We start from the raw sequence: 121896 nt of genomic DNA on the forward strand, positions 1-121896 counted from the left end.
GAGAAGGAAAAGAATTTGGAATCCAGCCATACAGAGTTGTGTCCAAGAGACTGTTTCAGGGCTTTTACTGCTGTCCTTGAAAGTGAGTTTTCTCATGGCTGTAAAGTTATCCAGCTATGTAAAAGTGTTCACGTGACTATTTCAAAGAGGAAAACCATCCACCTGCAAGTTCTTCTGCGCAAGCCTCTCTAAACTGCATGAAAGTTCTGCAAGAGCACAAGAGCACTCCATTCAGGCCCATGGGAAGCTCAGAAAACTTCCGTTGTTTGTGTCCACACTTCGCTTTCTTTTTCCTTTCTTTTCCAGGTGTGGTGGTGAAGGGAAGTCTTTGTTCACTACAAACTCATCCGCATATAGTTAGTCTACAGATTTTATAGATAACTGGATATTTATTTATTTATTTATTTTATCAACTGCCCATCTGGCCGGTCACCCAGCCACTCTGGGCGATGTAAAACAAGAACAATTTAAAACAATAAAATACTACATTAAAAACATCACATTTCTAAAAATACCCTAACCCACCCCAAATGCCTGCCTGAACAACCATGTTTTCAGTGCGTGGCGGAAGCTCATTAAAGAGGGGGCATGGCAGAGTTCCCTGGGGAGGGAGTTCCACAGAGTGGGGGCCACTACAGAGAAGGCCCTCTCCCTCGTCCTCACCAGCCTAGCTGTCCTGGCTGATGGGACAGAGAGAAGGCCATCCAGTAGCAATGGACATTGCAAATTATGCCATCTAAAAAGGATCCAGATGCAAAACATGGTCCATGAAAGAGCATAACCATGAATATGTTACAGAGACCAAATACGTGGACAGGGTCAGATTCAGCTTCTGTAAGGTCCTGGGAGAAAGGCAAGGGTGGGAACGGTGAGGTGATGGAGAAACAGGGCAAGGCAGAGGTGAAGTGCAGCAGGGCAGAAGAAAAGGAGAAACAAAGCAAGGCATGGCTGGGAGCGGAAGTAGGGCCAGGTACCCCTTATTCCTCAGACCAGACAACAAGCCTGATCTAGAAACCTTGGTAAGGTCAGGCCTTGCTTTGGCATGCCACCATGGAAGAGGCTGTCTTGTTGGTCTGGCTGATTAGCCTGTCATTTAGTGGTGGCACACAGGCCAAATTTTCACTTCACATTCACCAGGCTGTAGTCCAGTGATCTTCACTATTTTTCAAGCAGGAGACACGTGGGGGCCTTTCCCAAGCCATGGGGGGCCTCTCTTCTTTCCCCCGACCCCCCAGTCAGGCAGGGACACCGTGCACAAGACTTGGCTGGATGCCTTTTCGGGCCTCTCCTCCCCATCTCCCTTGAGGTTCATCAGTCACCAAGAAGGCAAATTCCAACAGCCCCACTTGATCCTTGGATTGGATGGATCTCTTTCGCATCACTGAGGGATGTTCTGCTCTGCTCTACAAAATCTCCCAACACAGATCCACATTGCTCTGTCTCTCCCATGTCTTCCATTTCCTCTAGAGCCTGTGCAGTGCACCTCTGCAGCTAGCTGTCAGGGTTGGATCGGAGCCCATAGAGCCCCAAAGAAGTTCTGATTCTGAGGAAGAGATAGAAACCATGGGAGAGGAACCCATGCGCTGTTCAGAGGCGCCGCCGGAGGGAGACCCCCTCCCTGCTCACATTCCTGAGAGTGGGAGCGACCCTGGCAGGCAGGGGGAGGGACAACTGGAGCTTCGGGACGCTAGGTGCTGGTGCAGGGACAAGCGGGAGATGGAGGGTGCTGAAAGGAGGCGCTCAGCCCGCTTGGCGCACCGTCAACAGCTGCGCCCCGATGTCCCACGAGAAAGGGGTGGACTTTTGCCTCCTAGCCCTTAAGTTCAGAGGCTTCCCGCCTTTTCCCTCCAAACGGAGACCAACTGATTCACTAAGGCTAGAAACCCCTGGTAGGCAGCTCTCTTAAGTTTACCTCATTAGGCTCATGCAATTGTGGCGAAGGGGCTTGCGTAACTCAGTGAAGCCATAAGCTATGCCATGCAGGGCCACCCAAGATGGACAGGTCATGGCAGAGAGTTCTGACAAAATGTGGTCCACTGGAGAAGGAAATGGCAACCCACTCCAGTATTCTTGCCAAGAAAACCCCATAGAACTAGGGATGGGGGAGAATTTCTCCCCGAAACTTCGGGGGGCCAAGTGCCAATGCATTTGGTCCTCCGAAGGTTCGGGGAGAAATTCTCCGCCACCCCCCCGCCACCCCCCCGGGATGGGACTTACCTTTCACGAATGTCGCTCCCGGCGGCGGGTCCCAGCGGCGGTTCGGCAGGTCTTCGTCAGGGGCGGGGGTGGCAGCCAGTCTTTCGACCGGCTGCCGCCGCCGCCATTACAAGAAAAGTTTAAAAAAAAAAAAAAACGCCCCTGTGATAGGCTACGTAACGATTAACGTAGCCTATCACGGCTAGATTTGCAAAGTCAGCCGTGATAGGCTACGTTAATCGTCACGTAGCCTATCACGGGTGACTTAAAAAAAAAAAAGCACGTACGCTAATGGCGGCCCCCATAGGGAGCCGCCATTCGCGTTCCTTATTTGGTCCCTGTAGTCTACGTAAAGATTTATGTAGACTACAGGGACCAAATAAGGAACGCGAATGGCGGCTCCCTATGGGGGCCGCCATTTGCGTACGCACTTTTTTTTTTTTTTAAGTCACCCGTGATAGGCTACGTGACGATTAACGTAGCCTATCGTGGCTGACTTTGCAGATCTAGCCGTGATAGGCTACGTAAATCGTTACATAGCCTATCACGGGGCTTTTTTCTTTTTTTTCTTTTGAAGTTCGCGGCCAGGGAGACGGGGCGCTTCTCCCCGGCCTGAATTTCGGTCGGGCGAGGTGGGAAGCCTCCCCCCCAGCCTGAATTTCGGCCGGGCGAGGCGGGAAGCCTCCCCGCCCCGCCTAAACTTCGGGGGGAGAAGCGAAGCGCCTCCCCCCCACCGCGAAGCAAGCTGTGAGACCAGGTAAGTGACTTTCGTACATCCCTACATGGAACGTATCACAAGGCTAAAAGAGATGACGCCGGAAGATGAGCCCCTCAGGTCGGAAGGTGTCCAATATACTACTGGGGAAGAGCAGAGGGAATTTCCAAGTAGCGCCAGAAAGAGTGAAGCGGCTGGGCAAAAGCCGAAAGGACACTCAGCTGTGGATGTGTCTGGTGGTGAAAAGAAAGTCCGATGCTGTAAAGAACAATATTGTTTAGGAACCTGGAATGTAAGATCAATGAATCAAGGTAAGCTGGAGGTGGTCAAACATGAGATGATGGCAAGATTGAACATTGACATCTTGGGAATCAGTGAACTAAAATGGACAGGCATGGGTGAATTTAATTCAGGTGACCATTATATCTACTACTGTGGGCAAGAATCCCTTAGAAGAAATGGAGTAGCACTCATAGTCAACAAAAGGGTGGGAAAAGCAGTATTGGGGTACAATCTCAAAAACGATAGAATGATCTCAGTACGAATCCAAGGCAAACCATTCAACATCACAGCAATTCAAGTCTATGCCCCAACCACTGAGGTCAAAGAAGCTGAGGTTGATCAGTTCTATGAAGACCTACCACACCTTCTAGAACTAAAACCAAAAAAAGATGTCCTTTTCATCATAGGGGATTGGAATGCTAAAGTAGGAAGTCAAGAAATCACCGGATAACAGGCAAGCATGGCCTTGTTGTACAAAATGAAGCAGGACAAAGGCTAATAGAGTTTTGCCAAGAGAACACGCTGATCATAGCAAACACTCTTTTCCAACAGCACAAGAGGCGACTCTACACATGGACATCACCAGATGGTCAATATCGAAATCAGATTGATTCTGTCCTTTGCAGCCAAAGATGGAGAAGCTCTATACAGTCAGTAAAAACAAGACCTGGAGCTGACTGTGGCTCAGATCATGAGCTTCTTATTGCAAAATTTTGGCTTAAATTGAAGAACGTAGGGAAAACCACTAAACCATTCAGGTATGACCTAAATCATACCCCTTACAGTGAAGGTGAGGAATAGATTTAAGGGATTAGACCTGATAGACAGAGTGCCTGAGGAACTATGGACGGAGGTCTGTCACATTGTTCAGGAGGCTCAACTCAATCCATCCCAAAGAAAAGGAAATACAAGAAAGCCAAGTAGCTGTCTGATGAGGCTTTACAAGTAGCTGAGGAAAGAAGGGAAGCGAAAAGCAAGGAAGAAAGGGGAAGATATATCCAACTGAATGCAGAGTTCTAGAGAACAGCAAGGAGAGACAAGAAGGCCTTCTTAAATGAACAATGCCAAGAAATCGAGGAAAACAATGGAATGGGAAAGACTAGAGATACTTTCAAGAAAATCGGAGATATTAAGGGAACGTTTTGTGCAAAGATGGGCATGATAAAGGACAAAGAAGGCAGGGACCTAACAGAAGCAGATGAGATTAAGAAGAGGTGGAAAGAATACACAGAAGAACTATACAGGAAAGATCTGAATGTCCCTGATAGCCATGATAGTGCGGTCACTGAACTTGAGCTGGACATCCTAGAGAGTGAAGTCAAGTGGGCCTTAGGAAGCATTACTAACATCAAAGCAAAGGGAGATGACAGTATTCCAGCTGAGCTATTTAAAATCCTAAAAGATGATGCTGTTAAAGTGCTGCACTCAATATGCCAACACATTTGGAACACTCAACAGTGGCCACAAGACTGGAAAAGGTCAGTTTACATTCCATTTCCAAAGAAGGGCAATGCCAAAGAGTGTTCAAACTACTGCACAATTGCGTTCATTTCACATGCCAGCAAGGTTATGCTCAAAATCCTACAAGCTAGGGATGTACGAAAATCACTTACCTTTTAATGAAATGTGATTCGAGGTGGGGGGGAGGCGCTCCGTCCCTCCCCCCCGAAATTCTGGCCAGGGGGGAGGCACTCCGTCCCTCCCCCCCCCGAATCCTGGCTGGCCGGATCCGCAAATGGCGGCGGCCGTAGCTGCCGTCATTTGTGTCCCTGCAGTCAGCCGTGATAGGCTACGTAAATGTTTATGTAGCCTATCACGGCTGAGTCAAAAAAAAAAACACGCGCGTACGCAAATGGCGGCGCCCATGTGCGCCCCCATTTGCGTTCCTTATTTTGGCACATCTAGTCTACGTAAACATTTACGTAGACTACGGAGAAAATAAGGGGAACGCAAATAGCGTAGACGCTACGCTATTTGCGTTCCCCTTATTTTCGCCATAGTCTACGTAAATGTTTACGTAGACTAGACGTGCCAAAATAAGGAACGCAAATGGGGGCGCACATGGGCACCGCCATTTGCGTACGCACGGTTTTTTGTTTTTTTTTTACTCAGCCATGATAGGCTACGTAAACATTTACATAGCCTATCACGGTATTTTTTAAAAATCTAGCCGTGATAGGCTATGTAAATCTTTATGTAGCCTATCACGTATTTTTGTTTTTTGTTTTTTTTTACTGGAAATGGCGGCGGCGGCGGCAGCTGGTCGGAAGACCGGCGGCGGCAGCTGGTCGGAAGACCGGCTGCTGCAGCTGCCGCCGCCGAACTGCCGCCAGAGCCGCCACCACCAGGAAAATTTGCCCAAGGTAAGTCCCGTCCTGGGGGGGGGCGGGGGGGCAGACCGTTTTGCCACCGATTTCGGGGGGCCGAATGCGCTGGCATTCGGCCTCCCCGAGATTCGTGGTGAAATTCTCTGACATCCCTACTACAAGCCAGGCTTCAGCAGCATGTGAACCGACAACTACCAGAAGTACAAGCTGGGTTTTGAAGAGGCAGAGGAACTAGAGATCAAATCGCCAACATTTGCTGGATCATGGAGAAAGCAAGAGAATTCCAGAAAAACGTCTATTTCTGCTTCATTGGCTATGCTAAAGCCTTTGATTGTGTGGATCACAACAAACTCTGGCAAATTCTTAAAGAGATGGGCGTACCAGACCACCTTACCTGTCTCCTGAGAAACCTGTATGAGGGACAAGAAGCAATAGTAAGAACTGGACATGGAACAACTGATTGGTTTCAAAATTGGGAAAGGAGTACAACAAGCCTGTATATTGTTGCCCTACTTATTTAATTTATATGCAGAGTACATCATGAGAAATGCCGGGTTGGATGAATCACAGCTTGGAATTAAGATTGTCGGGAGGATTATCAACAACCTCAGATACGCAGACGATACCACCCTAATGGCAGAAAGCGAAGAGGATCTAAAGAGCCTCTTGTTGAGGTGAAAGTGGAGAGTGCAAAAGCTGGTTTGAAACTCAACATTAAAAAAACTAAGATCATGGCATCTGGCCCCATCACTTCCTGGCATATAGAGGGGAAGAAATGGAAGCAGTGACAGATTTTACTTTCTTGGGCTCCAAGATCACGGCAGACGGTGACTGTAGCCATGAAATTAAAAGACGCTTGCTCCTTGGCAGGAAAGCTATGGCAAACCTAGACAGCATAGTAAGAAGCAGAGACATCACCTTACCGACAAAGGTTCGTATAATCAAAGCTATGGTTTTCCCAGTAGTAATGTATGGCTGTGAGAGGCGAGAGCTGGACTATAAGGAAGGCTGAGCGTTGAAGAATTGATGCTTTCGAACTGTGGTTCTGGAGAAGACTCTCACGAGTCCCCTGGACTGCAAGGAGGTCAAATCAGTCCATCCTAAAGGAAATCAACCCTGAGTGCTCATTGGAAGGACAGATACTGAAGCTGAAGCTCAAATATTTTGACCACCTAATGCAAAGAGAAAACTCACTGGAAAAGACCCTGATGTTGGGAAAGATTGAAGGCAAAAGGAGAAGGGGACGGCAGAGGATGAGATGGCTAGATAGCATCACTGATGCAATGAAGATGAACCTGAGCACACTCCGGGAGAAAGCGGAGGACAGGAAAGCCTGGCGTGCTATGGTCCATGGGGTCACGAAGAGTCGGACACGACTGAACGACTGAACAACAACAAGCGTCATTAGGTTGAATGGAAATAAAGCCTCGGAAAAGAACCCTATCGTCTTCATGTTGATTCTGGCTACTTGAGGATTTCAGAAGGCAGCAGGGGCGCTCCTGACACTAGCCAATCAAATTGCTCTTAGCTTCTTGGGCTCCTCCCCACCCCACAACTAATTGACTGATTGCTCCTGCATTCTTCTCTCCCCACAGCTGCCACCTTACAGCTGACAAGCAGCAGGTGTCCTGATTCCCTACCCCCAAAGAGATGATGAGTAAATGAGAGGGAGGGGGCAGAGAGCTGCACTTGAGGTGATCAGGAGCTGCCAATGACCCTCAGGTCTTGCAGTAGTTGATGCAAAGCCTACTTTAAGCTCAAGATAATATGGAAATTCTATCTGTGATGTAGCTCAGAGGTGGTCAGAAAATAGATCTCCAGATGTTTGGTACTTCAGCTCCCAGCATTCCTGACCATTCACCATGCTAGCAGAGGCTTCTGGGAGTTGAAGTCCCAAACATCTGGAGATCTACCTTCTGCCGACCCCTGTAGTTTAACAAATAAATCTCTCAGTTACAAATCTCACTCTGCTATGAATCCATCAGATGACCTTAGGCAAACCACTGTCTCTCATTTGCAATATGGGGATAACAGCATTGGTCTACGTTATAAGGTTGCTGTAGTGGTTGCAAAATGATGTATGCAAAGTGCTTGGAACACTCTAAAGCACTACATAAATGCTAAGTGTTATTATGTTTAACCTGTGATGCATTACTCGCACTGCTTTGTGTTGTACTCATCAAGCAACTGGCACGCATATGTGAACAGGACCTCAAATGTAATGGACAAAAACATTGCTAAAAATATGAAGTCCAACATGCACCATGTCTTTCCTTGTTTGTATAAGTAAGTTTGCAGTTTAGGACAGTAAATGCTATGGACTTCAGTGCAATGTAATGTAACAGGCTTGGCACATCAGCTAAATGTCTTGTCTTTAAAATAGTAGAATAAATATAGCTGTTTTATTTTGTCACTTTAGTATTCTGTCTTTGGTATGTGGAAATAAGAATCAATTATTTTACTGCAGGTTGCAGTAGATAGGGATACTCATGCATTCACTTTCTTACATTGAATATTTGCCATTTTAACACCCACTTCCCCTGTCTGGAGATATTCTTTTGGAGTTCTTCAAGATCCCTTTTTGTCTTAACCACCCTAAATAATGTGGCATCATCAACAAACTTGGCTGCCTTACTGCTCACCCCTAACTCCAGATCATTTCTGAACAAGTGTAAAAGCATCAGTCCCAATACAGATCTTTGGGGGACCCCACTGTTTGCATACCTCCATTGCAAGGACCTTTCATTCCTGCTGTCCACTTTCTGTTCTTTAACCAGTTACCAATCCATACAAAGACTTCTCCTCTTATTCCACTGAGTGCTTCATCTACTCAGGAATCTTTGGTGAGAGTCTTTGTTTAATTAAAAAAATTAAGCCTTTTGGAGGTCCAAATAAGCAATGTGTATCAGATCACCCCAATCCACATGACTGTGAAATTCTCAAAGAACTCTAAAAGGGTAGTGAAACAGGACTTACCTTTGCAAAAGCCATGCTGATTTTTTTTCAGCAGGACTTTTCCTTCTATATGCTTAATAATTTCATCTTTAATAACATATTTTTTCTTGTAGTACAAATATTTATTTTCAGTTTTCAAGATGGCTTACAACACAATTTCAAAATCTATGTGAAGAATGAACCAAAGCAAATTAAAAACAAAGCAATAAAAACAAAAACAAAAACAGTAACAGTAACAACAAAATAAGAACCAAAAGAACATAATCAATAACTTAACTTTACAGAAGAATGAATGAAAGCACAGAACTAAAGTGTTATTTAAGCTAAATCAACTAGGGGCCTTGTAAGAACCCTAGCATTGGGGGAGGGGTTACGGGGAGCTTTAACCCTTCTCCCACAGTGGGCCTGATCTGGATCCTCCCCGCAACACACACACACACACACACACAAGCAATTTCTATTGCAAAATAGTGATCTATAGCTTTATGGGTCACTATTTTGCAATAGTAATTGCAGGTGAAGGAATCCAGAAAGGGTTAAAGCCACCTTGCCCAGGTCCCAATTTGGATCAGGCCCCCTGCACCTACTCTAGAGTAAAAAGGAAAACATACATAACTGCTATCTACATCTTTAAAGTAATGTCTGCTTTAGCCCTGGGTTCAGGCCTGCCTGGGAGCCATGATATCTTTGCTAGAAATGATAATTTTAATTGTTGAAATTAATCCAAACCATTTATTCCATCTTATTATTTATTTTTTATATTTTCCAAAATAGTAATATAATTTAATTCCAATGGATTATTAACAGCTACAATTAAATAAATGCCTAGATATCTAACAGGTTTCTGTGTCCATTTCAGTTCATGGCACTCTGGTGATTTTTCTATCCTTTTCTGATCAACAAATTCCCATTAATTAAATTTTTACTTCAGCCTATATACTGACACTTCCCCATAATTTTTTATTATTTGTAGGACTAAATTTAATTATTCTTCACTCACAGACACCATAACATAATCCACATAGAGACTTATCTCAAATTCCTTGTCCCTGATTATTATTGAATATTTTGTTCTGCTCTCGTAATGGCTGCTAATGGTTCTATATTTAAAGTAAAAAGAAGTGCTGATGGAAGACAACCTTGTAGTGTCCCTCTGGAAATTTAGAATATTTGCCTCAGTGTGCATTACTTTATTCAAATCTAATATTTTCAACCTCATGTACACCAGCCGAAGTCAACTCATTTTATTTTAAAATTGGTTGACTCCATAAACTTTGCTGCCAGTGGTTATGAAACAAATTCAATTGACTTCCCCTCAGTTCTTCAGAGCAATCTTATTTCATTCTGTATCCTGCAGAAAACTATGAAAATCGTGTTGGGCTTGTTTAAAAATTACTCCTTCTGCAAGTACTGTACGTTATAATATGCTTAATAGATTTTATAGGGCTTTTCCATAAGGGAAGTTCCTAGCCACCAGAAACATATTATAAATGTAACCCTTAACAGCAAGTTCAATATCACACATTTTAAAACTCTGATGTGTGCCATAAATTTAGGCAACTATAAGATTACAGCATTGCAAATACTTACAGAAATCCATACTATTAGCACAATTCTTCTGATTTTATTCTGCTTCCCCCTTCTTATTTTCACACCTCGTATTGACTCAGTCAGGCTTGCCTGTTTTCCATTCAGATTGTCCTAGGAAGTCTCTATTTCCCACTCTGATGACACATATTTTGAGTATACAAGACTAACTTATTAAAACTAGTAAAAACAGATGTGTTTTCATCAGCAAAATCTCTCTAAATGCTCAATTACCTGTAGTAGCCAAAATCAGATGGATGGGAAGTAATGTTTAAATAGTCTATTTGTAAAATATGCAGATACCTCATTAAACGGACTGGTCCCTTTCTTTATTGAAAAGAATGGCTTTCAGCTATTTACTGGAATACAACTGGAACCATGAAAATTGTCATTAGAGATAAAGCCAGTACAAGTCATAGAGCCAGTTCAGAAGTCACACTAAGCCATGACGGTTAGCATTTCTGAGCTAACCATAGTGGCTTAGCTTGACATCTGAACAGGGATCAATTCCAACCGTGGTTTATTAACCACGAACAAACCACACTCACGAACCACCTAGTGCAAGATGGATAGCAGTGCTAATCATGGCTTAGCGTGATGTCTGAACAGTCCCTGTGGTTAACAGAGTGCTTCCAGAGAGCTCCACAGCAAGAGTGGCCAAAAATGGCTATTACAGGAGCAAGGCTGCAGTTCGCTGCCATTTTCTTCCTTTCTTCTGATTCCATTACAAAAATAAGTAAAACGTTGGAAAATTGTGCAAAAATTTCACCATATCGCTAAAATGCGCATTTGCACAAAATTGGCATATAGCGCTAAAACGTGCATTATTCCTCTATATCACTAAAACGCACATCCATGCATATGTGCATGTGTGCAAAATCGCTATATCGTTATAGGAAAGTTGTGCATATGCGCAAATGTGCATTTTAGCGATATGGTGATTTTTGTGCAATTTTTCAACGTTTTAATTTTTTTTTAACTTATTGTAATGGAATCAGAAAGAAGGAAGAAAATGGCCACCAACAGCAGCCCCGCTCCTGTAATGGCCATGTGAGCTGAGGCTGCTGAGATGCATAAGGAAGCAGTGGGAGGACTGCAGGAGGGTGGGTGGTTAGAGAGCGGTTAGGCTAACCATGCTGGGGGCCATGGTTAGCTGCATATGTGGCAGGGGCTCTCGCAGTGGTTAGCACTAACCACCCAGCACTGTGGTTAGCATAACCACTCTGCCCCAACATGCGTCTGAACAGGGTCATAGTATATATCACTGGTGTTAAATTGGTGGCGTGGGTGCCACAACTATGATGCCTGGGTGGCATCTCTGCTGTTAAAAAACAATTTTTATAAAACAATTAACAATAAAAACAATTTATGAGGACAAAGGTTGGGGAAGAGAAAGCCAAGAGAATAGGAGAGAAGAAGAGAGATATACAGACAGAGGGAAGGGTAAAATCAGACGCAAATGGCAGAAAAATAAAAGTGGGTCCCATATTGCTGACAGGGCTAAAGATGTGCTCCGGATCTGGAAAGATTATATATAAAGATATGTATAAGGTAATGAGTTAAAGGCCATACTGGAAGTTATTGCACGCATTGCACTGTAGCCCTGTCCAGGTATTCTGGGCCTCACACAAGAGAAGAGTGGGGCTTTAAATCATGCAGACAGTGGGGATGTGATGGAGGGGAGGGGGCCACAAGCCCCTCCCCCCTGCGATTCTAATCACGCGGCGGCTAGAAGGCCTGAACAAGCATCCTTGATGGGTGTAGCTGTATGATGCATGTTTGCAAACATGTGTTTTTTGCATTTACACTTTACATGGTTTCAATATACACTTAAAACACCTTAATAGGGTTACTCCTGGAAACGTATTGTTTGTTGTAGCCTTAAACAGAGACATCTCTCCAATGTAGGGAAATAACGAGTCAAAGAAGCCCTCCATGATGCTCCATCCCCTCTCCTATTTAATCCGGCATTACAATGCCCACAGCTATTTATGCAAGTATAAACTTTAAAGGCACCCAAATAGGCATGTTGGATAATGTATCCATGTTACATATGGATTATGTAACATGGATAAAAACAAATGTTGGGTTCTGAAAGCACCTGTATGTGACTGAATGCTAACAGAGTCACCTCTTATCTCCTTGCATATGGGTTTTTCAAGATTCTGGGAGCCATGGAGGCTGGGCACAAATATGCCAGCTAAAAGTGATAGCTTACAATGCATATTGCTACCATGGAAAATGGGAGGAACCCAGCAGCTTTCCAATACTTCCCACACCTTTGATCATGTTTCTGTTGCCATGACTCAAGCCATGACTCCCACTCCACTGCAGTGTACATGAAAACACAGCACTAGCCTGTCAGGCTTTGATAAATGTACAACCAAAAACTACAAATAGAAGGCAAATTCTAGAAGATGGGGGTGGAGATTGTGGTGGGACTTGGTAGGGAGCACAGGGTTCTTGGCTCAGGTCTTTTTGTCGGGCCTAGACAGAGGGAAGGGCACCCAACAATTATTTTCCTCCTCTGGCTCCACTTGCAGGCAATGAGAGAAAAAGGGGGGGCACCAAGTCCAAAAGAGCCACATCTTGCAAGACCAAGACCTCCATCATCTGGCAATGCCTTGGTCATCATTCCTTGTGACAGGTGGGGCCATGCCTCCCTGATCATGACGACAGGGCAACTGATCTTTATTGTATCCCCTTTTTGAAACACTGACCTCTCCCAGCCTTCACTCTGGGGCCATGACAGCACACAATGTAATCCCCCAGTGTAGTCTTTTCCACTGGAAACCCAGAATTTAAATGGGCACAGGCCTTTGCTTTCTTGAACAGGTAAATTGTTTTCCCTCTGAAACTTTTAACATGATTTTTCAGGTGATACAAACTCAGTATTAGATGATGCTAGTCCAAACTGCCTAAGCATCTGTCTCTAATCCTTGATAACCAGTAGTGTGCAGAGAAGCAAATACAATGTGACATTGTGAGGTTTGGTAAAACTAATTTGGGGAACTGCAGCTCACATTTGCCCTACATAATTATGCATTAACATCCTAGGTTTACAGATGCAGTACTATATAAAGAGAGTTTCATTCCCTTAACCTGTTTGGAAGAAATACAGATTTTAGGTGTGAAAGTGGAAGACTGCCCCCCAAATGCAGCTATTTATTTATCTATATTTGTAATGCTTTTCTGCATGCATTCTATGAGAACTGTCTCACCCACAGCCACTAGGCATATGATATGAGCATCTTCCTTCTTGGTAAATAAGAAGCAATCAGTATAATGTGGAGTCAAACAAAACATTCTCAGACAAGAGTATATTTAGCCCAAATCATCCCAGACAAATTCAAATTAAAGAGGAAAAAAGTTCAGTAACTTCCCCAACAATTATGTTGCTGTCTTGATCTTATGAATAATAAAACTGCAGTTATTTCATTTAGTGGGGGCTATAGAGAAAGGTCACTTCTAACATAAGAAATTAGTGTAATTTCCTGAGAAATCATATTGAGTGGATTAGTTTCCGCTGGCATTGTAAAAGGAACTATTAATCTGTGTCTCATGGTCGGTGTGTGTGTGCGCGTGTGTGTCTTAAAAGCACGCATACATATAGAATCACTATTTAGAAACTCACAGATAAGGTAGCAGAAAATGGTGAGATGTTCTGCTATTCTTCAACAAAGCAGAAAAAGAAATGTGTTTTCCTGTTGTGACTTTTGATGTTACTGCAATCGTAAATGACTTGGAAAGGACTAGTTATAAACCAGTGAGCCTTCTTCCTAGAGCTTTTCTACATGAGGCTGTTAATTGGTTGTTAATCCACTGTATCTACTTTTGTTTCATCACAGAATTCAGATCCGAGCACTACTTGAGCAGTGTTTCCTTTCCTGGTTTTCCACTAGATAATCTCTTGGTGGCACTGTGGGATAGCAGCATAGCACAAATACACAAAAGGAAATCACACTTTCTTTCACTTTCACAATTAAATGCTGCATTTTCCCTGCTCTAAAAAGATTTGCTGAAAGTTCTGGCTGGTTAGACACAGAAGTACAACTGTCATCTAAAGAACCCATAAACAACTGTAAGTAGGGAATGAGGAGCACACAGTAAATGTCTCATGTAGAAAAGCCCCTAGTGAAGGTGCTTAAGATCAAATGTTACATTAAAATATCGTCTTGTGGCCCAACCTACAGTTTTATAGGAAAATCTTGTAGAATTTAAAGTACTCATACTAGTCAGAGTTCAGCATTCCCTGGAAAGTTTTTTTCTGATAAGCACCATGCTGAATTTAAGGCACTGGGAGTTTCCAGTTCAGGGGGAGGGGGATCATTAATGCAGTGTTAAGAGTACACGTTGAGCTAAAAGCTTCAAGGATGGGATATGCAAATTACCATTAACACTAACATTGAGAGCAAACCGACCTACCTTGGAATGCATGCATAAATTACAGAGCAACAACCCAAGATTTCTCTGGGCTCTGCAGCAGGTTTTCTTCTAGACCAAGGGAAGAGAGGAAGAGGGAATCTGGGTTGTATTTAAAGGGTAGTTCATAGTTCCAGAGTACAACACAGGATGGAGTCAAGTGGTGTGTCAGTGACTAGTGGGGGAGAAGATGGCACCTAGCAGTTCAGAGGGGAAGCTTGGCAGAGCTTGATGCCTTATGGCGGAGACATGTTGGCAAGGCAAATGCCAAAAGCCCTGAGGTCAAGCAGTACATAGACTCCTCCCTTGATTCTGGGTCCTCACACTTGAGATTTACTTCTCCTGAAGACTCTGATAAGTCTAAAAAAATAAACCTGAAATGTCAAGTAAACTCCCCCTACCCCCCACCCCATCCAGTAAAACCCTGAAAGACATAATGCCCCTGTTCAGAAATCATGCTAAGCCATGATGGTTTAGGAGTTCTGAGCTAACCATGTTGGCTTATCATGATGTCTGAGCAGGTGTCTGTCTCAGCCATGATGGTTTATTAACTACAGACTAACCACGGTCACGAACCACTTGCTGCAAGATGGTTAGTGGGCTCTACCATGGCTTAGCACGATGTCTGAACTGTCTCCATGGTTAATTGACAGCTGCCAGAGAGCTCCGCAGCAAGAATGGCCAAAGGAGGAGTAGCCGCTCATGCCTGAGCGGCAGATCTCTATGGCTGAGATCTGTCCAGCAGCAAATGACGTGGCTAATACGAGCCCACTGATACACTGCCACTGGCAACAGCCCACTGCATGCCAGCAGTGGCTTGTGGCCGTTTGTGCTCTGGCCTGCTGCCGCAATGGGCACGGCCAGGCATTGCCATGTGCAATGGCGCCTGTTACAATGCATCTGCAAAGGCAGGACGGACTCTGGCACTGTCCCTGCATGGCATAAGCAGTTGGGGGGAGTGAGGAAGCTGATTCCTGATGGCCACCTGTGTCCATTTGTGCTGCAGGGGACACTTGAAGGTGCTGTGCATCGGGGCGGCGGATTATTTTTTGTAAACAGCCCAGAGAGCTTCAGCTATGGGGTGGTATAGAAATGTAATTAATAATAATAATAGGGTGGTGAGTGTTGATTATAGGCTGCTGGAGCAGGAATGATGGATCCCAGGCCATGCTGTGGGAAGTGCGCCTGGGACCCTGTGCTGCAGCACAGACTGCAGGCTGCTGAACCACCAAGCACCAAAATGGCCAACAGCACAAAGGCTGTTGGGATGCATGGCCCTGCTCCGGAGGACTGTGGGTTCCTGCAGGGGGGGTGGTTAGAGAATGGTTAGTCTAACCACATTGTGGAAAATGGTTACCTGCACATGTGGCAGTAGCACTCACAAGGGTTAGTGGTAACCATCATGCACCATGGTTAGCCTAACCACCCTTTCCCAATGTGCATCTGAACAGGGCCAGTATTGCCCTTCCAGGCCCCAGCTTGGCTCCCCCTGTCTCCCAAGACAGCCCATTGGTTCTTCTTGAACTGGCCTGGCTATAATTACCTAGAGGTTAGGTCTGGATCGCTACGAGAGCAACAACCTAGCAAGGTGGCCTGGGCTTCAGGCACCTGCTCTGTGCCTCAGAGTCTGTGTTCCCTGCTTCTGGCTCCTTGGACAGACTAGACAGATTCCTTCTAGCAGTAATTAGCAGTAGATCAGCAAAGATTTCTGACTCCCAGTTGTTCTATAACAGCAATAACAAAATTACGGTCCCTCAGCCCCACCCTAAATTATATTGCTGGTGAAGAAAGCTTGCAGGTAGTAACCAGTCGTGGATTTCTGTGTGGAACAACTGTAACCTCTGCTCTGTTCTGGTATTCAAAATAATTTTCTGGGCTCAGAATTTTTTAATTCTAAGAATATGTATTTTGCACCTTGCTCCAATGGGTAGATTTCAAAGTTCTGGTAAAAACAAAAAAGTAGATCCTACAAGCCTGAAGCCTGCTTATCCATGCACCATGCCCTCTCCTAACATTTTCATAGAGAATGTTGATCACATCAAAGTGAAGTACTAGAATCACTGTGTAAGGACTTCACCACCTCACAAAATGCTGAGATTCAGGCTCAGCCATTAATGCATGCGCATTGCTGAGATAAATAGCTAAATGTGGCAAGAGTATAATTCAATGGTGCCCAATTCCATTAGTGTATTTTCTTTAAATGTTTCAAGAAGCGATTAAAATTCACATTTCAGAACAGTTTTGGTTTAGACTACAAATTATGTTTGATGTGAGCATTTTCTTTGGTCCACTTATTTAAATAAATATCAGGGAGAGTTTAACTCATGTTTATGAAAACTTTCTGCCTCCAAGCATGGTTTTTAAAATACTCATGTATAAAGAACAAGAAAATAACTCTGTGAAGGGAAAAGCATTGTGCGTGCATGTGTGCGGGGGGGGGGGGAGTTTGGAAAAAGTAAATGGCAGGTGGGGATTCAGACGGCCCTCATCTGCCCCTGCTTTGCCTGCACTCCCCTCCTGAAGTACTAGTGCTGCTTTTAAAAAATGGCATCAGGGCAGTGTCACATGCATTAGTATGTAATGTGTAATTAGTTTCCCCATTTCATGGGCTACTCTGTAAAGGTATTTATTTATTTATTCGTGTCAGAAGCATCACAATTAAAAAACATACTATAACACATAACATTTAAAATATAAAATGTAGAAGTTAAAATATGTAGAAATTAGACAAATCTTGCCCCAAAACTAGCAACATTAGTTGCGTTCTGTCGCGCTGTCATAAGGTCCTCATGTGTACATTGGTCAGGGCACAAAGGAGAAGTATACATATGTGTTGTTGTCTGCAAGTCTCCGCAGACGCATAGGGCAGAGATCACCGGATAACCCCATTTATTCAAAGTGTCTCTAGATCTCGTTACACCTGTACGCAGTTTATTCAATGATTTCCAAACTTCCCTGCTTTCATCAGAACCGGGTGCCAGTGCCTCTGCTCTCCAGTGTTGATTCTTTGTAGCATTCCATAAGTCCATTCTACTTTTGAATTAATCAAAGTCTTCCGTCGATCTGAGGAAGCTTTTCCTGGAATTTAATCTCTGAGGAGCTGGTTGTAGGCAGTAAAGAGGGTGTTGTTGGATATTGAGGATTTAAGCCTCTCTTTGTATGCTGCTGCTTCTCTACGAACAGCAGGCGGGGCAATGCCAGCTATATGGTAGATCTTCTGTAAAGGTAAAAAATACACATTAAAAAGGTAAAGGAGGATGCAATCTGACTTCTCTGTAACAAGATGTAAGCATGAGTTCCACTGATAAAATCCAAGTCCAGGCAGAGATTCTGCACCTATCACTGTGCACACAGGTAGGGCTGTAGAAACACCATGCAGGCACAATCCCACCCAGAGCTGGATGGGACATTATAATGGCACCCTTCTCCACCAACAGCCTCGCCCAAGGGCACAATGCACATGCCAAACTCCCCTCCCCCTCCTACACATGGCAGGTGCATCCTAATGTCCAGGGCACAGCAACCCAGCAACGCCAGGCCTTGCTCTTGCCCCTGAGAGGTGTCCGCTGTGGCAGCTTCCTGCCTCGCTGGACTTAACGAAGCAGAGACAGAGTGCCAGGCTGCAAGCATGAGGGCTGCCCCTTGGAAATATTTCCATTCATCCCAGAGAGGGTGGAGCCTAAGGTAGGTAGCCATGTATCTAAGGCCCTGCAGCTCCAGTCTGATCTTACCTGCTACTTATTAGTTTATGTTAGCCATTTTTTTCACTGATCACAAGTGGGTGTACTTACTCCCTAAGAGCTTTCTCTTGCCCCGTAGCTCCAGCTTGCAGTCGGGACATAACATCTTGTGAAGAATTTTATATCTATCCATTAGAACATTTGTAAGGTTCCTAACATTCTGGTTCTCTACCCTTATGAAGACAGTCTAAAAGTTAAAGGTAAGAAACTCTAACTAGCTGATCTGTATTTGGACACTGTATAGAGCTTGAGAGGTTTACACTAAGATAGTATTCCAGGCATGTCTGTCCTTGAGCCATAAATGCAGAGTCGTTGAATCTTGACAATGGTTCCCAAGAGCTGTGCCACACATTACAACCTGCTCTTTTCAATTCCTGATGCCGTAACTGCAGAGATACTGCAGAGATGATGGCAAGGTCAGGTTAATTGCCTGTTTTAGCAAACTTGGTGCAACTCAATTTTTGCCACTTAGCTTTAAGTTGAAATAAAATGTATATGATATCCAAGTGTGCCAGGCAGTTGTTTTCTTATTATGTATGTGTGTTGCAAAATAGATTCATCATAGCATGAGGCTGTTGATGGGTTTGGTTTTTTAAAGATATATGCACAGGAGAGGTCATAGGGATCCCATCTCCCTCCTAGTGTGCAGATCAGCTTCCAGTTTCAAAAGGATCTCTCCATTGTAGCAAGTTCTTGAAAAACGTTTCCTAAGAATGGAATACATGAAATTGCTTGATATTAAAGACATTTCCATCTACAGGCAAAAAGAAACAAAGTAAAAAACACACGCATGGAGATTGGTCAGTAAGGTCACCACTATGTTCATCAGTTTTTCAGTTCAAGACTCCCTTCCTGAAAAAGTCAGTTCAGGCACCTTCCCTACATCTTTTACAGTGAAGACAGATGCAGATAATTCATTTAGCTTTTCTCTAATCTCCTTATCTTTCTGTAGCACACCTTAATTCCCTTGTCAGCCAGCAATCCAACCACCTCCCTAGATTTAAATATTTGTTTTATTGTTGGTCTTAATATTTTTAGTGATATGCTTCTCAAAGCAGTGTTTGCACCCCATGTTTGCTTGCCTTTTAGGGGGGCTTAAGTTTGTGTTCCCGTTTATTCTCCTCATTTGGGTAAGACTTCCATTTGCTGAAGGAAGCCGTCTTGCTTCTATCAGCATCCTTAATCATTAATCACATGTGTTAATCATGCTGACATCCTCTTGGACTTGGTGGTCCCTTTCCTGATCTGTGGTGTACATTCTAGATGAGCTTTTATTAGAGCGGTTTTGAATAACCCCCTCTTAACTGTCCTTTTCAATGTTTCCCTTTTACCTGTCCCCTCATTGTCCATTTACATATATGTTGATTTTGGTATCCCTTTCCAATTAGAAGTGATGGCAGCACAACCCAACTAAGGTTATGCCAATTTCCAATAAAGTAAAAAAGAGGAATGTAAAGCCCAGCGTAGACAAGTGGAAACGGTTCTGAATCCTGCCCCCGCTCACACACACACCTGCAAGGAAACATCAGGGGAGAGCTGGTTTGGAGAAGGAAGCATTGACAGGAAAAGGGTTCCACAGCCCCTTCCATCTACCTGTGCTTTAACTTGCCCTCACCTGTGCTTTACAGGAATTCAGAGGCAACCCATTTCTGACATTTAGTACTGCTGCTATCATACTTTTGCCCTAAGATAGATCTGCTTTGCACAGTTGTTTCTTATACGAGACAACAGAGAGAGACCAAATAAGGCATTAACAACAAAATTGGCCAGGTTTTTTTAATGCCAGGATTATCCTCTGAACTAAATTCTAGAGGGGCAATAACATAGCATCATTACCTTGGCTCTGCAGGAGACCTGAGCACTTAGTAGAACTGTGTAACTAATGGCCTTTCCAGGGAGCAGAACGGGCAGGGCTCACCATGATCCTGGGGAGACTTCATTGGAGGACGAGGAGGAGGCCCGGGACCCTGCAGAAAACCATAGCACAGCTGAAGAGCCCCAGATGTCCCAAGGACATCTTGTCAGTGTGGCCTGGTGACCACCCAGCCTCTGTACCCCGATTCTCTTCCTTCATCTCCTGGGCCCCAGGAATGGAGACAGGGGCAGACCTGGTGAGAAGCCCAGAGCTGGTGGAGGTCTTCACATATAGCTGTTAGATGCTTTCCCATCAGGTGTCTCCTTGGGAGGAAGGGCCTACTCAGAGGGAGGGAGACACCAGAGAAGGACCAGGTGTACCTTGTATTCCAGCTTGATAATCAGGAAGTGGGGGAGGGGTGCGTGTGTGCGTGCATGCGCGCGCACTGGCTGTAGGGATATAAATCAGTCTGTCCTGGGCTTCTGCTGGCATAATAGTTCCCTATTATTTATTTACAACATTTGTATACCACTCCAGATCTAAACAGATGCTGGAGAGGTGAACAACAAGAGATTAAACAATAAAAAGACAAAAAGAATCAAACATTATATTAACATTATTTATTTATTTATTTATTTATTTTAATAAGGGTACTAATAAAACTGTGGCCGGTCAACAAAGGAAGGCTTCCGGGAAAAGAGGTGTTTTCAGGAGGCACTGAGAACAACACAGTGTTGGTGCCTGCCTGACCTCCAGAGGCAGGGAGTTCCATAGGAAGGGGGCCACCACACCGAAGGCTCTTCTCCAGGTGGGCTCCAGTCAGGCCACAGGTCCATGTGGAACCACTAGGAGCATGCCCTTTGATGACCATGGTGGCAGGTTGTTAAGGGAGAAGGCGCTCTCTCAGGTATTCTGGTCCCAAGTTGTTTAGGGCTTTGTACACTAGCACCAAAGCTTTAAACCTGGGTCGGTAGTGAATAGGCAGCCAGTGCAGTTCCTTCAGCGAAGAAGTTGCAGGCAGAAAAGGGGCAGCTCCTGACAACAGCCAAGCTGCTGCGTTCTGCACTAGCTCCAGTTGGGGATCGATAGATATTAGAAGATGGTAGAGTCTTAGTCTTTGAGTTGCCTTTGCTTTGGACTCCAAGTATTTCTGTCTGCACCCCATCCCGTTTGAAGACTCATGCCTATGTATATATAGACAGGTTTAGGTAGCTTTGTTATATTTTCCTTGAAGTATTGTTTCCAAACGTACTCTGGTTCTTGTGAGTCTTATTCCGTTTTCCCCTTCCCCAATCAACCTGCTGCCCCTTATAGCTGGTTGTCTGTGTGCTTCATTCTAAATTGCCTCAGTGCTAAATCCAGAGTCTTCCTGTTGGTTAATGCAACTAGGTTTCAGGCCTAGGCCTTGGAAATGGAGGGCACCAGTTTGGCCGCCCGTTTCATATGTCATAGGAGTGTCCCGTAAAGTCTGAGAATCCCCTGGCTTAGGCTGAGTTGGATGTAAGGGGTGGTAGCAGACTACCTTGCTGGGTTCGTGTTCAGCCTGAGCAACCTTTTCTTCCTACCTATACTGCTGGGAGCTAGGACAACCCACCTCCTCCATTCCCATGGTGTCAAGATGGCTTGGAACAAAGCTACCCGAAAGGCCTCCTTCTCCCATACAAGCCTGCCCAGTCCTTAAGATCTTCTGGAGAGGCGCTTCTTCCGAGACTGCCACCATGAGAGGTGTGTTTGGTGGCAATGCAAGAGAGGGCCTTTTCAGTGCTTGCTGTGGAACTCCCTCCCAAGGGAGGCTAGTTTTCCTCCCTCTCTGCTATCCTTCGGATGGCAGGCAAAGACCACTTTATTCAAGAAGGCCTTTGGCCTGTAAGTGGGTCTTTGGGTTGGGTGCTGTTCTTCTTCTGTAATTGTTGTTTCTATTGTATTTTAAATTGTTTTTGCAAGCTGCCTTGAGTGCCATTTTTTGGTAGAAATGTGGGGTATAAATCAAATCAATCAATAAGAATTGATACTCAGTACCGTAGTTGGATAGGTACATAGGAAGTGGCCTTACACCAGGTCAGACTATGGGCTTCCCGACACAGAGGCTTTTTATCCCACAGTTTTACCAGGCCTTCTGCTTCCAAATTCTTTGCGGGATTTTACATGCACTACCCTTTCCCCCCCTTTTATCTGCAAGTTCTATATGCTTGATTATACAGCCACTAGATGGCACTGTGTATAGCTCCTATTATTGTGCGACTTCCTTTTTTCACAGAGAAATTCAACACGCTGTATTTTAATATCTCATTATTTCCAATCTTTTTAAAAAAAGGATAAAGGTCAGAAGACGTGGGAGAGGCCCTGGAGGCTGATGATATCATGTAAAGGACCCACAAACTTCCGTGAGTAACCAATCTCAATAGCAGGATAAAAGCCTCATGAAGAAAGCTCCTATGTGTCAGCAGTGGTGCAGCGGAGCCAGGACTCACAGCCATGCAACGCCTGCACTTTTTTATTAGCGGGGACACTGACTTCATCTGCCACCCCCTGAGATATCCCTGTTCTCTCTGAGCTTACCTACAGTCCTCACGGTAATTGGGGGGAATTAATTTTTCCAGCAATAATATATTGCTCCCTGTTGTAATGCAAAGTATTTTGGGGTGCCTTGGTCTTGAATGGGCAATTAAGACCCTGTAGCTTTACAAAAGACCTGCTCCTGGTGGAGATAAGGTGGCTAGGGCTAGTGTCTTGATATGGATCAAGACTGCTGCCTGAATTCTTGGACTCTCCTTGGGGGCGTGGCTATGAGGACTGGCATGATGAGCACCCAAATTTACCACTACCCCACTGTTTGTCAGCCCAGTATTGTCTACTCTGACTGGTAACAGCCCCCATGCAGAGTTCTTTCCCTTTGCTTTGGAACGGATCCTTTATTTAATTGGAGAATCCACGGATTGGTGTTGGGGCTTCTGCATGCAAAGCGTGTGCTCTGTCCCTGAGCTATGGCCCCTCCCCAGTTAACTAACTCAATGGGAGAATCAATCCCCAATAATTTCAGTATTATGGTCCTATTTCTATTTAACCCAGTAAATGGTGGCAGCTATTGATTCTTTTGGTGTTGTAGGGTGGATCTACTCCCAGTGGTAAAGCTGGGGAAACTAGAGACCCATCCACCTTGTACCTTGGGGTACAAGGGTAATGAAAGGGGTCAGGGCCATCCAAAGGACCCCAGGGACATCATACTGGAAAACAGTGGGCAGGGTGGGGGGTTAACCCTGGGAAGCATGATTATTGCATGCATTTTTCTTCAGGGAAGGTAGCTGCTGTAGTGTCATGGAAACCCCCTATTGGACAGTACTCCATAGTATCATTTATTATTAGTGCAGAGCCAAATGTTCTACAGATTTGATTTTCCATCTCAAAAGTACTGATTGGGTTCCCACCACAAAATAGCTCAATCCTACATTTTTCATGGCTGTTCACTATTGTTCATAGTACCGACGGCCCCCTCGGTGGCAGCTTTGGTAGCCATTTTTTTCTTGTTTCAGCTTCCCCAAGTGATCCCAGCCAATACAACACTAAGGGTGCAATCCTAAGTAGATAGGCGGAGAGGGAGGCGACCACCTATCCAAAGCAACGCAGGAGAGGCACGGGGGATCGCTAAAATCTCAAGTCACTTACAGCTGAGGCAGACACTACACGACTGTGTGTGTGTGTGTGTGTGTGTGTGTGTGACAAACACATTCCTCTTAAGGCGTAGAGATTAAAAAGCAAAATATTGCCATCTGCTGGCAAAATGGATAACAGCATATAAAACAAGCCAAGATTTACATAAGCAAATAAAGAACAAAGGCTTTATTTGTCTAGGCGAACACATCTAAGCCAAAGGGCACCATTCAGTGGTTTCAGATGGGTGCATAATCTCTTTCGGCGAATGCAGCTGACAGCGAGCAAACACGCCGCAGCTGGCGCTGGAGTTGAGGCAACAACATTCTTGACCCGCTAGAGTGAAGGCTGCAGCCAATTGTTAGATGGCACATGGTATTCTCAAGACAAAAGAATGTGTGGTCAATATTTCAGGCCGTGGGTACAATGGTAACAGAAGAACTGGCTGAAGACAACGTTGCCAGTACAAACCCAAACTCGTTCTGCCACATGCACAATACACAGTTATGCTGCGATGTATATTTCACGGTACACATCCTAAATCTGGAAGAGTCTTGTAGCACTTTGAAAACTGCCACATCCATATGGCATAAGCCAGACTTTCCCAACCTGGTGTCCTCCAGATGAACTGGATTTCAGCTTTGATCAGCCCAGTTAATTGGCTATACTGTCTGGGGCTGATGAGAATTTTAATCCAAAACCTCCGGAGGGCATCCTGTTGGGAAAGGCTGGCCTACGCTATTCTAGACTAGAGTCTGCTTGCAGAAAGCTTATGCTATAATGATGTGTTGGTCCTTAAGGTCCCACAAGACAGGGCCAACCCTCTGGAAATTATTCTAAATTTGGTGAATATCAACATTCACAGTTTAATTCCAGCAATCTGAGATGAATCTGGTGAATGTCCATAAACTCTGATATACTGCTGAATGTGAAAAATGTTCCCTAAATGCTGAACATTTACTTTAACCTCCATTTCCCCATGGTTCAGGCATTTGAGGATGACTGCTGACAATCGCATTTAAAATCTATAGCTGGGCAATACCTTTATCAGGACCAGCCAAAACATCACAAAAGACAGTGCAAGTTTTCAAGTTCTCCACTGAAAATCCACTGCTATAAAAACTCTGTGATTTGCTGACTTCCCTCAGCCCAGGCAACTTGTCCCCATGGCTTTTACTCAGCTGGCCTTCCTTTGGGTCTAAACACCTGGCACTTGCAAAACTCCTGCTGTGAGGGCCAAATGAGGGCTGGCATAAGAGATTCATGACTGGATATTTTGCTTTTTTTACACTAAAAAGCAGCAACGGTGGGTAAAATTTGAGCAGGGGAGTGACATGGGCTGGAGGTAAAGGTTTTTGCCCTTTCTCCCATATCTTCTGATTGAAATCCCCACCCACCCCATTGCTATTAGCCACCAAGGGGGGGAAAGTCAAGTATAATATGGGTGGGGCCATAGGTCAGTGGCAGAGTTCATGTTTTGAATGCAGAAGTTCAATCTTTGGCATCTCCATGTTGGGTTGAAAAGCCTGGAGAGCCCCTGCCAGTCAGCATAGGTCGACAGTTCTGAGCTAGAGGGTGGAGATGGTCTGAATCAATATCCTTATACCTGGAACAATAGCAGTTTCCTATATCTGTCTTTCCCCTCCCACTGTGGCTAATAGCAGGTTGAGGTAATTATTTCAATTAGGGTAATGGAACAGGATAAAGGATTACCCCGCCCCCAACACACACACACACCCCTCTGCCCCTGGTGTCACAACTTGCATACAATTCCCCATCAGTCCCTGTGACTAAAAAGAAATGTTGGGAGATCCAATCACAAATCTCCCATACGTTGCATATGGCGTTTGGCCCTAAGTGGGGCAGCTGGTGAAAGGGTTATTGTGGGGGCTGAATGGGAACCCCATGGATTTGACTGAGCTCCTGGGGCATCAGTTGCTCATATAATGTACTCATTCCAACCTAAAGCTAAAATTGCTGCAACACCAAGAGGATTTTCCATGGCAACAGAATCTCTAGAACATCAGTTGCTTGTTTGTATGCTAGCACTGTATTGTTTTGATTACATGCCTTGGGAAAAATAAGGTTTTGTAAGTAATCCTTTCTCTAAAATACTCTCTCCTCTAGACTTTTATCTCCCCCTGGTTAATCAAACCGGTGATACTAACCAGCTTGCACCATTCTACAGGGGAGAGTCATGACTACCTTGGATATATCATATAACTTCATTATACTTAAGAAGATAGTGAGATTCCTGCCTTACAGCTCCATGAGTAGAGGAAGGCTGGGGGGGGGGGGGCTGTGGCTCAGTGGTAGAGCACCTGCTTTGCATGCTGAAAGCCCCAGGTTCTGCCCCCTGTAGGTGGGGCTGGAAAAACTGCCTGAAATCCTGGAGGGCAGCTGCTGCTGGTCAGTGTTGACAGTACTGGGCTAGATGGACGAAGGGTCTGACTCGGCGTCAGGCTGCTTCCTATGCTATTTGGGACACAATCCAACCCAGGTTAAGCAATATGAAGTCACAGTAATTCCAGTGAAGAGGCTTAATTATGTGTTTAACTCTGTCACTGAGATCAGCAGGACTTTAACTGATAGTGCCCAGACGTAACTGGAATCTGACAGAGGTTTGGGGGTGGGTACTGGAGGAAAGTGTATTTCAGCTCACAGGATAAATGTTTCTTATTTTCCTTTGTAAAAATTTGGCTTTTGCTCTGGTCATGCTCTGGAGTTAGTTTACACATTAGTTTAGGTTTACATTTAGATGACAGAATTTCAGCCAGGACGACAAACAGGAGGACTCCTCATATGTAAATGCCTTGGCCTTTGTGATTCCCAAGGGTAGACTGAGGACACTAAATTTAGGCTCCGGTCTAGACTCCTCTGAGGAGGAAGTCTCTGGAAACTTCCAGTGTAAAAGAGGCATACGTAGGAGGCCAGCAATAAAATTAGTGAAAAGCTTAACAGAATTTTTTTAAGTCTTTGGTGTCCATGTAGAAGCCACAAGAGAGGGGGCCAAATGGAATTCTCCAGGCAGGGAATTTCAAACGTGTGAGGCCATCGCTGACCACCTGAGTTTACTGTTACAGGAAGAGAGATGATCAAACCACCTGAGTCTCACAAGCAGACTGTCCTTAAAGGCAGCTCTGCATAGAGAGCATTACAGTATCTAGTCTGGGTGTAACCAGTGTGAGCGTAACTGAAGTCAGGTGAACAGTAAAAGAGCAGGGAGAAATGATACGTGGGAGAGAGACAGAAGGGCAGATACACAGAGAACCCCACAGGAAATATGGAGGCACAGCTACATGCAGACAGACACAGTGATGGCTGACCAGAAACCCCAAACCTCAATGATGTAAGCATATTATCTATATGCCAAGGTTGTGGTTTGCTTTCAAGTCTACCATCTAGAGAGGACTTGTGGGAGAACCATGACATAGCAATGTATTTTGGATAGAATATGAAATGGTAAACTATTAATACTAATTCTCAGCCCTTTAGACTCTAGAGTGTTCAAAGCACTTCCCACATGGTTTCAGTAAGCTGACCTGCCAAGTGGGCCTGTAATGTTATTCACAAAGGACAGATGTAGGGCAGAGGCTGAGAGTCATTTACCTGGGCCATCTAGGAAATTAATGTAAGGGAAGTAAGAGAACCAGGGATCAGGTCCTGGGTCACAAGCCAGTCTCATGCAGCCTGATCCTATGCATGCTTACTCAGAAGTAAGTCCTACTAAGTTTAATGGGACATTTCCTAGTAAGTGCATTTGGGATTGCAGCCTGAATTGTAGCTTGGTGGTAACCCCACCAAATTATGAGGTAATTGTGAAAATTTCTAAGATTATTCAAATGGGGTTGGTGGGGAAATGTGCAGAAATGTTTGTTTTGTTGCAGATACCTAGGGTTAGGAAACCAATGTGCAGAACCCATATGTTGCACATAAAGGTAAGTAAAAGGTAAAGGTGTCCCCAACCAGTCATGTCCGACTCTAGGGTGTGGTGCTCATCTCCATTTCTAAGCTGAAGAGCCAGCGCTGTCCAAAGACGCTTCCATGGTCATGTGGCCGGCATGACTGAACACCAAGGTGCACGGAACGCTGTTACCTTTCCCGCCGAAGCGGTACCTATTTATCTACTTGCAATTTCTTGCTTTCGAACTGCTAGGTTGTCAGAAGCTGGGACTAAAGACGGGAGCTCACTCCGTCACGCAGCACTCGGGTCTCAAACTGCTGTCCTGCCGACCTTCCAGTCTGCAGTTTAGCGTCTTAACCACTAAGCCACCGCGGCCCCATGTTGCACATAGAACTAGCAAAAAAACCACAGTGGGCATTCCTAATCAAAGTGAGTAATTCCATAAGTAAAGTCACATCCAGTCCTTATTAAAGACAGGGCCAGCCCTACCATTTGGCAGGTGAACTAGGCTACCTTGGCCAGGAGATTTTAGGGGAACCGTTAAAAGGGCAGCAAATTATCAATTATTTAGTGTATTTAATATTATTATATTGTATAGTGTATTACCACCGTAGGAGGCATCGTCTGGATTTTCTACCTCAGGCACCAAAATGTCTTGGGCTGTCTGTGTTCTACATTCATTTAGAAGATTACCAAGATGTTTATATCATATATAACACACACCACTGAAAATGATATTTGTTGCATGTCTATTCGCAAGGCATACTGGATAAGGCCCATACTCAGTGGCAGAGCACTGGCTTTGTATGCAGAACGTCCCATGTTTCAGTCCTTGGTGTCTCTCACTAAAAGGACTTTAGGTAACTGGGCCAGAATTTCCATGGTCTGAAATGGTATCCAACATAATACATTTGAAAATCCTGCAGTATCTGGAAATTTAGCATCCCAATATGAGGCAGCAGAAGGGATGAAACCTAATTCTCAATTCCACCTGCTTACTATGCGTTCTTGATGTCAGTTTTACACAATTGAGATTGGCTATTAAGCATAACTGACCCACTCATTCAAGGGTCACATGGAAATCAGAAAAGAAGATCCATCCAATTTAACAGCAGCTTACACTTTCAAATGCCCCCAACAGAAGTGATCATGTAATGGAATGTGAAAACCACAAGGCAGAGATTTGATTAGAGGAGAGCCCTGTGAACCCAGCCAGAAAGCTTTGGTTTCCCTTATTATTGTTGCTGCTGCCAAGAGGCAGTTCTAAGATTTGTGAATGAACAGGGCCACCATTCATTAAATCCCAATTTATATCTTTCTGAATGATTTCTTCAGAAAATTCCTTTTCCTTTGCCAGCATGCCATTGAAGAAGACATAGCTCCTGTGCTGAATTATACTGGAAGTGTCATATGAGTCTGAGGGACTCACTAGTCCCAGTAAAGATAGCAAAAATGCATGCAAACTTTAAAATAATTACAACTGAATTTAGTTTTTGAGGATAATCAGATCAGCATGAGAAACAACACACTAAAAGTTGCACTTTCCAGCTGAATGTGAAAGTGGGACACACTTGGTTTTTGTGTTGTTGTTTTTCATTTTTTCATCCCCAGTTGTTAGGCTGGCTATATTACAGGACAGATGGGGCAACCACCCCAGGCACTGCAGGCAACCCGCACATGGTTGCCGAGGCCTGCTTCTAGGCTCTGAGAAGGGATGGGGCCATGATCCAACAAAACAGGAAGCTACCTGTTTCCACTTCCAGTTGGATCAGAGCATAGCCATTTCTGTTCCTAGAGCCTGGGAGAAGGCTTCTGCAGTCAGCAGAGGGACTTTGAAGGCTTCACTCAGCACAATACTATGGCAGTTTCTTCTGAGGTAAGTTCCACTGTGCTCAGTAGGTCTTAATCCCATGTAAGTGTACATGGGATTGCAACTACAGTTAGCTGAAGGGCAATGGGGCAGCCTGAAGAGCAGCCAGATGAGTGCTGGGTGGGTCAGTGGGTGGAGTGTGTGATTGAGAGAGTGGGCATAGAGGGAGTGGTTGGGGGGCAGAGAGGTGTGAGAGAGGTAGAGCTGGAGGGAGGGGGGGCTCTATAGTCAGTGACTCATAACTATCATATCTCAGCATCTAGGGGGTCAAATAGGTCCATTTTAAAGGGGGGAAATCTTAATTACAAATAATGTTATAAATACCTTTATTTTATAAACAAATACATAATTACAATCTTATAAACATAATTTTATTTATTTATTTATTTATTTCTATACCGCCCAATAGCCGAAGCTCTCTGGGCGGTTCACAAAAATTAAACCAAACAACACACAATAAAACAATTTAAAATATATAGAACATTAAAACCACAATATAACAATACAACCACAATAAAATTTAACTTTATTATCAACATTAACAGAAATGCTGCATGGTAATAATTTATGAAAGATCACTGTTTTTGTTTGTTTGAGGCCATAATATAACTAGCTTGACGATTTCAACCACAAAAGAGACTTGACTTATTTGTGACAAGAGCATAAAGATAGAAGGAAGCAGACAGACAAAAATCGGTGAAAAGGGAGCTTTGGGAATAAATATAGCAAGTCATAAAAGAGGGGATACAAAAAAGCATAGGCGGGCAATTTAATTCACAATGACTGTAGATGAGACTATGTGCACAAACATCGTGTTAGTTCTGCCAAAAGAGAAGGATGGTTGTGTCAAGTGCAGGAATGGTGGTGCTTACACCGTCCCCAAACAGATAGTTTCCATTTCAAGAAATGCTACTTTTTTGTGCAACTACCACTCTGTAGACTTTCAAAAAGAATGCAAGGTTTTCCAAGGGCTCCTTCACACTGAGCTTTTATCCTGCAATTGAAATTGCTCCTTCACGGAAGTTTGTAGGCTCTTTACATGATACTGTGATCATTCAGGGCGCCTCCTGCACTAAATGCCCTTTGTTGTTTTTAAATAGATCGCAGATAATGGGCATATCTACACCAGCCTAAAATCTGCTTCTGTTTTAAATGCAGGATCATGACTCCCTTTTTCACGTGCTTCCTTTTCCCCCACCCCTTTCCCCCTCCTTCTCCCCGTTTCTGAGTCTTCCATTATCTTTCATTGATCTCGCTCCTCTTCTTGCTGCTTTAACTCTTTTCACTGAGGGAATTGAAGCGGAACACAATGGGGAAATTTTTGGGCTCATTATCTGCGATCTATTTAAAAACGGATCAAAGGGCATTTAGTGCAGGAGATGCCCTGGCGGATCACGGCAGGGTCACAGGTGTCATGTAAAGAGCCTGCAAACTTCCATGAAGGAGCAATCTCAATCACAGGATAAAAGCTCAGTGTGAAGGAGCCCAATGAGCTATCAAATTACCCTGTTGTGTTCCGCTTCAGTTTCCTCCGTGAAAAGAGTAAAAGTGGCAAGAAGAGGAGCGAGATCAATGAAAGATAATGGAAGACTCAGATAAGGGAGAAGAAGGGGGAAGGGGTGGGGGAAAGGAAGCACGTGAAAAAAAAAAAGCATCGTTGTGATCCTGCATTTAAAACGGAAGCAGAAAGGAATTTGAATGGGACAACCAGCCAGAGAGAGGAAAAAAGGATTTTAGGCTGGTGCAGAGATGCCCCAAGTCTGTATGATACAGTTTGGTAAGAATATGTGTGAATCATTAAATGATGCAGCGCGCATCTGTGTGGTATTGGATTTGCATGCTGCTGATGCCATGTACCATCAGCTTTGCAGCACAAACTTCCATACTGGTAGCCAAATTCCATTAAATTTTGTAAGTGTGTCTGAACCTGAACAGAAGATAGAAGTGGGAAAACCAATAGATGACATAAGCCGTGACGCTTTTCTGAAAATGATATCATGTTTTAAGCACAACGAGATCACCATCATTACTGACCTCACTGAAGACGTCCTCGGTGAAGTATCAGAGCCATATATGAAACAGTGCATTTTCTAGAGTATTTTAAGGAGGACATGGTTGTTGTGGAGATTTATGGCAAACCTGATGCTGTAACTTTGAAATGAAAGGCATCTGTTCTATTGCAGAAATACTACAAACGTAAAGATCAGTGCAGTAGAGGAAGAAAAATTGCATTTAATACCAGCTGCAGCAAAACTGATTGAAATAGACATTAAAGAGATCCAGACAAGATAGCTACAACTTCATGACTATCTTTCTGTAGAGGAAGATGTTGCAAAGCACTATCTTCCAAAGAGCCTGGCTGTACTGTTTGTTGAGAAAAACCCAATTAAAATAGATGCAACTGAACAACTGTAGTGAATTTGATGGTGGAAGACAGACGCAGAATCAGATGTGAACGAACACAGTGTCTTACATGCTGTTTGTAGTACACAGAAACCTGTATAGCCTAGTGTAATGGGCAGCTTTTAGTTAACTAGGTAGACGTCTCACATGAGATAATTGATACAAGCATTTATAGTTTCACATGGAAGATGCAAGTACTCATTCTCTGAGATAAGGATGTTGCTTTCACTCCCCTGTGAGAAACTAGAGGAGAGTCCCGCCCACACCCTTCTTCATGGAGGAGAGTGATTTATTTCCTAGCCTGTTTGTTTCAGTTGCCAGTGGAACTGATGAGAGACACCTACAAAATCCGGCAGGCTGGTATGCCCTTTGTTCTCACCCTGGGAGGAGGAAGGGCGCCCGCCCGCTCAGAGACTGCAGGCCCTTGGAACTGTAACCCGTTTCATTCCAGGAACCAAATCAACACCCATCAAAGGGGTTGTGATCTCCAATGGAGGGGAGTATGTGAGCTTTCTTTTGCATTTATTTATATCTGCATCTGTCAAGAATGAGGGTAGTAGAAGCCATGATGGCTGATCGGGTTGTCAAGTACAAAGTAGCCACCTGGAAGCTGATTGTTATTTGGCCGTTTCTCAGCCTGGCAGCTCAAGGCCACACTCTGCTCTGGCTAATGGGAAAGTGATAACAGCTAAGTCTGGTGAGAAGATCCGGCCTCCTTGGAGGATGGACTGGGGTGTTCTGGGACTGGGCGATAATTGGGTGTTTCAAATCTGCCTTGAGTTGCTAGGGCTGGGCAATAAATAAGGGGGGGCAAAGAAGGGGCGGGTGTCTCTTCTTTTGCCCTGACAGTATTAGGGTGTGTTGCTGCTTGATGTCTATCCTGAGAGGCCCATACTTTGGTATGTATAGGATAGACTAGCTAGCTTTATTGCTTTGCTCCTGGGAGTGGATGTGCAGGTGGTTGGCGTTTCTGGCTTTGGGGTATTGTAATCCTGCTTGTAATTTCCTGTACAACCTACCACCTCTCCCCTTTCCCTTCCTTGTTGTTCCTTTCCCCTAATAAACTTTTATCCAACTTCCAGTTGGTGTGGTGTGTCCTGTGTAGCTTTAGTTCTAAATACAGTGCCTATTGGCCTTGGAGGGGAGCGACTGGGTAATCTTGGGAGAACTGTGGCCAAGTTGGGCCCGTCCTACCTTTCAAGGTTGCTGGGGTAGTCCAACAATCCTTCACAGCATCCATATTACAACTGTGTATTCAATAAACTGTTCTTTTACACAAGTAGTCATTCTTTTACACAAGTAATCTTGCTCCCATCTTGGTAACCCCAGAATCTGTTTTGACTGGGCCCTGAGTGGATCAGGCCTCCAGATTGATACAACAATTCATCATGCAAGCTGTCAGACAAAGAATCCTCTTACCTCCTCTGCAGATGGGACTAGCTGTCCAAGTACACCCCCATTATCATTTTATTTATTTATTTATTTATTTATTTCATTTCTATACCGCCCAATAGCCGAAGCTCTCTGGGCAGTTCACAGAATTAAATAATTCACATTACTTGACTGACAATCTAAATGCTCTTGGATTTTGTGCATCTGTGAGGTCCCAAGGGTGGGGGGCTGCTCCTTACTTGGTGGGACGGGTCCGCCTGGCCTTCCCACGGTGGCGAGGATGCCGAGCAGGGCAGGTATGGGGTGGCAATGGCCCTGGAAGGACTGGGGAACAGCCACAGCCTATCCCAAATACCGACTGACTGCAATTCGTCAGCTGGGAATCCTGGCCGGGTGGGGTGGGGGGTTTGTCAAAAGGAAGAGGGAACCACAATGAAAGGGATTGCTAGAGGCAGGTAGGGGGATGGCATGACAAAGTGGAAAGCAGAACCCGAGTGGAAGGGAATAAAAGCGGGAAAGGTACAGCGTGGGAGGAGGCTGAGAGGAGAGACCTGTGGAAGATGGAGAGGAGGAGGCAGCAAAAGGGGCACAGGGGAAAATACTGGAGGGAGAATGATAAAGAAAGGAGGGACAGAGGGAATGGGGAGAGCAAGTAGGAAGAGGAGCATCCAGACAGGCAGAGGGATGGCTCTGGATAGGCACCCCTAAGAAGGAATTTGAATGGGACAACCAGCCAGAGAGAGGAAAAAAGGAGAGAAGGGAGCACACTTATCTGAGAGGAAGGTGGCTATTCTGCATTTATCTGCAACTCTCTAGAGGAAGGGGGATGAAGTCTAGATGTGAGGGAAAAGCATCTTAAAGAGGGACTTGGCTGCCCTGGGAAGAGCTGGACACCTGGGTTACAGGTTCAAGTTCCACCTGTAAGAATCTAATGACAGATGATTCCTTTGCACCCAGTTGGAGGTGCTGGACTATCACCCAAGATCTCATCCTGGAGGAGAAGCATCAAGGTGAGCTGTGAGAAAAACAGCTCAATACCTAGGGGTTAATTTACCCAGTTGTGACTGATGACTGAGGACTGACAGATACTTATCTTGAGCCACTGAGAGGGTCTCTAAACTGGCTGAAGGCACCTCCCTTGCTAGGACAAAGGTACTTGAAGACCAGAGGCCTTTGTTCGTTTGTTTATTCAGTGATGTAACTGTACCCAGCAGAATCGCTGTTTTCTGGCAACCTGAGGGTCTAAACATTTATGGACATCATGGATGTGCCCCTTCCCACAGACCCACCAACACACCATAGCATGAAGTCATGAGATTCAAGAGATCATCTACTGTTTCCTGTGAATTGACACTTGTAGGGATAACATCACAGCATACTGTTCAATATGTGGCTGACAATGCTGACCGTGGCAGTTGCACTCTGGATGGAAAGCACACTTTCCATGGAACTGGAATAACAGCAAGTAATACAAACAAGAAAGTATGTTCCTTGCTATGATGTGCTCAATGTGGATTTTGTGAAGGCAGATAACATTAAAATAATCCATGACAGGGTCAATGAAGGTGTGCTAAGAAATAACATATTTGACAAGCTTGAATAATTTCTTCTACTACAAGATTCCATAGCCAACCTTGATATACTTTGGTTGTCTTCTTGGTTTCTTAGGCAGCCATAACCTGGTTGGAATGGTAGAATGCAAACTAGAATGATCATCCGGCGAATCAAGTGACTGACCCCTCTGCAAGTGATGAAAGCTGAATACACTTAACCTTAACATTTATCAGCTCAGTATGACTTTATAACCATCATGACATTTGACCAACCAGTGGTGGAAAGCTATGAAAATATTATCTTCAGTGGGTATAAAAAGTGTTGTGGCAAATGTTGTATTGAAGCTTGGTGGCTTTCACATTCTGAATAGTTTCTTGGGATGTATAGGTCACATAATGGATGGATCTGGGCTGCACAAAGTAATGAAACTTATTTCTGCAGAAAATACCAATCCACACCTTCTAACACGAAAAACAGTTTCCACATTCTACCATTGGTTCAGCCCTTCATGCTTTAGTGATGCATAACATGTTCAAATTTAAAGACTTCTCAGCTGGTGGCCAATGCTAGTCACCAGGAGATGCAGCCTCTGAACAGTACTTTTCACCAGAAGATGTTGCAGGCTAAATTATCATATGTAATGAGTGACAAACATAAGGAAAGAGGCTTCAGACAAGAAAAAGACTGTAAGGATGTTCAGATAGTACTTTAACAGAATCATCACGCTTTGAAGGTGATCATCAGCTACGAAGTATAGCCACAGCAGTGGTTCTATCAGTGGCAGATCTAGAAGGGTTGGAGCTTTTCTACATGAGGCGGTTAATCTGCTGTACCTACTTGTGGTTTTGTCTCAGAATTGAGATCCAAGAGCTACACAAAGACATTTTGCTTTTCTGCTACATAACCTCTAGGTGGTGCTGTGCTAAAGAGGATACAACGGTGAGGAGGAGGATAATGTAAGCCGCCTTGAGTTCCTTGCGAGAGGGAGAAAGGCGGGGTATAAATGCAATAAAATAAATAAATAAATAAATAAAGTGGAATAATGCATTACATAAGTAAGCAAAAATGTTTTCTTTCACTGACAGTTAAGGAAATTGGCCAGAAGATCATTTTTAAAATGACTGGAAAGACTGCCAGAGATATTTCTTTTAAGTGGAAGGACAACATTGTGCAACTATCTACAAGGTAAACATCTACAGGGATAATCAAACAATTGGAGTCACCATGTCTATTCCAGAGATTCCTCCTCATTGCCAAATCCAGCAACATTGCTGAAGAAGATTGCTTCAGATACAAATTGTGTTCACACCCAGCATCCTTGTCTGACAGCAGCTTTATTTTCTAAAAATCAAATAAACCTAAACTTCTGTATGCTGTTCAAACAGCATGTCAGACAGACAATACTACAGAATGTAGGCCAGCAAGTGGAGTGATGTTTGTGCTCGATGGTGGGGCTCTTTTACAGAGGATCCAATGGACTGCGAACAAATCATATTCAGCCAAATAAACACCAATTTATCAGTGCACTTACAATGCATCTGAAGGAAAACGGATTTACAGTACTGTCAAAGCTGATGTTCTAATTGTTCAAATAGCTGTCAAGCTAGTCCAGTCCTTTGGCACCACCCCTGTAGGAGATGACACTGATCTATTCATCTTCCTTTGTTTTCATGCTGCCACAGCAAACAAGCCTTTGTATTTCTCTTCAGAACCAAAGAAAAGAGGAATGGGTACCAAAGGCTTGGAACATGAAAAATGTTCAACAACTTGGTGAAGAAATAGCCAAACTATTACTGTGTGCATATACCATCCTTCGTTGTGACACAACATCCAGGACTTATTGACTTGGGAAAATATTTAGTCAATAGTAAATTTCTAAAACAAGCATTGCTCTTTCTTCACTGAGATCTTTCTCAGACTACCACTGCTGCAGGTGGCGAAAGAGCTAGGGATGGCAGAGAATTCCACCACGGATTCCAGTGAGGCCGGATTTAGAATCCGGCCCCCCGGAATCCATGGTGGAACGGCCTCATGCCGCCCCCGCCCCCCCTAAGAATCCCCTGTGATGGAACGTACCTGGGGCGGATGCAGCAGCGGCGGTGGCTGGTCTCCTGGCTGGCCGCGGCCGGGCTGCTGCGGCCGCCATTGGCATCCGAGCTGTGATAGGCTACGTAAGTCTTTACGTAGCCTATCACGGCTGTGTAAAACAAAAACAAAACAAAAACGGCGTACGCAAATGGCGGTGGCTACGGTGGCCGCCATTTGCGTTCCCTACTTTTCGCCGTTCTAGCGCCCACTACACTATTTGCGGTTCCCTTTTTTTCGCTGTAAAAGCCTACATAAATATTTACATAGGCTAGAACGGCGAAAAATAGGGAACGCAAATGGCGGCCGCTGTAGCCACTGCCATTTGTGTATGCCGTTTTTGTGGTTTTTTGCCCAGCTGTGATAGGCTACGTAAAGACTTACATAGCCTATCACGGCTGCCTGGCTGGATGCAAATGGCAGCTGCCATTTGCATCCGTACCAGCCAGTCCGCGGCCGGAAATCCGGCTGCGGATGGCCCTGGCCAGCTGCTCCGCAGAGCCGCCGTGGAGCAGAGCCGGCCCAGCAGGATTCCAGGGGGGAGGACCGGATTGCCTCCCCCCCCGTCAAGGATTCCGGGGGGAGGGACAGAGCACTTCCCCCCCCCCATGAACACAATCCGTGAAAAGTGACTTTCGTACATCCCTAGAAAGAGCTCTAGGAAACCTGCATAGCGCTCCACCCAAAATAACAATGGATGAATATCATTGCCAAGTATTTTCTGAGGAGGTGACTAGTTCTTTATCATTTGTTCAGCCTGAACAAGTGCCTCCAATATCTGCTGCTGTGAAAAACCACAGCTTGAGGGTGTACTACCAGGTACTGGTATGGACTGGGAAGGAAATGGGTATGGAAGGAACCTAACAGTATGTTGTACCCAAACATTACAGATCTCCCACCAGCTCCTACACAGCTCTTGAAAATAGTCAAGTGTAGCTGTACCATGAAATGCAGTTGTTGAAGGGGGACAAGTCAAGGTTGCCCCCTTTCAGGTATTTTATTTGTTATGTGCTTAGAACCATTAACTATAGCAAAAAGAGAACATTGATTAAAGATATAAAATAATAAATGCTAAATTAAGCCTCTGTGCAGATTATATTGTGATTACATTAGTCTAGACTCACAGGGATGGGTAACTTGTGGCCCTCCAGATCTTTTGGCTTACAACTCACATCACCGCTCACCACTGGCTATGCTGGCTAGGGCTGATGGAATTTGTAGGCTAAAACTTCTGGAAGGCCACAAGTTGGTCTAGAGTATGGAAATGGAACCTTTTAAACATGAGAAGTTGGTGGGCCTAAGGATCAATTCCCCCCGCCCCAAAATAATTGGAACAAATTTAAAAAATATAGAAGAAAAAATGAGGGAACAATTAAGATAGCAAGTGAGTAATAAAAGAGTTTGATATCTGGGAATGTTTTTGTCTGGTAATGAAGAAGTAGATAAAAACAACTATGACAATAATAAACAACGAAAACAATAATGTAACATCTGAAATTAAAAATGCGGGGAAACGAATCTTATCTTTCTCAGGATGTTTCTCATCAATAACTAGATAACTATCTCAGGATTTTTTTTGTTCCAAATGTCAGTAAGATTAGATGTCAAGCAACTAAAGAATGGCAAAAAATATTATTGGATATTGTTATGGGCAAAAAATGAAAAAGTCAAATATGAAGGAAATCATTTTACAAGATGAGAAGAGAGGCGGTTTAAGATTTCTGAAAATCTATATTATCACTCAAGCTGTTTACAGTGGGGCATGGATTGTATTTTTAAAACTAAGGGCTTCTCCACGCGGAGCTTTTATCCTGCTATTGAGATTGCTCTCTTACGGAAGTCTGCAGATATTTTTCATGACATCGTCAACCACCAAGGCACATCCAGAGGTATTTCCCGGTTATTCCATCTCAAAAAGATCAGGAAATAATGAACTATCAAATTAAGTTGGATTGTAACCCTATTAAAACAGCCACTAGATGGCGCTGTTTCATTGCGTTCTATGGAACCTTGAAAACTAAACGCTTCCCTTCTCGGCCATTATGTGGTCGCTGCCCGAGAGCCCCCTGCTGTAAAGAGGGAAAGGCTCCACAGTGGGAGGGATGCGGGGGTTTTCTTTAGCATGAAGGCAGCCTAAAACAACACAGCTCAATGAATCGAATAACTCCAGCCACAACGAACATACAGCCATTTACACTAAATTAAGTGCACGTTTCTTGGGCTCCAAGATCACCGCAGACGGTGACTGTAGCCATGAAATTAAAAGACGCTTGCTTGCTCCTTGGGAGGAAAGCTATGGCAAGCCTAGACAGCATAGTAAGAAGCAGAGACATCACCTTGGCGACAAAGGTCCGTCTAATCAAAGCTATGGTTTTCCCAGTAGCAACGTATGGCTGTGAGAGCTGAACTATAAGGAAGGCTGAGCGCCGAAGAATTGATGCTGGAGAAGAGTCTTACGTGTCCCCTGGACTGCAAGGAGGTCAAATCAGTCCATCCTAAAGGAAATCAACCCTGGCTGCTCATTGGAAGGACAGATACTGAAGCTGAAGCTCCAATATTTTGGCCACCTAACGCGAAGAGAAAACTCTCTGGAAAAGACCCTGATGCTGGGAAAGACTGAAGGCAAAAGGAGAAGGGGACGGCAGAGGATGAGATGGCTAGATAGCATCACCGATGCAATGAATATGAAACTGAGCACACTCCAGGAGAGAGCGCAGGACAGGAAGGCCTGGCATGCTATGGTCCATGGGGTCACGAAGAGTCGGACAGGACTGAACGACTGAACAACAACAAGTGCACATTAGTCTGCAATCGCGCGCGCAAAATATAACAAGGTTAAACCCCGCCGCGGCCGCTTCCGGGGCGAAAAAGCGCTCGAGGGGGGGGGCTCGTTAGACTCCGCGGGTGCGTCAGTGGCGCTCTGCGCATGCGCACTGTGCCCGGCGAAAGGGCGGTCTGAGTCCGTGGTTGAGGATGCGCCTCTTCTCTCTTTGACTCATCGACATCTCGTTGTTAGCCGCTTCCGCCTACATTCTTTTCCGCTTCCGGGGTTGTGGGTCGGGAGGGGAGGGCAGAGCGTTGCCTCCGTCGCTGCTGCTCGGTAACCAGTCGCTGTGGGAGGTGCCGCCGCTCTCATCATGTCCAGCAGCGGCAGCGCCGTCGCCGCCGGGCCCTCCACAGCCGCCGCCGCCTCGCCGCCCGCGCAGCCGCCGCCGCCGCCGCCTCCGCCGCCGCCGCCCCCTCAGCCGCAACCCCCGCCGCCGCTGCCTGGGACCTCCTCGGGCGCCACCACCGCCGAGCCCGAGCTGGTGTCGCTCATCCTCAACCGCCTCAAGAGCCAAGGACTCTTCGACCAGTTCCGCCGCGACTGCCTGGCAGATGTGGACACGAAGGTGCGGCAGCGGGAGAAAGCTCGTTTTCGCTAGGCTTGTCTTGTTTGGGGTACAGTCAGTCGCGGGGATTGGGGCCCTCCTGATGCCCTACGCCACTCGACTGACACACCCACACCTGGGCAGGGCTCATTCCTGTCTCTCTCCAAAAGGTGCTGGAACAGTAGGCTGAAGTTCAGCAGGTGACGCTTTCCCCCAGCTGGCAAATGCCATTCTTGTTGAGTGGCTGTTGGTATATCTTCTGAGGCCCAACCCCTGAGTCTTCGTGGGGTAGAAGTTTCAGGCTTGAGACTGGAGTCTGGTGGAATACTGGGAAGAGCTTAGTATGTGGCAGGAGACAATACCAGTTGGGTGAGAGCCTGGCTGTGCCCCCTGGTTCAGGTGTAGACAGCCTGGTGGATATGGGATAGACCTATTGGGGGGCAGGGACACACACATTAAAGCCAAGTAGAAAGTAGTTTTCTCTCTCTCCTTAATTGTGCCCTCCACCCCTTACTCTTTAGTTTTACACATCTGGGAGATCTTGAAAAAGTGTCTAAAATCCTGAAACCTGATACCTTGTAATCCTGTTTGTCAGGTAACTGCCAAAGGCACCAGAGCTCTGCTCGGGTCTGACTATCATGGCAAATGCCCACTCGTCTCTTCTCCCCCCCCCCCCCCGGTTAGTATTCTAAGTTATTGGCCTAGTTGTCACTGAAATAGGGAACTTGTCTGGGCGTACCTCTTCAGACTCTAGGTGTGTGCTTACATTAGAATGGTTTACGCTTCCAAAAACTCCACATGGAGAACTAAATGGAAGCCAGATTCCGGCTGAACATCAGGAAAAACTTCCTGACTGTTAGAGCAATATGACGATGGAACCATTGACATAGGGAGGTGGTGGGCTCTCCCACACTGGAGGCATTCAAGACGAGGCTGGACAGCCATCTGTCAGGGATGCTCTGACTTGGATTCCTGCATTGAGCAGGGGGTTGGACTCGATGGCCTTGTAGGCCCCTTCCAACCCTACTATTTTATGATTCTATGAACTAGATGTTGACAACATTTTTTTAAGTCTGTCATGTTGCTGACATACGGGTTTTCTGTGTGTGGGAAGGGTTTTTATGGAGGAGCATTCAATGACATGAGCCTTCCACCTGCAATTAAAAGTGATACAGTGCAGACACTGGTTTCTTACATCATTGAGAACTGGGCTATTGAAGTTTCCTTAACAAGTTTCCTTGTTAAACCAGACCAAATTTAATCTAGCTTACTGTTGCATTGCCATAAGTGACCATTCAGATATTTCATGACTATAATCTTGCACATGTAGATAGAGATAGATTGATAGAGAAAAATCTTCCATAAAAATTGAAACTGTCGGGGAGAGCCCTTTTTCTCCCTCCAGGGAGGTGGAGGCACATTTTTTAAAAGGAAGAACTGAAATATATGTAGTACTTGCAGTACTCACCAAATCTAAACCTACTTGACAAAATTGCTCCTAAGCATCCTCTCCCAAACTATAGAGCATGTGAGGTGATCTTTCTGTCACTTGAAACTCAAATAGCCTGAGTATGAAGGAATTTCTATCAGCTGAGGTTGATATGCTGACTGTGACTCCCCTGGACAGAGGTCTAGACCAGTCTTCCCCAAATTGGTGCTCTCCAGATGTGTCAGACTACAACTCCCAGCACTCCCAGCTAGCCATTCTGGTTGGGGGATGCTGGGAATTGTAGTCCAACATATCTGAAGGGTGCCAGGTTGGGGAAGACTGATCTAGCGACAGTTATCCATATCCTGGTAATGTCTAGGTTGGAGTACTGCAATGCATTTTATGTGGGACTGCTTTTGAAGACTATTTGAAAATTGCAGCTAATCCAGAAGACTGTGGGTAGACGATTAACTGAGAGAGGGGGAAAGATCCTATCTTGTCTATATTGAAACAACTCCACTGGCTCCCAATAAGTTGCTGAGCTGAATCCAAAGTGCTTAACTTTTAATGCCTTACACAGCTTAGGATCCAAAAACCTGTTAGACCACCTTCCCTTATCTCAGTCATCTGCACCCCTTCTCCAGGTGTCTCCATCATCCGAAGTATAGTGAGTGGGGACAGGAAAGAGAGTGGCCTTTAGAATGCCTTCCCCAGGAAGGGCCCACATGGCACCTTTGTTACTACCATCTAGGGCAGTTGTCTCCAAAGCAGGGTGCGAAAGATGATCCATCTAGGTGTGCAAGCGGCCTGGTAATTGAGCAGCCTCCTGCTGCCCCAATGAGCTGCCACTGTGTGTAATGATGGCGGCGGTGGTGGGATGGAGCGGGAGCTGAGAGGGAAGTTCTGTGGCATGTCTCTCTCGGCTCCAGTCCTATCCTGCCTCTGCTGCGGCCATTGAGAGCCACTGCGCCAGTCTCTGCGAGGCACAGGAGAGAAAGGCGCAGTTGCTTGCTCGGCCGCAGCACCGGAGCAGCTGCCCTCCTGCCGAAGGAGAGCAACCTGTTCCAAATTTGCTGGCCTTTCTGTGAGGACAAGTGGCTGTTGGTAGTGTGCTACCTAGCAGATATTTGTGAAAACATGAACATACTTAATCTGTCCCTTTGAGGAAAAGGTGACGTTTTAACAATGAGTGAGAAAGTAACTGCCTTTCAGAAGAAACTCGTGCTGTGGAGAGAGCATTTTGAAAATGAATGTTTGGAAATGTGTCCGTCAGTATGTGATTTTGTTGCCGAAAACGATGTAAGTGTGTCACCTATAAAAACTCTCATATCTGCACACTTTAAAAACTTGGAAAAGGAATTTTCTAACCTGTTTAAAAATCGTCCAAAGAGTTCCAGTGGGTTTTGAACCCATTTGTTAAAACTATAAAAATGCAACACCTTCTGATTAGTTTGCAAGAACGACTGATTGACATCAGGGAAGATGGAAGTTTACAAGCTGAATTTTATCAAATTCCTTTGCATAATTGGTGGATGGGATTGAAAAATGAATATCATGATTTAGTAAGCGCAGCCAACGATGCACTTCTTCCATTTGGATCTATATATCTTTGTTTAGCTATGACAGCCATTAAAACCAACTATTGAAATAAACTAAACTTAGAACCAGACCTTTAAACCAAGATTCTCAAAAATAATCAATCACACTGCTCTCACTAAAAATATGATTAATATATATTTTAATGAGAGCAAAAAGGGTTTTAGTACTGTTAATAAATAAAACTATTTTTAAATATTGCTTATTTCATCTTTATCTCATCCTTGTTTAATTTATATGTTTGTGTATGTTTTATAATGTACATAATATATTAGTACAGTAGTACATGTATAGCATTTATAAATAAATATACATATATTGGAGGTGCACGCTCAAAATTTTTTTTATAGATGAGGGTGCGTGATCAAAAAAAGTTTGGAGACCACTGATCTAGGTGCCAAGCAAAAACAAAGGTTTTCTCAGGCTTTTAAGAACGTTTTATGTTAGAATTGCCAACTTAAAGCAGTTTTAATTTTACTGTCTATTTGAATGGACTGTTGCTGTTTTAGTTTGGATGCATTATTTAATATCATTAATTGTTCCTTACTACTTTGTTAGCTGTCCTGGAAATATAAATTTATGTTGAAGGTGAGGGATATAAATTATGAAAATAATAAATCTATGTAGAACAGGAAATATGCCACGCGTAACTTAGCACTTACTTTTTTTAATTATCTGGTCTCGAAAACTGCGTGTAGACCTTAGCATTATCATGCAGGAATAGAGAAAACATGTATTTTAGAGAGAGGTCAGAAAATAAACATTCCGGTAGTGTTCTTAAATAGTTGCACTAAACCTGGATTATATTATATCTACAAGCTGAAGTCCTGTGCACGTTTTACTGGGAGTGAACTCTCTTGAACTTAGTGGAACTTGCTTCTTTTTTGCAGCAATGTAATTTGCTGTGAGAACGTTATTTAAAAAGTGTTTTGCTCATTTTGAGCAGACTTAGAGTTCCGTGAGTGGAGGAAGGCTAAGGGGTGGCTTTAGCTGCATAGCAGAGCGCACGCTTTGCATGTGAGCGGTAGTGGGCTCGCTAGATGGACCAGCAGTCTGACTCAGTTTAAAGCAGCTCCCTATGTTCCTGTCCTGTATGAAATCTTGCTGCGTTGTGGTTTTATCACTTATATAACATTTTAGTTTGTTTCTGTTATTTTATAATCGTCAGATTTATTTTTGGTAATTTGACTTTTTATGCTGTTGTATTTTGCATTAATTTGCTAACTGCCTTGGGAATTGCCTCATAAGATCAATAGGTAAAATATTCTAAATAAAAGAATAAAAACAAAAGGCAAATCCTTGCCTTTAGGTGCTTATCATGCTGGCCTGTCTTGCAGGGTTTATTATAGAAATTATTGAGATAATGAAACATTTGAGCAAATGGGGGGAAAGGCTATATAACTCAGGGCGCAATCCTATGCATGTTTAGACAGACAAAAGGCCTACAACTCCCAGCATGCTCCAGCCAGCAGTGCTGGTTGGAGCATGCTGGGAGTTGTAGGCCTTTTGTCTGTCTAAACGTGCATAGGATTGCGCCCCAAGAAGTATTATTTAGATTCTGGCCAGAGCATAGAGCACACGCATTCTTAATTTACATCGACTGGAAGAGACTATTGCATTGTACCTTTTGGATCAGTTGAGATATTGGGAGGCTTAGCAACTGAGATACTTGCCTCAGGCTTTAAGAATTGGTGCCAGAAGATTTTTAAAAATTCTGATTTTTTTTCCTGCTAGAGAAAACTTTCATTGAGGAATTTAAATGGTTTGTCTGCCAAGGGTGTTATACTAGGAACCTTCTCATTTTCCCTTTCAGCCTGCTTATCAGAACCTAAGGCAACGCGTGGACAACTTTGTTTCCAACCATCTAGCAACTCATACGTGGAGTCCTCACCTGAACAAGAACCAACTAAGGAATAATATTAGGCAACAGGTTCTCAAGTAAGATTTGGTCTTCAAAAAATATAGTGTTGTCTAAAGAGAAGCTGATGTGTGATAGTTCACTTGGGAGAAACAAGATAATGACTGGAGTCGAAAGAGCTACTAATACCCATCCAACATTGCAAACTCAAATGTCCTTAGTTTCAAGAGGAATTTGAGATAGGGCAGGAAGGAGGCTGTTATTTGAGGAAGGCCTGTACTATTTTGCTAGTCTCTAGGTCCAGTGGGAAGCCTGTAGCAATAAATATAATACATGTGAATTTTTTGTATTATCTTTAAGGCTTAGCCTCAAAATTGGATCCCACATTTTAACATAAAAAAGCATATTTAATTCGTTATTTGATTTCAGCTTTAAGAGATTGTAAGTGTATGCTTCGACATGTTTAATACAAACAATTTCATATATCCTTTCATTTTAGGTTAGTTTCTAAAAGCAGATGCTCTTACTATAAATGATTTTTCTTTTAAACCACTGATTCTTATCCACTCTGATTCACTGTGAATAAGATGAAGATAGGTGTCTAAACACTTGAAGAAATATAGCTATCTCAATATTTTAAAGGAATGTCTAGTACCTGTGAAGATTTGTGATGTAATACTGCTTACCACTGAAAACAAGCAGTTGAAATCTGAACAGTGCTTTTTCTAGATTTTTTTATGACTCTGCATTCATTTGCATTCAATATATTTCAGTTATTGAATGTATTTGTGTTTGGATGAACATAAAAACTGTTTTATGATGTGACTTTTTCTGTATGATTTTCCTTGGGGAAGAACGTTTAAAAGATTCCAGTAGCAAAGTAACTGGGGCAGCTTAGCTGAGACCCAAAGAACCATATGAATTAGTTCTGTGAGCCGTTCTTAAGAGCAGTTTGGCAGGGTTGGGGTATGTCTTTGATAAACATTAGTCTATCAAAGAGACACCCCAGACCTGCCAAACTGTTCTTGAAACAGTTTTAGTTTTTGTGATGTTGCATGGTCTTGGCAGTGGTTTAAAAAGTATGTTAGTATGTGTTTTTTAAAAAATAACATGATATGAAAGGAAATATGAATTTGTTTGTATTAAACCTGTTAAAGTTTTCAATAACAGTCTCTTAAAGCTGAGTCATGACCAATTGAGGGGGAGGGGGGATGGAATAGAGTGTCCTGAGAAAGGGTCTGGTTAGAATTCTGAGAAGGAGCACTGCACACTACAACATTTTGTTGCATGTCTTGCTTGTTTTGAGTATTTTAGAAAAACAATATATGGTACATTGCTTATTCTTAAATAACTTTATAGTCATGATTATGTCAAGCTGCATTAGAAGTACTCAGGTCACACACACAGCACAGGGACTGTGACTTTATTAAACCATTTCTTATGATGTAATTGGCCAGCTTCACCCTATCACCTAAAAAGTGAATCTTAGCCAGAAGCAAGGGCTGGTAGTAGTTACTCCATGATATGGGAGATAAATGTTGATCTTATTTGATTGGTAGGTAGTTGTAAATATTTACAAGTACTGACTGAGCCAGTCGCAGAGTTCAGACACATATTGTTGCAGAACCCAGAGTCAGAGAGACCACAGAGTGAAGGAAAAAGAGATTCTTTATTTAACGCGCGGGCTTAAGGCTGGAATCATTTCCAAAGAGCCAGAAGCCCCGAAATACATCAGCACATTGGTTTTATAGACATTGTGACACATATGAAATGGCTCCTCCTCCCCCTCCCGCGTGGGGTTGCAGTCCTCAACATTTCTTCTCCTAGCACTATTGTTTATAATACAAGAACTGGGTTATAGGGTAGCCATGATAAGGAGAGAACAGCAGAGAACAAGATATACAACTGTATGACCTTTGACAAGATAAGGAATTCCTGTGTCTCGTCAGCTTACAACAATATATTCAAGGGAGAAAGAGCTCAGCAAGAACATGAAGCATGAGACTGCATGAGGCTACTTAGTCTGACCCCCGATATGGCTGCTACATTCCCCCCTTAAATGCATAATTTCATTACAATTATAGCATTTCTGATAACCATACAAAGCTTTTTGTGACATACATATTACTTAGCCTCTTGTTGGGCTATTAGAGCGTAGAGGGCAGCAGTTTTACTAGCTGAGACATAAAACAGATTGGTTAAACAGCGCATAAGACAAGGAACGCAGAGACATAACAGAACTTTTATGAACAACACTGGTAGAATTAGGATGAACAATGCTTTTAAGCTAGCTAAGATCTGGAAGCCAAGGGGTTAACTAATTTAGCTAATTGTTTTGTCTTATTGTTTTGTTAGCTACTATATTGTGCAGCTTGTTGATCTGTTCATCTACAGCATTGCCATTATCAGTTAAGTTAAAACAACAGAGCTTTTGGTGTGTCTCACAACTTAAATGATGAAGAAGGAAGAGGTAATCTATACCAGCTCTATTTTCTAGAACTGCACCTCTTAGATCACGCAGCTCTTTATTTAACAATGACAATGCTCGTGAGGTTGATCTTTAGACCATTAGCCAAGGCTAAACCTGGAACCCTAACCAGTGACATTGCTAAGGCCAATTTTTCTGAGTCAAAATATAACTGCACATGACTATTACAATTTTTAGTTAGTTGGAGTGCTCGAGGCTGCCGTCGACGGATTTTCTCGGGCTACAGGGGAAGAATTGGCACCAGTTCAATTGGCGGCTGAGGCAACATGGGTGGTTATTAGACAAGTTGGCAGGAATGAATGACCAAGTGTGGGAACTACATGTCTAAAACCATCCATGAGGCAAAAGTATGTGGGCATTATTAAAAGATATGTTTTGAATTTTATTACAGTGGAAGGGGGCCAGGGATAGCTTTATATTTTCTGGAAAATTTTTGACAATTAAGCATTCGTGCACACGTAGCATTTGTTTCAGCAACGATGGGGGTGCGTAGAGTGAACTCTGTAGGGGGTAGGATCTTTGCAACCACGCCCCAATTAGCATTTTGGGAATAAGTTAAACTTACACCATAAACTCTTAACATGGTATCTTTTTGAATTTTCCCAGGATATCTACAGACAGGTATTAGGCAAGAGCTAATAAGCCTGTTTGCAGGTATACCTCTTGGCAAACAAAAATGTTTTATTCTCGTGATGTTAGCCAGGTGAAGCCAGTAATTATCAGCAAATCACTGGGTCAAACTTCTTTTTCCAGGGGCAGACCCCCCCTTTTGCACCTTATTAAGGAAACACAATGCAACACTACTAACACTACAACACGCATGTTTGATCTTCTTTGGGATCTGACCGTACACTGGGCAGCTATTCACCTGGCAAGCTGCAGTAGGGTCTAGTCCCCTTCTTCAATTCTCCAGTTGCAGGTCTGACCGTACGCAGGGGGACAGTTTCCTGGTGTGTCCACAGTAAGGTCTAGCCTGAGTCTTCTTACTGCTTTTTCAGAATGATCTTTAAAGGATTTTCAGGATTTCTGTTTATAGTCTACTCTCCCCCTCTCGCTCTCTTGACTCGTGTCTAATGTATCCAGGGTTTAACTCCAGCTGCTTTCATAGCTGCGGGGGTGGAAAGTATGACAGTTTTCAGTCCTCTCCATCTGGGAGTCAAAGGGTTATTTTTCCCTCTTTAACTCATACTTTAACTCTTGGTTGGAAAGGATGAGCTTCTGTGATGGGAATGGCTTAATTTTTTAAGACAAAGCGACGCTGGGCTTGAAGAACTTTGCTCAGTGTTTGAACTTCTTGTTTAAGGCTAACGTTTGCTTGCTTTTGATGCTGCTCCAGTGTCAATTATGAAGTCAATGTCACGGCCCCTCACAGTCAATGTCACGGCCCCTCTCAAGCTGTCTCCCTCTTCGCCCATTCTGGCCCCTTTGGTTTTTTCCTTTGTGTATTTGATTTATTTTATTTGGGCATTCATGCCACTAATGTCCATCTTGTCCACACTGGGCACACTGGTTCTTTTTTAAGAATCTTTTGCCTCTGCCAGGTCTTCTTCTTTTCTTCTTTCATCCATGTCTTCTTGGGCCTCTGGGTTGAGGGAGGTATACTGGTGATAGGCATTTGAAAGACGCTCTAAGTACGCTCTGGGGCCTCGGTGGCACCTTGCAGCACTTTAGACACTTTGGTCATATTAATTGACTTCTTTATACCTGCCTTTACGGCTTTTAACAGCAGGGTTTGATACTGGGTGAAGCGCTCTAGCCCCACTTGTGTTTTGGGATTTCAGCGGGGGGGGGGGTACTTACAAGGAGACTTTATTGGGTAACTTACAGCACACAGGCGTACTTAATGGTTGGATCAGACAGCTTCTCTGAGCCACGAGCTATTGGGCTAAATGGGTTTTTATACCATACATGTTACCCATGAGGCAGCACAACACTAGCAAGCATTTTCAGCATAGGCTAGAAGTGTTTGGTTCTCAGGCACAGCTTCCTGTAAACAACTTCGCTTCTTAAAGTGCTTGATAACACTTTTATTCATTAGTATGGGAAGCTTAATTAGTACGGCAAAAGCTTAATGGTTACGCTCTTTAGAAATCATATAGCCGATGGTCAGTAGCTATAGGCTCTATGCAATTCTAACACAGTTCAAAGCTAAACATGGTTACCTTGACAGAGATCTTCAACATGGTCTCTCCGCTTCATTCTGCTTTGGGACAGTCTTATGGCACACTTTTCACTTGAAGAGGGGTCTAGCCTGTGCTCTGGGGGCTGATTCTTCACCTTTATTTTCTATTTTGCCTTCACCTTCTGGGTCTTCATTTTCAGTTCCCATTTCTTAGGGATTTCATCTCAATTAGGCGAGGTGATGATGTTGCACAACTCAGGCATAAAATAAGGGGTCAGCCAAATGGATCGGTGGATGACACCTGTGGTGACTTGCCAGTCCCTGTCCCAAGTATCAAGCCATAATATAAGTACATGAACTATTGTGTTGTGTGATGACTGACAGATAATATCTATCACATTTCTGCATGAAGAAAAGCAGCCTTTAACAAGTTTACAAGATGGTAATAAATTCAGTTTTAAGAGGTAACAGGTAGGACCCAGAATTGCACTCAGTTGAGTTCCACTTGCGTTGGAAGAACCCTATAATTTCTGCATTAAGTTTAGATTTCTCTTTTTAAAAAATAACATGGTTTAAAATTCAATGTAACTTTCAAAAAAAATTCAATTGTGTTTTAAGAAATTAATTTTTGCAACCTGAATTTAAATGGTCTTGATCTAAATCTATCCACCCATCCTGAAATGAATCCATTCCTTATTAGGATAAGCTCTTGCCTCCACACAGTAAGGCCATTACCAATATAATTCTACTTCCCCAACGTATCTTAACTTTCAACATGTCTGATTTGCACAGGTTTGAGGGACTTCATAAAAAAGTGTGTTTTTCTGCTTTGAACAGATCAAGGAATTCTTTCTCTTGTGAATATGAGTTACCTTCTCGTATTTTTGTGGTACATATATATGTACATGAAATGCCGATGTGTTTTGCTTTGGGACAGACAGTTTTCTTTACAAGATACAGAATAATATTGATATCTGCTCGAAGAAAAGTTGAAGTATTATTTTGTACAAATGTATTCATAGTCACGTTTATTCTTATCTAAATAGATATGATTGTAACCAAGGTTCCCACCCCAGAAAAGTAAATAAGAGTAACATTTTTATTATTACAATGCTTTATTATAAGAGAGCTGGGATAGTGTAGTGGCTATGATTGTGAGCTACAAACTGTGAGTCCCCATTTCAAACCTTGCTGCTGCAACAAACTCAGTATGTAGTTTTAGGCTAGCACTTGCTCCCTCCTCCCCCCTCCCCCGCAATACGCAGGTGATAATTCTGACCTACCTTAAAATGTTGTTAAGATAATCAACAAGGTAAATGAACATTTGCACACTTGAAATGTGCTATAATTAATTTATCATTATTTTCATCATCTTCCTGTACGGAATGTCATATTTAACCTGAATATGAGGACACCTTTCTAGACAAGAAAAGAGACTTTTCATTTGTCATTTTGTTTCAGATCTGGAATGTTAGAATCTGGAATTGACAGAATCATTTCTCAAGTTGTGGATCCAAAGATCAACCACATATTCAGACCACAGGTAGAAAAGGCTGTCCATGAGTTTTTAGCCACATTAAATCACAAAGAGGAGGCCAGTCCCAGTACAGCACCACCTGAGGAGAAATCAGATGCTTCTTTTTTGATGCAAGGTATTTCTTTCCATTGCTCCTGGCAAAACTGATATACTATTAATTCTTAATTTGGGGCTTGTTGGTGACCATGTAGGTGGATATAAGCAAGTAGAAAGGAATTACAGAAGGGAACTTGAAGTTTAGTCGCCTGATCCCAGAAATACTTATTTGGAAATATGTCAAGTAATTTCAGTGAAACCAACTTCCACATAAGTGTACTTAGGATTCTACTATCATTAGCCTTCAGCACAGGAAATACTTTGAAATTTGTTTGAACCCAGTATAATTGAGATGGTTTCCCCCAAGGCTCTTTAGGAATTGTATTTTTGTGAGGATGTTGAGAGTCATTGGATTCATAGCCTTCATAGAGGCTATAGAGTACAGTTTTAACAAACTGAGGTTGAATCTAGACAAGGGAGAAGAAATGATGGTTTGTGGTCAGTGTGATATGGGTTTGAGGGATATCCCTGTTCTAGATGGGATCCCACTATCCCTAAACAAAGAGCTCAGTTTGGTGGTTCTACTGGGTACCGCTCTGCTTCTGGATAAACATGAATTGGCTGTGACCAGGAGCACCATTCCCCATTGTAGCAAGTACATGACTACGCCCCTTACTAGAGGTCATCTGAGCCTCAGAAACATCTCGAGTTGATTTCATTAATGACTCCTACATGGGTCTCTTTCCAAAAGACTTTAGAAGCTTCAGCTGGTACAGAATGAAGTGTCTACTCTCATACTGAAGTGAAAAGTGGGAACTGCTTGCTGATCTACAGAATTATCCTCTTAGTTTTTAAGCACAATCCGCGGTAGTGGTTATTAGCTTTAAAGTGATGATGATGATGATGATGATGACGACAACGATAAGGAGAACCACAACTTTTATTAGCTGCCTTTCATGGTCTTGGTCATCCCAAGATAGCTTATAGTATAAACACAAATAATTCAGTATCACAGATAAGTTATAAAAGTATGTTAAATTTAAACAATCTTAAAACAATTTTAAAATAAGCCAGTTACAATAAAATACTATTACACAATATCCAACAATAGCAAATACCATAAAATGTACCAATTAAAAGCCATAAGGAACATTTTAAAGCCCTCTTCAAAGTGGCAGGAGATGGGAGCTGTGTACCTCTTGGGAGGGAATTCAGTAGATGGAGGCCACCACTGAGAATACTGATCTTAATAGTGGATCAATGAGTGGGACTCCAAAGATTATCTTAAGGCACAGGTAGGGTAAAAACATAAGAAGAACCATGCTAAATTGGACCAAAGACCTATCTAGTTGGGCATTCTGTTCACACAGAGGCCAACCAACTGCCTGTGGGAAGCCCACAATAGGACATGAGTGCAGCAGCACCCTCCTGCTCATATTCCCCAGTAACCGATATACAGAGGCATGCTGCTTCTGAAGTGTGCTGGCACTCCTTCAAATAACCGACTCCAAACCATTTAGGACTTTGAATTGGGCCCAGAAACACATTGGCAACCAGTGCAGCTTATTTGGATTTGGTGTAATATGATTTAGCTGTCTAGTTCCAGCAAGGACTCAAGCAGTTGCATTCTGTACCAGCTGAAGTTTCTGAGTCATCTTCAAAGACAACCCCATGTAGAGTGCATTACAGTAGTCCAGTGTGGATGTAATATGAACATGCAGAACTGAGGCTAGATCAACTTTTGCTAGATAGGGTCATAAAAGTCACTCCTGGCTACTGCCTCCAGCTGTGCTTCCACAGTCAGCAATGAGTCCAGAAGGACCCCCAAGCTATGAACTTGATCCACGAGGGGAGTGCAACTCTGACCAATACCAGTTGAATCCCTCTATGCAGATCAGCGGATTTACCCATCTGAAGTACATCCAATCTGGATGAAGTTTCAGCTTGTTCACCCTCATCCAACCCAGAACTGCCTTGAAGCACCTGTTCTAGAGTTCTACAGCCTCCCTTGGTGTAGAAGGTGAACAGAAATAGAGCTGTGTGTCAGCCACGTATTGGTGACATTGCAGCTCAAACCTCTGGATGACTTTCCTCAGTAGTTTCTTGTAGATGTGAAATAGCACTGGGGAAAAGATGGAAACTTGCAGTACTTCACAAGGGCAGAGTGCAGATTCCCCGGCACCACCTTTTGAGACTGATTGGACAGGTAGGACTAGAATTGGTGTAGCACCATGCTCCCCTCACCCTCCAGCATTGTGTGGATGCAGCGGTGGCAGAGAAGTAAGTTTTCTTTGCCACCACCACCAAGGAGATTCTCACTTGACGAGGGATTCTCACTTGTGTTCCATCGTATTCACTACAAGTTTTCTGCCGTGTGCTCTAGTTGTTAATGCTACCATTTTGTAGCCTTCGAGACTGCTGAATACCATGGAGCCAGCCTGGCTCTACGATTTGGTGGAGATTGTTTGGAAGTGAACTTACTGATGGCCCAGGTTACCCCCTCATTGCAAACGGTGATCAAGGCCTTGGCAGGACTATTGGCTAAACCTGCAGGAAAATTCACTAGAGAGCTCAGGAGACCATCTGGATTCATCAGTCTCTGCTGGCAGAACATACAAACCAGCCCCCACCCCTTGTAGTGGGTACAACCAGCTGTTCTTGCAGTGAAACAGTGTAAGATGTGGTACATGGGGCTGCCAATGGAGAAGAAAATTAGTGGAGATCAGGGACACACGCACTTTGTATGAGTGGATGGCCCTTCTGCTCATGCAAGAAGCTCTTCCCTGAAGTAGTAAGGAGGGCATTCAGTTATTCTTCAGGATATTTTCTCCCTTTTACCCCAGGAGTAAGGGACAAGTAAGACTGACTCCCCTTAGGAGGGAATTCCCCACAGTTCCCAGATCAGCCTGACCTTATAGCCAGGAAGCAGGGTATTACCTGGACAGGTTAGACTTGGCTGGTTTTTCTTAAAGGTTTTTTTTTATTATTCCTTGTGTTCTCTTTCTCTCTCTCTCTCTCTCTCTCTCTCACACACACACACACACACACACACACACAGCCCCTCACAGAGTAGAGGAGATGGAATAAACCATTGGGCATACTGCCCACAATGTTGTATTTGGTTGAAGGGAGGACCCCTTACCTTCCAAACTTTCATCTGTATCCTCCCTGATCACTGAGAGTATTGAAGGAAAGCAGCAAGGCTCAGCTACTTCTCAGTGACTTGCTCTGCAGCAAAACATCCTTCTTGCTTGGATGCATCAAGCAAATTTGGGGTGGTGGAGAGCAACATTAGGCCAAAGACACCAAGGGGGCACATGCTGATTCTGTGGCCGCAGCCTCCCTAGGCTGGGCCAGGCCTCATGTGGTGAGAAGGAAGGCAACAAGAGAACGGCTGCATTTTGCACACTGCCCTGCTGCCTCCCATATTCTCCCAGCCATATTCTTCTCCCAGCTGTGCCAGGCATAGCAAATGGGTGGGGTAAAGGGGAATTGGTTAGAGGCCAACAGCTACTCAGCCTCATTCCCTCACAGCACACCTTTTCCTCAGCGAGGGGGTGGGGGGAGAAGAAGATGAAGATCAAGACTGTGGCCCCCTTTCTTGCTGTTCCTTTCCCCCAGATGTATAGAGAAATCTGTTCAAAAGGTGCTCATTGACTGAACAGATGCACCTCTTCCTTTGCCAGTGCATAGATGGCATAGGGGAGGGTTCTGCTGCTGCTGCTGCTGAGGAAACCACATTGTTATATTGTGGTTTTAATGTTCTATATATTTTAAATTGTTTTATTGTGTGTTGTTTGGTTTTAATTTTTGTGAACCGTCCAGAGAGCTTCGGCTATTGGGCGGTATAGAAATGTAATAAATAATAAATAATAATAAACCACCCAATAACAGGTGTATGAGGTGGATCATAGCCACATGCATCCAGAAAATGGCAGGTTGGAGATGAAAGTGAGTCCTCTCTGTTGAATCCAGGCATCAGGGGAGACCAGGCCAAACTGCAGTTGTCCAGGATGCTGTACCATCTGCCAAACTAGAAGCCACTCTGCACCAGTGGAGGCAGTGGAGCTATGGAACTGTTTCTAGGTACTTGAGGATGAGACTGCAGGAGAGCCTGCAGAGGAAGAATTACAGGGGAACCTGCATGACAGCGAGTAAGAGGCTGAAGGTCACTCAAGCAGAGGCAATGAAACCAAGGCCTACAACAACAAGAGTAGTAGTAGTGGGAGACTCCTTGCTGCATGGGATCGAAACCCAAGTATGTTGCGAAGATCCATGCTGGCTTCCGGGAGGATGGATTAGAGACATGACTGAAGGGTTGCCTAAACTCATAAAGCCCACTGACAGGTATCCTTTTCTTCTCATCCATGTGGAAATAAACGATACCACCAAGCAGAGCTATGAAGAAATCATGTCAGACTTTGAAGCTTTGGGAAGGAAACTCAAGAACTTTGGGGCCCAGATAGTTTTCTCAACCATCCGTCCAGTAGTTAGAAGAGGGACAGAAAGGGGGGGGGGAATACTCCGGGTGAATGACTGGCTACGAAGGTGGTGCCGGCGTGAGAGATTTGGATTCTGGGACCACGGGCTATAATTCCTGGAAGATGGACTGTTGGCAAGGGATAGGTTGCACCTTCATCAGGAGGGCTTTAAACTGAATCTTACAGGGGAGGGAGACGTAAAGTTGGGGGTAACAATGGATGAAGGCTCATGCACCACAACGGAGAGAACAGCTTTAATAGTGCCCAATAATAGTCTTCAGAAACATGTAAGAAGAAAGCCATACTATAAAGCACATGGTCTTTGATGTCTATACACGAATGCCCAGAGTATGGAAAACAAACAGAACGAACTTGAACTCTTAATACAAGAGGGAAATTATGACTTGATAGGTGTAACTGAAACTTGGTGGGATGACTCCCATGACTGGAATACAGCAATTTGAAGGATATAACTTGTTCAAAAAGAACAGGAGGAACAGAAAGGGAGGTGGGGTTGCACTATATGTTAAAAATACATATCTCTGCACAGAAATACAGGAGGATGAGCTTGGCAGCCCCATCAAGAGCATCTGGGTTAAAATAAATGGAGCAAAGAATAAAAGGAACCTGGTGGTCGGAGTCTACTACCAGCCACCCAATCAAGGAAAAGACGAGAATGAAACTTTTGAAAAGCAAATTGCCAAGTTTTCAAGGAAGTATGATGGAGTAGTAATGGGGGACTTCAATTTCCCCAATATTTGTTGAGAGACAAATTCTGCAAAACATGGCCCTGCCAAGAGATTTCTGACTTGTGTTGCTGATAATTTCCTCCTGCAGAAAGCAGAGGAAGGAACTAGAGGATTGGCTATCCTTGGCTTGATCCTAATCAACAGAGATGACTTAGTGGATAAAGTAGCAGTTACAGGAACTCTGGGGGAAAGTGACCAAGTTATACTTGAGTTCTTGGCCAAACGTGTACCCTGGATTTTAGGAAAGCCAATTTTAATAAACTCAGAACTGATAAATGAGGTCCCATGGCAAGTGACTCTAATGAGAAAAGGAGTCCAAGATGGATGGCAGTTTTTAAAAAAGGAAATTCTAAAGGCATAATTACGAACAATTCCAACAAGAAAAAAAGGTGGAAGACAACAGAAAAAGCCAATGTGGCTTCACAAAAGCTTAGAGATGACCTGAAAACAAAAAAAGATATATACAGGAAGTGGAAGGAAGGCCAAGCTACAAAGGAACAGTACAGGCAGGTAGCACAGAATTGCAGGGATGGCGTCAGGAAGGCTACATCTGAGAACGAGCTGAGGTTCGCGAGGGATGCTAAAAGCAACAAAGACAGAGGAAAGAAATAGTGGTTCAGCTATTAAATAAGGATGGAAAAATGATAACAGATGACAAGGAAAAGGCAGAAGTCTTCGATTCCTACTTTGGCTCAGTCTTCTTCCAAAAGAGGATCTATGTGCCCCCTGGCAAAGGTGAAGTACAGGCTGATGGGACAGGATTGCAGCTTGAGATTGATAGGTAGATGGTCAAGGAACACCTAATTACTTTGAATGAGTTCAAATCTCCAGAGCCAGATGAACTGCATCCTAGAGTCATAAAGGAACTGGCAGAAGAACTCTCAGAACCACTGTCTATTCTCTTTGAGAAATCATGGAGGATGGGGGAAGTGCCAGATGATTGGAGGAGGGCTAATGTTGTCCCTGTCTTCAAAAAGGGCAAAAAGGAAGAACCTGGGAACTACACAACAGTCAGTCTGACATCAGTCCCTGGGAAAATTCTAGAGCAGATGATAAAGCAAACCATCTGTAAGCCCCTTGAAAACAATGCAGTGATTACTCGAAGCCAACATGGATTTGTCAAGGACAAATCCTGCCAGATGAATCTGATCTCATTTTTCGATCAGGTAACCTCCCTTGTGGACTGTGGGAATGCTGTAGACATAACATACCTTGACTTCAGCAAAGCTTTTGATGAAGTGCCCCATGATATCCTGATTAGCAAAGTAGCTCAAAGTGGGCTAAATGAAACAACGATCAGGTGGATCCACAGTTGGCTACAGAATCAGACTCAAAGAGTGTTTCTCAATGGGATCTTCTCAAACTGGGGAGAGGTAATGAGCAGGTTACCGCAGGGCTCAGTCCTGGGCCCAGTGTTCTTCAATATTTTTATTAATGACTTGGAGGAGGCGATGCAGGAAATGCTGATCATATTTGCAGATGACACAAAATTGGGCAGGATAGCTAATACCTTGGAAGACAGAAACAAAATTCAAAGTGATCTTGATAGACCCGAGTGCTGGGCAGAAAACAACAGAATTACATTTAATAGGGATAAATTCTGCACCTAGGAAGGTGCACAGTTACAAGATGGGGAATACTTGGCTCGAAAATACTACAAGCAAGAAGGATCTTGGAATTGTTGTCGATCACTAGCTGAATATGAGCCAACAATGTGATGTGGCTGCAAAAAAGACAAATGCTAATTTGGTCTGCATTAATAGAAGTATAGCTTCCAAATCTCGTGAAGTACTAGTACCCCTCTACTCAGCACTGGTTAGGCCTCATCTGGAGTACTGTGTCCAGTTCTGGGCACTGCACTTTAAAAAGGATGCAGACAAGCTGGAGAGAGTTCAGAGGAGGGCAACAAAGATGATCAGGGGACTGGAAACAAAGCCCTATGAGAAGGGACTGAAAGAACTGGGCATGTTTAGCCTTGAGAAGAGAAGACTGAGGGGAGATATGATAGCGCTCTTCAAGTCCTTGAAAGGTTGTCACAGAGAGGAAGGCCAGGATCTCTTCTCGATCATCCCAGAGTGCAGAACATGGAATAATGGGCTCAAGTTACAGGAAGCCAGATTCCGGCTGAACATCAGGAAAAAATTCCTGACTGTTAGAGCAATACGACAATGGAACCAATTCCCTAGGGAGGTAGTGGGCTCTCCCACACTGGAGGCATTCAAGACGAGGCTGGACAGTATCTGTCAGGGATGCTCTGACCTGGTTTCCCGCAGTGGGTGGGGGGGTTGGACTCGACAGTCTTATAGGCCCCTTCCAACCCTACTATTCTTTGATTCTATGACATCTTTCATCTGTCAGCCTGGTGGCTGAGTGGGAATGGCTGCGTCAGTTCAGCTATGCAGAAGATGTTGTCTGTGTTCTTGGCATCTTGACATAAATGCACTAACAGGTGGAAGACGTTCTTGACCTAGTGCATTCAGATGACATACCAACAGTATTAGAGTTCCTACTGGTCTGGCCATGGGGCTCACTCCAAGCATTCTGAGATGACAGGTGGTGGCTCTGAATAGTATCCTGGGTCGCTGGAAGAATGGCTCTGTCTCTTATCAGCATGTTAGGAAGTGACTTAAAGGGGTAGCACTGCTCAACCTGCAGATGGTATAGAATTTCCATAACTCCAATTTAAATTGGTTGCTTCTAGCACTCATGGTTGTACTATTTGAACCTTTGGCTACAGTACTGCTGAAAGAGGTCTCACTGAAGATGACTTTCCTGGCGGCCATCATGTTGGCTTGAGAGTTTCAGAGCTGTGGGAACTTTCATCCACTCTGGGACTGTGTATTTTGCATGCTGACAATATGGTATTATGGCGTGATCATTCACTTTTGCCAAAACTTCAGTTGATTCATGAATCCCAGGAAGTGATTCTTCTCCTTTTGCCCTAACCCAGTGCATCCTCAGCATAAATTTACTTAGCATAAATTCGAATTCTGGAGGAAGAAAGGAAGAAGATATTCTCCTGCCTTTGTTTGTTTTTATGGGATTGGCTCATCCTTCTGAATGTGAGGAGACATAAGTTTTCATGGGATGATCTCCCTCCCTTTTTCTTCTTTCTGTGATCGTGTGTGTGTGTGTGTTAGCAATATTGTTAAATTGCTGCTCTCATTTTAGGGTAGTCTGAGGTTCTCCTGCTCTTTATAGATAATCTGGGGTATTATGAGGCTCTCCTAAGGGGAGTCTATCTTGGCTCTTTGTCTTAGTGCAATGGGAAGGAATATACCAAACAATAGTTTTTTGCTCTCTTTCCGCAAGCAGGAATTAATAGTAAGGATTTTTTTTTTAATTGCCATTTCTAGATCTCAAACATGGTGTTAGAACATCAAAAAAACTAAACACCATACATATCACACAAGAACACAAGCCTTGCTTAAATGGGCGTATAATCTAATATGTTCCTTTTGATATATTTTTGTTTATGCAGTGTCATCAATGTCATGGAATTTTACATAATTTTATAGGCAAAAAGACAGGTCTCTGCTCCAAAGTGCTTGCAGTCTATCTTCTGGCAGTGAGGAGATGACAAACAGAGAGGAGGAGAGCGAAAGGAATATAAATAATTACATATATCAAGACACTGGGGCAAGGATTAAGGAGTTAGGCCAACGTATGATGTTCTGTTTTTAAAAAATGTGATAATCTTGTTTGTATTAACAACAGCAGTTATCAATGAAATGAGCTAAAGAGCATGGGATTGCAGTGGGTTGAATCCAGAAGTGTTGTTCTGTTGACAGGAGCAGTTCCATCAGTGGAACAGGGTGGGGAGTGATTACCCCTCCACTCTGCAGCCCCTTTACATAACCCTAAAATCTACTGCAGAGTGCTGGAAACCCCTCCAGAGCAGATTTTTTGGGTGGTGCAGAGGGCTGCAGAAGGAAGGAGAGAGCGAGAAAGTCCCATCACATGAGCCGATTTTCACTAGTGCAGTGTTGTATTTGACCCAGAATATTTTCAGGGAATATCAGTCTGCACATTAAGATGAGACTGGAAAGTGTTATGTTGCAGGAAAGTACATCTACGCTGAGGAGTTTCCTCTTATATAGGAAATGAATGGGTGCCATTTTGTGTGTTAAAAAAAAAAAAGTATTGAATTTGACCAAGCTTCTGAACATATGTATTACAAAGTACTATATATCAAGAAATCAAGGCTTCAGATTATTTAGTAACTTACTTTATTATTGTATATCTGGTGAATTACTGGTAATGTCAGAAAAATGTGTTATCAAGGTTGTTTCAAGTATTTCTATGGTAAATCTCCTTAACAGGTAAATTATGGCAGTAGTGGTAAGATAAGGTATCTCTTAAGGTAGATACGTACTGAAAGCAGTGGTAAATGTCAAGATTTTTTTATATTTTGAGAGGGCCAAAGGAAGATCTTAAGAATGAGCTGTAATGGACATCATTTACTAGTTTCTGTCACTTTCCGTAATGTACTATAAGAACTCAGCTAATTTGACTTTGTTGATATCTCCCTTGAGGAAAGAGAGAAACTTCTTTTTCAGTTTAGCATTTAAGATATATAAAAGTAAGAGCAGGTTTTTCTGTGTAGAAAATGCTAATATTTTTCCCTTCCTTCAAGGTCTTTCTGCTGCCACTCCAAGTGCAAGTGTCGCTAATGATGCCATGTCCATTTTGGAAACGATAACATCTCTCAACCAAGAAGCAAGTGCAGCCAGGGCTTCCACAGAAGCAACGAATGCAAAGACTAATGACAGAGTTTCAAAAAAACTCCCATCTCATCAAAGCATGGATGGTGGTATTGAGAGAGACCGGAATGTCGAAGATCTGCTAGATGGAGAGAAACCTCCTTGTAACTCTACAGAAGAAAGCTCTGAACCAGTAGCAAACTCTGAAGATATAAATAATTTATTTTCTTCAAATGAAGAAGGGAAAACTATGTCAAAAGACGTTAATAGTTTGGTTAATCCAAGCAAGGACATTGTGCAGGAAAGCGATGAACAGAAAAGTAAACTGATGGACAAATGTGATAGAAAACCAGAATGTTCAGAGAAAGGAGAGAGGAGAAAAGAGAAAAAAGAAAAATCTGACAAAAAGGTGGACCTCTTGAAAAAGGGCGGAGATGACCTAAAAGCAAGAGAAGAAAAGGCAGTGAAAGAAAGAGAGATAGAATCAATAAAATATTCTGCTGTGGAAAAGAACAGTAGTAAACACAAAGGAAGTGAAAGTACAAAAGAAGGTATAAAAATCTGATGATTACACAGTGACTGGGTTCAGATGACATGCTATGACTCACTGTCATGCAAACCCAGCGAGTGTGGGTTATGCAAGGGTTGTAAAACAGACCATGGGTAATGCAAGGGTTGTTGAACCCTCACATAACCCATGCTTACATGACACAACAGCCCCTGAGTGGGGGTTGCATATTCAAAATGGAGGCCACACATGCCCTGTATTCACCACAGCCCCACTGTGGGTTAAATAACCCATGCTGAGCTGAGCTGTCGTGTCTTGCAAACAGCCCCGATATGGGGGGGGGGGGGGGGCCGGCGGCGGCTAATGGAATTAAGAGGCAGGTTTTGACTTCTTTAGAAAGTTCAGCACTGAGTAAACAAATACTGGAAAATATAGTGTTCTGTTGATTATGTGCACTTAGAGTAGTGCCGTTTTTCTTTGCTCTGCAATCTGGTGGTAAAGTTTTAAGAGGCCAGGCGTTGGTTCGCTTACTTGACTTACACAGCACATTAGAATGTGGGTTATTTTATATATTACAGAATATTTATATTAAAACATTGAAATGTTAATTTACTTATTTAATAGATTTATATACTGATGTCCATATTTAAAAATATAACTAAGTGGTAAACAGTGAACACATTGGATATACTAAGTGCTGTGATATATTTTTTCTATTTGTTTATCTGTCCAACCATACTTGTACCACCTTTTGTGAGCCTGTTTGCATGTAAAGGCAAATTGTGGGTTAATTAACCCACGATTTGTCATGCTCAAGTGGAAGTGAGTGAGCACACTGCCTCCTTCGTACTACTCACTTCTGCTTTTAATGAACAACCTACAATTGGCTGGGTCTTAGTCTGTGAGCATGATGTGTGAACCTGGAGTGCAGTTAACCCTGCAACAAACCACTGGGGCGTTTAGATCCTAAACAAACCAGGTTCCTATGTCTCTTTCTGCTTTGTCACCTTATTCTGTCAGTGTCTGTAACATCCCCTTCTTTTTAGTCTGTATCTTTTACCTCTTTGGCCTCTTGTACATTTTTTGGCACTACCATCTAGATTTTTGCGGGTTCATAACCTTAACCCCATCTTCAACTCCTACTTTTGGTGCCTTCCTTGCTTCAAGGCTTGTTTTTTTTCCTAGATAACCTCTCATTTTTCTAAGTTGGATTTTTAAAGTTGGTTGTTGCTGTTTTGGCTGCTTCATCAGTTCCACCTATTTCTCTCTCTACAATGTTTCTGTTTTCCTTACTTGACATGCCAGGAGCCTGTATGTGATTCATTGGTGGTTCTTTCTATTTTTTTATACATTCTGTCTGTTTCGTAATTTAATTATCAACTTTAGTATTTCTGAAATGGATTTATTTCTCTTTAAAGATACTAAAAAGCTCCCATTCTCTTTATCTAGTCTTAATAACTGTAATGCCCTGTTTGATGGTCCTTTATCCCATCTAGACCAACTGGTATCTCTTCTTCTGCAGTTCATCTCCTTTCTTGACCCTATATATGACCATGGTTCTCCTCTTCTTTTCTCCTTGCACTGGCTTTTTAAATCATATTTGTTTTAAAATCTTACTAGGTTTATGTGCTTGCACTCTGTCGCTTTTGTGTATCCTTCCTCTTTCCTCTCCATAATCCTAAAGCCCTGCTTTCCCTTGATACCAACTTTTAGTTAAACCAAAGGTCTCCATCCATTTTCTTTAGCAGTAATGTATCTGGGAGCAATGGGTTCCAAACATGTTTTTACAATCCAGTCCTTCCCACTCTTTAAGAAATGCCTCAAGACATAAGTATTTACATTTTTTTTTACTAGTTAAATGAGGTATCTTAATTCAGTGGGTGCTTCCAAGCAAAGGACTCCTAGTGCTACCAGTAAGAAGACATTGTACAGCTATTCCATCTTTTTCTTCTTAATGGACTTTCTCCAGTAAGAGAAAAGACAGAAGCAGCCATGGAAAAACATGGGAGGGTTACGAGTTGAAGACAATTGTGTCTTCAAGACCTCCATTAAATTCTGTGAATGAGGCAAAGCGACAGTGAAATAAAATCCTCATCTGAAAGCACCCAGTGGGTTGGTTCACACGATCAAGATAAGCCACGGTGATTTAAATCATGGTGAGTGAAATTTCCATAAGCACCGCCCAGGCACGGCTTGTCATGTCATCCAAACCAGGGTTGTATGGCTTGTTGGAGGGGCAAAAAACCCTCCAGTAACCCATGGGCTGTTGTAGGGTTATTGGAGGGTTGTTTCCCCCTCCAATAAGCCATGCTGGCCAGGTTCAGAGGGCATGACAAACCGCACCTGGGAAGGCAGTGATTATGGAAATTGTGCCTGGCATGAGCTGCAATTTAAATAAGCCACAGTGGCTTATTTTGAACATGCACACGAGGTCAGTGGCCTGAGTCACATGATTGCTGGAGCCCACCGTGGCTAATTTAAGCCATGGTGGATCATGGTGCATGCCAGCTGCCATTGTGAATATTCAAGCTGTGGCAGGCGGTTGCTGCAGCTTATCGTGATGTGCAAGCCCAGCATAGGGTGGGTTGTTGTCCCAAAGCAGCCCATGGGTTGTGGGTGTTTCATTGAACATGACAACAACTCATCCTGGTTCACACATCACGATAAGCCATGGTGCCCACCCATCACAGCTTGAATATTCACAATGACCACCGGCACGCGCCACTACCCACTATGGCTTAAATAAGTCTCTATGGGCTCTGGCAATCATGCGAGCCAGTCCTTTGCCTCTTTCCTTTTCTTTATGTGTCTGTGATTAGACAGTAAACCTGTGAGGTAAGCTTTTTAATTCTACGTTTAAAAATTCCATGGTTGGGATCCAAAGGGACATGTGCAGTGTTCATGTTTGTGGACAAAGGCTTTTGTCACCCATGTACACCCACTACAACCCCTTGCACCCTCATGGAAAAGGTGTCCCAAAGGCCAGACTCTGCAGCAGCATTCCATGTGGCAAGCCTTCCATGCATGCATGGAAACCATTTCGACTCACGTTTGGGACTCTGATTTCTGGCCCAGGTTCTAAAAAATCAATATATTTCTTTCTGAACTAGCTTTGGAAGATTCCGATGTGGACATACTCAGCGATATAACTGTTAGCTCTGTGCACACCAGTGATCTTTCTTCCTTTGAAGAAGAGAGTGAAGAGGAACTTGCACTTTCTGACAGCACAGAAGAAGGAGAAATTGTTTCTGATGGTAAGCAGCAATCCTAAACCTACACTGGGGCTCCTTGCCTACCTAGAAGAAAGCAAAATGTTTTTTAACATTCTTTAAATGTATGCAGTTTTGGTATTACTGGTGTGAATAACTGCTACAGTGCAGATGGACAACTTAACAAAGTCAGAGATAAAGATCACGTGCATGAATCACCCTCAATCCCCTCTACTTGGATTCAGCATTTTGTGAGGCTGTCACTTAAGTGGATTAAAATGAAACTGGATATGCTCCTAAATGCAGCTTGGGAACCTGATAAACTGAGTTCTCAGACTGAGTTTAAGAGTGTGCTTGGGCAACAGTTGTTTCGGCTCAGAACCCAAGCAGAGTCCAGTGGGAAAAACATGCAGAGGGCACAAATCCTTGTGGTCTTGTTACACTGAACATCTGCACTGGGTCTTGGGCAGTTGTCCCTGTTGCCGTAATACTGATACCAGTAGAATAGTTTATACTATACAGATACTGACTTAAGCTTATGTCTGTTTGTCCTCAATATATGCACACTGATGTCTAGGTATTACCCAAATAAAAAGGCTGTTGCCCCAGAAAGGGTCCCCAATCCTTTTGGGTCAGTGGACACATTTTGAGAGTGTCAAGAGTGCTCTCACAAAATGGCTGCCATGGAGGGGTTGTCCATTCATAACATGACTCCGATAGACAGCATGGCCAATCACAAAACACTCGTAACCCAGAAAGCAAACTGGTGAGACTAAAAGAAAAGTAACTTGCCCAAGAACCGAAGCACAAGGCAGAGGCGGGGTCTGAACTCCAAAACACAAAAGCACTATTTTGATGGTGCTGGAGGGCAGCCCCTCACTTTGCAGCATGCCAGCCTCCCAGTTAAACAAAAATAATTTTAAAATCTTAAAGAATAAAATAATAATTGGCAGGGGCAGGGAGCTTAGCAGGTGCCAAGAGAGGTTTCCATAAGAACATTGGTGCCCCTGTTGGAGACCCCAGCCCCAGAATTCCACCTTTAGTTCTGGTTTTTAATATGATGTTGTGCTTTGTACTACGTTCAGAGTGTGAGAAGAATCAATGGCCAAGGCCATTTTGTATTTAATGGATCAAAAGTGAATGGAACAAACATACAGTTCAGTAACAGAGACGTGGCATTAACAACACAGACAAGCCTATGACTGTACAGAGAATAGAGTCAAATTTGCACTGTTAATCTTATGTTAAGCGCTATGTTTAGTTTGGATATATAGGATTGTGCATTCAAAACTTCTATGTAAACCTGTACCAAAATGCTAGGATCTTCTTTATCATTGCCTTGATTCCATGTCACTTAAATAGGGGCATACTTGTATAATCAAAGGCCTTATACTCAAATTCTGAAGTATATGTTCTCTGATTTTATTGACTGTGGCCATACAGTATCAAAAACTTAAACCAATTTGGCTTCCTTCAAAAATGGCAGCAATTATAGTTGAGACTGCAGGGAATTCTCTCAGAGACCCCCTTGCAGTGCAACCATTTCCAGAGTCCTTTGTTAGCCATTGTACTTAAAAGTATTTCAGTTTTCGTTCCGACATACCCTGTGACAGTTGGGTGGTAAGTACTGTGTGTTTTTTAAGAGGCTATGTTTTTCCAACAAATCTTTTGGACTTAAATTTTAGGGGTTTTACAGGGGTAGGGGGCAGGAGGACACAGCTTGAATCCTAAGAGGCCTTTTTTGCACAGAAAGTGCTTTTGCACTTGCACAGGGTTGCTGTTTTTACAGCTGTAGTCCACTGGTCCACCAGTATCAGGTTTAGAGGTGGGGGAAAGGTTACAGTGGGAAGGGGGGCAGAAGAGCTCTATTGCTCACATGAGACACTGACTGGATTTGCACGATCAGTGCAGCACAGTGTGGTTTTAGCCACAGTGGGTTGGGGCACATGCTGGTGGCCAATTTGAATATTTCACTCTCAGACAACCCCTGCCTCCCGGGTTCAGACAACATGACAAACCATGGCAACCGCCCGCCAGGGGTGGAATATTCAAAATGGGCATCAGCAAATAAGCCACAGTGGGCTGCAGTGATAGTGCAAACCAGTCCACTGCCTGGCCCTTTGGATCCCAGCCTACGTCTGAATTTAAAATTGACCTTTCCTCTAAGCTGTCTTTGTTGTCTCAATGTTTCTCTAGATGAAGAAGAAGAACATAATCAGATTAAAACAAAGCCGGAGGCTGGTGGAGCCAATGATAAAAAGATGAAACCTGGACGACACGCTTATGTCCACAAGCCTTACCTTTACTCCAAGTATTATAGTGATTCCGATGATGAACGGACTGTGGAGCAGCGGCGCCAATCTGTTGTAAGTTTGATTAGCATAGTTGCTCTTTACTCTGCTTTTTCATCAAGAAACACTGCAGCTTATCTGTCTTCTCAGGTTCAAGACTGACTTGAATACATTCTTTACATCTACTGGATGATGAAAGATCAGCTGATGTCTTCCATATGTCAGATATTGTGGGCTCCTAAGTTACATGACTGCATGTTTGTTTTTCTTATACATACATAGCTTTTCCTACATGAAAAGATGTATACACTAAAAAATTAAAATTCTACAACCAGGCAATCCACATTTTATGCTGCTAAAAGCTAGATCCTTAGGCATGGATAAAATATGCAAGCTGGGCAAATTCACACTTTCTCTTTTTCATAATTCTCCCATTTTTACTAAAAAAAATTCAGCTCATGATAGTTACAAAGTGAGGAGGACTCAGTTCACACATAATAAGCCAGATTTTTTTTAGAATTCTGGCTTTTTGTGAACAAGCAAGTGTGCTGATCACTCCCGCTTGGCTCCTTTCGCCAGCAGGAGCAGCTGAACAAACCACGGACACTCCATTTGTGGTTTGTTTACCATGACCTCCAAACCGGGAACTCTGGTGTGTTGATCCAACAAGCCAGAGTCATAAGACAAGGTTTATTCTGGGCATGCATGAAAGCAGGATCGTTAGGATTTTTATTTTTTTGGTTTATTAAGAATATTGAGTCTTAATTTTTTTAAAAATCCAGAACCTAAAAATCCCTTAAACTCCCAAAGCTTCCCTAAAAGGACCAGAAGAATTACAAAAGGCTTTGGAACCTCCCTGCCAAGGATAGCCAAGCGAGCTCTGTCAGTGTATGTTGTCCTTCTGCCAGCAAGCAAATACTACTTTATTCAGACAGATCTTTGGATTTTAAGATGTTTAAAAACATATTTCACTGAACTGTGTTTTAACTGATGGGTGCGTTTTTTCTTTTCTTTTTTATTGATATGTGTTTAACTGATTTGCTTTTATATTTGAATTATAATTTTGTGTATTATATTTTAACGTCAGCCGCCACATGTACTATTTGTAGCAGAAAGGCAGTATATAAATTTAAATAAATATATAAGTCTTTTCCCTGATGGCAAAAATGAAATACAGAGTAGGTGCCAGGTAAGCCTCTCTGGAGAGAACAGTCCACAACCAGGATGCTGTCAGTAAGAAGCTACTTCTTAGTAGCCACCCGCCAGCTCTCACTTGGAGGTGGTTCTTAGAGAAGGGCTGGTGAAGGCTCAGGTATATTTGGGAGGAGCTGGGCCTTCAGGAAACCTGGCCCCAAGCTGTTTAGGGCTTTAAAGGTTAAAACCAGCACACATCATGTTTATTTAATACAAAGGGGGGGAAAGGCCGTGAACTAGAGAAGCCTGTTTATGGACGGAGGAGGAGAAGATGCCAGTTTTGCTTTCTGACAACAGCTCCTGTGTATGTATGTGGGGTGGGGTGGGGGTGCAGATACAGGTGCTGCTGCTGGCAAAGGGAACTGAAAACGAGCGTGCTTGTTACTTTGAATCCCATCATAACACTCCTTTTCTCCACTTCTTATTTTTTACCCTCAGGCTAGAGAAAAAGAAGAGAGACTTTTAAGGAGACGGCTTAATAGAGAAAAACTTGAAGAAAAGCGGAAACAAAAAGCTGCAGAAAAAACAAAAACTTTGAAAACTGGAAATCAAGGTAAATTTTACTTTAAATGAACACTTATTACACTGTTTCTGTCTGATTTAGTTACTTTTCTGCAACTAAGCAGTCTGTTTCTATTTGCAACCAAAAGAATAATACAAAAACAGCGTAGCTTGAGGCTTTACTGTGTCATTTTAGGTAAAAGCATTCAAAACCTGGAAGAGTATTCAGGAAGAGGCCTTGAACTGAAAGCCAGTGGTGCCAGCATTAAGGATGTGCTTAAAGAACAAAGGTTTTTGGAGAAGAAGGTAGCCCTAAGCAGGAAAAGAAAGAGAGAGTCAAGGTACTAATTTATTTTGTCATACAGAGAATTAGATTTGCATTTCTATATTACAAAGCTTGCTTCTTCTTTGAAGAGGAGAATAGACATGATTTAAAATCATTGAAGTGAAATGAAATCCAGAAGAAAAATAGGTGCTCTTTAAAATAATATCTTTAAAATCACTAGGATATAAAACTGTTAAGGGCTGCAACATGAATCTAACTGATTGATTGAAGTTCTTTGGCTCAGTATAATTGCCCAAGCCCATCTTTTGAGGTTTTGAAATTCTTTGTCTCCAAGTATAGCTGTAGTTGTAGTTCTCCTGCAGCTTCTGAAGTTGGTTGCACACCCTACCAGGAAGGAGGCTTGGAGAAGGGAGTGGAAAATGTGGGAGTCCCTTACTCTGCTAAGATCTTTGTTGTGTTTCTCCAGTGGTGAGGGAGTCTTAATAGTGGCAGAATTCTTAAAATTTGTGGCAGAAAAAAGTGGACCTGATTCTCACATAACAACAAACCATGGTCTCATTAACCATGGTTTCTTGAATTGTGGGTTGTGTGAACCCAGAACTATGGGCTAACTGTGTGTAGTTAACCATGAACAACCCATGAAGAGAACCCGTGGTTTGTTGTTCATGAATCGTGAACTGTGAATTGTTTAAATCATGGGTTGTCATTTTGTGTGAACCCAGAATTGTGCGTTGTTCATGGGTTGTTTCACCAGGCTACAGAGGCGGTAGGCAAGAGTGGTCAAAGAACCATGCAAAGGCAATTGGGATACCAGGGTGGGGGTGAAGGAGGAAAGAAACAGCCAGGGACTGAGAAAACAAACCACTGTTTGCTTGACCATCTGCCAGACAAATCCAGGGTAAGGCAGTGAACCATGGTTTAAATCCTGGGTTAGCATTATTTGCGCAAGCCAGTTGAGCAAGCCAAATCAGTAGCCGGCTGTTGGACTGGTTTGCAGACTAGCGACAGGAGCAGTCCAGTACCTCACTGGAATTTACTGCACATCTTGGAATCAGTGCATCCCTTGCTGATTTGCTTGATTGCTGCTAAGGGTCCATACAGACCTCCCCACCCAACCCTATCATTGCTCAGCCAAGGCTCAATATGCTAGCCCAGCCATCAAGACAGTATCAGGGGCAAACTTTCTCACCTCCCTCTTCCAACGAGGTTGTGCTCTACCCAAGGGGACAACTAAACAGCATAGAGCTATTCTTAATCACTGTGAGGTATGGAAGAAAATTGTGCTTTTTGTGTGAAGAGGTGTGGTGGGTTTGTTCTTTCTGGCTTCAGAAAAAAGGGCAAGGGAAGAAACATGTTTGTCCCTACTTTAAATAATTAATCATCTTTTTGGCTTTAAAACAAGTACATGTGTGGCGCAGGTTTCGCTTTCTCTTTGCTTTAAAACAAGGTGTTCTGGTTTTATTTTATATTAGTATGCAGCTTGTTTAATCATCTTCTGATTTTCCTAATGTTTTCAGTTTCAGAATCAACGGGAGTGGGGGAGATTTTTATTTTGTATGTGTGCTGAAAACAAATTGATTCTCCCTCATGTGTGTAGCTTGTAACAACCATGGTCTGATTTTCCTATTCCTAGGTTCAAAAGAAACAGGAGGCAGGTGGTGATTTTGGTCTGTTACTTTCCCTTGCTGCACAGCTTGTAAGATCATATAGAGCTGGTTTACTCTAGGGCTCATACCCCATTTCAGTGCAAGTTTACTCAGAAGTGAGTCCCTCAGAACTCTCAGCCATGAATTTCAAAGATGGCCTCATAGGCAAGTCACTCTCTTTGTCTTGACTCCCACCTGCAGCGTGACGCTAATACAGGGTTGTAATTACTGTGATAATGCAAGTCAGTCTGATTAAAAGAAGAGAGAGCAGTACAAAAGCTAGAGGGGGCCCACTGATAGTTGCCTGCCTGAAAGCCCACACACCTAAAGCCAGCACTGCAGAGGCTTCTAGAGCGAACTCTTGTGATGGGAAGGGTGGCTGGCGGATGGAGCACAGCAACACTCTTGCACTCCTTTTAGCCCTGTATGCCAGAGTCGTGCTCCCATCCTTCTTCCAGGTATCCCTCTCATTCATTATCTCTGCTGTGAAGCAACTGCTGACCACAGAAGGCTGTGTGAGGTTCTGAGGGAATTGCATCTGGCTGACAAACTTTGGTAACAGAATGGTGAACCTGCAATGTAGTTATTCATTCTCTCCTTGTGGACAGGAGGATATTCCTGGTTAGGTTAGATCCCAGGAAAGCACTTTCCGAAGGACAGGAAATGCCCACCCATCTTGAGTTTCTCTTCCTGCCTAGAGATGTGAAGGACTGGGGAAAAACAGGGGGGGGACACCAGGAAAAATATGGGGGAAAATTCATTTTGCCTATATTTTCCAAAAATCCCTCGAAAAAACGGGGGGTAAACTTCTTTTCAAATTATTCTGTGTTTTCCCCCATTTTTTTCTGGGTTTTTTTTTCCAGGCCTTCACATCTTTGTTGCTGCCTGAGAGAAGGGAAGCAGGTTTTTCTCCTTCAGTGCTTCAGTTTAAAACAAAACAGATTGAAGTAAAGCATACTCTAGCAGTGAGAAGAAGCCTGTTTGATAGTGGCAGTTCAGTCAATGCTGGTCCCCTCTTTCTTTCTTTCTGTGCTTCACTCTTCTTGGGCAAGAAGAGCCTGTGTTTCTGCCCCAGCCTTGAATCTGCGCTTCTGCTCCTATATTTCTCTCAGGCTGAGGTGGAAGCTAGAGAGCTGCAATTTTCTGGCCTTCTCTGAACCTTAGAGAAGATATTCAGTGGGCAGCAAGGCATCAGCTGCATCCACTCCTTGGAGATGAGCCACTGTTCATGGCCTACTTGATGCCTGGCATTGTTCCCACTGTTCCTTGAGAGCTACAGTGAGGTGATGAATTGCCCCATCTTTAAGTCTCCCTCCCTGCCCCCCCCAACCCTAGAAGGTCAAACTATTCCCCTAGACTTTATCAAGTCGCTTAAGGCTATTTTAGACTATTGCCTCTCGAATGGTGGCAAAGAAAACCTCACCCCACCCCCACATCTGCTCCTTGGAGTGCTGATGTCTTTCATATAGGAGCAGCTTACCCTCAAAGTGCTGCTCCTCCTGCTCTGACAGGAATGACCAGTCATATAGCTCCCACTACTGCAGGTGATGTTGGTCTCCAATAAGCCTCAACACTATGGGCCTACTTTGCACTCTAGATGCAGGTGCAGGAGCAAGACTCTGTCTTGTTTTTGCCCCCCTACAACCTCCAAAGGCAAAGCTGGGGATCCAGTTCTCTCACCACTGACTGCTAAGATGCATTTAGTTTCTAAGGGCACCTCTCCTCTTAGAGGGAGTTGTCTCGCCCTCCTCTATGTCTAAGTCCAACAATTCCAGATCTTAAAAATCCAAAGTTGTTGCCACTCTGTCTTGTCCAAAGGCTCCCCTCTGATTCACTCTCCAGCCTTAGTTCAGGGGGCTTGGCATGGCATTGGCTTGATTCTTTGGCTGTGTGGCTTCCTGATTAACAAGGTGGAAAGTTCCGTACGTCGTGTTCAGCGAATCTCGCACTTAACAATTCTACTGGATACCAATGTGAAGAAGTTCTTCCTTTTGGATGAAATAATTTTAGCTCTGTCAGCACTTGCCCTAAAAGTCAAAAGCAGCAAATCAATCTGACTCTAATCCCTTGTGAGACTCCTAGAATGATGGTTTCCATCATAGGCTGTCTTCCTTGGGTTCCTCTTTACATAATAAATAATAATAAATAATAAGACCTTTGTGAATTTCACCAGGCAAGAACTTTACGTTTCTTTATACATAACCTCCATCTATATAGGTACCATACTTCTCACATGTGTTAACATTTACTGTTGCACTGTAGTGGAAGCATAAGAAAATATGCCTGCAGACTTTATCAGTCGAGTAATTGACTAAAAATCTGTTGATGTAATCAATTAATCTGTTTGTATTAGTACTTAAAATGGTTCGTCTCAATTGGTACATCTTTTAACTCTTTCAGACATGATGAAGAAGGTAGAAAGAAAAAGTATGAACAGTCAGAGGAAGATCTTGGAGAACTTCAAAAGTTAAGTGAAGTAAGTTCCAATTTTTAAAACTTTAAAAACTCTTGTTCTATAAAACTATTTAGTCTGTCTTTCTGAAATCCAAAAATATGGATTTTGTTGTTTACACTTTAGTTTCATACTTTATAATTATCATTCTGAATTATTTTCTATTCTTTATTTTTAGCAATATTGTTTTATAAGTTTTCAGAAAAGCCATTAGTATAGGAAATAAAATATTGGAGGCTCATTATGAAACTGCTACAACATTCCCCTGTTAAAAGTCAAAATCTATCTTGGTTACTGGGGCTTGGGACTCATGAGTGAAGAGGCAGTTTTAGTAAAATGTATCCAGGTGAAGTAAGTCAGATTGAGCCAAGTAGGTCAGGTTGAAGTCAGTCGGGTCATGGTAAGTCAGGTTAAGGCAAGCCAGATTCCTGGCAGATTCAGGCAATCAGGAGAGTCATCCTTGGAGTCAGATGGTGATGGGAGAGCTATGTCTTTAGGCTGGGAAGGTATAGAAAGGATGCTGAGGACTCCCTCCTTAGTGGTATGTCCTTTGATTCATCAGAATCTGGAGCCTTCCTCAGGAAGATGCTGGGCAGGGGACCTTTAAGTGAATGGTCTGTGTTAACCATTGATTTTTCTGACTGTTTTGTATTGTTTATTTGGGCTTCCAAAAGGCCTTTGACAAAATCTCTCATCAAAGACTCCTGAGCAAACTTAGGAGAGTTCCTCTTATGGATCAGTAACTGGTTGAAGAACAGAAAGCATTGTGTAGGAATGAATGGTAAATTCTCCCTATGGAAAGATGTAAACAGTGTGGTCCCACAGGGATCTGTATTAGGATCAGTGGTTTTCAACTTTGTTCATATGTGATCTGGAATTAGGAGTGAGTAGTAAGGTGGCCAAGTTTGCCGATGACACCAAATTATTTAGGGTGGTTAAAACAAAAAGAGATTTTGAAGAGCTCCCAAAGGATCTCTCCAAAGTGGGTGAATGGGCATCAAAATGGCAGGTGCGGTTCAGTGTAAGCAAGTGTAAAGTGATACACGTTGGTGCAAAGAATCCCAGCTTCTCATATATACTGATGGAATCTGAGCTAGCAGTTACTGACCAAGAAAGAGATCTTTGAGTTGTGGTGGACAGCTCAAGGAAAATGTCGACCCAGTGTGCAAATTGCATGTTAGGCATAATTAGGAAAGGGATTGAAAATGAAATCATACAAATCTATAGAGGGACCACAGTTGGAATACTATGTACCGTTTTGGTCACCACACCTAAAAAAGGATATTATAGAGTTGGAAAAATGGCAGGAAAGGGCTACTAGGATCAAGGGGCTGGAGCAACTCCTCTATGAGGAAAGTTCACAACAATTGGGATTCTTTAGCTTAGAGAAAAGGCGAATGAGGAGAGACATTATAGAGGTGTATAAAATTATGCATGGTGTGGAGAAAGTGGATAGGAAGACATTTTTTTCCTCTCTCATGATATTAGAGTTTGGAGTCATCCAGTGAAGCTGACTGGTGGGAGATTCAGGGCAGATAAAAATAAGTGTTTCATACAGCACTTAGTTAAACTATGCACTTCGCTTTCACAAGGACTGGGTTCACAGAACATGACAATCTATACTCAAGATTGAATATGGGTTGAACCGTGGGTTGTCGTTGAACCGTGGGTTGTCGTTGAACCGTGGGTTGTCGTTGAACCGTGGGTTGTTAAACATGAACAAATGATGGTTTGTTGTTGGGTTGTGAACTGTGAGTTGTTTGTGGCTAACAAGCCATGGTTTGTTAGTGTAGCTGGGTTCATACAACACAACAACCCACATTTCAGCAACAACAACCCACAGTTCAACCTTGAGTATGGGTTGTTGTGTTGTGTGAACCCAGCCAGAATGTAGTGATGGCTACCAGTTTGGATGGATTTAAAAGGGGATTAGACAAATTCATGGAGGGTAAAGACTATCAATGGCTACTTGTTCTGATGGCTATGTTCTACCTCCAGTGTCAGAGACAGTATGCCAATGTACACCAGTTGCTGGTGTACATGAGTGGGAGGGTGCTATTGCACTCATGTCCTGCTTGTGGGTTCCCATAGGCAGCTGTTTGGCCATTGTGTGAACAGAATGCTGGACTAGATGTCCCCTTGGTCTGAGCCATCACAGCTCTTCTTATGTTCTTAATTCTTGGGTAAACCTCTATTGATTCCAATGGACCAATCCTGTAATTCATATTTTGTCTTAATATTCATGTTAAAACACAAAATTTACCAGTATTAACTGCTAAGCCAGATGTTTATTTAGTAGTTATGTATGTGGAAGAAGAAATAATCTGTTACTGGCTTGAATAGCTGTGTAGTTATTAATTCTTCCAATGAAATTTAAGAATTGCAATTAAATCAATCAATATGGGCTTTCAGTGTAGGTTATATTCAGACTTGCCCCTCTGTGAATGGAGAGGCTCCTTCTGTTTGTAGAGGGAACTGGGATCAAGCAGGGCCTGAGGTAGCACAGTGATTTCCTCCAATTCCCCCTGTAGCTGCCAATGCCACCTCCCATGCTGCTTTACATGGTCCCCCAATCCTCCAGAACAGCATGGGAGATGGTGCTACATGAGGAATAGGAGGAAATTGCTCCCTTCCTCCAGTGCCAGGAGAACTTTGCAGAGCAAACATTTGGATCCAACCCATAGTATAGATTAATTAGCGGTGTTTGCACTAAGAAATTGTCTTACAATCTGCTACACTTTTCTTGTAGAGTGGTGAAAAGTCCTCCTCAAAAGAGGTGAAAGCCAGTCAGGGCAAAAATGAGGGGAGTAAACCTGTTAGAAAACTTCCAGAGTCAGTGCACTCAATGGATGAAAACAGAAGTGATTCTAAGGGAGAAAAAGAACTCAAAAGAAAAACATCTACCTCTCTCCAGGTGGAAGGAGCACAGCAAGACACTGAATCCCGAGATCCCAAGTCTCAGTTCGACAGAGCAGAGGCCAGCCCGGAAGAACCTCAGAAGCAAAAAAATCTACCTAAAAATGAAAAACATCTTAAAAAGGATGATTTGGACACTCAAAATGTTAGAAATGTACCAAAGAAAGAGGCTAGATCATCAAAAGATAAAAATGAAAAAGACAGATGTCTTTCTGAAGATAAACCATTAATGAAACATAAATATAAAGGAGATGGTGTTCATAAAGCTGGTGATGAAGTAGAAAATTTGCCATCTGAGAGAGCCCTGAAAAGTGAGGAGAGTGTTCAGAAACACAGTCAGCTAGCAAAAGCTTTGTCAGATGATAAAGCTGAAAGGAAAAATAAGCACAGAAGTGAAAGGAAAACATCAGTCAACAGCAAAGATGTGAAAAGTGTTTCTGAATATGCTTCCAAAAATGAAGAGAGTTCACGTAAAGAGAACAGAAAGGACAGACAGGTTTCTACAGATAAATCAAGAGTAGAACACAAGTCAAAAAGGTTGTCAAGTGATTCTAGGCCACAGAAAGAGTCTCAGAGTGTATCAAAGCAACATAGTTCTGTAACATCAAGGAGGAGTGAAAGTTACTCAGGAGATAAGCATGATGCAGAATCAACTAACTTTGATAATACTTTAAGACAAGGTGACAGTATACACAAAGACAAGCGAAGATCAAAGAGTGCCTTGGAAGAAAGGTCCTTCTTAAAGTCCAAGTCCAAGAGTCACAGCAAACAAGCCAAAGTACCCGAAAGTGAATTACAAGAAAGTTCCTTGAAGCAAGAATCTGGGCAGAAATTGGACAAAGATAAGTATACAGAAGATAGCGATCCAGATAAGCAGTATAAATCCAAAACTGAAATTAAAGTTTTTGAAGAAAATTCTGTAGAATTGGAGCTTGCAAGTGGAACACATTCAGTTAGTAGTTCCCCAAAAGATTCTAGTCATAGAGTTAAGTTACAGTTGGGAGAAAAATCATCTATAAAAGAGAGAAACAAAAGTGATAAAGATTTGAGCAGTTCCAGACTGGAGAGGAAATTGTCAGCAGAAAGTCACAAAAGCAGAAGTTTGAAGCATAGTAGTAAGGACGTGAAAAAGAGAGAGGAGGACAACAAACCAGAGGACAAAATTGTTAAACAAGTAGAGAGTCATGCAAAGATGGAAGAAAACAATCTGCTCGATAAAAAACCCATTAAAAGATTAACTAGTGAAAACAGAAAGGCAAGTTTGTCAGCCCAAGAAATAGATATAGGAGAGGAGAAACCATCAACAGTCACATCTGTAGCCTGCCCTTTCCCAGCCCTTCAGAAGACAGTCTGGGCTAGTGAACGTTCATTACATCCTGAACAAAGCCAAGAGCCAATGGAAATTGAGTTAGAACAAAGGCACAGTAATACACATCATCAAATATCTCAAGCTGAAGAAGAAAGAAGTAATAATTTACAACAAGAAACTAAATGTAAGAATACTTCCAAAGATCAAATGCATCAGAATGCAATGTATGAATTGAATAAAACTTTGCATACAAAAGAAATATCAAAATCTTCACTTTCAAGTTTCAGTAATCCCAAACAAAAGGTTGAAACTTTTCCTACAAAGGAAATCGATGCACCAAGTGATGCCTTTAAACAAGGTTTAAAGGATGTAGGATCCACTGAACAGGAGCAATATGTGATCACTGAGTATGAAACAAGTGATAATACTTTTCATGATGATTCTAAAGAGGATGAAAAGCTGAAATTCCAAAGAGTGACTGATGCTCAAACTTCACAGAATCTTAAAAATATAATTGGTCCAACTGAGGGAAGCAGTTCTCCAGCAAACCAATCCTCAAGAGAAGATGCTGCCCATCAAGAATCTATGGATATAAATCTTGTAGAAGTCACAGGTCCTTTGAGTGGTGTATCTAAGGAGGAATCTTTTAATTTGGATAGGCCTTGTGTTAAAGATATCACTTCAGACAGTCAAACATATGCTGTTGAAGTGGAACAGCATGGTAGCACTGCACTCGGCAATAACATAAAAGAGGATGGTATGTCCAATATGGGAATTATAAACACAGTTGGCAGGGTGCAGCTAAGTTCTAAACAAGCAGCTGAAGAAAACATGAGTGCTTCAGTAGGCATTCAAGACGCTACTGTGCAAGGAAAAATTGGATTAATTGGTGTCACGCAGACTGATGGTCCGACTGGCCTACCTGTAGTATTGACTGATGTAAGTGCGGACAAATCTGCCCTAACCAACTTAGAGGAAGAAAAAAGTGAAAATCTAGGTGAAGGTTCTTTCATAAAGGAAGATAAAGGTGCTACAGAATGCAGAGATAAAACAAAGGAAAATCATAGTACCATTGTTGTAACAGAATTGTCTTCAGGGCTATTGCCCAAAAATGTTCTAGAAGAAATAAGTAAAGTTTCTGCAGTGGCCAGTGAAGCAGAAGAAGGAGGTGATGTAAGAGAAGTTGCTGAAGATAAAAATGAAACCAGTGTAGTTGGTAGTAGTGTAGCAGGCAGCAGTCGCATTAGTATTCACAACAGCATGGAGACTGATGCAGTTGTAATAGGAACTAGCACAGAGAGAACAAGTGGGAGTGCTGTAACAGCAACTAGTACTGGAGAAAGCCTAGGTGAAGAATGTGCATCAAATTTGGAAAGAGAAGGTGATGCCACCATTACTTGTTCAGAAGAAAAAAGTAAGGCTACTTTGAGCTGTACAAGTATAGAAGCAGATGAAGGTTTCATTGTAGGCACTTGGACCAAAAATAGAGAAGGTGCCCATTCTGTAACAGAGAAGTGCTTTGGTGAATGTACTGTCACAGTAACTGAAGGAAGTGGTGGTGTTACTGAAGGGCTTGCAGTGTGCGAAAGTTCCTCAACCAGTACGAAGGAGGAAGAAAGTGGCGAATGCATTGTGAATTATGTAGAAGAAAGTGCTAAACACTTAGTTAATGAAAGTGAAGTTGAACTTGACCAAAGTGTGAATAGCTTTGAAACAGAAGAGAAAGATGATGCTGTAACCAGTGCAGGCTCTGAAGAAAGGTGTATGGCTTCCGTATGTGGTGATACAAGCAACTTTGACAGTGCTTCTATTGGCATTGGTGAAACAGAAAGTGATGGTGCTGTAACCAGTGCAGGTACTGAAGCTCAGGATGGATCCATGGTCAGTGAAAATCCACATGAATTCCAGAGTAATGCAGCTGGAACTGAGCAGGTTAAAGCAGCTGAGGGTGCTGTGACTTGTACAGGTGCAGAAATAGGAAGGGTTGGCTCTGCCATCTCTTCAGCAACTGGTACAGACTCACAAGAAGAGAGTGCTGTGACTGGAGTGAGTGCTGAAATGGCCAACAATATAGCAACTGGACCACATGTTGACAAAGGTGAAGACATCGTGAATGGTGAGAGTACTGTCACCAGCACGGGCATAACAGCAGAAGATGACCCTGAAACAGCAGCTTCTTGTACTGGCTTGGACAGCAATGGAAGTTTTGCGGCAGCTTTAGATACAGAAGAAAAGTATGAGCATGCTACAGACAGTACAGAAGCTAGAGCTGAAACCAATGTCATTGAGGTCAGTCAAGGCTCATATGATGATGAAGGTTGTGTGACTAGCACAGGTGCAAAAGAAGATGATGAAGAAGGTGAAAATTTTGTTACTAGCACAGGAGGGGGCAATGAAGAAGCAGAACATGTTTTGGCTTGTACAGGAACAGAAGAAAGTGAAAGGGTGCTGGTTTGTGTGGGAGCCACAGAAAGTGGAAGCTCTTCTGTCTGCCTAGTTGCAGGCCAGCTGGGAATAGAATTAGGTGAGCTTACCTCAAATGTAGATAAAAGTACTGTTGACAGCATGACAGGCTCAGAGAAAGAAATGAAGATTGGTGATATCCACAACAGCATAAAGGGGGTAGTTGAAAGTAGCACTACTAGTGTTGGTACAGGCAGTGAAAATATTATAGCTTTTGTCTCAGAAAAAGAGGAAGAGTCTCTGTTTACTGAGAAATATGAGTGTGAGATGATCAGTGCTACCTCAAATAATGAAAGTTTAGGTCAGCTCTCTGCTAGGGAAGAGAAGAATGAAAGTGCCACATCTTACTTAGATAATAGAAAGAATGAAGGCCTGTTTAGGATTGTCTCTAAGATAGCAGCTACACCTTCAGCATCTGCTAATGAAGATGATAAAGGAGAAGGCAAGACAACCTCTACAAGTGCAGTCAAAATGCATCCTCCCCTCACTGCACATTGTTCTGCTGAGCACATTGAGCAGGCATTGCCACTTGTTGCAAGAACAGTTGAAAACTTCAAGAAAACTTCAAGCCTGAAAGGTGCAGAAGATTTCAGTGCCCCAATGCCTAGCACAGCTCTTGAATACATGAATCAGGATGAAGCTGCTGTTAATCCAAATAAGGTTTCTACAAGTATTTTGGAAGGATTTGAATCCCCTATGCCAAGTGTAACAACGGAAGATGGCTCCACCAGTGTGGAAATGTGTGCCATTCCCATGCCCAGTGTGTCCATTGGAGGACATGGTGAAAACCATACAATTCATGGCAAAGAGGAAAGGGATGAGTGCACTGTCATTTCCACAAGCATAACTGAAGAGGCAGAGGCTCCCATTCCCCAAGAAGGCACTGAAGACATAGCTCAACATGTTGACTTAAGGTCCAAACAAATTGCTGATGCAGCTGTGATCTCAACAAGCTCGATAGAACACTTTGAGACTTCTGTGTTTCCTACAGAGACTCAAGAGATTAATCAGGTCTCCAGAACAGAAGGAAAGCTTGAGATGTTCACTATCTCTACAACAGAAAGATCTGACAGAACCACTCATGATGTATTGGTGCAAGTGGAAACTACAGAAAGAGATGAGGATATTATGGTCTGTACAGATGGAACAGCGGAATCTAAGGCTGTTCAGGAAGCGACAAGCCAAGAGTTTGAGTTTAATGTTCAAAGCACAGAGAAAAGCAACCAAGATCTTACAGCTCTGGTTGGAAGGGGAGGAAAATGTGATGCCTCTGGGCTCCGTGTTGCTAACAATAAATCTGACCAGCAGTTGGTTACCTTGATTACGGAGAATACAAATGTCTCTGCTAGAACAGTGGAAGAATGTGACAGTGCCTCTGTTGTTGCTGCCTCAGAAGAAGCTCCACTTGCATTTGCAAGCATAGAAGAAGTTCAAAGAAAAATTTCCCTGTGTGCCAAAGAGTTTGACTGCATTATATTGTCAACTCAAGAAAACAAAGAAACCTCTTCGACAGTGCTTCATAAAGAAGGTCAAAGATTTCACAAGGGAGAACTTTTGGACTCCTCAGTTGAAGATAAGCCATCTGCTGAAGCCGGTATGCATGGAAATGGAACCCAAGAGGATGGGCAACATATTGAAGTTCCATCAAGTCCTTCTGGTATCTCACTGGAAATAGAGAGGGCTAATGAGAATCTAGCAATAGATTATATTAATCACAAGCCATCAGTAAAAACTGATCTTGTGGAAACGAGGGACCCCTTCAACAAAGAATGCTCAACTTCATTACTACTTGAGTTGGAAAAAAATTCTGAGGACAGAACAGTTGCTAGAGGAACAGATCTGTGCAGGCAATATAGCTCTGCTGACATAAATGCTGAAGTGGATGATCATGAACCAAAAGCTTATTCTCAAGGGAGTACAGCATACAATAATGGTAAGGTCTCCTGATTTATTTATTTATTTATTTATTTATTTATTTTAATATAAATGCAATGTTATAAGATATCAGAAGGTAATAACTTGGGTCTGGGATTTGTTTAGACTTTGGAAGTATTTAAAATAAATGAGCAAGTATATTGGGTTTCATCAGCTATGCAAAGGAGATATGTAATAAACAAAGCAAAATTATATTGAGTGGGAAACTCAGCTAAGACCAAGATTAAGATTAGAACACCTTTAGGGTATTAATGGTAATAGTTGAGCAGCAAAAAAACCCCTTTTATTCATTTGTTTGTTTTCTATTTCTATACTGCCCTTAAACTCAAAATTTCCAGCATGATTTGCAATAACCAATAAGATGCTGTAAAACATGGTGCTGAAAACAATCATAGAAGGGGGAAATACAGAAGTGGTTAAAAGCCCGAGAAAACAAAAATGTACTTGCCTCATGCCTAAAAGAAATTAGTGTAGGCGCCAGTTGAGCCTCCCTGGGAAGAGCTCCACAGGTGAGGTGCACCATTGAAAAGGCCCCCTCCTCTACAGCCACCCCATCTCATTGAATCAGTGGTGGTAACCGTAGTCGTGCCTCTGAGGAAGATCTTGGTGTATGGGCCATTTTATGTGAGAGAAAACATTTTCCTCAAGTATCCAAGCCCCAAACCATATAGTACTTAAAGGTAAGCACTAGTATTTTTAGAACCTTAATTGTTGCAGCATGAAGTAGTACAAGGAATCAAAGCCTTTTACAAAATTGAGAATTACCTGACAACCACTTCCTTGAAATAAAATCATGTATCTGGAAATTCTGGAGGATCATAGCAAGAGAACACATGGGAAAGAATTTGTAACTCAAGTAAACCCATTTGTGATAGAAAGCATTATACAGCATTATATATCCACCTCTGAGAACACCCTGCAAAATATTAAATAGACATCACAATTAAGATTCACAAACAATTTAAAAAAAACCCGAGACAGATAAGGGGAGATGTACAACTGAGTCTCCATGCATATGATATCTCAGCTTTTAATTGGTCCATTAAGTTCAACAAGAGAATTACAAAAAACCTGGCAAAATATGGGCAAATAAGTGGTCTTAGAATTAACAAAAAAAAGATGGAAATCATGGGCAGTATCCAAGTCTGCCCATGCACCAGCAGAACCAACCGCTAGGGCAATAGGGAGCTAGTAGTTTAAAAAGCAACCAGAAATGAGTGAAAATGCTTGCATAGGGAAACTTGCTGATCTGTCCTGATCCAAAAACAAATGTTTCTGCTTGTTTCCAGGGTTACTTTTTTTAACCACTAGCTTTCTGTTGTGTGCGTGCTGGATCCCGCCTGCACAACAGAATGAGTGGAGAACAACAGCAGTATTGGATAATACCCCATGATATACATCTTAAAATCAAGAGATAGCAACAGGTTAAAAATGAATTAGGGTATTGTTAGAGTAAGAAACTTCTAGAATATTTAGAACAGTTGACAGAAAAAGATATGAATAAAAATAACAATTATAACATAGATATGTTATCACAGTTAATTGTACTCAGACCTTTTTAAAAAAAATTCAGAGCTTTTTCCAATGAAGTGAAACTTTTTAAGTTGAAAAGTGGAAAAAACTAAATTTAATCTATATTTGGATTTCATCTGTATCTAAACTCACGATTGTACCACAACTGTTTTTTGTTCAAACATTAGTAATAAAGGCAGAAGAGGCTCAATGGAGAGTTTAGCCAAAGTTAGGGTCCTATGGATTGTGCCCTTTGATGATTGTAAACCCCTGAACTTGGAGGCTTACAATCATGCAATGGAGAGTGGGAGGAGTGGCCCAGGCAATCTTCCCATCTTCCCGCCCTACAGTTTTCCTAGATGAGCTTTTTTGCCCATCTAGCTAAGGCATTTCAAACAAGGAGAGAAGGAGGCTGGAAGAGGCCTCAGGATGTGTCCTGGCCTCTCCAGTCTCCTCCCCTCCCTGCCCACTGAAACGCCTCCTTTCCCTTTCCTCCGAGGTTGGGATTTTTCAGCACCAGCAGGGAGGGGGAAGGGTGTCGGAGTTCCGATTCCCCCCTCTGAGGTCAGAGCCGTGATTCTGACCTCAGATTGTGGGATCTGAATGGGCCTATGGCCCCTCCGACACTGTCTAGGGTTTATAGGAGTGCTTCCTCCACTACAAATTTCTAATGAATTAAGAAATCCTAGGAATAAAGAAACGATTTTGTAAAATGGAAAAAGGAGTGGTGGTTTGGAAATAATAAATGTCTAATGTATTATATGAATTGCTACGTTGTCATTGCTACAATGAATAATACAATAGAGAGCCAGTTTGGTGTAGTGTCAGAGTGTTGGACTGGGAGTCGGGAGATCGGGGTTCTAGTCCCCACTTGGCCATGGAAGCTCACTGGGTGACTTTGGGCCAGTCACAGACGCTCAGCCCAGCCTACCTCACAGGGCTGTTGTAAGGATAAAATGGAGAGGAGGATTATGTCTGCCGCCTTGGGCTCCTTAGGAGGAAAAAGGGTGGGATGTAAATGTAATAAATAAATAAAAATAGCTATAAATATGTGATTTAGACTTGAATCCCAATCAGTACTTAGAGGCAAGATGAGGAGGGTTCACCCATCACTAGTCTTTGTTAACTTGGCTATACAGTTTGGAAATCTACAACTCTGTTAAGGAGACATATGTGGATTTAAGCATGCTTACAGCTTGAGTTCTGTGCATGCTTGCTCAGATGTCTCATTGAAAAAAATAGACTGACTTGTTAGTGCTAGGATTAGACTGTTTTCCCTGGATGAACAGTCTAATCCTAGCTATGCTTAGGGTGCCATCCTATTGAGAAGCTCATCAGCCTCCAAACCTGGCATCCTATGCAGAGTGGCAAAAGTGCAGAGGCAATCTTCGCCTCTGAGCTCCTCCTGCTCAGCATTTTTGCTAGACAGGTTTTTTCACCCATCTAACTAGGTCTCTGCGAAGCGGGAGGGAAGGAGGCTGGGGAGGCCGGAGGATTCTTCGTAAACCGACCTCCCCGGTCCCTTTCCCTCCCACAGAACTGCCCCCTTTCCCTCCTCTCCAAGGTCTTTCTTGTGACCTTAGAGAGGGAGCCAGTGCAGTTCTCTCCACACTGGCAGGGAGGGCGGGGAGCTCAAACTCTGGGGTCTGAGGTCAGAACACTGTCTCCAACCTCGGATCCAGGAATCCAGAAATTCCTATGGCCCCCCAGATGCTGTCTAAGGGTCATATGATTGCTCCCTTATTCAGTCTACTGTTTTCCACAGATGACTGATTAAATATGTAGAAGATTAAGCTGCAAGCTTGCTTAAACTCACGTATTTCTGCTTAACCAAATTGTAGATTTTCAGAATTTTACGGCTAAATTCGGGGAAACACACTTGACCTGAATTCTCCCTTCATTCACTTATAGAATTTGAGTCACTTTTCCACTGAGTGCTCAGAGTGCCATACAGAAGAAAAAGGGAAAACTGTTTTTAAGAAAGATTGTTTAAAATATTTTCAAAATAGACTTTCAGAGCAAGTAACTTAATAAAATTTGATTTACTCAATCAACTATATAGAATGAAACTTTGGAAGATAGCAATAAGATTGCAACAGGTATAATCTAATGTACTTAAACATTTAAATTACTCTTGTTAGATGAAGAGATTCTTCCCGTTGTGGCTGTAGAGCTGGAACAAAGGATGAAGGTAACAGCTGATGAGGTAATGTTCTATTCTTCATAATTTTGCCAAAACTTTTGATTTAGTATATATTTCAGACTTATTCCAGAGAAATTGAAACTTAATTTGAGTTCTAAAAAGCTTTCAGAAAATGTTGATCAAGGGATTTCACATCACATTTTCAGAGGAGTAGTTTAATCATGCACCAGGGTCCTTGTCACACCTCACAGCATTGCAGTCCTGATGGATTGTGTCCTGTGGGTCAGATCAGTGTGTCTCCCACTTTGCTTTTAAGCCCACATTGCAGGTTGGACTGAGAGAGCAGTATACAGCAACTGGGTGACCAACCAGATGGGCGATTAATAAATTTAATAAATAAAATAAATAAAAATACAGCAACCCTGCAGTGTAGTTTACTATTGCAGATTTGGTGGGCTGTGCTGAGAGAGATAGCTTAGAGCAGTGCTGCAATGAAGTCCACTGTTAATATTGCAGGTCAGAGGTGGGCCTGAGGCTGGTTTGGATTCCCATTTGAACCCCCACCCCGCCCAGGCATTGTATATGGACCATATTCAGCTCATTCTGTAGTCATCAAGATCCCTCTGAGTGGTCTGGGTTTAGCCACTCTAGAGCAGGAAGGAGGAAACTTGTGGCCCTCCAGACATATTAGCTTACAACTCCCATAAGCTGCAGGCCAAAACATCTAAAGGGCCACAAGTGGCTCACGCCTGCTCTAGAATTAACCTCCTGTAGACACGCACATCCTTTACAAACTCGCAAGTACTTCATGTACATGTGCAGACACCTACCCACGCACAAGCGATTGTCACGATCCAGCAGGAGGGAACTGCTGGGGGAATGTACTTTCCCCTGCCCTCTGCAGCCCCCTGCATGCCCAAATCTGCTCTGGATGGTTGTGGGGACCCTCTGGAGCAGATTTGTGGCATGCAGAGGGGATGGGGAGGTCCTGTTGCCTGAGGGTTGGATCCAACCCACAGCTTCCCCAGCCTTCTTGCTAGACAGCAGCCTCTTCCTCAGTCTGGTGCTGACCTTTCCTAAGCAAGAGAATATGTCTTGGAGAGTCAAATCAAGTTCTGGGCAGGCACTGTACTAATTAGCCTTTATTAAAAATGTGTTGACTTGCATTGAGGTTTTAAAACCTTAACTTGATAAATACACAACAGATTTTTGTTACCAAAACAAGATGAACAAGACTTCTGCTATTCCCTCAGTTTTGGTTTGCAGTTATAGGGGCAAGAATGAAAACATGATTTATTTTATCCAGCCATAAAAGATACTATGGCTGGGCAAAAACGGTTATAAACGGCAGAAAAATGTACAAGGATGAGTTTTTAAAACTGCTATGTCTCAGCCATTTATTATCAGATTGGTCTAAAATTTGGTCAGAATATGGTTCTTAACATGTAGGTAATCCATACCATATTTCATGCTGTTCTCAAATTTCATTAGAATTTACAAATCTTCAGGCTTTTTTAACAGGCATTTTATATTAATTAATTAATTAATTAAATGTAATTAATTACATTCATACACCACCTTTCTTCCATTGTGGAACTCAAGGTGGCTACATGTGGTTCCCAGGTAGTCTCCCCTCCAAGCACTGACCAGACTCAGATTATTTTTGTGGGTATGGATAAGCATTGGATAATTTAACATATTGACCATGTTGTAACTACCAATTTTCAGAGGGTGGCGCTATCTAACTAGTGTCTTCCTCTGACAGATCTGTATCTGTTGGCAGAATTGATTCCCCCTCCCCCCTGCAGTCCCAAATCTGGATTGAGGGACCTTCTGGAACAGATTTGGGGGGAGGCATGCATTCCTCCCAGGAATGGGAGGAGGGAACGTTCCATTGCACAGTGAGAGCCCAGTCAAGCAGTGTTGTGCATCACCTGGAGAACATTCACACTTGCAATACAATCGCCAGCCATAAGACATTGATTACTGGACAGATGACAGTAGTTTGAGATGTTCACATTATTTCATGTATGTTACACCTTAACTAAGCCCTTTATTAGTAGTCTGCCATTCAGCACAAACTCATTTTTCTGTAGTAAGTATTAGTGTAGTTTATTTTACTTTATAGCATAATTTCTTGAGTCTACTTGGAAGCAGCCTGTTCACAGACTTTGATATTGGTAGTTCTGAAACAGTTTTCTTTTACTTCATAGAACCTGCAATGTAGAAGTCTAGCAAAGGAAAATCTCTGTGAAGAGAGTCAGCCAGAAGAGATTTCTAAAGGTAAATTCAAGTTTCTAATGATAATTCACTGTTGTAGGTCATGATCTTGGGTACCAGCCAATAGAATTAAATTTACCATTGTTTAACATAGGACTGCATAAAATGCCTGATCTACTATGTCCATGTCTCCATAGTGTTTAGTGTACTAAAAAAAGTGTATGAAAAACTAGTAGCACAGTTGCTAATTTAGAAGTAGGGATAGACCTGCACACTTAGTTGAGCCCCCACATTTTGGATTTATATAAACTTTTTTCAGTAGAAAGCAATAATGGGTAGAAAGAAGCTGGCTACTCTTCTCCTTCCCTTGATCTAAGAGGAGTGGTAGTTGTGAAAGGCAGTTGAGGGTGCTTTAAACCTTCTGGCCTTACTGAGGCTCTAGCTTGCTACCCATGCAGGTGAGTGTGGCTGAGTGTGCATGAGGGAGCAAGAAGGGAAGCAGAAGCTGGCTCCCCCAGTGTGATTCCCAGCAGGAGAACCCTTCCATCCCCAGCACCTCAGTAGCCCCCATCAGGTGTTTTGGCTACTCTGGAAGTACTGCACTCTTCTCTGTCTGCCCTGTGAGTGAATTGAGCTTAATTGCATTTTAAATAGGTGATTCTTGGCTCAGTCGTAATAGTCCCCCACCACCACCTCAAGAATAGCTAAATTATTCTTTCACAGTGCCAGATATTTACAATGGAATACTTCCATACTGTGATATGTAAATCCTGTTATATATGGCAAGTGTTAAATTTTAATACATTTCCCATTACTGAGACATTTTTAGAATCCTCTTCTTTGTTTGATATGATTCAACCTAGGTAAAAGGAAGTTGTTTAAAAGAGAATCAGGTCTTCTGTCAGAGCTGAGTACGCACAGCAGACAGGGAGGTTCATAGTCCAAGATTGCAAGGAATGTAAACACCCTGTTGCTGTGTGAGTAACTAAGAACTAACTGTGTACTTGACAGTATATTTTAAAAACTGAAAGATTATATCTTCTATCCGAAAGTAGTAACAATAAAAGAAAGCCTGTGCATATTTTTAATGATTTTTTAATGAGCATTCTCTTCACAAGGAGGGCTTGGGATAATACCAGTAGCTAGTTATATTCTAAGTTTACAGTAGGAAGTTCCAGTAAATTGGACTTTTAAACATTTAAAGTTGGAATAAGCAACTGGGAGTCTCAGGCTACCTGCCTGGTGCTCACCATGACCCCTCCACCCCACAGGCCTCCCTGTCTGCCTATGCCTGGGTGGGAGCAACTGAAGTGCACAATAAAGGGAGGGCTCTTTGTTACTGAGCAGGAAAAGATTAAAGAGCCCTATGTTGTCTCTTGGCTCCTGGAGAGTGACTCAATGTTCTGGTTCACACATCACAACCAACTATAGTTTAAACAACCCATAGTTAGGGCCACACAGAAGCGAGCATGCTGCTTCCCGCCCACTGTCCACTTCAGTTTCATTTCCGCTTTTTTAAACAAACCAGGAACATCCCGTTCATGGGTTGTTCATTGTGATGTGTGAACCCAGAACTCTGGGTTGTTGAGGGGTAAACAACCCTGGGTTTTAACCCAGGGTTTGTTCATGGGTTGCTTACAAATGTGGAAATGAAGTGGAAGGGGTAAGCACATGGGAGGCAGTGCACTCGCTCACTCTCAACAACCTATGGGTTAAACAACCCATGGGTTGTTGTTACATGTGAACCAAGGCAGCATGTGGAGACAATGACGGGGTTCATACAACACACTACCCCGCACTCAATGGTTGAGTGTGGGTTGATATTGAACTGTGGGTTGTTTGTTAAACCGTGGGATAACGTGTTGTTTGAACCCAGGACATTTTCCGTAGGGTGGCTTGTTAACTACCCTGAGCAACCCAACAACAAACCCTGGGTTCTCAAGGTGGCTTGTTCGAGAAAAATACGTTAACAAGCCACATGTTCAGGCAACATGTTAACCCAGTTCAACAAACAACCAGTGGTTCAACAACAACCTACATGCAACCACTGAGTGTGGGTTAGTGTGTTATGTGAACAATGCTATAAAGAAGAATGGTGGTGAGGGGGAGAAAAACTAGAGACCTTTCTTGCTCACAGTCCATATGTACCTTCCCCCTGGTATGCATGCACACACACACAGTCTCTCTCAAAGATTTCCTTTTCTGGCAAATGATAATGGAGAGGAAACCTGGTTGGCAGCCTCTGAGCATTTCAGAGGTGATGGTAAAGCAAATAAATTATTTCTATAAATACAAGGGCAGGGCAAATAGTTTCACAACCACGCTTACACGTCTTCCCCATGCCAAATCCATTAGCTACAATCCAGAGGTGCCATACCTGCCAGATCCACTGCACATGTGTTTTTCCACCATCTGTTTCATCTTTGAGCGTAGTAACTACAGGGATTTAAATATGTATTCTTAGTTGGACACGGTATACAGTGAGGAAATGTTATCTACGCTTGCAATCCAACTAAAGCTCATTCGCATAGTTCTGAGAGCATTTTGTAGTAATTGTTGCCGTCCATCTTGATGATTGAGCTTGTGTAGCATAGTGCCTAGGATCTGTAAATCAGAAAGTCACCAGTTCGAATCATAGATCTGCCGTGAACTCATTAGGTGGCCTTAGGTTAACCGCTGTTTTCGGTCCCACATCTACAGTATAGAGATAGTACTGGCTTACCTTGCAGGGTTGTTGTAAAAATTCAGAGAATGCATGTGAAGCACTTTAGCACATTGAGTGTTAGTGATAAATTATTAATATGCCTTATATCTCTGCTTTTGTGTATTAGCTCTTGAAAGTTCAGATACTTTGGCCATAGTAGAAGCCGTAGAAGACGTAGACATAGTAGAAGCCGTAGAAGTTCCTAAAGAAAAATCATTAGAGGTTTGTGTTTCTTTTTCTTGTTTTATACTTGTCTTTACTGAATAAAGCATACAGCTTTTTTTAAAACAGCAACAACAACACCCTCTTACTGCTATAATAGGCCTCTTAACTCAGTTGCTAAAAATCAAAATGAGGTAAGACTTTCAGATGCAACCTGAATAGGCAGGCAGTCTTTTAGAAAGGATCAGACATTCATAAAGTAGTCAGTCAGTGGCATGGTATTAAATGACGCCTCCTTGCTCGGAAGCAGCATCCCTCTGAATGCCAGGTATTGGAGACAGAACAGTGGAGAGCTGGGCTTTATGCTCTGCTTGGATTCTTCTCTGAGACTGGCTGCTGTTCAGAACAGAACGCTGGAGTAGTTGGACTTTAGTCTGATCCAGAAAGGCAATTCTTATGTTTTAATCTCTCCTCCCTTTTTCTTCTACTCACAGGTAGAAATACCTAATCAGAAGGAAGAGAGCTTTATGCCAGAAACAGAAAAACATCCTGATATTGAAGAGGGTAAATCAGGTAGTTAACAAACAAGTGCTCTTACATTATTGTCTCTGATAGAGAACATTTGACTAGATTTGCATGGTATGGCTTGTAGGTCAATCTGATGTAGAGAAAGTTCTGTACAAGATTTCAACACTCTTGCTCAAAATGTCTTTGAAAAACATTTCAGGAAAACATTAACATTATTTTGCAGATGATGTTCCAGTGTGTCAAATTTTGGGAGAGGAATCTGAGCAGAGCCATTGTTTTGAAGTCACAGCAGAAATTAATACGGTATTTTGAATCTATTTTGAACTGTGTGACTCTCTGAAATACATTTGGGTAGAGGGAATGTGTAGTGCATACACATGGTGCTTGCTAATGGCTGGGTACTTTTGCTGTTTACATATTTAGTTTACGTAGTGTGATTTTAGGGTTCTTTGTATGCCAGCATGAGCTCTTCTGATTGGAATGGCAACAATTTTTGTAAATAAAAATTGAGAAGTGTCAACCTACTCTGGCCCAATTTGGAACTCGTGTAAAATTTCAAGGTCTGGTACATCCTTACACACAAATGTGCAAAAAACACTAGCTCACAAAAATGTTACTAGTTGTTTTGTCCATACATATGGTGTACTGACAGCCTGGCCCCTTCATGGATCACTGCCTTGTTGTGGCAAAGGGGCTTGCGTAACTCAGTGAAGCCATAAGCTATGCTGTGCAGGGCCACCCAAGATGGACAGGTCATGGCGGAGAGTTCTGACAAAATGTGGTCAGAGTCCTCTGTTTTCTGTCTTTCTGATCATGCCTTCTACCCACTTTTGGTATATTACCCTCTTCTATCTCCTGTAAATGTTCTCCCGGGTTCTGCTCTCAGCTGTCTAATCTTCTCAGTCTGCACTCTCTTTGATGTTCACATGCGGCTGTCAAATGTGTTTTGGCTTTGTGTTAACTTGGGAGTTTACCATCTAAGTTGATAGGAAGCCACAAGAAGGGGGTTTACTAATGAGTTGTTTCAAAACACGTAGTGGTGGTATCAACCTTTTACAATCACAGTAGTTGACAATGCCATCTTCCTGGTACTGCAGCATTCTATAGTTTTGTTTTGTTTTTTATAATTACCTAGAAAGCAACTGCCAGAGACCCAGTAGAAATGTCTGAGGATGGTGCTAAGTCTCAGGAACCTTCATCAGAAGCTGTAGAACAAAAAGGTGACGTGAAATTCACTATTTTGAGTTCTCCAGAAAGGGCTGCTGTCCATCAGCAAGTGCTTCTGTGCATGTCCCATTGAAATGAATGAGGATTTATTTGCATACATCCTCAATTTAAAAAACAACAACAAGAAAACAATGCATTTTAAAGTAAAAGAGAAAATATACATGAAGTCATTGTTTGAATGCTGGATTAACTTCATAACCACAAAATTCCAGCCCTACAAACCAATGGCTTAAACGTCCTCCACACAATACTCAGATGTCAGCTAGGAATGCATCTTCAGCAAGTTGGACACAAGCTGTATGCTGTTCCTTCCCTGCCAGGCAGACTGGAATTGGCAGATGTAGCCCTGAAAATGGGACTGCCAGCTCTTTACTGTAGTATTTTCAGCAACTCTGTTGCCATCCTTGAAAATTATTTCTCCCTGCTTTCTTTATCCAGTAATCCAGACATTGGGTGATCTTTTCTGTCCCAAAGGAGGCAGGTTCTTTAGAAGAAAGACTTGGTTATGGGGCTGGACTAGAAGGCACTTCTTACCTTCTCTTTTTGGATCAGTTACTACTGCCATAGCTCTTTGGCTAGGGTGATTTTTGCTATCCTAGCCAGAAAGCCTCCTAGAAGGTACTTTTCAGAAGAATGCCTGGCTGAGGCATTCTTCTAAATAACTTGCCTGCTGTTGGATAGATAATAGATCACCCAATGTCTGGACCACAGTCTAGTGAGCAAGTACAACTACTCCTAGATAAGAAAATCTTCTGTTCCCTGGCATACCTACCATGTAGAAGCATGGTGCTAATTTATGTTCCTTTCATATTCAATTTCTGGTTACTAAAAAAAGAGCCATATTAATCTGAACTCTAGATCCATGACACAGCAAAGTGTAGGACAAGGTATAGCAGCATTGTATTAACTAATGTTGATCTAGGTTGTCACAGAAGTAAAAATGACAGGGCATACTGCGAGTGAAAACCAGGGTTTATGCAATTCAGAGGAAGTCTCCAGTCTCTGTAATTGCTCAAAAATGGTGATAGAGCTTTATTTAATTATTTATTTCATTTCTATACTGGCCAATAGCTGAAGCTTTAATGTAATTTTGGTTTTTTGAACATTTTTTTCCTGCAGATGAGATGGTTGGCAAAGTGGATATTTGTGAAAAGTCAGATCTGGAGTCCAGTTTAAATCCTGTTGAGGCAAGTAACCTGGTCTAGTCTAATGCATTGCTATTTCAAAGTATGCTTTCATATGGTCCAAATGATTATTTACTCATGCTTTGTTGACTATAACAATGGTTAATTGTTTTACCAGTGTAGAATGGCATATATAGAAAGCTCTTCCAAGTAATTAAAGGGCCACACAACTGAATGTTTAAAAAGCTGAAGAAAAATTCAGAACTGATGGACAAGTTTTAGATATGGAGCAGTAGTAGTATATTTACGGCAGCTGTGCAGTCTAACTGCTGCCAAATTAGTATTGGTATTAAATGCGATGAGTGCAATCCAGACCATGTTAAGCATTTTAAAATCCCATTGAATTCAGTGGAACATGCTTAACTTTCTGTTGAAATGAAAAGGATGTAAAAATTCTTAACTTTGGTTTGGTCATCCCCATTATGAATGCATAAGAATGTACATAATGTCACAGAATAACACACACAAAAAGACAGGGCCCTCCCTGCTGTGAGGGGCTTACTTCTGAATTTCAGCAGCAGGGCAGATGAAAAAGGGAGAGCTGTAAGGCTAGGGGTAGGCAACACACAGGCCACATGCACCCCATGTCCTTTTTTGTGACCCCTGCCACCCTGAAATTGTCACCATTTCAGCAGTGCAGCGATGGTAAAAAGAAACTCCGCACACACATTTTTGCATTAAGACAAGGCTTTTTTGCTGCCACTGTGCTGCCAAAAGTCAGCAGCAGCATCAGTGGCATGAGGATGGGGTCTTTGGTGTGTTCTGGGGTGAAGAAATTGGCCTCCAGACCTTTGGAAGTCGCCCACCCCAATATACGTAATGAGGATGCTCAAATGCACTCACACAGACTTAAGCATTGTTTCAGTTAGGAATGAGGACCTAGGGGTTTAAGCCAAAGCCTTGGGGGGAGTGTTTAGAGGTGGGGTGTGTAGAGAGAGTGGGGTGGTACTTCATGTCTATTTTTGGAGAGAGTTCCACATGTAGGGAGCAACAAGGAAGAAGGGATGAACCCACTTGTGGAAATGACAGACTTTTTGGTCTTCTGTGGGTGTTCGAATGAAGGTTACAGGCATGGAGTTAATGGCAGAAGGATTGCGGGGGCCAAAACCATGGAGAGCTTTGAGGTAAGGATGCAGGGATAACATGGAAAGCCAGAGATGTGTGTACCCAAAAACCTGCACTGAGCAGAGGGTTGGACTCGATGGCCATGTAGGCCCCTTCCAACCCTACTATTCTATGATTCTATGACCTGGTATTCAGTTCTGGGCAGGCAGCAGGATTTAAGATGAATTGTTCTAAGGCTTGTAGATCGTTCGTTACTGTTACAGGGTATAGTAAGAACTACTGAGAAAGTAGTGTATGAAGAAGTGTTACATAAATACGAAGTAATAATTATAATTAATAATATTACTGTAAGTTGAAGCTAAAATGTAAATGCTTTAAGTCCTTTCCTTGATGGGCTAAGAATGCAGTTCAGCCACAGTTTTCATTTCAGTTCTATTGATATCAGGGGGTGGGGGTGGGGGTGGGTGTTAAGCACATTCTTAACTTTTCAGTGAAATTAGTGGAACTTAAAAGTGGATAACTTGGGGCAGTATCCAACTTTGTCATTCCATTAGCGCAAATGACTTTGCACTAGCAGAAACTAGGTTCTGAACAGTGCACAAGAGAGGAATCCAACTGAAGCTATGTTTGCACAAGCAGTTTTGCATTATGCGTATGCAACCAGTTGTGCATAACTCTTCTGCAGCGTGTTGTGCAACCTGTTATACAACTGCTTGCACCCGTTGTGCAACATGTTACACAGCTGCTTGCAACTCGTTGTAAAACCAGTTGCACAACCGCTATGTGCTCATTGTGCAATTGGATGCACAAATGTAATGGGCAACCACTTGCGCAAACGGAACAATTCAGCAGAGTTCTGCTAGTGCTATTTGAGTTTGTGGAATCTCACTTCTGGATACTGCCCTTGGGCTGGATCATACCCTAATGGCAAGGGGGTGGGGAAAGACATGTTTTTTAAATTATAATTATGACATGACTATAATAAACACTACAACTCCCAGTGGGGTAGCTGTATTAAGCCTGTTACAACCCCTCCCCCACCCCCCAACAAATAGTATTTAAGATGCCACAAGACAGATTTATTGAGGAATAAGCTTTCATGTACACTAATGTACAAAAGCTTATGCTATGAAAAAACTGTTAGTCCTTTAACGTGCCACAAGGCTCTTTGTTCTCAATACAGTTGCATCAGTGGACACCTTGAACTGGCTTCAAAACTAATTGCACTTTTTTTATTCTTTAGGTAAATCAACAAGTAACAGTTAAACGGAAAAGAGGAAGACCTCGTAAATATCCTGTTGAGATAACGACACCACAGCGTACGTACGATGCTGCTTCTCCATGGAAAGCAGACTTGAATTTTTCATTGAACTCAAGGAGTTTATTTTTCCTTTCAGGACAAGATTCAGAAGCTGACACAAGCACTGGGAATGTAAGCATTTGGTTGGACGTTCTGTTTGGATAGAATTTGGGCTTTCTGTGAAACGCTATTTTCTCGGTTGCAATAACTAATATTGGCAGGATCCAGAGAACTACTAAACTGGATCCTTAATCCTAAAATACTTGTTTTCTCTCATACAGTAGCCCCCAATGCTGCATACCAAATGATTTTTGAAATTGAGGGGAGTTTCAGAAGCAGTTGTGGTATTCAGAGAAGTCAACGTTTCTGTTGGGTTAGCACCAACCACCTTAGCAGCAGTACTGTCTAAGGTCTAGGCAGCGAAGATTTTACATCAACAGCCTTGGGAGTACACGCAGGCAGCCTGTAGGCTACATACAGCCCTGGGAGCCCCACCCACTTCTCTCACTGCCCAGCTGCTCAGCCGTCAGCTAGGTGCTGGGGGGAAGACAGCTTTTCTAGCATAACGACAGCAATCTTGGATCGTTGGGGGAGGGGTGGGGGGAAGCTTTAGCTTTCCCAGTTCCATACCACAGAAAGATATTGCTGCTTTTGTTTTTATTTAGATGCTGCAATCTTCAGGTCCTAGAAGTAGACAGAAGATTTCTCCAAAAGGTAATGATTCAAGTGTTTGCTCTTTGCAAAGGAGGATAGAGAGTGGATGGGATGAGGTGAACCTGCAACTTAGCCATTTTTCTTTAAAGAATTACTATTCAGAAAAGTCAGGGATAGCCTTCTGTAAACTCTTCCTGATCCAGAGATCCATGGTGCTTGTAATTTCTTTGCAAGGGCTTTCCCATACATTTCAAAAGTGGGTATTCAAAGGGCTTCCCCCATCCATTAAAAAAATGCGGTTCCCTGAACTGTCATAGACTGATTTCAGTGGCCCTGATCCACATACAGGAGCTTTCCCATTTTAACTTCTGTGAGCACGGACATTAAGGACGCTTAGGCCTACATGGCAAGGGAAAACTGGTGACATAACTGCTTCCTATGCTGCAACAGTAATGTTTGAAGTGAAGCAATCACATTATTACTTCCTACAGTCTGCTGGCATGGGAAGTAACTTAAATTTTGCCTTAGTGTGTTGTGGTGAGATCCAGAAAAACAGTTTGGAAGGAAAAGCTTTTTCTAATTTGTTGACTATTTAAGTTAAAATTAAAAATGTGTATGGCCTTTGGTTAAACCTGCCTTCCCTAACCTGGTGCCCCCCAGATGTTTTGGGCTTGATTAAAACATCAGCCCCAATCAGCAGGAATGTTGGGAGTTGTAGTCTAAAATATCTGGAGGGCACAAAGTTGGTTAAACAATAACTGAAGTTTGTGTGTTTGGAGGTACATTTTATGCAGAGTTCTTAAACTCTGACTTTTTTTTCATGTTTTAGTCAAAGATTCATTGAATGAGACACACAATGTAAGTACAATATTTTTTAGTGCAAGTTACTGTGTACCTTGATCCTAAAAATGTTTACTGGGAAGTAAGTCTTTTTGATTTCAGTGCAGTTACTTCTGTATAAGTGCGCTTTGGATCACTCCCACCAAAATCTCTAATGGAAACTGTTTCGTTAGAATTGACTTGCTAGATCAAACACAGGTTCATCAAGATCAAACTTCTGTCTTCCATCAGTGGGCAGCAGCTTGCCTCTGGGTGCTTACCAGTAGGGCATAAAAGTAACAGACCTCCACAGTCTTCAACATCTTGCAGTCATAGGTATATTGCTTCTGAACATAGAGGCTCCATTAAGCTATTGACAACTGGGGTGAAAAACTCCAGGTGTCCAGTAGCCACTCGTACCTAAAAAATTAGATCTGGCAGGTGGTATCCAGGATGCTCCAGAGACCAGAAGGCAGGTCCTTCCTGTCTAATCCTAGAAAATCTTGTTGGCTCCTAGGTTTCACAAAATGTCCTGCACCCCCTGATCATGGCCAATTGATAATATCATCTATGAACCTCTGTAATCATGTTCAATCAGTGACAGATTGTACTTTCTTGGGCTCCAAGATCACCGCAGATGGTGACTGTAGCCATGAAATTAAAAGACGCTTGCTCCTTGGGAGGAAAGCTATGGCAAACCTAGACAGCATAGTAAGAAGCAGAGACATCACCTTGCCGACAAAGGTCCGTCTAATCAAAGCTATGGTTTTCCCAGTAGTAATGTATGGCTGTGAGAGCTGGACTATAAGGAAGGCTGAGCGCCGAAGAATTGATGCTTTCGAACTGTGGTGCTGGAGAAGACTCTTACGAGTCCCCTGGACTGCAAGGAGGTCAAATCAGTCCATCCTAAAGGAAATCAACCCTGAGTGCTCATTGGAAGGACAGATAATGAAGCTGAAGCTCCAATATTTTGGCCACCTAATGCGAAGAGAAAACTCCCTGGAAAAGACCCTGATGCTGGGAAAGACTGAAGGCAAAAGGAGAAGGGGACGGCAGAGGATGAGATGGCTAGATAGCATCACGGATGCAATGAATATGAACTTGAGCACGCTCCGGGAGAGAGCGCAGGACAGGAAGGCCTGGCGTGCTATGGTCCATGGGGTCACGAAGAGTCGGACACGACTGAACGACTGAACAACAACAACAACAACAACAACAATCATGTTCAAAAGCTATCTGAATCAGCGTTCATTCGCATGTCTTATTAGGAGTGTCTTCCATAAGTTAGATACGTGTTATGTGAAGTGCTTGTTTCTGTCAACCCTGAATGTGCTGCAATAGGTCCCATTCTCTTTCTATACTGTTTGTAATTCCAGATGCCTCTCCCATGTCTTCCCCTTGTCTTTTTTTCCTAAACCAAAAGTCCTAAATACTTCCAATTTCATTACTGTTTTTTCATTTACTTCCATCGGTTAGGAAGCTGAAGAAGCGAAGACAGAGGTGGTTTTACGTCGAAGAGGAAGGAAGCCCAAACGGCCTCTTATTCCATCAGAGGAAGCAGGTAAGACACACAGCCTCTGCTTCTCTTAACTTTATTGTGTAAGGTGTACATTAGCTTATAACAAGATCGGCTTTATTATCTTCATTCATTGGGGAGAAAATCATTGGGTTATGGCTAAAGTAAATATTATGGGGAAATGTGCAAATTGCTGTAATCTCTTGTCAGATTTGGTACATCCCAGCTGCTTCCTTAAACCCACATGAGTTTTCTATGAATACTGGCTGTGAACTGAAAAAGTAAACCATTGCAAATATGTTTGGAAAGATTTAAACAAGTATGAATTAAAACACTAAGGAAATGGAAAATTACTTATTCCACTCACAAGATCCATTTAGAATTCCTCACCTAAATTAAGTGTCCATATCCTTTCTGGAGACTTGGGTGGAAATTTGAGTGTGTGAATAAAACTTTACAGGAATGGACACACCTGAGCCAGATAAAAAACGTCAGAAGCTAGCACCTGCAGCTGAAGAGGAAACAAAAGACCAAGATGAAAGCAAGGGAAGTGGTGACAGTGGAGAAGAGGACGATGACAGCAGTGGTGATGCTGATGAGATGCATTCAGGAGCCACAACTAGATCTGCCTCGAGATTAGAAGCGCAAAGGTAATGCTGGTAATGTTAAGGCTTGAATGCTGTATCAGATGCTTTGCCAGGGGCCCTCTTTGAGTGCCTTTGCATAAGATATGAAGGGCTCCTGTGGAAAGGGTGAGCTCCAGTGTTCTGGGGTGTGAGCAGAAAGAACCTTGCAATTCTTTAAATCCTAGCCTGTGACTCGAATTGTTGATGTAACTATCTCAGATCCAATGCAAATACTGAAGCCAATCAATTCACCATCCCATTGTTTTTAATCCAGGAGCAAAATCTTTTCATTTATTTATTTCTGACATTTCTACCCCATCTTTCTATATAAAAACATAATAAAAGTGGCTTACAAAAAATGAAATGACAATCAATAGCAGTAAAAACAATTTAAAAGGATCTAAACCTAAAACTTAAACCTTAGAAGGATTTCAACTTTTCTACAAGGTTAAATATAGCAGTAGCAGTATGTAATATCCCAGAAAGGCCTGGTGAAATGTCTTCACTGCTCATCTAAAAATGATCAATAATGGGGCCAGGTGTACCTCTCTTGAAGGCTATTCCAGAATCTGAGTGCCACAATTGAAAAGGCCCTATCTCAACCCATCAACCGTATGTCCAGGGGTTGAAGGGCCTTAGAGGTAGAACAAAGGTCTTGTGCAGGATCATATGGGAGGAGGTAATTCTTAAGAGACCCTGGCCATTAAGGGCTTTAATGGTCAAAAGCAGTCCTTTAATTGAGCCTGGAAACCAATTGATGACCAGTGAATCTGGTAAAGGATGTGTGTAATATGATCTGGTTTACTAGATCCAGAAAAAAACCCTGGCAGATGCATTGTGAATTGGAGTTACCCCAAGATTTCTCCATTTCAGCAGCAGTATAATTTAAAGCAGTAGAGTTGGGGTGCGGGTTGGGGGGTCATTTTTCTTGTTGCTATTTTAAATGATTGGGAGTCAGGAGTCTTTGTTGATCTACTGTAAATCACTTGGATATACCAGAAGATCCAGCTCAACCTTGTGCCCACTCCTGTTCTTGACCCATGAATCATTCATTGCTTAGATAAGGTGGCTTCATTATGCAAACTGACTACCCAGGAAGAGGTCAGATCATGTTCGGCCCCTGGGTAACTGTCCAGAAAATAGAAAGTCTTCTGCTCCCCCCTGAAGGATACAGAAGTTGACCATCCCTCTTTGGCAGAGGTTGTACAATGCATATTTTATTGGTGAGCTGCCAGCCTCCCAGTTAAATAAACAAAATGATTTTTAAATTCTACAAAATAAAATTTAAAAAATCCAGAGGGGCAGAGAGCCTTGTAGGTGTCAAGAGGGGTGCCGGCGGTGTTGGGGTCCTGAGGTATAGACAGTACTGAGCTAGATGAACCGATGGTTTACAGCAACTTCATATGTTCATGGGAGGGAACTATTTAGGAGCGTTGTATGGGAGGGTGAAGGGCTCAACTCTTCATCTGCCTACCACTTTTCTACCTCAGCACCAGTCCTGCTTCTTTGCCCTTTGCTGGGTGCTGGACACGTAGGTCCACCGGACACAATGCCTTAGAAGTGCAATTGGCTCTTGTGGCTTCAGAAACCAGAATACTCCAGATCCAAACTTAATAGATTTCCAAGTGTTAGTGCTTTCTTCTGAATGGTCAGTGTAAGAATGTGTCACTAAAAGCATGCAATGATTTCAAATGATTTTTTTCTCCTTAATTTTGTCTGCTTTATAATTTGTACCTTGTGCATTCACTGCCTGCACTCATTATTTTCAGAAAGCAGCCCAGCAAGCCAACTACACGTGCAGCATCTAAAAATCAAAGCCCAGGTCCAATACCTCCTACAAACCGCCGAAAGTTAGTAGGGAAAAAACAATCAACTGCCAATGCAAAATCTTACAAATCTCCTCTCTTGGCACAGTAAGTATGGAAAGTCATTTCTGGCTTGGATATCTCTACATCCCTCTTCGGTTTCCCTCCCCCATCTCTTTCTTTGACAGTCACCATTAGTTGTTTAGCAGCAGTGTGTATCTGAAAAAACTACTCTTGATTTCATAAGAACATAAGAAGAGCCCCGTTGGATCAAACCAAAGGTCCATCTAGTCCAACGTTCTGTTCACACAGTGGCCAACCAGTTGCCTGTGGGAAACCCACAAGTACAACGTGAGTGCCATAGCACCCTCCCAGTCATGTTCCTCAGCAACTGGTGTGCATACGCATACTGCCCCTGATCCTGGAGGTAGCACATAGCCATCAGGACTAATAATCATTGATGGCCTTATCCTCAGTGGATTTGTCCAATCGCCGTTTAAAGCTATCCAAGTTGGTGGCCATCACTACATCCTGTGATAGCAAATTCTATAGTTTGACTATGCACTGTGTGAAGAGGTACTTCGTTTATCTGTCCTGAATCTCCCACCAGTCAGCTTCATGGGAGGACCCCTTTGGGTTCTAGTATTATGAGAGAGGGATTTCATGCCCTGCTTGTGGCATGCAACATTTGTCTGGCCACTGCTGGAAACTCAGTTCGATTCAGCAGAGCTTTTCTTATATAGTGTCATTAACATGGCACTTCATAGAGCAGCAGTGAAAATGATAGGTCACCAGCACAAGGGAGCTTACCAAACTTTTGATGGTAACATTGAAAACCTTGATCTCTGCGCTCTTCTGATTCTAATAAACAGTTTATTTTTAACAGCTCTGAGTTGTGGATACCTATGTCAATAGCCAGGTAATCCAGTGAATCCAAGGTTGAGTTTAAGATGGTCTGTTCTTTTGTCAGCTAGGAGTTTAAAGAATTGTTATGGTCAGACAGCCAAGCAGGCTTTTGAATATGGAAGGCAATTCCTGATACAGGGCAGGAACGCAGGTGAGATGAGTTTTGAATGAAGCAGCTGGAAAAAGGAGCAGAAGGCACCTTATGGCAAAGACAGTAACTAGGTTGTGCCAAGAATCACTAGGGCTGGGGTAGGCAATGACCCAGTTTGCATGTCACAGGGGCAAATCATGGGTTATTTAACCCACAGTATGCGGGGACATAGCCTGCCTGTGAGCCACTTCCCATTTCTTTAAACAATCTCTGATCAGCCCAGTTGGAGGTTATGAGTATATCATTCGAACCTGGATTGATGGGTTGTTTAGGGGTAACCCATGGTTTGTTGTTGGGTTAAAAATACCTCTGAGCCCCGTATGTGGCCCAGAAGCATTCATGGGAAATGAAGATGGTAGCAGCTGGAGGCCCACCCTTTGCTGTGAAGTCATCCCAGGCCGCTGGTAAAAAAAAGTAGTTTTGTTTTTTCAAAAAACGTGGAAAGGGAAGGGTACCTCCTTGGGCTCCAAGGAAAGTGTCTGGGGGCACATTGGTGCCCACAGACACCACGTTGCCTACCCCTGGACTACACTATAGAATCTCAATTGCTTCCTCCCTCTGGCATCTTTCGGACAACCCAACCCTTCTCTCTTCCCATTCAAGAGGATTGTTCCCCCCACCCTCAAGAAAATTAGATGGGCTGATGGTTTGACTTGGTATAAGGCAGCTTCCTATGTTCCTCCCACAAAACATCACCTTAGGTTTTACTCCCACCAATCTATGGCAGCCAAACATAATGAGGGTTTCTGTCCCATTCTAAACCTTTGTGGGGTCAACTAATACATTTGTCAGAAAAGGCTTTGCATATCAATTCCATTCCTTGGTGTGGCCACCTAGTTTGCGTAAGTGACTTCAAAAGATCCGTATTTCAATCAGACCTCAGCATAAGAAATACCTGCATTTTGCCATTGGCCACCAATGAGCACTCCTGTTTGGGCTGTCACCCGCTCCATGTGTGTTCACAAAAATATATGGCCATCATCACCACTTGTCTGCATTGCAAAGGAATGACAGTCTTTTCCTACATAGAGGATTGGTGGCTAGGGGCAGGGTCTCACTCTCACAAGAGCTGAATGTTCTATGTCAGTGGGGCTGTTGCATGAAAGGCCACAGTGAGGCTGCGGCGCGTGCAGCCACCATTTTGAATATGCTGTGTTGTGTGAACTTGGCGACCGTGGGTTATGGGAGGGTTAAACAACCCTCGCACAACATGACAACCCCTGAGCGGCGACTGCATTTGCAGCCTGGCTCCTGCGGGCATCCAAACCTGGTCATTGTGGCCAAATTTTATCTCCTACCTATAAGCATATCCAATTCATTGGAGTTGTACTAAGGAGGCCATTATCTTCCTTATCTGTGTTGTCCTAAAAGAGGCACGCAGCCTAATAGTGCAATTTTTTAACATTATAGTACAATTGCTTATTTATACTGCATCATCAGCGTACATGGTACTATTTGACATAAGCAAAAGACATGTCCTTGTTCCAAGGCGCTTGCAATGCAAATTTAGGCAATGTGGTCATAGTGGTAGCAGGGAGACATAGAGGGTGGGAAAGGCAAGGATAACAACAACAAATGCAGGCGAGTGCAGTTATATGTGGTTAGGTTTTGTTTAGCTTGGGGAAGGGAACTAAGAGGTTAAGCAAAAGTCTTCACAGAAGAGGTGGGTTTTGAGCTAGGGTTTAGTGGCAGTGGCGCTATGCATACGTTTAGAGAGGCAGTTCCAGGCATAAGAGGCAACAAGGGAGAATGGGTAGGGTCAGTTAAGAGACCAGGAGACTTTGGGGTGACTCTGGGTGGTGGAGCTGAAGGAGAGAAGGCAGATTCAGGGATATAAGAGCAATGGGGTAGGGAGTAAGACTGTGGAGAGTTTTAAAAGCAAGAATGAGTTTATGCTAACTGCAGAAGGGGAAGAGAAGCCAGTCTGGCTGCTTGAGAAGCAGGAGTACGCAACCTGGTGCCCTCCAAATTGTTTGGACTACAACTTGTATCAGCCCCAGCCAGCCTGGACAATTGTCAAGGAAGTTGGGAGTTGTTATCCAGAACATCTGGAGGGCATTGGTTTACCTATCCCTGGCTGGGAGAGGTGAATGTTTTTGGCAGTAGACGTCGAGATGAGGTGACTGAGGTGAATCAGGGGAACACCAGAGAGAGTATAAATAGTTACTGATCCTCCCATGGGCTGCTATTTAAGCTCTATGAGAAGCTGTTCATTGCTTTTGCGATAAAGCAGCTGAATACTCAAGAGTTCAAGAATAGAAGAGTTCAAAAATGGTTCTCTTCTGAATTCAGTGCTTCCCTGCCTAGACTGAACCTAAGCAATAGAATAATCCCTGATTCTCTCACCCATGAAGTGCGTTTATATACTTCTAATGGTTTAACTTTGGTTCTTTGGATGACCCAGAGTAATTTCACCATTTTGTTCATTTTTTAGGTCAAAGTCACAGCCCACCAAGCGTAAAAGGGAAGCCAGTCCTCCAGTAACACACAAGAAAGGTCATCAGAGAGCATTTGACACTGAGGTGAAGAGGTCTAAGCGGTAGTTGTACCCCATTCCAGATGAAGAATGTTCTTCTCTGCTTCTGTTTTTTTTTTTAAAAAAAACAACAACTAAGAGGTTTTGCATGTGCTTGTTTCCAACGTATATGTTACGTGTGTAACATATTTAAACAGCTTTATAAACTATTTGTTTATGCAGAAGACTATATGCATCACAGAAGTTTACTTTATATCTCAAGCAGAGATTGTCAACGGTGACTCACTAATGCTAATGCTTCCAATCCACTCATCACCAGTGGCCTCTTAATGACACCTTTTGTACATAAACCACGTATTTTAAAAAAGATTGTATTTTATTGTGTATGAACTTAATAATTGGGAACACTTTATTTAATAGCAAGGACTGGTCTGTGAACTGTTACATTATCTTAAGTTAGTCATTTTAACTGGATTTTTAAATGTCGTGCAGCCATCATTAGCATTGTGTAGGACTGGGGGAAGGAGGAGGGGGACTCTTTTTTCCAACAAAATCAACAGATCTCCAATAATTGGCAAAGTATTTTCTTGCATGTGTTCAAGTCAAGTAGATTAGTATAAGGAGACCTGGGTTCCTTTCCTCGTCACATGTGTGGCTTTCTGTACGGTAAAATTTAAAATTGCATTTACAGTGTTGAGTAAATGCACTCTATTCACTTTGAAATATATTTTCATCTGTAAATTTTCTCCCAGCATCAAAGTAGCTAGAGCTCATTGAGGTAAAACTAGACCCTTTCAGCCAAAACTATTCTGAAGTGAAAACTGTCTGACTCTGCAGCTTTTAATTGTTCTTCTCTCCGTATTCCTCTTTTTCAGTTGAAACACTGAAATTAAAAGTATCACTGTAGGACTTCTAGATCTCCACTATTTTATCTTGCACCTTTTATTTTACCCTTTATATACTGGGATTAAAAGAGCATAGTGCCTGGTCCAGTTGCCAGGATCAGTAAATTTGCATTTTGCTATCACAAGAACAAATCTTCAACTTCAGTTCCATGTAAAGTTTTTTTATTGTTATCAAAATTTGTTTCTCACAGAGATGTAAGTTGCCAAATAACCTGAGATTATTTTAAAATGTTCATATTCATATTTTATAACTAAAATCAGCATTCTGTGTTTTTTATTTTATTTTTTTGTTTGGGGGACTTTATTGTTGTAACGTGGATTTTTCTGTCAAATATTCTACTTTGTTTCTTACTGAATTTTTATATATAAATTATAAAATGTTTCCCAAAACTAAAGTCTCAGTACTTGTGTGGCTACATTACTTTTTATTGTTAAGAATATCAGATGAATCTTCTGTAATATGTGCATACTAAGAGTGTCATCCAAAGAAACTTCTGATGCCCGCTGATTTCAAAGGGATTGAAGCACAAGTTAAATCTTTCCCATTGAAACCAATAGTACTTAATGGCACTTTGTTTCAGCTGGAATGTGTAAATTATAATAAACTTCAGTCATACTGAAACAAAAGACCATACCAAAAGAAGATGGGCAACTTGTGGCCCTCCAGATGTTTTCGCTCACAACTCCCATCAGACCTAGCCAGCATAGTCAATGGTGAGGGATGATGGAAGTGGTAGGGCCGCAGTGGTTATTAATCCTATGTCCTGTACTGTAAACTTGAGTGAAAGGAATGGCAGGTAAATGCAGTTAGTGACATAATAGGGAGCTTCCACAGATGTCCTTCCTTCCAGCTCCTTGACTACAGAGAAACTGAGGCAGTTAAGCCTCAAGAGGCTTACACTTCCAGTTTTCAGCTTGACATTTATCAGTCACTTCCTTCTGCAGATCCTTGAGTGACTCAAAAAGTGGGAAATCCTCCACACAGCACAGCCACATCGAGGAAATAACACTTGACCTGGCATATTTCCAAGTATTGCTTCCTGATGCTGATCCACATACACACAGCATATTGACTAAAAAATAAGCTGCTACACTCCTGTGTCACTGCCACAAAGTGCCGCCTGCAAATACGGTCGCCTAAGGTCAAGCATCCCCTTTACCACACAGTTGCATCCATGGGGGAGGGGGAGTGTCATGTGGAGCATCTTCAGCATCCAACTAGTCTTTTCATCCCTTTTCATGTAGAAATGCCTTCATAAAATACATGTGTAGCTTAGTTCACCTTGCTGCCTAGAACAGCAACTTGCTTTAATGTGGAAGATAGGCAGAAATTATCCTGTATTCAACTTGATTCCTAGTCAACCATTCCTTTGCAGGTTTAACAGCTTCATAGTTGAACATTTTCTTACTGCAACCTCCAGTCATCAAATGTGGACACAATTGGACAGCCATGGGCCAGTCATTCACGTGACTGACTGTACTGCTATAAGGAATAAGATTAGGATGAGTAAAGTAACAGTCTGTTTTGACACCAAGTTGGCTTATGCTGCATAATTTCCTAAACATTAATCGTAGATTTGACCCCTTCTTCTAATACTTGAGTCTTACAACTTAGAAATAAAATGAGTAGTTTTCTTCTGCGGATATAGTTAAACAAAGGAAGGAACAGGACTAGTGCAGTGACGAGGAAAAAGTAGGGGTGAATGGGACAGTGATGGAGCAATTAACCCTGAAGTTAATGGACTAGATCTAAAGAAGCAGAAGCATAGGGAAATTATCTGCTAGCACTCTTTGGCAAGAGCTTACACCAAGAATTCATGGAGTGCTAGAACAGGAAGGTTTCTATAGCACTTCCTATAGTTCCGCTCATGCAGACTGGACATCTTTCAATCATAGTTTAGTTTCACTTTTCTAATACAATGTTTGTGAAACAGTCCTTCTCTGAGTGGAAGACACTTTCTGTATGTGGCAGGGCACCTTTTGGATCAAACTTGATGTAGATGTAGAAAGTGAGGTAGTTCAGCATTTGTTTAATATGGAATATGTGCAACAGGCAACTTGTATGCACTTTTTCTATTTACTTTTGCTTGCATTTCAGGTTGCTGCTTTATCTAATCATACACTAGTAGAGTTGCACCCCCTTGGGCTTTTTTACAGTAACAGCTTGTCTGTTGATTGCACAGTCCCGGGGGGAGAGGGTGTTAGCCCCAACCCTCTGGCTGGCTTCAGTCAGGTGGTAGTAATTCCTGAATTTCACCTCCACCTATGTAATACGGTTATCTATATGCACTTAGTGAGAACAGAATGGGAGTTAAAATAAAGGAAAGTTCGTTAAATGGTTAAAAAAAAATCAGAACTGTTTGAACTTGCAATTCCCTGGAATTAACATAGCTATCTCAGGTTTTCACATTTGTTCATGTAGACTTAACACAGTCTGTATAGCTCCATTCTAAAGTCTTCTAGGGCAGAGTCTGTATGATTTGACGAATACTGCCTAGGATCTGACTAGAGAAGTGAGGTACTGAATCTGAGCATGTTTTGTGTATGTGAAAAGCACTAGCCCTGTTTGAAAACGTAAAACAGTTTTCCTGGAATTATTTCATACGTTACATAAAAGCATGGACTGGGCTAGCCCACAGCTGCCTGTCACGGATTTCATGATGTGGATTCGATAAGCTCTTGGTAGTGTGTTCACTGGGTGGGTGCACTTGTGGTTAAACACCACCTAGATTTTAGCAAAACAAATTTCCATGCCAAGTGCCTGCCCTGCTACATAATTATTATGAATTCAGCACTGGCTGTACTGTTTTGGACAATCCAAGATACTGACCTGGTTCACACATCACGGTGGTAATTCCTGTAATTGTTTAACCCAGATATTGCAAGGGATGAGTGGAGTGCACGACCCATTGCCTATTTTAATTAATGCAGGAACATCTAGTTTCTGGGTTGGCTTCCTTGGGATAAACAACCCAGAGTTTCCAGGTTTGGCCATCATGAAGCAACCCACCTAGGACCACATGAAGGAGGACCTCTGCAAGTTATCTAAGGTTCCAAGCAGGTACCTATAGGAGGAGATGATGCTTTAGATATTCTGGTCCTATTCAAAAACAGTTCAGTCCTTTACAGGTCAACACCAACACTTTGAATTGAGCTCAGAAATGGACTGGACGCCAACGCATCTGACAAAACTGATACTTCTTTGTGGTCTCTGTGCATTACACATAGGGGTCCTGCACCTGCATGAAGCCCTGTTTCGGGAAACTTCTCTAGCTGAGGAATTTGGGCAGGAAGCCTCCCACACTGCCCCAGTGCGCATGTCCCTAGGGGGTTTCCGCTTACTCCCTCAGTTCTCTTTCGACTGCCATTGTGGTAGCCTCATTAGGGAACTTCTTTGCATTCAGTGAATTCCTGGCAGCGCATTTGCTGAGGTTTTATTCTTTCTCCTCTCTCTGTCCTTCTTTTACTTTGTTTTTCTTATTTTCTTATTTCGCTTTCACAATCTTATGATCACCCGATGGGCGTATGGGCCTCTGAATGCCTTTTTGGAAGTGTGTCCATTGTAGAAGTAAACTACCTCCGACAGTTTCCTTGTGCCTTTTTTGCCTATATACATTGCCTGGCTTTCACTAAACAAGCCCAAAGGAATCGATCCAATTGACTACACGCTATTCTCTGGAGGTGGGCACTGGAGGCAGTGGAGGTACCGAAGGAGACTGGCCCAGGCTTCTACCCCCAGAGCGGGCATGATTGTCTCACCACAGCCTATACAAGTGTCGGGGTCAGCTTCACCCCATAGTCTAGCTCATACTTCAAGACAGCCGGAGTCTTTGAGCAGACCAGACCTACCCACACCAGGGCAGCCTTTGACACTTTCATTGGCAAAAAAGCTAACAAAAAAGGCCAGAGCTTCTAAATCAACACCTTCTTCTGAGCCTAAGAAGAAGAAAGGGAAAAAATCAAAAAAAGGTGGCAGAATCGGTACGGGATTGGCCGTGATCACCAGCTCCAATTGGAATTCCTGCTCCCCCACCAATTCTGCAATCCCTGATACTGATACCATATCGATCCCAGCACAAGACCCGATACCAGTCACATCAACACCAGAAGGCAAAATTAGGGATGCTTCCCCAATCCCACCACCTACATTGCCACCTCGGGACTGATTTCCTCAATATGGAAGACCTTCAGCAGGCCACCATTGATTCCTGGATTCTCGATGGAGTCATCACAGAGGAATCATTCTCCTCAGCATCATGAGTGGCATCAGTGCAGATCCAGATCCCCATTGTCAGACTGGGATAGGCAGGAATGAGGCACGCCTCACAGGAGAATTCGATGGCCAAAGCCTTTTCAGTGCTAACACTGACAAGGCCATGGATTCAGTCCAGAGGCTGTGAAATACAGCACAGTGAATGAGACTGACCCAACATTTCTCTCTTTCATACAAGCAATGCCTTTGGTATCGTTCTCCTGCAACACAGTATCCCTACCAACAACCAGGATCAAGGCAAGTGTCTCAACAGCAGGCTCTGGTGCCAAGAAAGCAGTACTCCTTAGCCAACTATAGGCGTTTTCATCACGAGGGTGATGGGAGCAGCAAGTCTTGCCTTTGGCTTTCCCTTCTCTTTCTTCATCCTTCTGCTCTACCTTCTGTCTTTGAAGTTGCCTATCTTCTTTTCTGCCAGCCTGGACCGACATAACATCAGACTCCTTGGTCTTCCCCACTATCCAGAGAGGCTTAACCATTGAGTTCAACACCCTCCCTCCACTTAGGGGCTTTCTACCAATGGCCCCACCACTGTTCCTTTGGTAAGAAGTACAAATCCTCTTGGCAAAAGGTGCCATAGAACCCATCCCACAATGTCATCACTGCAATGGTGTTTACTCCTGGTACTTTATGGTAATGAAGAGGGATGGAGGGCTCCATCCAGTCCTGGATCTCTGGGACATCAACAGCTACATTATGCCCAGGAAGTTCTGCATGGTCTCCCTGTCATCAATCCTACTGCTGTCCAAGCGAGACTGGTTTGCCTTGATCAACCTGAAGGATGCCTACTTTTATATCATGATCGAAAGGTCCTACCAACGCTTCCTTTGTTTTGTGATTGGAACTGATGTCTGCCAGTTTCAGGTGTTACCATTTGGCCTCACTACTGACCCAGGGGTCTTCACAAAGTGATTGGCAGTAGTTTGTTCCTATCTTTGGGTGCACAGGATGGCGATCTATCCCTGCATGGACTATTGGTTACTGGTAGCGTCAGCCAGGTGCCAGCTTCTTCAGTCAATCGAGATGACTTTCAAACTCCTAAACGAGTTGAGCCTCTATGACAATGAAAAGAAATTGCACCTGCAGCCAGTGCAAAGCCTCCAGTTCATTGTAGCTCTTCTCAACTCACAGTCTGGTTGTGCATTCCTTCCTGAAGAGTGGGCCCGCGCTCTAGCTTCTCTAAGCCATGTTATTTAGAGGATGATTACAGCATTCAAAATCCACTGCCTCCTTGTTTTGATGACAGTGACACCATCAGTCGTACGATATGACTGCTTGAATATGCGGATCTTGCCAAACTGGTTCCTCCACTCATTAGGCACTGAGCAGGATGCCCATTGTACCTGGTTTCATACCCCTTCATGGGTGAAGATTTTGTTGCAAAGGTGGACCGTGCACAATCACCTTACTCAGGGTGTTCCATTCCTTCAGCCCTCCCCATCCTTTGTAACAACTATGGATGCTTCCTCTCGGGATGGGGAACTCGCTGTGGAGGCTTCACAGTGCAGGAACAGTGGTCACCCAAGGAAGCCACCAACCACATCAGTCTGCTGGAGTGAGGGCATTTGACAAAACACTCAGGGTGTTCAAGCTGCACCTGGTGGGCAGGCTGGTCCAGATAGCATCGGACAATACCACAGTTGCCGCTTACTTGAACAAGCAGTAACAACTTTGAATCTTCGAAGATCATGCCTGAATTAGGAAAAAAAAACATCGCGGAGAAGCCCCGATTCTGCGAGGATAACGCCTTAATTTTTAAAAAAACATCCGGAGTGGGGGATAGGAGGGGGTAAAACTTAGTCTCATTTGAGGGGATAGAACAACCTGCTGCTCAATGCAGGAAGCCTGATTCCCAACCGGTCACCCATCCAACTACTGACTGGGGCCAACCCCGCTTAGCTTCCGAGATCAGACAAGCACGCACACATCCAGCCCTTTGCTTGTTGCTGAGGAAGCTATGCGATCAGTAGCCAGAAGAAGACATGGGGCCTTCAAGAGCTGTGATTGGACAGGAGGGAAATACAAACACCGCTGTATATGGACAGGCGGGGGAGGGGACTACGACTGGATATGGTAGCGAAGGCGGAAAATCAGAGCACATTAAGGGGAAATGCCGGGATATTAGGGTATTGAAAGTGGGAGCACGGAAGTGGGAAATTCTGGTTCCAATTCGAGGCAGCTACTGCGTAGTGTGAAAGGCGGGCAGTGAAACCTCATTGGAGGCGAAAAAAGGCAGTAAATGTAGATCCAGCCTGTGTTGCCTGCATTATATGTGAATTTGCCCTAAAAAAGAAGCCTCTTAAGGGCACAGCAGGCTCAGCCTTTCCTTGAAACTGAGAAGGGGCTATACTTAAATACAGGCCTGCAGCTTTTAGCTGACACGATTGGGAGAATAATCAGCTAAAGTTTTAGTTGACTGATTAGTGGGAGCCTATTTTACTCAGTGGGGCCGTGAATTAAGGGCACACAGGGGTGTGTTTTTGTGTGGTTCTCTTGGTTCTGTTATGCTGCAGTAAAAACAAAAAAAATATGAACAATGTATTTTTCTAACAGTGAGTGGTAGCGTTTGTTTTTCTTGCGTGGGTGACCTGTCCTTTGACATCTCGAAAAGGTACAGGTTGAGTTTCTGGTGATATATAACCAGACTGTTCACTGGTGAGGATTGGCTGCTGTCACTGAAGGACAATTGAGGAGGCCACTGAAAGCGTATCCTTATCGGCCTCCACTGGGAGCTGTGGCGGGAGGTGGGGGCAGGGGCGGCCCACACAGCCCTGTGGAAGAGTGCAGCTCCTGGCTGGCTACGGGCCCCACTGATATCAGCAGCTTGTGGCAGGGCAACTCGCCAGTCAGCGGCAGTCCACTTCCACAGCGCCATGTTGCTCCTGCTTCTGCCCCTGCCTGCCAGTGGTTTCGGGTAGGGATATGATCTCTCTCTCTCTCTCTCTCTCTCTCTCTCTCTCTCTCACACACACATACACACACTCACACTCACTCACTCACCCCACAGAAGCAGCAGGCAACTTCCACTAACAAACTGCCTTGCTGGCCCCCTTAATTGTCTTGAAGTTCAGGTCATTAATGGACTGATCAGTTAAATGGCAAGTGATTCATCAACTTCTAAAAATCCCTTAATTGGGTGCCAGACTAACTTTTAAATATTGTAATTGTATCTGATACTTCTTGCACGTAGGAGGGGAAACAGTTTAGCTGGAACCCGCATTTCAACACTGTTGAGAAAATTAGTTGAAAGGACTCCATATCCAAGCTCCGGAATACAGATACATCGCTTGAACAGCACAGGCAATCTACATTCCCTTCTTTTCTGTCCCAGGTGCCAGGAAGCAATTGAATGTTACAGGGGAATGCCAGTTCAATTAGGTTTAGAGTTTTATTGTGACTTGTCACACATCTGATGCAATAATTTCTCTCTAAATGTCAAAGCTCATTAATGTGAGGTGAGGAAGAAGAAATACAGGAAAGGGATAATGGCTAACAATCACATACATAATAGCCTGTCACCATTTTCAAGTCTAAATGAATATTTTTTTCTGGTTCACTGCCCAAAGAAAGCAGAAAGATTTTATTTTGAGACAATGATGGGTTACATGCGTCTTTTTTTAATATAAACACAAGCTTGGAATAGTTGAGTAACAGAATCCTTATTTAATTCAGTTCTCCCAGATATTTTTTTAAGACTTAGGCTGCAATCCTATACACATGAGTAGACATGCATAGGATTGCACTGTGAATAGATAATATGGATTCTTAAAAAGCAGAGGCTTGTTAGCTGGTCATAAGATTCCTTCTGATATCTGGGCCTTTCTCCCTCCCCTACCACTGAGCAGCTCCAATGGCACCCAGAGACTCTTCTGCCTTCCCTACATCTCTGTGATGCTAAGGTAGCCTGGCCAATCACTGAACAAAATCCATAGGAAATGTCAATATATATTACTGCTTACTGTGTGATTTTGAGGACCTTTTTGTTTATTTTTAGGTTGGGTTTGGATTTTATGTATACCTGTTAGATATATGTAAGCCACCTTGAAGGCTTATTAACTAGAGGCATGAAATACATATTTTAAAATAAAATTATTGTTGTTGTTGTTGTTGTTGTTGTTGTTATTATTGCATTTCTATTACCACCCCATAGTCAAAGCTCTCTGGGTGGTTTACAGAAGTTAAAACATTGAATACAATTTAAAAAAAGTTTAAAAGCCATTTACATAAAAGCACACAGACAACATACACAAACAATATATAACTAAAAACAACTTTGAACTGTCAGCCATAACAAAAGACACATCCAGGGCCAATTAAAACTCATCATGTGCTGCCAAATGCCTGGGAAAAGAGATTGGTCTTAACCCAGTGCCGAAAAGATAACAATGTTGGTGCCAGGCGTACCTCATCGGGGAGTGTGTTCCACAGATGGGGGGCCACCAAATATATGAATAAATATAAATATTGTATGATTTCCTATCTGGAGGGAAGTGTGTTCCCTCCTCCAAATTACACGCATTTATTCTTGAGCACTAGGAACCGCCACAAAATCGGACAGGCTATTTTAAATTCTCTGAACAAAAGGGTTTTTCTAATGCTTAGGGTTAATTGATAATCATATTTTGGATTGGGAGGAAGGTCTCCTGTAGCATATAGCTCATTTGCATAAATTATTTTTATAGGAGCCTATTTGCATCCAGCTGTATGCACCAGTTGCTCTGAGTACAAAACCTTTGGAATGTTTGCAGGCCAAGCATTTGTGGGGAAAGGAAAGTTGTTTAGATGGGATTAACATTTTATGGGGGTGGTTGAGGCAAGAGTAGCAATGTGAGGCACACCAAGGATTGGGAAGAAACCCCAGGACGAAAGGAAGCTAAATAGAAGTGTGTAATACTGCTCCTGCTCATCCCAAAGATGATTTGGGCCTTTCAAGTATTAAACTCAATGGTTTTTTGAGAGCTTGATTTGAACACACAACAAAATCTTTGGGTAAGGGAGAGGGGTAACAGGTGGTTGGCAGAAAAGGCCTTCAGGGGCCTCCCCACAGCTGGAAATGACGCTCCATGCAAGGGGCAGGGCTGTGCATGGACCCCCTGCTTTGCTTTGGCTGCCGCTTCGGACCTTCCAAAGTGGCCCCGCTTTGCTTTGGACCAGTTCGGACCCCATCTGCTTCGACTCAGATCCAAATTCGAAGCAAGATTCGGACATCCGAATCACTCATTTTTGGCATTTTCCCATTGACTTGCATGGGAAAACACAAACGGACGTAACTTTTTTCACTTTTCATGATACATACATGAAACTTGGGGAACTCTCAGTCCCCCTGAAGGGGTGTCAAGCTGCCAAATTTCAGGCAATTTGGCCCAAGAATGTTTGTGCTAGGTGCAAGTGAATTTTGATTCTTCCAACGAAATCTCTCAAAGCAAAGAGCTAGAACATTTCACTGCTTAAACAGAAGAGCATGAAAGTTGGGGAATGCACAGTCCCTTTGGAGGGCATCCCACCTGCCAAATCTCAGACAGTTTGGCCCACCAGTTTTTGTGCAAGGTGCAGGTAAAATGTGCTGTTCTCAGAAACTCAAACCAAAGCTCATAAAGGGATAATCAAGTTAGGTGTTGAAGCAGTGAGGAGGTCACTATCCCTAAACTCTGCTGTAGGTTTCTCTGATGCACAAATAGTACCACTTTCCTATTCACAGTCAATAACCTCAGGGTCCCTTTGGCTGAATTGCCTGGGAAAACACTGGCTGGTGGGCAGGAAGCAAACGAAGACAGCAGCCCTGCCAGGCGGGCACATCGACTTGAACCAAGAGCAACAACAGCTGTCTGCTGGACTGACAGAGGCAGGAAGCAACACAGCAACCCTGCCAGGCAGGCACAGCAGCACCTCGCCTACCTCTGCCCCTGCCAAGACCCCGAAGATGCCTCATATTGGGCTTGCTTGCTTTGCAACACACAGTGCAGTTTTATATTATTTAAATAATAGCTGTTAATTTGTTTGGTCCTTTGCCCACTGTTTTTGGAAATGTGGACTGTGTGTACTCCTTTGACACACACTGTTTGCTTGTCCACACAGCACAACCACACACAACCACACGCACACGAGCAAAAGAAAAGCAAACACTAAACTACAAGCGGGGCGGGGGAGGGGAACTAACTATAATCCTAACAGAAGAGAAAGAGCTTTTTAACTTTTTAATTGTTTTTAGGGAAAAGAGATCAAAAATGGGAAGGGAAGGAATACAGGAATTGAGAAGGGGAGGTGGAAGGGAGCCACAAGTAGGAAAATGTGATTCTCCCCGCATCCCACCACCCCATGGAAGCACTTCCTTGAGAGGAAGACGGGTGGCTCACTGAAACAATTAGTGACACCTGCAGATCTACTGCAACAAAAAAGGGAATCCCATGGGGTGCGGGATTGATTGAGGTTCAGCCTACACAAACAGCAGATGATGTGGTAAAATGGTTCATGGAATGTGTCACTTCAAATGGTTAGTAAGGAGTTGCGTATTTGATTTCCCTACCCCTGCCCCCACTCCTGGGTGGGAAGCCCCTATAGATAGTAAGCTAGCATGTCAGGGAGATGCTTCACTATTCCTTGACATGCTAGTTTTCTATATGCAGTGAGCTTTGTTTTTTTCTATGGAGGATAAAATCATGGGATTACCTTAACTGCAATTCAACCATTTTACTAGGGCTGTGCTCCACTTCAGAGCTGGATCTGAATCCTGAAGCGAAGCAGGCTGTTTTGGGGTTGTGTTGAACTTCAAAGTGGGTCAGAATAGCTGAAGCAATAGCCGAAGCAAAGCGGGTCACCCCCAAAGCACTTCACTGTGGCTCAGATATTCAGAGCTATTTTGAAGCCATTCTGAAGCCCAGACAGCCTGTCTCTAAAATGTATCAACTTGCAAAAGATCAGGTAACAGGTGAGGAGGAGGAGGGAGGGGGGAAATGGCGAGCCTTGGTGAATGGCAACTCCAGTTGCCAGATTAGGGCTGAACCTAACCCATCAGTCTCCAATCAGTGACAGTGGTGGAAGCACGGGGGAATGCTGTATATAACAGGAGATCTGTCTGCTTTCGTTTCACTGTGAGAGAGAGTTGGTTAGAAAGAGAGAGTTGGCTTCCTAGAGCTGTGTGGGGTGTGTGTCCTGCTGCAGTTTCACTTGTCGTTCTTCCTTCCCTCCCAGCCCGTCTCAATTCAACTATTCCTATTAGTCTTCCCTTTCTTTCTTTTCTAGATTCTTTGTTTTAAAAAACCTAAAAACATTTTTTTAAAAATACTTTCCTTGCCTTGTTCTTTGGCTTCCCGCCGCCCTCCCCTTCTCAGTTTTTGAATTCCTTCTCTTCCCATTTCAAGTTTTATCTTTCTAAATATATATATATACACACAACCCACCCACCCCCAACAAAACCCTTTTCTCTTCTGTTAGGATTTATAGTATACTCCCCCCCCACACACACACACACACAGCTTGTAGGTAGTTTTTCTTTCTGTATCTCCTTTTCTTTTGCTCATGTGTGTGTGTGTGTGTGTGTGCAAAGCACTGCACACAAGTCCATACAATATAGTGGGCAAAACACTACACAATTTGTATACTTTGGTGCAAAGCAAGCCCAAGATGAGGCATCTAAGGGATCTTGGCAGGGGCAGAGGTGGGTGAGATGCTGGTGGGACCAGCAGCACCAGTAGCCAGGCTGACTCGCCCCCAGTCCAGATAGTGCATCTTGGTCTAGGGCAGACCTATATTCCCAGGTAATGTGTATTCCATTCAGCCAAAGAGAGCCTGAGGTCATCCAGTGTGATGCTGAAAAAGGAAAACCTGCCATTTGGAGGCAAGATCATTGAGCGGGTGGTGGCGATGCAGTTGAAGGCACACTTGGAAGAAGCCGATTATCTAGATCCATTTCAATCGGGCTTCAGGCCTGGGCATAGGACAGAAATAGCCTTGGTCACTTTGGTAGATGATATGAGGAGGGCTCTGGATAGGGGTGAATGCTCCTTCCTTGTTCTCCTCGACCTCTCAGCGGCTTTCGATACCGTTGACCACGGTATCCTCCTGGACCGCCTGGAGGGGTTGGGCACTGGGGACACCGTATTGCGGTGGTTCCGGTCCTTCCTCTCCGGCAGGTACCAGAGGGTAGCACTGGGTGAAGAGGTGTCAGACCGTGGCCACTCACTTGTGGGGTGCCACAGGGTTCCATCCTCTCCCCGATGCTACTTAACATCTATGTGAAGCCGCTGGGGGCTATCATCAGGAGGTTTGGGGTGCAGTGTCCTCAATATGCGGATGACACGCAGCTCTACCTCTCGTTCAAATCTTCACCAGGGTTGGCCGTGGAATCCCTGTCTAAATGCCTGGAGACAGTGAATGGCTGGATGGGGAGGAATAAGCTGAAACTGAACCCTGACAAGTCCAAGGTACTTTTGGTGGGAGACAAGAGGAGGCTGGGGGATGTAGACCTGGTGTTGAATGGGGTACAGCTACCCTTGAAAGACCAGGTCATTTTGGATTCCTGGGTGTCCATGGAGGCTCAGGTGTCAGCTGTGAGCTGGGCAACACTGTATCAACTCCATCTGATACGGCGGCTGCGCCCCTACCTTCCCGACCATCTCCTCCCATAGGTAGTACATTCCCTGGCCTCCTCTCGTCTAGACTACTGTAATGCACTCTATGTGGGGTTACCCTTGAAGACAGTTTGGAAGCTGCAGCTGGTGCAGAACACAGCGGCTCGCCTGATTAAAGGCAGCCGCCAGCGTGATCACATCACCCCAGTGCTGAAGGAGTTGCACTGGTTACCAGTTGGTTTCCGGGCCAAATTCAAGGTGTTGGTTTTGACCTTTAAAACCTTATATGGTTCTGGCCCAGCCTATCTTAAGGAGCGCCTCCAGCAACACCAGACAGGCCGCTTAACAAGATCAGCCTCGGATGGCCTTCTCTCTGTCCCATCAGCCAGGACAGCTAGACTGGTGAGGACGAGGGAGAGGCCCTTCTCTGTGGTGGCCCCCACTCTGTGAACTCCCTCCCTAGGGAACTCCGCCATGCCCCCTCTTTAATGTGCTTCCGCCATGCACTGAAAACTTGGTTATTCAGGCAAGCATTTGTGGTGGGTTAGGGTATTCTTAAATAATGTTTTAATGCATAATTTTACTGTTTTAATTGTACTATTGTACATCACCCAGAGTGGCCGGGTGACCAGCCAGATGGGCGATTAAGAAATTTAATAAATAAATAAATAACAAACAAACAAACATACTTGGGGAAAGGGGTTATTTTGAACTTCAAAAACACCCACACCAGAGATTAGGGATACTGACCTCCTCCTAATCACCTCTTAAACACCTAACTTCTCTGATTATCCCTTTATTACCTTTGGTTTGCATTTCTGAGAACAGCACATTTACCTGCACCTAGCACAAAAACTACTGGGCCAAACTGTCTGACGTTTGGCAGGTTCAGTCACCTGCATTGGGGCTGCCAGATTTCCAAATTGCATATATTTACCATAAAAACTAAAAAAGGTATGGTCATTTCTGTTTTCCAATGCAAGGCAATAGGAAAACAAAAAATCCGAATAATTCAGATATCCAAATCTCCCTTCGGATCCAAATCTGAAGAATCATAGAATCATAGACTCATAGAATAGTAGGGTTGGGAGGGGCCTACAAGACCATCGAGTCCAACCCCCTGCTCAGTGCAGGAATCCAAGTCAGAGCATCCCTGACAGATGGCTGTCCAGCCTCGTCTTGAAGGCCTCCAGGGTGGGAGAGCCCACCACCTCCCTAGGGAATTGGTTCCATTGTTGTATTGCTCTAACAGTCAGGAAGTTTTTCCTGATGTTCAGCCGGAATCTGGCTTCCTGTAACTTGAGCCCATTATTCCGTGTCCTGCACTCTGGGATGATCGAGAAGAGATCCTGGCCTTCCCCTCTGTAACAACCTTTCAAGGACTTGAAGAGCGCTATCCTATCTCCGCTCAGTCTTCTCTTCTCAAGGCTAAATATGCCCAGTTCTTTCAGTCTCTCTTCGTAGGGCTTTGTTTCCAGTCCCCTGATCATCTTTGTTGTCCTCTTCTGAACCCTTTCCAGCTTGTCTGCATCCTTCTTAAAGTGCGATGCCCAGAACTGGACACAGTACTCCAGATGAGGCCTAACCAGTGCTGAGTAGAGGGGAACTAGTACTTCCCGGGATGTGGAAGCTATACTTCTATTAATACAGCCCAAAATAGCATTGGCCTTTTTTGCAGCCACATCACATCGTTGGCTCATATTCAGCTTGTGATCGACAACAATTCCAAGATCCTTCTCGCTTGTAGTGTGGTTGAGCCAAGTATCCCCCATCTTGTAACTGTGCATTTGGTTTCTTTATCCTAGGTGCAGAACTTGGCACTTATCCCTATTAAATGTCACTCTGTTGTTTTCTGCCCAGCGCGCCAGTCTATCCAGATCACTTTGAATTTTGTTTCTGTCTTCCAAGGTATTAGCTATCCCGCACAATTCTGTGTCATTTGCAAATTTGATCAGCATTCCCTGCACCTCCTCCTCCAAGTCATTAATACAAATGTTGAAGAGCACTGGGCCCAGGACTGAGCCCTGCGGTACCCTGCGTGTGACCTCTCCCCAGTTTGAGAAGATCCCATTGATAAGCACTCTTTGAGTCCGATTCTATAGCCAATTGTGGAGCCACCTGATAGTTGTTTGATCTAGCCCACTTTTAGCTAGTTTGCTAATGAGGATATCATAGGGCACAAGAAATTGGATTGGGTCCAGATCGGTACAAAGCAAAGCAGGGCCAATTCAGAAGGTCCGACTTGGCATCCAAAGTGAATCAGGGGTTTGTGCAAAGCCCTACATTTCACCATTAGAATGGACTTGTGTAGAGATGGGAATTCACTTACCTCCTAGCAGGAATAGCATAGAGGTAACAACAGACACAAAAGTCCAGCAATGATGGCTCCAACCATCTGCATGTTTTGTTTTGCTTCTGGGTTCACCTCACCTTTGTTACACAACAGGTACCCTGGCCATAAGATGTAGGAGTATTGACCACTATGTTGAGAGACTCCATGCCCCTCCCAGTAACCACCAGGAATGTGGAACAGGGACATACAGTCTGAGGCTTGGCCATAGATATTTTGGTATTCAAGCACAGCATTTGCAGGTATGAGTTCTTAGGTTATATTCCTAGCATCTCCAGGTGAAGAGATTGAGGCACCTGGGCTGTGAAACAAAAGCTCTTTCCCTGAAACCTTGGAGAGCCTCTGCCAGTCTGAACAGCCCAGCTTCCCCCAACCTGGTGCCTTCTGGATGAGTTGGACTTCACCTCCTATCATCCCAGTGGCCATGCTGGCTGGTGATAGTGGGAATGGGAGTCCTGCACACCTGGAGGGCACCGGGTTGGAAAGGCTGGGGCAGACTGTACCAGGCTCAGTGGACTCCTCAGATTCAATAGGGGGCCACTTCCCATGGGAAGCAGTCAGAACACAGCAGCCCTCCGGAGGCATGCACTGAGTCTTCTTCTGATGTTACATCAAGGGTGCAGATGACTTGCCTGGGGAGGCAGCATCCTTCTGACCACCATGGTGTTGGCTCCAGCTCTGATTCAGGAGGCCATCTAGAGTGGATCTCTTTCAGCTGAGATTTCAATACTAATAGTGTAGAGGAAATGGAAGGGGATGGAGCTGGAAAGGGGAGTCTGAAAGTATATTTA

General features: G+C 43.2%; 1 protein-coding gene across 1 annotated transcript; it reads left to right on the forward strand.

The window, feature by feature from the left end:
• Positions 1-39972: 39972 nt before the first annotated feature.
• BOD1L1 (biorientation of chromosomes in cell division 1 like 1) lies at positions 39973-106320 on the forward strand. Its single transcript, XM_084857102.1, has 25 exons — positions 39973-40327; positions 45145-45269; positions 51261-51451; positions 61239-61856; positions 64924-65067; positions 67219-67388; positions 68946-69060; positions 69205-69349; positions 73341-73416; positions 76142-82013; positions 85669-85733; positions 87884-87953; positions 90722-90816; positions 91251-91329; positions 91508-91587; positions 92420-92504; positions 93631-93698; positions 96004-96079; positions 96158-96192; positions 96726-96774; positions 97544-97572; positions 99010-99094; positions 99510-99699; positions 101445-101588; positions 104972-106320. The coding sequence occupies exons 1-25, from the start codon at positions 40073-40075 to the stop codon at positions 105078-105080; spliced, it is 8970 nt and encodes a 2989-aa protein (XP_084713228.1). The 5' UTR covers positions 39973-40072; the 3' UTR covers positions 105081-106320.
• Positions 106321-121896: the final 15576 nt, after the last annotated feature.

The sequence above is a fragment of the Heloderma suspectum genome, chromosome 5 (genome assembly GCF_057233095.1).
Source record: "Heloderma suspectum isolate Gila_16-S chromosome 5, 16-S_ref, whole genome shotgun sequence".
Taxonomy (NCBI): domain Eukaryota; kingdom Metazoa; phylum Chordata; class Lepidosauria; order Squamata; family Helodermatidae; genus Heloderma; species Heloderma suspectum.

Coding starts and splice junctions, on each gene's coding strand:
- BOD1L1 (XM_084857102.1), top strand. CDS start 40,073: ATGTCCAGCAGCGGCAGCGCCGTCGCCGCCGGGCCCTCCACAGCCGCC. Junction 61,857..64,923: donor AAGTGAAAGTACAAAAGAAG/GTATAAAAATCT, acceptor TTTCTGAACTAG/CTTTGGAAGATTCCGATGTG. Junction 91,330..91,507: donor TATTGAAGAGGGTAAATCAG/GTAGTTAACAAA, acceptor ATTATTTTGCAG/ATGATGTTCCAGTGTGTCAA.